We start from the raw sequence: 144,179 nt of genomic DNA, 5'->3' as shown, positions 1-144,179 counted from the left end.
TAAACTGCCTAGCAGCTTGCATTACCGACATATTCCTTTCCTTCCTATCTCTCTTAGCTTGCTTAATTTCTCGCTGTTTGGCTTCCTTACGCCAAAGGCGGAAAGAGTCAAACATCGCCGGCCGGGCTTTCTTCTTAAATAGCACAACTTCTAGGTTATCTAAAACATCTGATTCAAAACTACCATGTTGGGGCCATCGTAAAACATCATCTTTCCTTGTATAACGGACCCATACTTCATTATAGGTAATGGGTCCCACACCATGCTTTGAATAGAGCTCATAGGTTGGAGTTCCAACCGGAGGTATCGGACACGAGTCCTCCAATCGGGAATCCTTATTACAACTACAACAAAACCATTTCCTAATTTTGCCAAAACCAGGCATCTTTAGCTCGCTAGTCTTGCTTCAAACTTTAAGGGGTTACCAAAAATGATACACTCGTAAATATACGAACCCCTCAGCTTCGACTATTGCAACGGCCGAATCAAAACCAAGAAACAAAACAAAGTCGTGGGAGCGACCCACTTATACTTAACCAAAATGTCTGTCACGCCACCAGAAGACCGTCTAACGTCTCGCATTACAAATCATCACAAGAGGGTCCAAGACAGGGCGACAGTCAGGGCAGCAGTCCTTCGCAGCCATCGGAAAGGGGAAGCCTCGCAGAAAAAACCTTCGGTCCACGTCGACGTGCAGGGGTCAATGAAGTGGCGGCCGTCCTCCAGATTTTCCTCACGGAGCTCCTCACAAACTTCGGGCTTGGACCAGTACCGCTGAAGTCGCCCCACGTTGGGCGCCAGTTGAAGAACCGGGGTTTAACCCAGCGGCATCAGGGACACGCCTAAGATCTTCGAGTTCACCTGTTTTGGTATTCAAAGATACGGAATACTTCTGGATGGCGTCAGAGACCAAGTTTATTAGCTGCAGCTAGTAACAATGATCCTAGAAATACATCACGGTGTAAATTCTCAGGAGACTGCTCATTTTACTAAGGCGAGACGTCTCCTTTTATACCCAATATTCACATTATTAATGTACACCCACTGCACAAAATTCTAGCCAATAAGATACATTTTCAAACAAAGTATCACATAGCAAAAACTCAATTTACAGTTTCCCAACCCAAAAGTTAATTATTAGGCATGTCCCAAATTCAATCTCCACAAGCTGGACAAACGATAATTGAAAGCATAACCCATGTAATGAAGAAAAATAAAACATAAACAGTAACAGATGCTGAACAAGATAAAGCATGTGCAAGGAAACTACAAAGTTAACGATGTCCTGAACATTGATTGGCAATCTCAGAAAAAAGATCGATCAGGAAATTGGCTTTGCGGGGTCAGTTTCAGGTGAAGAGGTCAGTTTCTTACAGTTCATTTCAGAGTCAGAAAGAAACCTAGTTAATGTATACATGAACTATGAAGGCCAGGCCACTTCGTTCGCCAGGTTACCTTTACAGGCCTACGTGAGGGCAACACAAAATGGTGGCACAGAACAAAATGGAGTCAGACTCGAGAATTACAGAACCTCAACAGGCAGCGTCCTGTGCACTACAAAAAGTTTTCTTTGACGTTTCCCTACTTCAAAGTCTAAAATGGGTATAAGTTCTGGACGCATGACCGACGCTGCACTGTCTTTGGAAACCACAGCCTCGTACCCGCAACAGATGTATCACTTACTTTGCGCCTCGTATTGTCACCTAGTGCCAATGCCTCAAGGAGTTTGCACCGCCTCCAGGATGCGCAATGCATTGTCCCTCGAGGATCAAGGCATCTAAGGTACTGTAAGCTGGTCTGCATGACTCCTGCATCCTGCCTACACTCCATCACGCTCGGAGTGAACTTTTGGATTTGCCCCGGTCAAGCGTGACCAGATTGCCCCAGTGGGAGCTATAGAATTCTAAGCACCGCATTTTGATTTAAGCTAAAGAAATTCATATTTTGACTTGTGTATGGTGGATTTCTGTTGTTTTGGTCTTGTTTTAGTCAGCATAATATTGGCTATTTTTCAAAACTGGTACGAAGTACTTTTGTGGTGTTTTCACTTTGTTACTGTGTGTGTGTGTGCGCACAAATACTTTACACATTGCTTCTTTAGGCTGACAGCTCTGTGCCTAGCTACCAGAGGGTGAGACCAGGTAAAATTGAGGGGCCGATTACGATGCAGCCCCCGGTTTACTTTCCAACCGCCTAATTATGATCTAGGCAGTCAGAAAGTTAACCAGCTGGTCATTCTGACTGGCTTCCGACAGGCCCTAGAAGCCCGTCGGCCAGTCGGAAGCCAGCCAGTAATCTCAAGTGCAGGCCTTTCCGCCCTTAAGATTACGGTGCACGGTTTTCATGCCGCCTACCCGACATGGAAGCCATGCCGAAAAGTGTGCTTGGGGGCCCACAGCAGGGCCCCCTTTTGCTTTTGGCCTTTGGTTGAGGGCCGAGGGGACACCAATGGTGTCCCCTTGTTTATCCCTGCACCCCTTGACAGGGGTGCAGGGATGAACTGTACCTTCCTTTTCTCAATGGGAGCTTTTGTTATGGCTGGTTCACGGTAGTACCACAAGCTCCCATTGAGAAAAGGGACCATGCGACTGAACAGGGTTCGGTATTATTGTAAGGATCTAGTCAGGAATGCTGACTGGAGGTCGGTCGGTCCCAGGACCGAGACAGTGTCGAGCAGACGACATTGAAATCAGGCCCTTTGTGTGTACTACACTTACCATGACTAGAGTGTAGGTCCCTACTTGGACAGGGTGCATACCTCTGCCAACTAGAGGCTCCATTTCTAACACAGAATAGCCAATTATCCGTTTCATCACTATGGTGGCTTCTGTATTTTTTATGTTTTATAAGTGGGGTCATCTGTCATCAGAAAGATATAGGATGGATGTGAAGTAATGGGCCATGTGTTTGATATGGGGTATTTAATGAACTTGATTAAGTATGTGAAGGATTCAGAGTTTAGAAGAGCACTTTGTATGCGTTTTTCAGGCTTATTTCAATTGCATGGCTCACATGGACAGAGTTCCTAGCTCAGCTTCCGACTCCAAGACTTCTTGAAGAACAGGTGTCTTTTACACAGGGAGGCTATGCAATTTCCATGTTGTACAAAACATTACAATAAGACAAGCCTGAAACCAGATTACTGATACGAGACAGATGGGTTATTGAATTAATGATCTATTTACAGATGAAGAGTGGCATATGATGTGTCAACGTGTTCAAACTGTGCATGGAAATGCCAGATTCTAATTGAAACAGTTTAAGGTCTTATATAGATTATACCTCACACCTGGAGTGTTGCACAACATTTAGCCCTGCTGAGCAGACACATACAACAGGTGCAGGGACAGAACTGTGGCATTTATGGATATAATATTGAATTGTTGGATCATTGCTATATGCTGGAAAATTGTAGTTGAAAATGAACAGTGGGATTAGACCTAATGTAAGGTGTACTGTTAAGCATGGCTTGTTGATCATATATGCAGTACCCTTTTAAGACAAAAACCGCTTGTGTTCGCAGCTCTATGTTTATGATTAGTGAGGGGGGAAATTGATAAACACTGCTGTTTTCAACACGTGACATTTCCTCTGTATTAGGTGAGCTGTTTTGTAGTAAAGATGGGCAATAGCAGATGGCAACTTATTTACCAGTTGTGAATGCTACCTCTTTATGGTACTTGTGTCTAGCATTTAACAAACAATCCCAACTTCTGAATACATGCCTAAAGTCTCATGGGAATACCTTGATGTGTTGGCCTATGAAATATTAGATGTTACTTAGAAATAAGTGCATGCTGGAAATCTTCCCATCCCCATGGAAAGAACTTCAGGGATAAACAAAAATTATTTGAGGGTATATGATTAAGCCAAGTTAATAAGCTCACTCTTTTAACCCCGAAATGGATTTTTTTTAAATCTGTTTTTTCTCTTGTGCCCAGGCCTATTTTTCGTACCAGTCCAACCTTGCCTCAATACCAGAACTACTAGAAACCCTGCATCATGTAAACCATTCCCCATCAATCAGACTCTGCAAAAGTCTACTTACAAAGTCACAGCCCTCCTTTAGGCTTTGAACCATAATTCCTGGCAAAATGCATATTATGCCCTGCTTTCCGTAAATTGGAAAAGAGTAAAGCATTACTTAAAAAACACTCCCTGGGCTGTCCTCTACCACGGATCCTGTTAGGCGCTAGTTCCATATCCTCTTCTTGTGCCTCAACAACACCAACCACCTGCAGGATAATGCTGCATAATGTCAATCTACAGCTTGAACATATCTCTTGGGCCTTACAAACCTAACGCCCCAGCTTCCAACATTAATAGCCTTCTCTAAAACTTTACTACTTCCTGGAAAACTGTGCAGAAATCCATTACCAACGAAAGCACATACGTATATATATATATATATAACTATAGGCACCCTGATACTCCATGTACTTTGACGTTAACAATCTCACCATTTATTTACAAGAAAACCTGGTCCACCATTGAACTCACTCTACCAAAATCCATGCATTTGACATCAATACCATCAAAGAGGCAGCAACCAAAATTAGAATGCTCTGCAAGACAATTAAGCATTGTACCAAACTCTTACCAGACAGATAAATACCGCATTCAGCAGAAAAGTGCAATGCTATCATACTCTTCTTAGCTGAAAAAGATGTAAAGATTTGACAGCATGTGGACTATACTTCAACTTAATGCCTTGGAAAGTCCCCTTTCCCTCTCAACACACAGCAGCCCACCCAACAACCATATAAACAATCTTGGGGTCCTATAGTGCTCTGTTGCCTCTGGCTAGGTTTTTGCTGTGTACATACATGCATACAATTATCAAGGTATTCTATGTCCGGGCTTCACCTCTTCTGCCTTCCTCATTGTGGTGCCGGTAGTGCTGTAACTGTAAGGGTAAATGTAAAATTACAAGTTTCAGAACGTAAAAAAATAAAACAGTAATACAATGCTGAGAACCCATGCCAGCACCGCATAATGAAAAATATTCACAAGCATTGCACCGATAAAATTGACACACATATATGGACTAGTTCATGTTTCAAAAATACCCTTTCACTAATACATGAGTAGAGATAGCATTATTCTAAATGAGATTTGAAATAAAACAGGTTTAATAGGAATGTGAATATAATTTAGTGATGTGAATTTAATTGTATTCTTAAAAGTACCTTAGAGTTGCTAGTCGATTTTCACAATGGATTCCCAAGTCAAAATATCAAGGCTCAAATGCCCGCTTTCAAGGACCTGGGAATTAAAGTGCCCGGGCCTCATTTATGAGGCCGTGCGTGAGTTTTGCGCTTACGATGCGTCACTTTTTGTGACGCATCGGCGGCGTAACACATGCGTCGTGTTGCGCACTATTTACAAAGTGACGCATCTAAGCAGATGCGTCACTTTGTAAACCCCTGCGCTACATTTTACCTGCGTCAGGTATAATGTATGCAAAGGGGGCGTTCACACGCAAAAAGCCTCGTAATAGTGACGCAGTGAAATCTATGAGATTTCACTGCGTCACTTTTAGGACGCTGGTGCATCAAAATCTTGCGCCTGCCTCACAGCAGGCGTAAGACTGACGCAAGCCCTTTCACATGGGGCTTTCCCCACGTGAAAGGACACATTGCTGGAGTTGCGTCACTTTTGTGACACACCCCAGCAATGCGTGACTTTTGCGCTTACAGATACGTCAGAAATACTGATGTATCTGTAACTCCTTGCGACATGATGCGTCATATTATAAATATGAGGCATCAATCATGTCGCAGGGAGAGCGCAGTGAAAAGTGACGCATCGCTGTTTTCACGCAGCGATGCGTCACTTTTCATAAATAAGGCCCCCCGTATTCCTGTTGTCTCTGCTAATCAGAGATCACGCAAGGAATGTATGACCGAGGAAAAGCAGCGCACACTAATTCAATGTACTGTTACTAAAGTTGTTCTTCTTCCTAAGGGCCCCATCCTTTGTGGAAGCCCTCCCCCATATTCAGGCTGATGCAGGGTTGAGAGCTTTTTGTCTTTTGTCTGCTTTTGTTGTCATGACTATGGGGGTGGATCAGGTGTGAATGGGTACTCTCCCAGGTTCAGCATACCAAAGGGCTGAGACTGAGAGCTTGACGCTCTCAGACTCATTCTGACCTGACCAGTTCACACCCTGAACCAATGAGTGCACAGCAGCAATTCATCCAGCGGCAACCCTGCAGCCCAGACTGCAGTTATGTGGGAGGGGATACAATGGGCTAAACATAAAAACGTACACTGAAAAACAAGCATTTCACTGCAGGGGCACAACTAGACCCACAAGTCTGGGGGTGGCTAGTACCTCAAGCCGTAGCTTGAAGTTACCACATCATGCATTGTGGGTAGAAACATTCTTGGAGCCAGTTTAAGAGCACACAATGGGGAAACAGCCGTCACAATGCATGCTGAGCCATGCATGGCATTTCCCCACATGCGTAACAATGCCTGCCTGAACCACGCATTGCCTTAACTAAGCATATGCGTAGTTAAGGCAATTAGCGGTCTAGTGTCCGGATGGGCGGCGAGAGGGAGACGAAGCGTCGGAAAAGAAAGCTCTTGACACAGACAGGTAAGTGGGGCTGGGGCTGGGTTTGGGGGGTAGTTTTAGGGTGGGGGTCGGTTTAGGGGCTCAGGGCAGGGGGTTGGGGTAGTCTTTGGAAGTGGGGTTTAGGGCTCAGGGCTCAGGGCAGGGAAGGATCGGATGATTTTTGGGAGGTTAGTTTTTAGGGGTGGGGTCGGTGTTTAGGGTACAGGGGAGGGGTGTCAGGCAGTCTTTTTAAAAGGGGACAGGCCTTTAGGGCTTATGGCGGGGAAGGGCATTGGGGTACATTTAAGGGATAGGCCTGGGTTTGGGGGAGTATTTAGGGGTGGGGTAAGTTTTAGGGCTCATGGCGGAGGGGTACATTTTAGGGCTCAGGGTAGTGGGCTGGGATCAGGGTAGTTTTTGGTAGGGGACAGGGGTTTAGGCCTCAGGGCTGGGGATGGGTAGTTTTAAGTGCAGTGTGGGGTCGGTTTTCGAGCTCAGGGCGAGGCGGCAGGGTAGGGGAATAAGATTTTAGGGGTTAGGGCAGGGAGGGAGGGGACGGGTAGTGGTAATTTACCACACATATCCCTTTAGCAAACATACCTGCCCTTTACAACGAAATTTGTTGTAATGGCATGTGTGGTAAAGGAATGCGTGGTTAAGATGCATTCGTTCTTGGGACCGCTTTGTAGAGGCATGCATGGTTCAGCCATGTGTGCTTCTGTCATACAACCCACACATTGCAATACGTTTTGGTTTATTATGCTAACGCATGAAAACAGCATTAGTGCATGGCTGTGTGTTAATGCTTCAGAACACGACAGCCAGATCTATTGACTTTGCCAATAATTTCCACTCAGGCACTAAGCACTTCTGAAGCTTCGAGAGTATTCACCATACCGAGGAGCATTGGATGTCTGCAAGACGGCCAAGTCTTGTTCCTGTGTGCATCTGACACACGGAAAATAAAGCACTGAAGCTGTCGTGTTGTAGTATTCTTTGTCAGAATGTCTGTGTGTTCTTAGAATAAGGGTGCATGCGTGGGGTTCCAGGGAGGGACAGTTGATGAGGGAACGGCGATATGTTGTGATCGTCTTTGCGGTGCTTAGCAGAGTTGCCAATAAAGAACTTGTCAATGATCTTAGAGTAAGAGTCATCTCTACAATTTTGGCGACAGAGGATTGGGCAACTCTGCGTGGACCCACGGAGTTTGAAGAGAAAAAGTGAAGTGAAGTGAAAAGAAGATACGAGTTTGAGGAGAAGAAGTGAAATGAAGTGAAAAGAAGATACGAGTTTGAGGAGAAGAAGTGAAATGAAGTGAAAAGAAGAAACTGACGACCATTGAGAAAGGAAAGCGTGATACATGAAGAGATAAACTTTTGAGCGAAAGAAGTTAAGAGGTGAGGAGGACGGGACAATTGAAAAGTAATTTGATACTGATTGAGCGCATGTACATTAAGCTAGCGTACAACGTGATAAAAACGGAATTGAGTGGCAAAGGGAAAAAAGAGAGGAACTGTACCTAAAGGAAACGTGTTGGCGCGTGGAGCGTGATTTAAAAGCAAACTTGAGTGCCATCGGAGCTGTCTCGTGCGCAGTCTGTGACGGAGGGATGCAAGAGCAGTTGTCACGCGCAAGCGCAAGGACAGCATAGAAGACGTCGCGTGGAGAGGAGGACTACGCGAGATGTGCAGCGTATGCCATCATCGCGCTCGGCGGCCATTTTAGGGGTTTGGGAAGTCGCACATTCATTATACTAAAAAGTAAGACTAAGAAAAGCGATTTGACATCGGAAGAAGACTGATTTCAAGGGGAAACACATCAAGAACGGATTGAAGCTTGAATTCATATGTGTTGAAGGAGCAAACAACAGACAATAGAAGGATATATTTGGTAATAAGATAATTTAGAAAGGAAACGAATGTTAAGCAACAGGGAAGCAGTTTAAGAATTGGAAAGTCGTTTAAAACACCGTCAATACCATTAGAGGAAGGAAACTATTGTTAAGCATCAGAAAAGCAGTTTAAGAGTTGAGAAATCGTTTTAAAGAATATAATTGCAACAATTAAGTAAAAAAAAAAAAAAAAGAAGAATAAAAGGAAGGGGAAGGAAGAACAAACTCTAACAAGGAAAGGAAGTTTATTGGAAGTGTAATTTATACTTTCTGAAATGTGTGCAGCACAAACGTTTACATTAACACCACCAATACCATTTTTAACGGAACCTGGTGAACCTAAAATAAGATGGCAAGAATGGAAAGTGTATTTCAATAATTATATGTTCACTATCAAAAATGAGGAAATGACACCGGAAATAAAAAAAGGAATTTTGCTACATTTCTTAGGACCAGAAGGAATCAGGCAATATATGCGGATGCAAAAGAAGGAAAGAGGTGAAGATGAAACGGATGTATATGAGAATGCGTTGGACGGCTTAGAGAGATATTATGCGCCAACGGTATGTGTGGCAATTGACAGATACAAGTTTTTCAGGAGGAAGCAAGAACAGGATGAGAAGATTGATGATTATTTGAGCGTATTGAAAAAAATGGCGGAGAAATGTAGATTTGGACAGATAGAAGAAGAGTTAATAAGAGATCAAATCATTATGCTCACAAACAATAAAAGGGTGCAAGAAAGATTATGGACAATGGGAGATGGAACATTGAATAAAGTGCTAGCAGTAGTAAGAAAGGCTGGAAAGGTGTCTTCTCTTACCAAAAGCAACTCAAGACACATAATTAACAAATACTTCCAAGGAACAAGAAGATGTGCATGGGGCATCTCCCCATAAACACTCGAAAGCACTCCCAAGACATCAAGAAGTAGAATTACATGAACTCTAAGAAAAGAGTGTGACGTGCACTGGGATAAGATAATTCTATGGGACTTCTACGAATTGTCTCAAAATGAGGGAGTTTCACAAACAGCTCAAAAAGAAGCAGGATTCGCAGAGCCGAGTAAGCAGGATGACTTTACAAAGTAAAATCATATATGAGACAGATTTACTAGAAAGTGACTCAGTGCGTTCCGCAAGCCATTTGGCTGCGCCGCAGTGAGTCATTTTCAAAGCCCAGGGATGCAACATATTTACAACAATATGTCGCATCTCTGTGCTTCCCCCTGCACTGGCGCACAAACTGCTGCCATGAGCAAAAATAATCTGGAAAAATGCAGTTTTTCAACTTCTATGTGTGCTGCATTAGCACACATAAAAGTTTAAATTTTTATTGTTTCAATGGTTGTTTACGTGCAGGAAGGGAACCCTTCCTGAACAGAAACAACCATTAGAGGTGATTTCCTCTTTCTATATGTGCTGCACGATGCAGCACGCATAGAAAGAGGAGAAGAAAACGAGGAGGAATGAATACATTTCTCCTCGTTGTGCCTCTCTACGCCTCCCCTGGGGAGGCGTGGAATTCACACGCATTTCCAGATTTACGATTTCTCGTAAATCTGGAAATGTGTCTAGTTCCATGGGTGTTGCGTGGGACACCCCGTTTCATGCAAAGTGCTGCGTGCAAAGGGGCCATATTTACAAGGACAGGAAAAGTCACGCAGGGTGGCTTTTCCTGTCCTTGTAGATATGGAGCAGTTAAATGCGCCATGGTTACGACACAAAAACTGACACACCGGTGGCACAAGGTGCTTGTAAATCTGCCCCTATGTGGTTACATTGTTATAGCACAAACGTAGTTGGGGAACAATGGAGTGTTGGACATAATGGGGCATGATGGAAGCTGCAGCAAGAGTCCATACATCAAGTGTGGGCTTAAATCTTGGAACTGCACACAGTTACACACAATTAAGGCGTCAGATATTAAGTGATTTGCCCAGAACTGTACAATTTTTGGTCAAGTTCCAAGCTGGATTCACAACCAGGCCCCCAGGTTGATTTAGTCACTAAACCACATCTTCTTCCTTAGTTGATATAATAAAACATTCAAGAAAAAGATTAATAGTTGAAAATGCTCCCATGAATGAATGACTGAATAGGTTATTTATAGAGTGCATGATTACTCAAACAAGAGAATCCTGCTGCTAGCTCAAACACCCAATTCCTCTATTAATCAATGAAAAATAATACAAAGACAAGCACTGACAAAGGAAAGCATGAAGAAATAAAAGGAAACAAATGCCCGACTCAGCTATATTAAAGAATGGCACAGAGTATCAGGCGCAAGAAAAGTAGCTTGGTTCTCAATGAACAAAAGTGGACCTGGAGGTTGGTTCTAAGCTTTTGATCCTTAGACCATGGAAGACTTACCACCATGGGATTTGAGCCTAAAAGACAGAGGGGCAGATTTACAATTACTGGCGCATCCCTGCATATCAGCAGGGATGCGCCAGTAATTGTGCGCCGCAGCTCTGCCACCCTGGATGCGCCACATTTACATTGCGGCACACCAAGGGGCAAAAACGGCACAGATGCGTCACGCATCTGTGCCGTAAAAGCGGCGCATTGCTGGAGTTGCGTCGCAGCTCCAGCAAGGCTTGGGGGGCTCTATCTCCACAATGCTGCATCAATCCTTACGCCTGCTTCAAGCAGGCGCAGGGTTTTGATGCAGCATGGGCCCAAAAGTGACTGAATGAAATCTATAAGATTTCTTTGCCACTTTTGGGAGGCGTTCCTGTGCCGGAACGCCCCCCCCCCCTGCGATGGAATGCCTCCTTCTGGCGATGGGCTTTACAACGTGACGCATCTGGGAGATGTGTCACGTTGTAAATACCCCGCACCATGGCGCATCTGCTCCAGAGGTTTTAGCAGTTTGGCATTAGGGTATCTCCCAGAGCTCACCTTCACCAATCCTTGTGATCACTTATATTCTTTTGATATTTTCCCATAGACATTATGCTGTGTTCCCTATGATGTCTAGTGAGTAGACCGAATGCAAAATATTGTGGTATGTAGTTATTATATAGAGGTCACGGCATGATTACGCTGTCTCGTGAAAGTTCGGTTTTGTCCATGTGCATGCACTATGGGTTAAACTAATAATGTGATATATAGCAAATGTTTACGCAGTTCTAAACATTGTAAGGATTTATTAAGAGGGATGCATCTCCATTGTACTCATTAGGGTGGGATAGAGATCATGGTCCAGATGAGGAGTACCTTTTTTACTGGGGTATTTCCTATCATTTAAAATAGCATACAAAGGGTTTATGAATCTTTTTTCAGTCTTTGCCACTACAATTCTTTCTTGAAAAACCTGTGCACACCTGTGACGGGCAAGCACAATATTGCAAATTACAACTACAAAGACAGTTTCTGTTTGAGAGCTGCAAATTAAATATATTTCACAAAAATGCAGGTATATGCCAAGGACAAATTTGCACCCAGTCACATTTTCTTTTTCTCCAGATGAAAGAGGGTTGGCTAGAGATGCCAAAATTTAAATGTGCGAATGCTGCACCAGAAATTCATCCTGGTAAATAATGTTGTCAGACATATTTATGAAGGGGCTGAAGCTGTGTACAAATTGGATTAAATCTTGTTATGGTGAACATCAACAGTACAATACACACTGCTGTCAGATTAGAATAGGAGATATGAGAATAGCAAGGCAGAGACCTGGGCATAGACTCATGTATGCGGGGAGGTGTGAGCATGCTATGAACCTACGGCCCCTCACACTAGAATGCTGTAGCTCCAGCTGGTTGGCACCACCCGCCAGTGAGGAGCTCATGTTACTCCACCTGAACACCGATGATCTCTCGAAGGAAGATGGAAGGAATAGCTAGCAGTCTAGGGGAGTGCTTAGACCTTTTGTCTGCTGAGGGAACCGTGATTGTAGTTTGAGGCTGCTGAAGGAACTCACTCATCTTGTACCCTCAATGTTGTCCTTCTCTCAAAGGATTTATGCTTCCCACCTCCATCCCCTCAATTTGGGGTTTGCCTGCTGCAATCAAGGCCAGAGAGGTGGTCGCGGACTGACAGCTGGATCACCAGTGGATGATAGCATTGTGCATGATGTCCTGAAGAAGCAGGGCCCTGGCATGAGTTGTATCTATTGACAGCAGTACTCAAAGTGAAACTAGCAGGAACTGACAGAAAATAATAGCAGCAGAATTCACTTGCAGTGACAAGGGCACAAGTTGTAGGGCATGGCAAAATTAAGACCTGCAGGCACTGAAGGCAAAACTCAGTAATAGCAGCAAGGCTCAATAATATGACAAACGTAGGAGTTGTGGGAATAACAGGACACAAAGTGACAGATTCAGATGTTTCAGGATAACTAAGAAGCATGCTGCGGCCAGGCTGCTATTCTATCTCCTGAAATTCTGCTGCACCTCCAGTCTTCTCCACAAACTACATTGGCTTCCCGTGGATAAGCGCATCCACTTTAAGACCCTGTGAGTCATTCACAAGATCCTGCACTCCCAGGGGGACCCCATCTTTTCGAACCTTTTATGCCCTTACTGACCGCTCGTCCCTCATGCTCAGCCGAACTCAACTTGGCCATTGTCCATCGTGTTAGGAATGCAAAACAACAGTTGATGGACAGAATGCAGAACAATGTCATACATTCACCCCAGTACAGAGATCTGGGCCTAAATCCATCGTTTTTTTGCACGCCACACCACCCCAGTTCAGACATGGGCATATGCAAATCAGCCTTGACCCTGTGTCTCATGAGAACAGTCGAGCCCGAACTTCCCAGCCATGTCTTTCCTGGACCGGAATCAAGCATCCTAGGACCGGTTTATGGCTATCAGCCGTCTTCAGCCAGGATAGCTTGACTCCAGTGGTGAGGAAAGCATGGGACTCACGTCTGAGCATACCCATCCGACTCGGGGTGACAAATGCAAAACAACAGTTGATGGACAGAATGCAGAACAATGTCATACATTCACCCCAGTACAGAGACCTGGGCCTAAATCCATCGTTTTTTTGCACGGCACACAACCCCAGTTCAGACATGGCCATATGCAAATCAGCCTTGACCCTGTGCCTAATGGGAACAGTCCAGCCCGAACTGCACAGCCATGTCTTTCCTGGACCGGAATCAAGCATCCTAGGACCAGTTTCTGGCTATCAGCCGTCTTCAGCCAGGATAGCTTGATTCCAGTGATGTGGAAAGCATGGGACTCACGTCTGAGCATACCCATCCCACTCGGGGTGACAAATGCAAAACAACAGTTGATGGACAGAATGCAGAACAATGTCATCCATTCACACCAGTACAGAGATATGGGCCTAAATCCATCGTTTTTTTGCCCGCCACACCACCCCAGTTCAGACATAGCCATATCCAAATCAGCCTTGACCCTGTGCCTCATGGGAACAGTCCAGCCCGAACTGCCCAGCCATGTCTTTCCTGGACCGGAATCAAAAATCCTTGGACCGGTTTCTGGCTATCAGCCATCTTCAGCCAGGATAGCTTGACATCAGTGGTGTGGAGAGCATGGGACTCGCGTCTGAGCATACCCATCCCACTCGGGGTGACAAATGCAAAACAACAGTTGATGGACAGAATGCAGAACAATGTCATACATTCACCCCAGTACAGAGATCTGGCCCTAAATCCATCGTTTTTCTGCACGCAACACCACCCCAGTTCAGACATGGCCATATGCAAATCAGCCTTGACCCTGTGCCTCATGGGAACAGTCCAGCCCGAACTGCCCAGTCATGTCTTTCCTGGACCGGAATCAAGCATCCTAGGACCGGTTTCTGGCTATCAGCCGTCTTCAGCCAGGATAGCTTGACTCCAGTGGTGTGGAGAGCATGGGACTCACGTCTGAGCATACCCATCCCACTCGGGGTGACAAATGCAAAACAACAGTTGATGGACAGAATGCAGAACAATGTCATACATTCACCCCAGTACAGAGATCTGGGCCTAAATCCATTGTTTTTGTGCACGCCACACCACCCCAGTTCAGACATGGCCATATGCAAATCAGCCTTGACCCTGTGTCTCATGGGAACAGTCCAGCCCGAACTGCCCAGCCATGTCTTTCCTGGACCGGAATTAATCATCCTAGGACCGGTTTCTGGCTATCAGCCGTCTTCAGCCAGGATTGCTTGATTCCAGTGGTGTGGAGAGCATGGGACCCACGTCTGAGCATACCCATCCCACTCGGGGTGACAAATGCAAAACAACAGTTGATGGACAGAATGCAGAACAAGTCATACATTCACCCCAGTACAGAGATCTGGGCCTAAATCCATCGTTTTTTTGCACGCCACACCACCCCAGTTCAGACATGGCCATATGCAAATCAGCCTTGACCCTGTGCCTCATGGGAACAGTCCAGCCCGAACTGCCCAGCCTTGTCTAGCATCCTAGTTCCCATGAGGCACAGGGTCAGACTGATTTGCATATGGCCATGTCTGAACTGGGGTGGCAGAGTGGGCTAAAGAACGGTGATGGATTAAACCCAGATCTTTTGACTGGGTGTGAGTGTTTGATTGGTTCAGATGCCCCGTCCATCACCACCCCCTTTTGTACCTCTTTGTTCGCCATAAGTTTGGCAGGGTATGCTCAGACGTGAGTCCCTTGCTCACTTTGCCACTGGATTCAAGCAAGCCTGGCTGAATACGGCTGGAATGCCAGAAACCAGTCCTAGGAAGCTTGTTTCCGGACCAGGGAAGGCATGGCTTGGCAGTTCGGGCTGGACTGTTCCCATGAGGCACAGGGTCAGACTGATTCGCATATGGCCATGTCTGAACTGGGGTGGCAGAGTGGGCTAAAAAACGGTGATGGATTAAACCCAGATCTTTTGACTGGGTGTGAGTGTTAGATTGGTTCAGATGCTCCGTCCATCACCACCCCCTTTTGTACCATCGTGTTAGGAAAGCAAGTGAGGAAGGCCATTCTTTTCGTGCCAAGGCCCCAGGTCTCTGGAACTTGCTTCCTCTTTCCATCAGGAACACTAAGAACCACTTGCATTTCAAGAAAACCATGAAGACATTTGTAATAATTAGGCCACATTCATAGGTCTACTAATTTCTTATAAGTGTGCTTGGGTACTGAGCTTGTATGAGTGTGGATTCACTTCAAATGACAGGACAGGCCACGTATGCATTTTACCTCACTGTGATTACGACGCTTCTCGTTTGAACACTCTATTGCCATCACTACTATTCTTTGTTATCTATCCTTGGTTGTCCTAAGAGGAAGTTAATTGATTGCTCTTCCCCTTACAATATGATGTTTGGTCTACATAATGACACAGTATGATTTCTAACGGCCATTTGCTTTTGACCGTTATGAAATGTGGCGTCCATACTACAGGCCACTCATCTATCTACCTTACCCTTCTATGTAATGATCTGGGCAGAGAAGCAACAAAAAAACAAAAGAGAACTAATGTGAACAAAGAGGGCTCCATATTGGAGGCAACAACATTTAGACAGGGGCCAGTGGGAGGAAAGGGGTAGTGCATAATGGCAGTTCTTGCTTTATGTTTGAAAATTCAAACTTTCATTAGGAGCCAGAGAGCGGACAATGAAACCTGTGAAAGCCCAACCCCTATAAGGTCACGTGGATTTCACAATTGGCTATAATAATTGCCCCATGGACAAGTAGTATGGCAGGGGTCTGCAGGCATCTGCATTTTGGGCGCTACAGTAACAATGTTTTAGCTGCCTATGGGTACTTCTTTAACTGTGCCTAGGGGTGATATGGGAGATGGTCTAGCACCAGGGGCCCAAGATATGGCCAGGTTGCACAGGTCAATCTTCCAAAAAGTGCCAGGGGAATCCAATTTTGGGTTGCAATGAAATGGTTTAGGATCTAACCTACCGATTGGCCCAAGGGGGCTCCCCTGGTATGAGGGAGTAGCTGAGTTCACCTTGTCAAGTTCTAAGAAGTGACTCATAGTGGAAATCTGGAGGTAACGAATCACATTTCCTCAGGGATGGTGATTGAAGGGTCAGCCTGGTGGGTAACCATGATTTTGAGAATTCAGAGAACATTTGGGGCCAGTTGTAGCAAAATCAGAAATACCGACTCTTAATTACCGAATTTTACCGATTCGGTAATTAATAGTAGGTATATCTAATGTAGGTACCAATTCGGTAAATTTTACCGAATCGGTAAAAATCGGTATTTACCGATTCGGTAAATACCGAATCGGTATTTGCTATTGAATCCTATGGGCCTTGAAGCCCATAGGATTCAATATCAAATACCGATTCGGTATTTACCGAATCGGTAAATACCGAATTTTGCAAGGGTGCAAGGGGTGTCACTTTGACACCCTCTGGCACCCCTGTTTTAGGCTTGTGTGCCATGTGGCACACATACATGCCCTATGGGCATGTATGTGTGCCACATGGCACAGGTGTACATGCACAGATGTGCATGTACACCTGAATCGGTATTTTACCATGCAATTGTATTGCATGGTAAAATACCGATTTTCAAAGCCCTGTGTCATTGTTAAAATTGGCACCTACATACCAAACATGCATTTTCGGTAATTTTACCGACCGGTATATTTACCGATTCGGTAAAATATACAGAATCAGTAATTTTACCGATTCTGTAATTTTACCGAATCGGTAAAATTACAGATTCGGTAAAATTACCGAAAATGCATGTTTTTTATCCCCCTACATCTCCATGGCCATTTACCGGTCGGTAACGGCCGAATTCGGCCGTTACCGGACGGTAAATGGCCAAAATCTCCCACCTACATCTGGCCCTTGATGTCTAGCCTTGTATTGATGTGAATGTTCAATATAAAAGATATAATTATTTTGAAGTGCGTTAATATCAAGAAATGATATTTATGTGCCTTTAGGAAATTAAATATGCCCTGAGAATGTTTATTGCTCAAAACCTAGTTTGGGGGCCGCAGGCTTCTTTATGGCTTTAATGATGGGGCGCAGAATGGGGCTGGTTTAGTGTATTGGTCCAGATGTCATTCCCACTCAGCCTCAGAGAGTCCCTTTCTTGTGTCAGTGTGAACTCTTGTGTTTTTGTTCCAAGCTTGAACTGTAAAATCCCCTCTTCTGGCAAACATTCAAAAGATGGGATGCATCTGGACTGTGTCTCAGCAGAAGGTGCATGAATGCACAGGACTACAATTGCCAGAGTGAAGTTGGCATAGGGTAAAATAAGGCTGGGGGCAGAAAGCTTTGTTGGGCACAGTGCCAGGTGATATCGAAGCACAGTGCCATGCAGATCCACTTGTTAGTCTTTTACATGTTCTGCTACCAAATAACCAAAGCAAGTGGAACACAGCGTTCTGTGAGATGGACTGTGAGAGGGCAGCACCCAGCAGCGCTTTAATCAATCAATCTGAATTTGTAGAGCGCTGCTTATCACCTGTGAGGGTATCCAGGTGCTAGAGGATTGCTGCTGTTGGGTGTAGCCAGCCGAACAGCCAGGTCTTTATGCCATTTCTGAATTCCTGCCGGGTGGGGGTGGTCCAGAGGAGGGTGGGAGGCCATTCCTGGTTTTGGCGGCCAGGTTGGAGAAGGCGCGCCCCCGCGCCTACTTTGGTGGAAACAGGGAGTGTGGGTGAGGAGAGGGAGGTGGAGTGCAGTTGTCTGAGTGGTTGGTGGAAGTTCATCCTGTGGTTAAGGTGGGCCATTTTGTTTTGTTGTGCAACTGTTTAGCAGCTGTGAGGTGATACCTACGTATAGGGTGTTGCCATGGTCAAGGGAGCCAATGATGAGGGCCTAAGTGACAGTAAGTCTGGTGCTGATGGGGAGCCACTTGAAGATCTTCTGTCACTTGCATAGAGTGAAGTAGCAGGCTGAGGACACTGCTTTTATCTGTTTCTTCGTGGTGAACTTGCTGTCTAGTATGATGCAGAGGTTACTTGCATGCTCTGTGGGTGTGAGTGTGGGTCCCAGTTCTGCTGGCCACCAGGAGACGTCCCAAGGAGATGTGTTGCTGTCAAAGATGAGTACCTCTGTTTTGTCAGTAATACGTTTCAGGCAATTGTTTTGCATCCCACACGGTACGCTGGTCATACACGTGTGGAAGTTGTGCCTATTGCATGCGGTATCTGTGAACAGACGTAACATGACCTGGCTGATATCTTAGAGTCACGGGCGGTCATATGCTGATACCACCTATTATGTAAGAAGGCGCTTTGTAGTGCATGCACAATTCTAGTGTTTGGGGTGGTGTAATAGTAAGTGACATGGGAGAGATCCTGCACCAGTGCTATGATAGTTTCTGAACAGACTCCATTTGGCCAAGGTGGTTATTTAACCGTGAATTGTGGCAACGGCACCCAAAATAGACAGAGGGTATATAGGAGTGCAATAATACATAACTTGTTAATGAACATTGTAGATCTTGGATATAGATCCAGGGGAGGTGTCTGTGGTCCTTTGGTGATTGGATGTTCTCGTTTAATAGTTAAAAAAATTAACCAAAGCATTTCTCCCCTCCACCTTGAGGGCCGTTGACATTGCGAAAACTACTTGGTAGGGTCCCACAAACTTGGCTTATCTCCATTTTCTTATGAAGTTAAGGATGTAGACATCATGTCCATGTTGGGGTGTTTGGTATGGTAGCTTGGTGGTGGTGCTCTTGGTGGTCCAGTACTTGATCTTTTTTTGGATAAGAGCTTGGCAGTTTTGGTTTGTTTTGAGAGATACACATGTAGTTCATCTCCAAGTGCTCAGGAGCTAGTCTCAGAGCTTAATTTGGTCCAAGTTTCTGGGATGGCTTCCCCATCAATCTACCAGTGACAGTCTGGTGTGGTCACTGCTCAGTGTTTCTCAGTTTAAATAAGTTGAGGCGCAGACAGTGGAGCCGCTTTTATTAAGGCTGGTGCAAATTTTACGTATTTTGTTTAACAGGCTGTTAATTCTCTCAATGATGCCATTGCTTTGGGGGTATTTTTTTTAATTGATATTTTTATTGGCATTTCTCAAAAAGACAAAAACAATACACACAGGCATTGGCAGGAATACATGATTTCGACAACGTACGGCCAATAATGTACAGACTTACATAGGCAGCGTTCATTATGAAAGACATGGTTTGGGAATTACACCATCCAGCTGGAGACCGTGTTGGCTTACACTTCGTGCGGCATTGCAGTTATTCGTGGGCATGGAATGTGATTAATCGTGTCACTATCTTAAAACGGAATTGAGTAATTGAACTTGGGAGATCAGGAGAAATAGATTTGACTAAAAGTTGAATACTACATCCAATACGGCATCACTGGACTACGATATTCTTTCAACCCTTTGCATATGACTTGACGCTGATGAAACTCTCTTTATATTGAACCGGGGTATTTGCAGTGTAATCCTTCTTGTACTTACCATTTTCCATGGTTCATACTTGCGACATTGTCCGCCATGGAAGAGAAGGAATAAATGGATTTTAATCGTCCCCTGTACACGTGGGCTTGACTGCCTGGAAGAGGTCCTGAGGAAGGTGGCCTTGTGCCGCAGAAACGCGCGTCGACCAAGTGCGGGGTCTCACACCGAGCTTTGAGACCTACTAGTTGACGGGAGTTTCCTGCCAATTAGAAATCAGTTTCCTTTTTCAGATGCTGTGGGTTTGAATGGAGTGAGGGCATGAATGTGTTAGTATGATGTGATTGATTGTGTGATAACAGGGGTACATACATTTGTATAAATTGTTTTTCTTGTGTATATAGTTATTGTCATCTTATACTTTTTTTCATTGTATGAACCATGATACTATTTATGAAATGGAATATATGTGATAAAATGTCTTTTATGAATTGAAATGCTATGTAAAAAATATAAAAACTTGAAAGCAGTGCTTAATAGAAAATAAAAAGTTGCATATATTTTTTGAAGAAAATAAAAAAGTTTGTTGTGTGTCTGTCACCTAGGTTATATCAAGAGTGGGATGTATACCTATATTGAAAAATTGTGGCCATTGAGGGAACACTTTTCTCATTGTAGTGTCCTAATTCTTCCCCTCTGTTCCCTGGCCTTACTTTAATTCTGAGGGGGTCCCATTATAATTGCTACTTATGAAAGACATGCTACATGTTATCTGAGGCTGCATCTAACTCGGAGATGAATTGAGGTGCTACTTCTTGCCAGAGGAACAATACAGGGTTACTATGTTAGGGGTTTCTGCCATGCATCACTCAATATGTAGTACTGTCCTCAGTCTGGGGAGGGTGGGTGGAGGGGGGAGTCGTGTGCGTCTCTAGACTAGCGTCCGATTCGGCCTCCCCCAAGTCGTCCCGTGTCCGTTGACGTTCGAAGAAGCAAGACCAGAAGTTTTAGGGCGATTGCGGGGGGGGGGGGGGGGTGGGTAACAGGTCACTGTATAGTTCTGTTTGGGTGCAGCAATATGTCATCTCTCTCGCCCACTGTGAAAGGGTGGGGGCCGGGCCCCGCATCCAATGCAGTGCCACACATCTTTTAGCCAGTAAAAATGCCATGTCAATTAGTCCTCTGTGAGCCGGTCGTATGGGTCTGGAGCAACCTAATATTCCCAGCAACGGGTCAGGAGTCAGTGTCAGCTGTGTAGTGTCAATAACCTCCCTGTACACCTCCTGCCAAAATTCCTGTATCGCGGGACAGGACCACGCCACGTGTAGAAAGTCTGTTGTCGCCGTCCCGCATCTCTCACAATGAGCGTTCTCGCGGACTTTGTGTCTGTGTAACCTTTCCGGTGTGTAATAGGACCTGTTCAAATATTTAAAGTTTAGTAACCTATGTATCCCATTAGGAGAAATGCGTTTGGTACTTGAGCAACAATACCGCCAGATATCTTCATTTAGGTCTATTTGAAGGTCCGCCTGCCATGCTAGTCTTGGTTTGGCGTATTCTGCGTTGCTCTCTTCTAGGGCTATGGTATACAGTTCAGCTATTAGCCTTTCAGGGGTCTTAGCAGTAACCACGTAACAGAACGCCGTGACAGTCTGTGGTTCCCCCATCTCCGTACCCAGGAGCTCCCGTAACGCATGTCTCACTCTGTGGTACTGGAAACGTCGCAGCGGGTGATCCTCATTTTCTCCCGCTACTATCTCGTCCCATGTACGCACAGCGCCGTCAACAAACAAATCTCCCATCTTGTGTATATTTAGAGACTTCAATGCTGTTAGCACTGCCCCGTCCAAGCATGGAGTCAGCCATGCGCACCATTCGATCATAGCGGCTGAAGCGTACATCAGACTACACGCCTGTACATCCATCAAGTGGTACAAAGCATGAGTTACTGAATTCAAGGAATCCAATAAGCCCGTTCGTCGATCTCTAGGTTTCGCCAATAGCGCTGGTAAGGGTGTGGGGTCCGCAACAATCGTCTCAATGCGTATATGGGGGATGGTAACTGGACCATGAACCCAATGATATGCAGGTGCAGCTTGTGCTGCCCGATAATATAATTCTGAATCCGGGGCATTCAGTCCCCCTGAGGCGTATGGGCGTGTAAGTACATTCCACGCAACCCTCGGTTGCTTTCCAGCCCATGCTAGGCGGACCATTAGGGTACGTAACTGCTTGAAAAAATCGGTGGATAAAACCATGGGGATGTTGCAGGACAAAAAAAGGAGGCGTGGAAGCACCACCATTTTCATAAGCGCAATTCGCCCCAATAAGGACAATGGCAATGTGATCCATCTGTTGATATCATCCTCTAATCTAGAGATCGAAGTTCCATAGTTTCCACACAGTATCACTTCGGAATCAGTGTGCAGCCGGATCCCCAGGTATATTCCGGTTCGAATTGCCTCGTAGCCGGAGTGAGGGGAAACATGAGCGACTTGCTCCAGTTGACGTGAATGCCCGACAGAGAGCTAAACAGTACAACCTCACGTAACACCGTCGACAGGTGAGTCTCTGGGTTTCTGACGTATAGAAGAGTGTCGTCAGCATAAGTGGAGACTATCAAGTTATAGGTGGGAAACCTTATGCCCCGATGGCTGTGATATTCGCGTAGGGCGCAGGCCAAGGGCTCTGCGACCAGCGCATATAAAAGAGGGGAGAGGGGACATCCTTGCCTCGTGCCTCTTCCGATTTGCAAAGTGTCCGTGACTAGTGTTCCAATACGGACACGACCCGAGGGGGAGGTGTATAGAATAGCCAGGAGTTGCAGGAACAGCTGACCTACTCCCATGCGACCCAACACGTGTCTCAGAAAAGGCCATTCGACAGAGTCGAAGGCCTTCTCCATGTCCAAAAAGAACACGACCGCTGGAACCTCCGGGCGTGTGTGCTGAAAAGCGGCGAAGACTGTTCTGAGATTATAGGAGAGATTTCTCGAAGGGACGAATCCGGCCTGTTCCGGGGCCACTAGTGAGGTGATTATGGGGCTAAGACGATTGGCAAGTAACTCTGCGAAAATCTTCGCATCAACGTTCAACAATGATAATGGTTGGTATGATGCACATTCTCCTGGGTCTTTGCCCGGTTTCAGTATGGCTACTAATATTGACCCTCGCATTGAGGGTGGCATAGTGCCAGAATCAGCCATGTCTTCAAACAGTGCTGTGAAGGCCTTATAAACGGCCACCGTGAGGCCATCACTACCAGGCGCACCTCCAGCTTTCATGGTTGATAGCGCCCATAGTATCTCTTCCCGTTATATCGGGCGAACTAGGAATCCCCGATGGATGTCATATAACCAAGGCAGTTCGATATGCGTAAGGTAATCTAGTATACTCTCGTCAGATGCCGGACCTCGCGAGGCATATAGGGTGGAGTAGTACTCCCTAAAGTGATCCGCTACCTGCATATCCGAAAGCAGTTCCTTTGTCACAGCACATCTCATTTCCGGAACCCCTCCCTCTCTCCTGCCCTGCCATGCCAACCGTGCTAACACTGCACCTGGGCGTTTGCTTTCACCATACAATCTAGCCGAGGTGTACTTCCCCAGGAGTTTGATTTCTGCGTCCGCCTCCTCATTGTTTTCCCGTAACGTTTCAGTTAGTTCTTTTGCCAGGTCGTCATCCGGATTATGTAAATGCTGAGTCTCCAATTCTCCCAGTTTAGACTCTAGAGTCTGCAGCCTGCCTCTGATCGACCTGAGGACCCCCGAGTGTTTGGACATTGTGACCCCTCTAATGTATAGTTTAAATGCTTCCCACACGCTTTGTACCGATTTCACAGATCCCTCATTAGTGTCAAAAAACAACTTGATGGCCGCCGCAAGCTCCTCCTTAAAGGAGGTATCCATCAGCGAGTAGGGGGGGAACCGCCAGGCAAATGGGGGTATCTGCCACGTTGGGGTGGTCATCGATATCAGGACTGGTGAGTGGTCCGAATATGTGCGGGGGAGTATCTCGCATTTATGAATCATAGTGGTTAAATAAGGCGTGGCCAGCCAATAATCAATTCTTGTATGTGTGTTGAATTGTGCTGAGTAATGTGTATAGCCTCCTTACTCGGGGTATCGGTATCTCCAGATATCCATCTGGGACATCTGTGCCTCCAAGACCCTAGCAGCAGCAGAAGGGCGTCGGGTAGGACCGTCTGATCTGTCTATGTGAGGGTGTCTAGTCATATTAAAGTCTCCCCCCCAAAGTATTTCCCCCCCCGAGTATGACGCAATTTTAGCTGTCAGCTCCGAGTAAAAATCCGGGTGGTCGTAATTAGGTCCATACAAATTTAATATGCAGAATTCCAACCCCCTGCATCTCGTGATTATGTATCTACCGTCCATGTCAGTCACCAGCGGCGTCATAGTCAGTCGCGCTTTCAGATTGACCCATATAAGGACCCCCGTGCATGTGTGGTGAATCCTGCGGCGTGTACATTGCCCATTAGACCTCTATATCGGTGTATGTGACAGTCCATGGGGAGGTGCGTCTCCTGCAGTAGAGCTATGTCCACCCCGTATCTGGCAAAGTATTGTAGGACCTTCCGGACCTTCCTGTGGTAGTTGAGACACCGTATGTTCCAAGTCAGCAATGTTAAAGTATCTAGAGTGTTCTCCGTCCGAGTCTGTTCAATAGTCATAGCGTGCTAACATGGTTCGTCAATGAAATCTGCACTAACAGCACGTCGTCGTACCCTGATCCTGCCATGTGTGATCTCTTGTAAACAACAACTTCAAGAAACAAACTTCCTCCCTCCCAACTCCCCCAGGCAGAAGCGCACCAGCCCCCCCTCCACCCGTACCTGCCCACGCCTGCCCATTCCCAACTAGGCCGCGATTCAGTCTCTGACCCCCCCCCCTCCCTTCCTAATCTCCTCCCCAACACAGCAATTCCCCAACACATAGCAAATCAAGTCCCGTAGGACCAAGTGTGTGTCATCCACTCGTGGGCAAAGGTAGCAAGCAGTAGTCAAGTAGTATACAGATCGTATTCTTAATGCTGCCCCTCCCCCCCTCGTCTACATATTAAACTGTTGTGTGTATGATCTTAACCTTACGTCAAGCGATCTCAATGTTCCATAGCTAGTATGGGATCCACAGTTATATAATCATTCTGGACATCTCTAGCAAGAGTGTTTACCCTACGATTGTCAATTCTAACAGTTGGCCAATATAGAATCCCGCCCTCAAGCAGGCCCCCCAGCTTGAGCCGCCGCTCCGAGACTCCACTCAATCCCAACGTACCTTGCGTGGGGCAGCCGCACCAAGAATGGGTAGTGTCTCTCCCAAGGTGTCCACACAAAGTATATCACCCCCCCCTCCAAAGCATCAGCCCCACCCTTCTCCAATGCCCAAGTCCCCATGTTCCAGAGTCTCAGTGTTCCAAACTTATCTGTACAGCAGCGCTTCAATCTTGCTCCTCCAGTGTGCTTCCTGTCTCCTCCAAAGCTTCATTCTGAGAGGATCTGTTCTCCTTACGCCATTCCTTCATCGCCTTTTGCAGATCCTTGGGATCTGTGAAGATGAGGGATTTTCCCTGCCGGTTGATCCTGAGCTTCGCGGGGTATAGCATCGCGTAGTCTGTCCCCATGTCACGCCACTGCCTTTTCATTTGTGCAAATTGCCGACTTGCTTCCTGCACCTTAGCGGTAAAGTCCGGGAACACAGAAAAAGTAGAGCCCTCAAATTGCAACGGCTGTTTGTCGCGGGCCAACCGGAGCACCGTATCACGGCCTCTGTAATTAAGCAATTTGGCTATTATAGGCCTCGGCGGGGCACCTGGTTTGGGTCTGGGGCCCAAAGAGCGGTGAGCTCACTCTACAACAAACATAGTAGAGAAAACAGAGTCTCCAAAAAGAGTCTTAAGGAGTTTTTCCACAAAGACCTCCATATTACCCGTCTGCATGGATTCCGGCAGGCCCGTGATACGTAGATTGCTCCGCCGAGAGCGGGCTTCTAAATCCTCCGTCTTGTCTATGAGGGACTGCATAGTTCTGGATATCTGCTTATTGTCTGAATCCAAGGTGGTTTGCACCTCCTCCACTTCAGTAATGCGTCGCTCCGCCATGTCCATCCTTTCCACCTGTTTATCCAAATGTTCCGCCATGCGGTCCATGCGGTACGATAGAGCGTCCATCTTAGTGCCCAGGGAGGCTATACCTCCCTGCAGACCTTTCTCCATGGCTTGGAGCAATCCGCGAATATCCTGTTGCGAGTTGTTCTCTAGTGGCGCGCGTTCCCCCACGTCTCTCGCCGCTGTGGTGTCGTTGGTTTTGGGGTCCTTCGGGTCAAAGGACAGCTTAGGCTGCGATCTGTCCGAGTGTCCCATAGTTATGTGAGGGTTGAACGTGGCGCTGTAGTCTGTGAGAGACAGGGCAGGCGGCGGTCAGGTGCAACACAAGTCGGTCGGCTATGGACCTAATATCAGAGTCCGCCCAGGTTTCAGAGGGCCACGCAAACAAATCAAATCAGGCTCCACCCCTTCCTGCAGTCTTCCCGTGGGGGTCACGTAGTGTCTGGCACCAGACAAAGTCCAGGCAAAGTTGGCTCAGCACCCCATTGCAGAGCCACACCCCATGGAGTGCCTCATGAATCCGGAGGACAACGCAGCCTCTAGGGCCCCTTCAGCCACGAGGCCTAATCGCAATCACCGATGGATGGGCGGTGAGAAAACCCCCCTTCAGCCCCTCACATCACCCACCAGGGCGGGGAACAATATAGTAAGGCTTCCCTAGGTATTAATCCTGATGGTAACCAGCCGGAATCCGCCAAGGCAGCCGAAGTCCCCCACCGTCAAAATGGCGTCTGTAATCTGTGCCTAGCGACGGCCCAGCACCGTCGCAGTCAATTCAGAAGAGGGCGTCGGGACCTGCCGCTCGCGTGCTGGCAGGATTTTTCACCGTCCGAGGGGCACCCCCATAAACCAGGGAAGGGGGGACCTGACCTCCGCTTCTGATGTACGCCCAATAGTCTTCTCTGCACCTTACGATCAGCAGTCACAGCGTAGCACTCTGTCTCCAGCACCCATCCGCCCAGCTTCCTCGTCACCCTCTGGCCCTCAGGCGTATGACTCACCCTCTCAGAGGTAGGTCTCCACAGCGCAGGCAGTGTGTCGCGGAGGTGAGGGTCCGCAATCACCGGTTCTCGGAATCAACGCTGCGACCGCTAGTGCAGTAGTGTGGCCTCCTTCTGCTACCGGTACCGCACCCTCGACCGCCGACCGCGGGCAGCCGATCTTCTGGAGCCCTTCCGCTGTTAACTCCGTAATGAAGGATGCGGTCCGCCGGGGCGCACACGTCGGAGGCCTCAGCAGCCGTTCAGCACCTTACTTGCAGGCTCGCAGCTCGGAACCGCGCTGGATCGTGCCCTCAGGCTCTCCGCTAGCACAATCCACGATTTGTAGGTGTTGTACAGGAGCTCACAACCAGGATAGCTGAAGGATAATTTTGGAGATGAGGGAGCTCAGCTGTTAAGCAGCCATCTTGGTTGCTGGCTAGCTCCGCCCCCCAAACTGAGGCTAATTTATGTGTTATCCATAACAGGGTGCAGACGTAGTCGAACATGGTGTTGAAAAAATGTTTCCCATTATCTGACTGGATAAAGTCCGGTACCCCCGACTGGGGGTATTACTTCCCTGAACAGGAATGTTGTGTCTACCTCGCCATCACAATGCACGCCTGGGCCGGCTTCGATCCACTCAGAGTATGGGGAGACCACTATGATCTGTAGTTAGCACATCAATCAATTTTGTCGATAAAGTAGATGTGTACCCCGTAGTGGGCATTCTTCCCACAATCGTGTTCAGCGTTTGTGGGCTGTTATTTTTCGTAGTCATTTGAGATTGACCAGCTTGAGTAACCCTTGCAGGTTGAATTGTAAGTGTTCGCGTTCCGAACTGCATAAGGTTTCTGTATAGTTTCACTAAATCTCTGTAAAGTGCACGTAATTCTGCTGCTTGCAATGTATCAATCTCTGGATATGGTGTGTATGCAGCTAGGACCGGCCAAGTCGCTCCTACTCAGCTGAGCAGACCGAGTCTCACATTTTCTGTGGTTTCGGGGAGGGCGCCTTCAAATCAATTAACATGTTCTTGGTACGTTATCGGGGCTTCTACGTCCACGTATGGAAAGTATTCTTCAGGTGTCTCATCTTCCATGTTAGTGTGAAACAAATGTGTGCATGCATCTGCAGGTGGGAATTTGACCTAAGAATAGAATACCTCTGTTCTGAATGCCTCTTGTGCCTCAATCACCAAAGGTAACACTAACATCTATTGCCGGGAGGCCGTATTCCATTACATTTATAGTAACTGCATGTCTGCAGTTTTCTGTAATGTTGAGAGCACCTTCCTGCTCTTCTTCCCCGGCATTTGCGGCACTGTCTCCAGTATTAGACATTTTCGGAGGAAGTGTTAAAGAAAAGGCATAACGTTTTGCACAATGTGGGACATTTTAATCTTTCAAGCTTGTATAACCAACAGCCAATACATAGGGTTTACCTACTCAGATGAGGAAGATTTCCCTTCCCACTCCAGATGTCTCTGGGTAAATGTGAGTAGGGGTCTCTGAGAAAACACAACTGAACTACTCACATTTGACAGATAAATAAGAACCAAACCAACATTGGCAGAGCCATGTCTAGTAGTTCCTAAAAATACATAGGATATGCGCATTTGGACAACATAGACTAAGGAATTGGTGCCTAGACTAATTCAGGACACCCCATTGGATATGGTAACCTTTAGACCAGCTAGCCCACAGTGCCACTATAAGCCCCCTAACCTTACCAAGGAGCGAAAAACTTCTGGCAACCAAAGAACACGATAACCCTTGATCCTTTAGGGATCATGGAAACAGTACAGTACCTTTTGCTCAGTCAATCGTGACGCAAAGTCTGGCCGCCACTGAACTGTCACAGGTAATCGGTACGCCCATTGAGTCATAGATGGTGGTGGTGTCTAGCAGCCACCGTCCACCATATTATGTTGCAGCCCTCGAACCAGCCTTTCCATGACAGCGATTCCGTCATGAAAAGGATGGCAGAGGTTCTGTGTGGGGGTCCATTGTAGACCCCCAGAGTGTTGGGGGACATGTATGTGCACAGGGGTACCCATGGTACCCCTCTACATTTCAGTGCACCAAGTGGCAGGCACCGTGTGGTGCGTGCCATGTAGTGCACTGAAATGCAGAATTTGCATTTTTGACATTGCGGCGGGTGCTACTGTCAGCAGCTCCCGCCGCAATGTTAAAGATGCAGGATGCGACCGCCATGGTGGCAGTCGCATCCTGATTTGTAGTGCGGGACTGCCACATATATGGTGGATGGTTCCGGTTTACACCAGGATGGCGGATGGACTCCAGTCCGTCCGCCATCCTAATATTCCCCTTAGTCTCAGAGAGATACACAGAATAAACTTTGGGGACATTTTCAATAAGCATTTATTGAACCAGCGTCATTCTTGTATAAAACATGTTTGCTGCAGCAATCATTAGACAGAAGTAAATATATAAGATTATAAGCATCAACAGAGTAAATAGGTAGAATTCTACCATGGTGCTAAAACAGTAAATATATGCAGTCACATAAACATGACAATAATCAAGCGTACTCCTACTATGCGGACCCTATCTAAGTGTACCTAGCATGTATGTGGGTGTAAAGCCAAGAATCCCCTAGGAAAGAGCCAACCCCATTACCTGATGGGAGAGAATGAAGGCCCCCGTCTTGGTCACAAGTTGGACGCCCTGCAAAGGATGTCAGACCTCTGCATGTAGAAGCTTCAGCTGGTCGGGACCTCAGTGTCTTTGACAGCATGGAAGCATCTTCTCTGCCTCACTAGTGAAGGTGCAGTCCCTTTATACCAAAAAGGTAGCCGCAGGGGTTCTACTACAATTGAAATGTTTTGAGTACGATTATGTAGATAGCCTAAATCAATAATTGTAATTATGCAAGGCAGCCTGTTTGCCCTAGGATGAAAGATAGCGAATCCTTTTTATACAGAGTATGTTAATTCTGTTATGTACGTCATGCACAGGGCATTTTTTTAAGAATCCTAATACATAATAAATTAAATGGAAACCGAACGACATTTATTCAGCACATAACTGGGTAAAAGGTCAGTGCTAGAACCGTTCTGCAGAGCAAGGTAGGATGAATGTAGGTCTAAGGTCACTTTGCATCTTAGGCCTAGTCTGGGGAAGAAAACAGTATAACCTTTTCACACACTTATAAATGTGTCAATCAGTCCCCATCTAAAAAAGACCTTGTAGGTTCCTGGGTCCACCCTTAATATGGGGTGGACCTGATTGTGATTGCCGGGTGGCCAAATGCCCCGTTTTAACAGGATAGTATATACACCTTTTTGGAATTTGAGTTTACACAGTTCGTTTTGGATGACAGCCCCATCCTGACAATTTGGAGGCCCGTAGATGCATAATGAATGAAAAATGTTGCTTCTTTGAGTTCTCTGTACTGTTTATTTTCATCATGCTCAACATCTTAAGCGAAACTAAGGGGATCTCCTAAATCTATACGTTTATGTCATCGACCATACTTGCCTTGTTCAAGTCGTAGTGTCATTAATAGAAGGTTTTAAAGGCTTCAGTTCTACCCTATGCTCAGACCACATGGCTTTTTAAAACCATATGCGTTGTATATTCTCCTATCTTGTACTGCTTCAATTTGTTCATCAGAATCTTTGCTTGCTTTATCATCATTTTCATAATTTTTCAGACCTGCATACACTAGCCTTCTTTCTCTCCCTTCTAAAGGTAAAAGTTGCCTCTGTGATGTTCTAAGCGGTGCTGTTGCAGCTGCCCTAGTAATACCTGAGTGATAGATTCATACACAAATATCAGATCAAACTGAGCCAAGAGTCTGAGGTTTTAAAGCAGAATGAATATGTACCCCTCCCTTTTGCTATTTCCATCCCCACAAAAAGCTAACTCTGATTATTTTACTGGTGTGACAATAATTTGCTCTTTGTATCGCATGATGGCTGTGTAGATAGAACAGCTGGTTTTGAAGATGGTGTGGATGGGTCAGGGAGCCAGCGAAGCTCCATCGTAGTAGGGGTAATGTGGTCATATTTCTTCAGGCTCTTGGTGAGGGGTGCTGTGACTGTTCACTGCCCCCTCTTAAGACTGCTCTTAAGAGCGGCCGGTGTACAGTCTTTGAGGTCCCAGGTGTGATTATTTTTGTACAGGTTTGCCATGAATCTGAGAAAGAGTCTGGACAAATTCTTTAAAATATCAGGACAAACTGCTCGAGATAATTGTGTTATAACAAGCATATTTGACGTGGCTGAGGAAGCAAGGATGAACCAAGTTAAGGTAGAAATGCCTCTTTTGAGGCTCGGACCTCGTGAGAGAAGTTTACACAATGGCGGAACACTGGCGTCTGTTCAAGATAAATGCATTATTGTGGTTAGAGTAATACCGAACCAAGGGCCAGATGTAGGTAGCCCTTTACCGATCGGAATCGGCCGAAAATACCGATTTTCGGCCGTTTCCGATCGGTAAAGGGCTATGGAGATGTAGGGGCACATTTTCGGTAATTTTACCGATTCGTTATCATTACCGAATCGGTAAATTTACCGAGTCGGTAATATTTACCGATTCGGTAATGATAACGATTCTGTAAAATTACCGAAAATGCTATGTAGGTAGCCTATGTTCCATCAGCACATGGCTTACAGAATCGGTATTTTACCATGGAATACAAATCCATGGTAAAAAACCGATTCCTGTGTACATGCACATCTGTGCATGTACACATGTGCCATGTGACAGACAGACGTGCCCTTAGGGCATGTCTGTGTGCCACATTGCACACATGGCCGTTTTGGGGGTGCTAGAGGGTGTCAAAGTGACACCCCCTGCACCCTTGTGAATTCTATAATTTCCGATTCGGTAAATACCGAATCGGTAATGCCTAATCATTCCTATGGGCTTCAAAGCCCATAAGAAAGAATAGGCATTACCGATTCGGTATTTACCGAATCGGTAATTATAGAATTGTTAAGGATTCGGTAACGAATCCAGATGTTGGGACCTACATCCCATTTACCGATTTTAAAATACCGAATCGTTAAGATTCGGTATTTAAAAATCGGTAAATGGGATTTACCTACATCGGGCCCCAAGAGAGGAAGCCTTCTAATATATCTCCGTTCGGATTGTCAGAATCAAAGTCTCTTGAGCTTTATCAGACTTCAGAATAACTCTTCCATTCACCGTCAGTAGCTTAACTTATAGCGTTATAAAGGATGCCCTCCCTCAGAACTTAGTGCGACGCACTTCGCTTCCTGAAACATATCCTGGAACTAAAGATATATTTAGACCCCCCCACTTGTCTCTTTGGATTTTGTTTGTTTCTTTTCGGCCCTGATAAAGGTGATAACACCATCTTTTCACCGAAACGTACGTAGGCCAGCCATGCACATCTGAAAATTCTAATACAAGGAAACCAGCCAAAGAAAGAAAGTTTTTGGAAACTAACAGGATGGACTGATGCCCCTTATATGAATATTTTTGCAATAGATCAAACTATGATCAGCTCAGACGTGCTTCTCCTATGTTTTTTCTTTCCTCTTTATGAAATTATTTTTTTTTTTGCACGGTATTTTAGTAAGTATGTTTGAGAAGACTGACTGGTGAGAAAGTTGTGTGAGAGCATGGATTTGATTTTACTTGTATTATGATATTCTTTTTGTGTGGGGTTTATTAACTTCTCCTAATTCCTATGGTTAAGGAAATAATAGAATGTGATGTCTCACTTTAATTTTAGAAAATAATGTTCATTGTATGATGATGTCAATAATTGATTGTTCCGTCTTATGTTTGAAAAGAAAAAAACATTTACATATAAAAATAGAACTATAAAAACAAAAAAGAGATAAAAAATGTTTTTGTATAAATGAAATAGAATTCATATGAAAATCACTTCTACCTTTGTCCTCGTATCTGTACTGTACACTTAATGAAGATTAGCAGAGCAGTTGCCTGAATCAAATTAAATAGGTTAGACAAGAGGTTGTTCCTATCTGTTGCCATGAATCTCAGAAAGAGTCTGGACAAATTCTTTAAAATATCAGGACAAACTGCTCGAGATAATTGTGTTATAACAAGCATATTTGACGTGGCTGAGGTAGCAAGGATGAACCAAGCTAAGGTAGAAATGCCTCTTTTGAGGAGGTGGAGTCAAAGAACGATCTCTTTTCTTGGTAATATTAATTCAGCATTATTGATGGAGGAACGGGCCACAGTTATTTTTGATTAATAAATGGACAGTAAGCCCCAAATTCGCAGTTATGGCCACGGTGGAACCTGGTCCAAAAGTGAAGACTATTTTATTTGGTGATAGTTTGGTGAAGACTGTAGCCAAATATATTTCCAACTTGATGGTCCTGGGAAAAGCACAATTTGCTATCTGCAGTGCAGAGTTTCGGGGGCTTGGGTGTTCCAGACAAAGGCAGAAGAAGTGGGTCCTAGTTACATCTCTAGGACCAGAGTATTTGAAAGTTTTCCATGCTGAAAACGTTTCTTATCTCAAAAGGAGAGAGTATCAAGCTCAAGAGCTCGTGGATATAAAGCCCAACTGCCTGCTTTTACAGTGTGATTATGGGGCGCTTGTCATGTTTTTCCCATCTATAGGTGGGAGGTACAACAGCTACTAGATAAAAAAAAATACTAATTTCACTGTACTGTTTTTGACAGTCAAAAGTTTCTGTAGTTCAGATGGGCAAAAAATGTGACCAGTTTGCAAGCTTGCAATTCAGCCTATCTTCAGCACCTTAATTGCTTTATATTTGTGCTCTGCTCAGTGGTGGCTTGCCTTTTGGAAGGAGATGTGTTTGCCTAGATTATATATTCCATATGTCTCAGGAGTTACATATGTGGAAAGAACAATTTACAGAGGTGAAATGGTAACTAGTATCTAGGATGTATCAAGAACTTGGAAATGTTGGTAAACGAGCCTTGAAGGATTAAAGAGTTAAGTTGCTGACCAAGAAAATCAGGATTATCAAGGCAGACATTCAACACGTGCTATCCTTAGGAGTTTTCACTTCATTTGTCCTGATCCATATAATTGGTCTTCTGTCGATTATCAGTCCAGACATTGTTCCCAGGTCATCTGCACTACAAGACTATGCTGCATGGATGGCTTGTGCAAAGGTTTGCTCTTGGTACTGGAAAGGATAACTTTATTTTTTTGTAAACCTTTTTATTAGATTGCATTTATCATACATGGTATGATTGTGATTTTAAGCAAAACGTATATCTAAAGGCACTATACCCCACACAGAGGAACCTCCCAGTGCCTCATTTGCTCTCTAGTCGTTTTCAGTACACAGCATCACAATGGCATGCCACGAATGTACCAATGCAGATTATCTATAAGGATAGAAGTGTATACCAGGTGAGCACAGTATACCAGAATAACATGCACCTACAACTGACCACACTATTGATCGACTCACGCATGTGCCAGATGTCCCGAAAACACTGGTAGAGAGAAAAAGGTGGCACAATATATTCTGTATATAAGATTGCATTTTATGTTACTTGCTTCACCCTTCTTGTTTCCCTACAGGTTTTTTATCCAGGGGGTCCATAAGTACACAGATACCACTGCATGCCCAACACGCCTTAGCGCATGTGTTGAATAAAATATACACGTGGTGTTTTTTTGCCACACCCTCACTTATTTTCACATGGTCCTGAAGAAAGCCCCACAACTTGTAACAAGGCTGAAAATTGTAGACCTCAGTGACAACTAAGATCATTGTATCTTAAACTTGTCCTTCTTTCCATTTTACTTTGTCCTGGGCCGCTGGGAATAAAGTATCATTAAGTAAGGACTCCCAGAGACAATTTTAACTCTGCACCACTTCATTAGCACTTTTTTTACCACACTATCATAAAAAATCCAGCTCCGCCGTTGTCAGGCGTCGTAGCACAACTGGGTGGACCCAGGCTACCCACGCAAGGAGACCCCGATGATGAAGCATGCCACCAATTAGGTTGGTGGGTGAGGGGTCTTTTAACAAAACCTAATGATTTTCTGGCTCTCAAAAAAGTATTAGTGAGTTGTCTATATTGGTGGGTTTGTCCACTGTGTTTCTTGTACTGTACCCTGGGGATAGGGACGTACCCCTTCAGAATCCTAGCTCTCTCCATTGTTTACACATAGTTCTTAGGTGTAACTGTTGTACCCTTTCTGTCCGTATTTGATGTTGGAAAGGAACAATCCGTATGAGCAACTGAACTGGGGAGACATAACTCAGGGAGATGGGGCAAGGTATAAGGGCATTGCTCTTCGCAGGTCTGATATCATCAAGGGGAGATTTCTCATTGGAATGAGTGTAGCGTTCCACTCGTGCCAGCAGGAGAATGACCTTGCTCAGGGGGTTCTTGTTGGGCTTGTGGCGTGCTTGGGTCTGGAGCCTCCTGGGTGGCAAGTGGGGTTTCTGTGGGGGTGTCTTGTGCCTGTGTGAAGCTGTGGAGGAGCATCGACCATTCCATGGAGATGGGATTTCGTCGCGTGCTTCCTCCTGTCTGATGGCATCTTCCTCTGCAGCGCCCCATTTTTTGACAGCTCCCCCCCCCCACTATCGGGGAACCATCCGGTGATCACCAGTGTAGTGTATAGCTTTGCTTTGCTAGGTGTATGGCTAGTATCGCAAATCAGATCGCCACCTTTCTTTGTTTGTGTTGTTTAAATATCCCTAGGGCACTAGCCTCCCATGTGGTAAGTTCTCTCAGGCCGCTGACCGTCTGCAGTGTGGCGTGCACTCTCGTCCAGAGTGCTTGCAGTGTTGGGCAGGTCCATGACATATGGATGAATGTGCCATCAGGCGTGTGGCAACGCGGGCAGTCAAACTGCGTCGCAGGAAAGAAGCGCTTGAGCCGCGTGAGATATGCGCGATGTAGTATGTTAAATTGGATATTTTTGAATCGCTGATTACGTGACACTTTTTTGTGGTGTTCCAGTGCTGTGAGCCATTCTTTAGTATGTAATGCATGGCCGAATTCCTCCTCTCACTGGAGTCGAAGCCGTGTTAGCAGCATGCAAGAGAGTTTCATGATCGACTTGGATATCCACGTGATATTCCCATGTTTAAAATCGTATGTAGAACCGGGTGTGTTTTGGGTTCTACATTTGTGATATCCCATGTCTTCCTACAGTTGGCTATCATTTGCCTGTGTAATAGAAACTGTCTGGCTGGGAGCCCACTCTCTTCCGTCAACTGCACGAACAAAGTCAACTGACCATCAGTGAACAGGGCTTCTATCTCCGTGAGTGCATGTTCCGACCACCCTCACAATTCCCCCGTTATGTAGTGCCCACTTCCCTTGGGGAGACCCGCTAGTGGTAACAATGGGGAGTACATGGGTGGTGCTGTAGAGAGGCGATGGATTCGCAGCATACCGGTTCTGGCCACGCCACCTTCACCAGCAGGGGGTGTGCAGGGTTGGGTTTGGTCCCTGGAAGGAGCATCCAGGTTATCTCCGGAATTGTCAGAGTCCCCACCTATGCCTCCGTTTCCTCCAGGTGCCGTCCAGCGTGAGAGCCATTGCAGCTGGACTGCAAGGAAGTAGGCCTCGAAGGATGGGGCAGGAAAGGATAACTTTAAATTAACAAACTAGAGATGAGTTAGCTTTGCAGCTGAGAACAAAAGGGTCTGAACGGATGGGCAATCTTTTGTTTTTTGCCAGATTATATGACAGAGTCCGATGCGAGTACCCTAGGTGAGGGGGTAACGCCTTGGGAGAAAAGACAATAGGGTCTGAAGAGAGAGGTTCTGCAGAACAGAAAAAGATGTACTGAAGGCCTTTGCACTTTTTGTTTTTTTAAATATATCTTTGTTGGTTTTGTATATATCGGAAGGTTAACAGTACATGTCTGCATATAATTTCTGACGTTGTAAACAGTGTAATAGAAGGCATTTCTATTGTAACATCATTACCACTGTTGCCTTAACACTAGGGTAATTGTAACATCCGAAAATTACAAAGCCATTCTTAATTTACAATTTCAGCATTATCTGTAATTTAACGCAGGAGTAATACCCGTATTCAGGCCTTTATTTACACTTAAGAGTTTCTGGCTGTCACACCAGAAATGTATGGTTGTTTTTGATAAGAAAAAGATGTCTGTGTGTGTCTTATATCAATTGCTTGGGTGGAAGAAGTTCAAGGTAGTTGTCAAAATTGATTTACACATTTTAGTATTAATGCTCAGAATTTCCATCCGACCTATTGGTAAAACTCTGTGCAACCTACACAACTGTGAGCCTTTCCTACCCCTTGAGAGTGTGTTGTACTTCCAAGGCCTATGTTGGCATGGATTGAAGTGGTGTGCGGTATGAATTGTGTTTTAAAGAAGGAAATATGTTTTTTAATATATTTGAATTCATTTTGTCAACTTTCACCATCTCGTTCCCATTTCTTTTAATGCAAGCTGTATAACGATATACAAACAAGGTAATTTCTATACAATTAATCACCATAGCCCTGTCGCAGGGCCCTTTTCTTCACAAATACCATAGATTCAAAATACAATAGATAACAACATTTGTCCGTACTAGAACATTAACTATTAAAAACCCTTATAAGTTTAGTCCACTGCTTCCAAACGTCTAAGATCCATGCATATGGATTGATTTAATGTTACAACCGTCTCAATCATACAAATTAAATGATCATTTTCTTTCAATGCCAGAATGGGGGAGATCCAGTGCTTAATTTGAGCCAGTGGTCTTGGCAGCAGTTCATTGCCAGCACCAGCACTTATGTCAGTGTGCCTTATGTTGGCACTGTCTGCCTAATTTAAGTATGAACACAGCAACAGCTGTTTATTAATACAATTTACATTTACAATGACTAATACCTGCCTCCCAAACCAATTTTAAAGCTCTGGGAATTTGGAATAGTATGAATTGTCACACTTGTAAGAGTGTGAAGGGTAGTTGTTGTTTTGGCACTGTCCTTGGCATGGCTGGCAGATGCAATGGGAGGTGCAGGCTGTAGTGTCCTCCTGACGAGGGCCCTGGCACCAGCTTAATTACACAATAATCACTGGGGAGATCCTCCCCTCCCCCACCATGACTGTTCTGGGTAGGTCTGGTATCCCAGAGGGCTTACCACCAGTGTCAGTAAAGACAGCTACTGAATCCATCCATTGATCTGCCATCGGTTCTCAACTCTACCCGGGTGCTCCTCGCTTCATAAAGCCACTCCCACAGCTGTCACCCACTTCTCTATCTCCTCCTTCCACTAGTGTAAGGAGGTCCCTCTGGGGAGCACCAGTGCATTGCAATAGTTTTCCTGACGAGGGGCAGAATTAGAAACCATTTGGCAAACGTCTTTGCTTAATGGTGTGTATATAGGCCCAGTAAGCATATTTCAACGTTACTGAAGTTACCTGTACTCAATGTTCTTTCCAAATCAGCTGTAACATATGCCCAGAAGTGGGCGGCAACAGGGCGTGTGTATGAAGTCAGCATCAACTTGAGCACACCTGGGGCATCCCTTGTCTTCTGTTCCAGCAATTATGTTCAGTCTGTGTGGTGTGCAGTGTGGTATGCAAGTAGTTAAAATGTGTGTATTGAAACCTGGTATTCCTAGAACCTCTGTACGGGAGTTTTAGTACCTATTCACAGTCCTTATTCCTAAATTGCCTGTCTAAAGAGTGAGAAACGCAGAGAGGGAGAACTCGAGTGATTATTATACACAGCAATGTAGTAGAGGTGGGCAAGTCAACAAATTTTCATGGAAAGTTGACCTAAGGGTTTGTCTTGGCTCTAAGAACCCAGAACATTTGGGATGGAAATTGGGCAACAAATAATATGCAAACATTTGAGAAAGTGTCTTCAAAATTCAAAAACTGTATTTCTTTAACAAGTGTTTCACCTTAGTACATCAATTTGTATCACAGCATTGAGAGGCATTTATTAAATGTTTTTAACCATGAACTTAGAAACATTCATGCTCCATCACCACCCTAGTGATGCCATTAGTGAACTAAGAGGTAAGTAAGTTGTCACGTACCCCATATATATATATATGGGCTATATTCCTCTTTTACACTGAGCAATATTACAGTCCATTAGGTCAAACACACAATATTTTTGTACAGCACACATCCTTGCATATTTCAAGTTTTTCCTCCTATTCAATAATGACAAAATAGGATGCATGACAAAATAAAATATTTTCCTAGGGTCACAGAATGTGGTCAAGTGGCTAATCAGGGCTTGATTTGTAATTCAGCCACTAGATTGGTATCCCTCTCAGTAACTTTATTAGTCTGTAAATTTATATGTAAGTGGCTGTATGGATCACTTACTGGTTGTGTTTGTGAGTATTGGGCTATATAAAAGTGTGTGCTGCTGGCTCTACTACTGCTGCATACATAAGTGCTGTGACAGTGTGTGACTGAATGTGCAAGTGCCTCTGTCACTTGGTCACTGGGTGGGTAACATACTCCGTGGTTTTGTAAATTGATTTGTCAGTTGCTGCAGTGGTAGCTCACTGAATGTGTAATTGTATGTTAGTTAATAAATGCATTCTAATCTATCCATTTCAAACTACATGTTATACATTTTAAGCACATACCTCGTTGCCCTATTGGGTACCAAGAGCTTACATTAGGAGTGATTTATATATGTAATAAAAGCAAACCATTGTTAAATGAACACATATGCTGTGTCCCACAAATAAACTTTACAGTCTCCTAATTCCAAGTGACTGTTTTGGTATCTAACTAGGGGTTAGATGTAGGTAATTCTATTTTACCACTTATTAAATACCGAATTTTACCGATTCGGTATTTAAGAAGTGGTAAAATAGAGGGGGGGAACGTAGGTATTTCAGAATCAGTAAATACCGAATCGTTAAGATTCGGTATTTACCGATTCTGTAAATACCGATTCGGTAATGCCCATTGATTCCTATGGGCAATCGGTATTTGCCGATTCGGTAAATACCGATTCCAGCAAGGGTGCAGGGGGTGTCACTTTGACACCCTCTAGCACCCCAAATACAGGCATGTGCGCCATGTGGCACACAGACATGCCCTAAGGGCATGTCTGTCTGTCACATGGCATAGGTGTGCATGCACAGATGTGCATGCACACCTGAATTCGGTATTTTACCACACAATAGGATTGTGTGGTAAAATACCGAATTCTGAAGGCCTGTAGCACTGTAAACAGTGCTACCTACATCTTGGATTTACCGAATCGGTAAAATTACCGATTCGGTATTTTACAGATTCAGTAAATTTACCGATTCGGTAAATTTACAGAATCTGTAAAATGATGCCCCTACATCCCAATAACCCATTTACTGGTCGGTAATGGCCGAAAATGGCCGTTACCGACCGGTAAATGGCCACCTACATCTGGCCCCTGATTTCTTACTGACTATTTAATTGTCCAAATAGATGTATAACTGACTGTATACAAGCATATAACAGTTACTGTACAAATGGATGAATATTTGGGTCAGTACTTTACCATACATGTAACTGAGTATATCAGTGCCTCCTTGGTTATGTGACTGGATATGTGAGTAACATTCACACTTTCTTTCACTTTACATGCACTCATAACTCAGTAATTATATACCCTTTTTAAAAGTACACCGCTATTGAAATACCTGTGAATGTTCTTTGCTGTTCTTCAATTTTTAAATCAGTATCATGTAAAATCTTTTCTTACACAAAGTGTTACATCTAATGTACTAGAATGGTATACCACTCACAGTACTTAAGAACCAATAAGGGCAATTTACCTTACTCTTTTTTCATTGATACTGATGTTCTTATTAAATCATAATCTTGCCTTTATTTTTGTTTTGATATTCCACTTCTGAGTGTTCAGTTCTTTTTAACCCGTTCTTAGTCTCATGTTGAGTAACCCAATCTAGTTGTGATTGTGGACAGATTCGCAAATGCATTGATGCACTCAGTGCGGCCCGTGTAACTTCACGATGGATATGTGAAACTCAATGGGAGTCCATTACACCTTTTAACATTCTACTACTATAGATATGCATTTGTATTTCACTTTTTCTAGTGGTAGTGATTTAGAAAAGAAGCATTTTATAAATAGCAAACTATCTAAAACATTATTTTTTCAACTTTATAATTACAGTCTCTTTACAACCCTTCCCCCTACTCTGTTTTAGCTCAGTTTCCATAGCAGCCTCCTTTAGAACACTCTCTTGTACCAGTAGGTCAAAAGTTCACAACATTTTTTATAAGCAGCATATAAGCTTCTAGTTCAACTGAAGCAGATATGGTTGACTGCTTGCAAATAAAAGCATATTGAATATAGCAGAACATGTTTCATCTTTCCAGAGACAATCACAAATCTACTTACTTTCACCTGAAAATTACTATCTAATTTTAGCTACCTGTTTATGTACACCACCCAATCAAATATATATGTGTTTGTTAAAACAGGTCCGTACTCCATTTTAACTAACTTTCATTTTGAAAACTGTCCCATTCAGCTCCAGCCTTCTCAAGTGTGCTACTCCTCCTTGCTTTCAAAATGGTTAGAATGTGGACGGTGGGTCATAGCTTTGTGTTCTGGGCCAGAGAGAGTGGCATTGACAGGGACTTGGGTTTGCATAATGTGGACATTATTTGGGTTGGCCAGAGAGGATTAAAGTGACATCAATTGTTGCCTTTTGTTGAAAGCATTTGCGATTGCCAACATGCAGACCTCATGATTGTGCACTGTAGTGTCAATGTCCTAGGCACACTTACTGGGGTAGGACTGGAAATCCTAATGAAGGATACCTTTGGTCAAATAACACCTTCGCCGCGGGGCTAATTCCCCGCGGTGCTGGATGGAGGGGGGTCGCGCGCGGTGCCGTGGTGCTCGTGGCGAGCTGAGCTCGTCACGCTGCAAGGTGGCGCTGTGCTCATGACGAGCTTAGCTGAGCTCGTCATGACCATGCCCGTTTCTTAGAGCGCTCAGCACAGCAGGGGAATTATCCCCACGTTGGAGCGCCGCGGCGGTCATGACGAGCTCAGCTCGTAATGAGCACAGCGCCACCGGGCCACAAGACGAGGTACTTTTCCTTTAAACTAACTTGGTCAAATGAATTATGTACACATATAGACAAAGCCAGGAACATGAGAATAAAACTGTTTTTGCATTCCTCAGAGGCCATAACATGGGCACCATCTATAACAACAATTTACACTTTGACATAAAGGGTATATATAGAAGTAATGGAGTTCACTTCACAGAGAAATGCAAGAGGGTGTTCCTTAGCAACTTGAAAGACTGCTTTACGTTTTATGTGTAAATTCTATATTCTTTATTCTATATTCATGCATTCTAACGGTATGCGACGTTTACGACGCAACCATTACAACGCCGTTCCATTACGACGCGGTCATAACAACGAAATTTGTTACAACGAATTGCGCTGGGGGGCGCTCAAGGATAGTAAATCATTTAATTTACTATCCCAACACCTTCCCTACTATCCACGGGGACTGGTGTTGGAATAGTAAATTAAAAAAATTTAATTTGCTCCCCCCCAACGCAAGTCGTTGTAACGACTTGCGTTGTTACAACCGCGTTGTAATGGAACGCGTTGTAAAAGTGTGCGTCATAATGACGTACATCCATTCTAACACAATAAACGCAAGGGGTCTTTTCAGAATGATGAAGAATGACACCCAGCTGGCTGGGTGTGTGAGGGCCCTTTTTCCAAAAGGAGAAATCCCTCTTTCTTCCCACCATTAAGTGAGGACCTTCCCCCACTTAGCTGACCTTGCCCTCCCTCGCCCTGTTAGGAGCTGCATACCTATTTTGTATGTCTTTTCAGAGCACCCCATTTCCAAAACACTGCTTCATTTGGTTATTACAGTCCTTTCTATATGTATATGAGTGGGTGTGAGAGTGGGTGCATTAGTATCTGAGTAGGTCTATAAGTGGGTGTGTCAGTGTCTGAGTGGGTCTCTCAGTGGGTATGTGAGAGTCTCTGTGGGTCTTTGAGTGGGTGTGTCAGTGTCTGAGTGGGTCTGTGAGTAAGTGTATGAGTGTGTGAGTGAGTCTGTGAGTGGTAGCATGAATGCCTAACTGGATCTGTGACTGAGTACAAGAGTGTTATTTTGGGTCTGAGAGTTGGTGCATCAGTGTCTGGGTGAGTTTGCGAGTGTATGTGTGTGCTTCTGAGTAGCTGTGTGAGTGGGTGCATGAGTATCTGAGTGGTTTTGTCCGCCCCAGTCCAGGGTGTTTAATGGAGGAAGAAACCGAGATTCATGTGGTATTCTTCTGTCCGGCATAGAAGATCCCCAGTAGGTCGCTTTTTTTGGGGAAAATGTTGTAAAGATACGTCAAAGGCACCAAAGTTATGGGCACGTCAGCACCTATTACCCAGTTTCTTTCCTGTATGAAAATCCTGTCTTGGAATATTGCAAGTCTAAGGTCCAAAAAAGATGATGTGCTATGGCCGAGGTCCCTCCTATGTTGCCATTTAATTGCTTTACAGGAAACATGGGATACTACTGAGAGCTTTTTTCTGTATGGCTTCACCTCGTTTTTTAAGTGTGCAACCTGTTCAACAGTGGATAGAGCCAAAGGGGTCTTCTTTTACTGGTCTCACTTGAACTAACATGCAAAACTAGAATGGTAGATTGTCATTCACCCCATCTGTTAGCAGTGGATCTGTTGTTCAAGAATGATCCCGCCCTGCTAGTAGTTTATTTTTATAACTCCTTTACTAGAAGTTTTGAGATTAAACATTTAGCAACCTTAGAGGGGTTTCTCGAACATTAAGGGGAGAGGAAGCACTCTTACTATGAGGTCATAATTTTAGGGGATTTTAATACTCATCAATGTCGCCTTAATTGTACTTCCGTAAAGGGCCCTGTCGATTTCTTACCATTGGCCACACATTTTGAGCACTCAGAATCAGGCACTCACTTAGAAGAGCTACTTTCAGCTAATAACCTGTGCTGCTTAGAGCAAGCGGGAGCAACCGCTTCTGTTCCTACCTATATATGTAGGGGTTGCTCTGGTAGCATTGATTTTATAATGCTCTCTGCACCGTTACTTTCTACAGCCCACAAACTGAGTGTGTCCTGGAGCACCCATAGCGATCACAACCCTCTTATGCTTGAATTGGTTTAGTCCTCCGCTCTACATGGAGGGGAGGACAGTAACATTGCAAAATCTGTCATTAGCACTAAAGACCAAATGTGCAGGATGAAGTGGGAGAAGGTGATACCTGAGACCCTTGACAATTTGTATGTTGAGTGCACAGCAGAGATCGCAATATGTATGGATACTCAAAACAAAGTTGTTTTAGATGCTTTTGACAAGCTAACTAAGCAGATCGCCAATAGTTAATCCATTATGAGCAGGTCTAAAGGTGCCAAGGAAAAGAGGTGGTTTGACAGTAAATGCTCTAAGGCCCATAGAAACTTATTGTTGGCACTAAAACAAGTTCTGATGGATGAGGCTGCGGTCAGGACTTGTAGGAGGGCCTATCAATTTGCAACCCAACAGAGGAAGAAGTCAATTAAGGAGCAGGCTTGGGAGGCTTTTGGGCAGGCAAATGTACTGTCACATAGCACAAAGTTTTGGGCTGTGGTCAACAGTCCCCTTTTTTCTGATACAGCTAGTTCCAGTACAGACTGTACTATAGCCACAGAGCGATGGGTTCAGCACTTCGAATGTCTAGTGGTGACGATTTAGAAGGGCCCAATGTGCAATGGGACCCCAGCTCAGTTAACGCACCGCTGCACTTTAGCACAGATGAGGTACACAAAGCTATCCTGGCCACAGCCGGGGGGATAGCGCTGGGTCCAGATGGGGTTCCCTTGGACCTGTATAAGGCTGACCCTCTGGTCTAGGACAGGATATTGGCACAGGTTTTTAACGCACCCTGCATATGTGGTTCCCCTCCTATTGGGCCAAGGCTATTATTATACCTATTTTTTAAAAGGGATCACGGGATGATGCCGCATGTTACCCACCTATCTTCCTAATAGATTTGGCTGCCAAAATCATGGGGAAAGTGATCTTGGACTGTCTAACCTTGTGGTTAGATAATGTTAATGGTATATCTGACCCACAGAATCGTTTCAAGCAAGGCAAAGGGATGCTTGATCAATGCATCAACCTGCACTTAGTGGTAGGGAAATACACAATAGCAAAGAAGGGTTCCCTGCACAGGGCCTTCATGGACCTGCCCTCAGTGTTCGACCATGTTAACAGATCCAAACTGTGGCTGATTCTTCAGGATCTAGGTCTGGACGCAGACCTGGTGGCCTTTCTACACTCCGCCCATAACAATACTACTGCGGTGATGAGATTCAATGTGGATGATGGTGTGCGGACTCCTGGGAAGTCTGGAGAGGGGTCCGGCAGGGGGTACATTTTGGCTCCCCTGCTGTTTATTCTTTAGGTTAATAAGCTTGGGGACCTTCCCTCATCTAGCAGCTTGTTTGCCAGGACTGCTGTAGGTCTCCAAAAACGTTTAAATGTTTTTATCGATTTTATGGGTTCACTTAATCTTGCCACTAACGTTTGAAAATCCCACACTATGACAATAGGTACTCAGAAGGCTGCTAGGTGCAATTTGTTTTGTAGGGGGGCAGAACTAACAAAAGTGTCAACCTTCCATTACCTGGGGGTGCTATTGGATGACCAAGGGACTAGGGCTGCGCAAAGAACACACAAAAAGAACGTTCTGGCAAGAGCAGTAGGGGCAACCATGGACTTTGCAAAAAGATTGGGGTACCCGCCCTGCTAAAGATGTATAGAGAAAAATGTGTCCCTTTGGCTATGTATGGATGTGATTTATGGGGGCATAAAACGTGAGGGACATCAAGGGGGCAGAAGACAAATGTATGCGTCAGTTTCTTGCTGTCCACCCAGTACTCCAGCTTTTATCCTGCATGAGGAACTTGGCATGGGGTACATCTCTGACCTAATTGTTGTTGCCCCTACTCCGCTGGCTGAACATGTGGTCTAGCCCAGCTACCACTTTAAACCAACTTGTCGTAGCGGACTGCACTGCACTTGAGGGGCCCTACGTATCCCCTGGTTAAAGTATATTATGGAGCAAATGAGGTGGCTAGGTTGCCCTGATCTGTATACCAACCCCAGACCTTTAGGCCCAGCAGCCATTAGGAATATTAGACATCTGTTTTTGGCTAAGCAGATGGGGATAAGTGAGGACAGGGAATTAGTTAAACTCACGGTGAGAAAGTATATCACACTGAGTCTGAGCCCACAGCTGCCGCCTTATTTGTCATTAGTCGCTAACACACGCCATCGCTTCGTGTTAACCAGATTCAGATAAAATCTGGCAGACTGACTATTAGCCTTCCTAAAGGCCACACGAAGCCTGATGCCTTAAAGCCATGTCCTTGTGACAATTTCACTGAACAAGACACTTTACATGTTTCTTTTTTCTGTGAATTTTATGACCCCCCTGCGTAATAAATGTATACTTCCGTTGCTTAGATCCAGCCAATTTGTTCAAGCAAGGCCTACATTATTATACCTACAAATGCTTACCTCCCCATGGTTTGTTTTGGGGTTGCAAGTTTTTTTTCACAGGGGCCTTAAGACTCAGGAAGAGGATGTTTTTGCAGTAGCTAGGTTGTACTCATCTAATGCTTCATGAGAAATATATGTACACACTTTTGTCCTTGACATGATGTGATTATGCAGTCTGTTTACCAAGCTAATGCCTCATTACTGTTGTACTTTATATGTTGTATTTTATCTCAAGAGTGGCCCTCGGTATCTGTTTTTAATGATACGTTTTATCCTTATCTGTTTGTATATAAAGCCCTGCCCTAGTCAAACTCATTCTTAATTATTTTATTTGTTTGCTTGTATGGCTTTTAGTGGCCGAATAAAGTATCTTTGACTTGACTTGCCTTATAGGCATGTCAAAAAAGAATTTCACTATGGAAACTATGTCCTAATATAATTACATATATATCTAAATATATATAACTGAAAAACCAAAGGTAACCAAAGTTATACTTAGGCTAAGATTATACACGCACACAACCATAGAAATTCAGCAGTTATGGTTACCTGAGCTAACTATAACTTACACCCCCTCAATGCACTGCTTAGGATCTCACATATGACATCACTCATGACATGGTAAGGGACATCACTGATGATATCACTAATGACATCATCCAGAGAACCACTCACACATCCACTCACACCCCATGCAGCCTTGCATACAGCCACTCGTGCACACAAGGACTCACATATCCATTCACAGACCCATACAACTACCGACACACCCATTCACTCGTCCATACAGCCATTTATAACATGAAACAATCACATAATGTAGGAGTAGGGAGATTCTAACAAGAGACTTTGAGTTTATAGTGTGCAGTATCCTGTTACACATACAATTGGGTGCATTCCTTGAGGGTAACAGCCTCAACAGCGCAGGCCCAGCCACGCATGCCGTTTCCCCACAAGCCAAACCACGCTTGCCTTCAGCACACATACGCCTTAACAAAGCATATGCCTGGTTAAGGCAATGTTCAGTCTAGTTGCAGAAAGGATAGGTGGGCACAGGAAAACAGGAAGGGGAAGGATCGGGAGAGGACGCAGTGAGGTAAGTGGGGCTGGTGTCAGGTCTTGGGGGTGGAGGGTAGTTTTTTGGGGTGGGGTAGTTTTTTGAGCTCAGGGTTGCGGTTGTATATAGGGCAGCGAGCAATTTTAGGACTCAGGTCGGGGGGCTGGATCGGGGTACTTTACAGGTGAAAGGGACAGTTTTTAAGGCTGAATGCAGAGGGGCTGAGGTTGGGGGAGTTTTTACGGCTTGGGGGCAGTGTTGGCCTCAGGGAAGGGGGATGGGTCAGAGTAGTTTACATGGGTAGGGGTCAGTTGTTAGGGCTCAGAGTGGGGGAGCTGAGGTCAGGGTAGTTTTTTAGGGTGTGGGGACAGCTTTTAGGGCTCTGCATGTGCCAGGGTAAACGGAACAGTTTTAAGGGCTGGAGGCATTTTTAGGCCTCAGGACGCGGGGCTGCTTTGGGGTACTTCACGGATGCATGGGGACTGTTTTTTGGGCTCAGGGTGGGGTCAGGGCAGTTTTCAGGGCGTGGGGTTAATTTTTAGAACTCAGGGCAGGGAAAAGGGACAGATTTCAGGCCTGGTGGTAGGGGTATGATCTTTATCACACATGTCCCTTTAGCAATCATGTCTTTGCTATGAAATTGTGTGGTAAAGGCATGCACGGTAAAGACACAGTTGTGGTTAAGATCGCCTGGTTCAGGCATGCGTTGTTCAGGCATGCATTGTTCCATCATACAACCATTTCTTGATGTTATTAAGGAAGATTCTGTTTCCTTCTACAGTGACAGGCACTCCATCTCGCCTGCAGACACCTGGCATATCAAAGTGGATATTGTTATGACAATAGAGCCCATGCCAGGGTCATGAAGAAATGTAGAAATTGTTTTATTAATTGCTTCAAGTACTTCTCAATCTTAGGACAAAACTCTTTTGACCATTGTCATTTTTGCCTTTGACATATATAAGAATATACAAAGGCTGTAAGAGGAAAGAGAGATATAAATTGTGAAAAGGTGTCCTTCATTTGGATTTCAAGAGCAACCCCCTGTGATTGTGCCTAGGTCACTGCCACTACCGTGCACTATCATGGGATCTGGGTGCTCACAATCCAAAAGTCTCTCAATTATTGGTAATAATTGATGGCACTACATGCCTCTGTGGCCAATCCAAGTAATGACCAAGTTTGTAAATCCAAGACTTTTGTCAATACCACAAGTAATGGCATATTCTCTAGCACGGTGGATGAAGCTGTTTCTCAATATCCAGAGACAAACCATGATGCAGTATGGAGATGTCAGTCACAAGAAGAGTGCTCAGCAGAATGAGTAAGCTTGAAGATGAATATGAAATCACATGGGAAGAGGAAATATGGGATGGAAGCAAAAGTATACATGTAATTGGTAATTTGTTTACATTTAGAAAAGAAGGTTAGGTTGTGAGCAAATGTATGTATGGTGCACAGTTACTGATTAAACAGTATGAGCTTTTCAATTGGGTCATTTTAAAATTCTGCTACAATCCTGTGAGAGTCATTTATAAGCTTCTGCAGGTAAAGCTTGCTGTGGGGTAAAGTACGATCCTGTGAGAGTCGCATGGAAATTTACAGAGTGACCCTGCCATGAGGTCCTTTTACAATCATGTGAGCGTCTTGCAAACTCGAATGTACACAGAGAGAAAAAAGTGTATATTAGCACAGTACAAGTGTCTTTTTCTGGTTAAAACAACCATAAAGTAATACAAATAAAGCACAGATTGTCAATGTTAGTAATTAAGTGAAAATAAAAGCTTACAACGACCATTAAAGGGGAATATGGTACAAGCTGTACATGTACTGTGGAAGAGATGCATTTGTTCTTTGAAGCATGCAAGTGTGTCTGTGCACCACGTTAAAGTGCATAATCTAATAAGAAGATTTTATTTTGTGAAAAGTACAGCTCTCTAGCATTAAAAACTAAATCATATGTTTTTTAAGAGGTAGTCATTCTCAAGTGAGTTCTGTTATAGAAAATATTAACATGACACATTTTGGGCCTGGAAGACCAACTGAAGAAAACAAGATGGTTGTAAAGATCAACAAGGTAATTTCTAATACAAGCACAGTTTTAGAAAATGTTCAAAAGGAAATTGATGCATTTGCAACAACTGCAGAAATTCCTGACAAGGTCTGTGTTTGTTGTAGCCTAACTCACTACAGATCACAAACCAAAGAAATGGATGTTTGTGAAAAAACAGATTAGAGTGATCTGGTACATTGCTTTAATTGATGGCTGAAGATCGTTTTTACTTGTGCATAATGCAGATTGTGTGTAAATGTTGCATTGGCAAACTGGATGATAATAGAATTCCTGCTGGAGGTGTTCATAATAAATTGCAATTTTTCCAATCCCTCCTAAGCTTCAAAACCTGAATGTGTATGAGAGTATTCTCATACAGACAGTGCATCCCTTCCAAGCAATTGTTAGAATGGAAACCAAAAATAGGAAACTACCTTCTTCTGAATTATTAAAAGCTCTAAAAGGTAAACTTGTGCATTTGCCTTTGAAAATGAACGAGAATATTGAAGCAATACGTGTAGATCGAGAAGAAGAAGAACCACTAGTGGTTCCAATAAAGGGAGTGCCTACTAAAGATAAAAAAGATTGTCAGGAACCTGTAAGCATTGATAAGGTTAAGAAAGATTTTCAATATCTTAACTAGAAAATGTGTTTTACAAAGATGTTGGTTTAGAGAGGCATGGTGCCTGTGTCAGAACATAAAGTTTCAACGCAGCTGTTTCTACTCAGTTTGAAAAAGTTGACTTGGGTAAAGCAGAAGAAATATATGAACATTACTGCATTCATCCTCACTTTGCAAGGGTGGGAATCACACTGTTCGAGGAGTTCTTTGGGAGGCGGGAGCAGCTAAAACCTTGGTCCACTTTCTTTTTTACTAAAACAAGACATCGAGAGCCGCCATCTTGGGCAGTGCGTGCCCTAGTATCCCACTCCCAGGGCCTCATTTATGAGGCCGTGCGTCACTTTTACGCCGCCGGTGCGTCACTATTTGTGACGCACCAGCAGCGTAAAAAATGTGCCTTGTTGCACCATATTTACAAAGTGAAGCATCTAGGTAGATGCGTCACTTTGTAAACCCCTGCGCCACATTATACCTGCGCCAGGTATAATGTATGCAGGGGGCGTTCTGACGCAAGAAAAGGTCATAGAAGTGATGCAGTGAAATCTATAAGATTTCACTGCGCCACTTCTAGGATGCAAATGCGCCAATTTCTTACGCCTGCCTCACAGCAGGCATAAGACTGACGCAAACCCTTTCACATGGGGCTTGCCCCATGTGAAAGGACACATTGTTGGAGTTGCGTCACTTTTGTGACACACTCCAGCAATGCGTCACTTTTGAGCCATGCAGATACATCAGAAATACTGACGTATCTGTAACTCCTTGCGCAATGATGCATCATTGGTGTCGCAAGGAGGGCGCAATGAAAAGTGACGCATCGCTGTTTTCACGCAGCGATGCATCACTTTTCATAAATGAGGCCTCCAGTCCGTAATTTAAGCTGCATGCGGCGCAACTGAGGTTGCACTGAAGCAGTCAACAACAGGGAGGGACATAGGGGGGGGACAATGTTTATAGGGGTCCAGTGTGCGTGTCCCATCAATCTATAAAACAAAAAGATGCACACAGTTCCCCTGGGGAAGGGTAATAGCGTAGTACGGTATGCTGTCTTCCTCTCTTCGGAGTGCCCCAAGGCTGCTCCCGTGGGGTCTGCGTAATTTGACAGTTATCTCATAGAAGCGGACGGGTGACCTCTTCACCTAGTCCCACGCTCCAACGCGATGTATCGCGTAGAGCAGCCGAAAAGGGATACCCTTCCCTGTTTCACTTAGGTACATTAACATCTTTGCACCCCATGAAGAGTTGCACTGAAGCACCCACTTAGAGGGCTGTATAGGCGTCAGAATTTTCTCCTGCTTTCTAAAGGCTTTTAGTTGGAGAATGTTTTAATTGTGTATGCAACAGTGATTTTGAAATCGAATGAATCTGATTTTGAACCTATTTTTAAAAAAAATTATTACATTTTTAATTTAACTCACTTGGCACGGGTGGGAATCGCACTGTTCGGAGTTCTTTGGGAGGCGAGAGCAGCTAAAACCTTGGTACTTTCTTTTTTACTAAAACTGGACATCTAGAGCCACCATTTTGGGCATAGTGTGCTCTAGCATCCCGCTCCCTACATGTATTTAAGCTGCATGTGCCCAAGGCAAGCCCATCTGAACCCGTCAGCTTCCTGGTAGTGGCCAGCCATAATGCCCAAGACACCTAAAAGGTAAGACTCAGTTTAGTTATAGTGCTGATCTATTTTGCGCCTACACAGAAATGCACGTTAGACTCTTAATTTCCCATGTTTATGACTGACTTTCCTTGTACGCTGTACACTGACTTTCCTTGTACACAGTGCGGTTTTCAATTTAACCTAACTCAGCACCTCATTTCATCTAATTTGTCTCCCTGTCCTGCGCCTGCTGCTAACTCAGGTTTCTCAGTGGCACTAATTAATGCACGGTGACAGCCCAAATACGCAAATACAATTTTTGATAATTTTGTGTGATGAAAATCCAGTCGTATTGTTTCTGACTGAAATGTGGCTAACTGATTGTTCTAATCCTGCTATCACCTCTTCCATGCCAAAAGGTTATAAAATTTGCAAAAAAAACTACCTAAGTGGTAGAGGGGGTGTTGTAGCTCTGATTTATAGAGAGAATTTTTTCTGTGCATTAATCCCCATAGAGGGCTTAGAAGAAGCGGTGTCATTTGGCTTCTGTCTTTCTTTATCACCTCATCAATCTCTGGCGAGAGCTTTAATTTATTGGCCCCTGGGCCATGCAGGCCATTTTATCAACTCACTATCCAATGCCTTAGCCCATTTGGCCTTGAGATATGCCCACTTTATACCATTAGGAGACTATAACCTCCATATGGAAAAAAAGAGGATAGTGAGGGGGCTTCCTTATATGGTACTATATCCTCCCTGGGACTGTCCCAATTTGTATCTAGTCCTACGTATCAGGCAGGACATGTGTTGGGCTACATATTTTTAAATGAGTTTCTGGAAGTGGACACTCCCAGCCCACAAATCTGGTCTGATCACTTTTTGATCAAAGGGCATGGAAAGCTCATCCGAAGTCAGTGATAGTTTACTGTGTTTCGCTTCCTTTTATAAAATCCAGTCAGAGAATTTTTTTAGAACATTGGAGGCAAGAACCCCATCCTTGTCAGCTGATGTGAATCTGGACACTCGTATCCTAGACAATTGGAGTGTCGAATCATCTAAGGAGCTAGCACACGAAATCAACAAATCCCACGTAGAGTCAAGCGTTCATGTCCTTGGTATACTAACGCACTCAAAGAAGGCAAGAAACAGTACAAGGCTCTAGAAAGACAAACGCTCAGTATAAGGCTGCTTAAAAAAATAATATAGGGAGGTCTGATTAGCAAAGAAAGCCTATCTGGGAGACAGAATTGAACTAGCCGGGAACAAATCACGAGAATTTTTTTAAATTGTGCAAAACCTTATGTCCCCAGGAGCAATTTCCAAATGTCAAGAATCATCAGCTGAATGGTGTGAGCAGCTGGCACAGTTCCTCCATGATAAGATTAAGAACATCCAGGACAGCCTCCTTTTTAGTAGGTTGCCGGAGGGTTTCAGCTTAGACAGTATCTTTGTAAGTTATTTCTTGAATTCGACAGGGTCTCTCTCCAAATTTGATCCTATTTCTCTGGAAGATTGTCTGATAGCTATTCAAAGCCTCAAGGTGGGCTCTCTGGCAGATACTGGACCCCCTAATGTACTGGCACTGGGCGCAAGAGTGTTGAACCCTTTAGCCAATTTACTCTTAAATGAATCGTTGTCATCAGCATTGGTAACCTAGACCAGGAATCAGGCTAAGATACTGACTCAGCTGAAAAAATCTCAAGCAGACTGTGCTGGTTTGTCCGTGTCAACAACCACAACTCCCCTCCTCAGAGACAGCGTACTCTTATGCCTTCTTGGTTCTGGGTATGAGTGTTTATTTACACACCTTCATTTCTATAGGATACCAACAGTCCGCGGGTTATGCCTTAGTAACCCAGGTGTAGCTTCTCAGTCTCTTTGAGGGACTAATAAAGGACACAAAACAGTCTCGACCAAAAGAGGGTGAACTGCAGATGTCTTCACTCTTTGTCTTGTCCCTGGCTTCTCTTCAGCATGGGGTTTCTCCTCAAGAGGGAACAAAAACGTATACAAGGGGTCAGGCTGCTGGCCCAATATCTCGGCATGAAGTAGTGCTCCCTTCACCACACCAGTGCCCTAACTCAGTGAGGTGCCTAAGATCAAGGGGTATCGTGAATCAAGGCGGTGTAGCCCGTAAACGCATAAATGAAAAATCATGCGAATTAGGCACTTGCCTGAACCCACGACCCTCCTAGGCCATGGGGAGGGGAGTCCCAGCGTCCGCTTCCCTTCTTGGAGCACTGGACTCGTTCGCTTTGCTCCCAGAGTGGTCTCTTGGTCCTCTGGTGTCCTCTCTTGATGGTCCCTCAGGTGGTCCCGGCATCTCGGCTTCCTCCTGTAGCATCTCGTCCTTCCTCAGTGCATAGCTCCTCCTTGATTGTCCCTCCGGTGAATGTATGTCGTTCCAGGTTCCGCCTCTGAGATCCCGGGCTGGCGTTTGCAGTTTTTCAGGTTGCACATGTCCAACTAGAGCGGGATGTCCACTTCCTGTTAGGGACATAGCGGCAGCCAAATTAGAATTGTCAGGAACTTCGCTGGGGTTCCCTTCAGATTGGTCACACAGACCCAGCTGAAATATCTGATTACAGACCCATATGCTTGCTCCCAGGTCTGTCAAAATTTTGGGAGAAACATGTCAACTCTCAGCTTTCCCAATGACTGGAAACCAACAGGGCCTCATTTATGAGGCCTTGCGTCAGTTTTGCGCTTCCGATGTGTCACTTTTTGTGACGCATCGGTGGCGTAAAACATGCCTCCTGTTGCACACTATTTACAAAGCGACTCATCTAAGCAGATGCGTCACTTTGTAAACCCCTGCGCTACATTATACCTGCGTCAGGTATAATGTGTGCAGGGGAGGGGGGCATTCCCCCGCAAAAAGCCTCATAGAAGTGACGCAGTGAAATCTATGAGATTTCACTGCGTCACTTCTAGGACGCCGTTGCGTCAAAATCTTGTGCCAGCCTCACAGCAGTCATAAGACGGACGCAGGCCCTTTCACATGGGGCTTGAAGACGCATTGCTGGAGTTGCATCACTTTTGTGACACACTCCAGCAATGCGTCACTTTTGCGCTTACAGATACGTCAGAAATACTGACGTATCTGTAACTCCTTGCGACATGATGCGTCATACATTAAATATGACGCATTAGGTATGTCGCAAGGAGTGCACACTGAGAAGTGACGCATCGCTGCTTTCAAGCAGCAATGCGTAATTTCTCATAAATGAGGCCCCAACAATTTATTGCATTCTCGTCAGTTTGGCTTCTACCCATGTTTCATGACTGAGATGGCACTAGCTGAGGTGGTGGATTACATCAGGAGTATTTTAGACTCTGGAAGGAAGGTATTGCTGAAAATGTTAGATTTTTTCAGCGGCCTTTGATACTGTTCCCCATGCCGCTCTACTGACCCGTCTCAAAGATATTGGAATTGGGGTACAGCCTTAGACTGGCTGTCATTGGTCCCTGAAGGAAGTGAGCAAGAGGTCTGGAAAAGAGCTCAGAAGCACAGTGTTTTCCAATTTTGTTCCCTACAGGAGAAGGTGCTTGTTATGATGTACACAAATACGAGAGCCCAACTCTGCCATGTGGACTGACCTCCCTTTGAGAAAAGCAAATGCTTTTGTTAAAGAGAACCCTCAGCCACCAGGGTTACTCCTTGATGTCATGCTTCATCATGGGGTTCCTTTCCGTTCTGCTGCATATTGGGCATGCTGCTACCTATGAGTTGCATGGAAGCACCTAATTGGAGCATCTATTAGTATCAGACCAATTGTATTAGAAAATAGGTAATGGGGGGGGGGGGTCTTTTTACATTACAAATACCTGTCCTGTGGCAACTATTGCTTTAATGAATCCCATAGTCGGTATGATTAAAATATGGGAAGTTGTGAGGGGTTCTATGGCTCTAACATCCTAATTTTGCCTGGTCTACATGTTTCCGCCACCCTTCCCTGTGGCTTTCATCAGGACTGTAAATCTTACTTCCTGAGACAACTCCTTACATATTATATGCATGCAAAGTACATTCCAATCATGCACTCTGGATGCAAAAAGACATTTTTATACCTACTTGGTGTCTGCTCTGCTATATTTGCAACCAAAAGGGAGAATTAGGAATAGACTACAGAATGGCACATGAACCAAAAAGTCCAAAATTATTGTTTGTATATTAATTTTCTGCTTTTATTGAAATGTTGATGTTTTTTCATGAAATCAGCCAAGGTTACAGCCAACGCATTTCGTTCAGCAAAACTGAACTTCATCAGGGCTTATTTTTACATATATTATGTTATAAATGATTTCATGAGAAGTCCATTTAGAAGCCTGCCATCTCATTATCTTGTGACAAAGTAGTCATCCATTTAGGTACTCCTCACATGCGAGTCGCCATGTTAGGAAGTACTTGATGATGTGGAGATGGAATACGGATTCAGTTGTTGCCGTTGGGGAACATTTTGACCTCAGCCTAAATGGATGACTATTTTGTCATAAGCTAATGAGAGGGCAAGCATCCAAATAGACTTCTTGTGAAACCATTTATAACGGAATATATATAAAAATAAGCCCTGATCAAGTTCAGTTTTGCTGAACGAAACGCTTTGGCTGTAACCGTGTCTGTTTTTATGAAAGCAAATCAAAATTTCAATAAAGAGAAAAATTATAATACAAAGAAGAATTGTGGACTTTTTCGTGAGTACACCAATCTGTGGTCCATTCCCATGTATTTCTGTTCACCAGAGGTGTCAAGCAATGGCTGATACCTAGGATGTAGTGCACCATTCTTTAATTCAAATTAACTGAGTGGAGATGTGGTTCCAGGAGTCCGCTTTTGCAATTGTTGATCATACAACAAGAGAGAATTAGCCTGGATTGTCCATTGGCAGAGGGAAGATTCTTAAATTAAATTTCCATATTCAATGATGTTGAATCTAGCCATTAGCTTTATCACCACGCAGTCTTTCGTTTGCAAAACTGCAGATATTAATAGTAGGATTGTTTGGATGGTGTGAAATCAAATCAATAAATGAACACTTCTTAGTCAGATGCAGGATGTTACCCATGTGATTAGCCACTCACACATACCACACGACATAGATACTGCATAGTACATACATATATAAAAACGAGATAGTGCTTCATAGGTTGTTATGATGAACATCCAGTACAGCTTCCTGCAGAAGAATATAGATCAAGTAGATTACATTCGGAAGATCCCCGGTGTGGGAAACTGGGTCCTAGTTGCAGTACCCCTAACTTTTTGCCTGTTCTTTTATGCAACTTTGACTAATGTGTACCGGGTCCCTGCTAACCAGGTTCATAGTACCAGTGTTCTTTCCCTAAATCTGTACAACAATTGGCACAACTTCAGCAACCCCTACAAGTTGCTAGTAAATGGTACCCTTGGTACCTAGGGCATCGGGACTGAAGAGGGTCTACTAAGGCTGCAGCACAAATTGTGCCACCCTAGGGACCACTCTCCAAGACCATGCAAACTGCCAATGTAGGCTGCTTGTCTTGGTGCAGAGAAAACTGAAGAGGTGACATGGCACACATCCCTGTGTGCTATGCCCCCAGACACTGCATGAGGTATAGGTAAGTCACCCCTACTGCCGGCCTTATTGCCTTAAGGCAGGGTGCACTATACCACATGTGTGGTCATATCTGCCTGAGGGTATAGACTTTTCAAAAGTTTAAAATGAAGTGAATTATCTACAAAGACTTCCAAAAAGGTAAAAATGAATGAAGTCAACAACAATTTCATACAATTCATACAATTCAGGAGTTTCATGTTACTGTAATGCAGTAGTTAATGTTCTATTCCACCTACAGCCGGTGGTTGAAAATATTTAACAAAACAAAGAGAAACCTTAAAGTCAAGCTTTCACAAATCTACTCAGTTTAGTACACATTGAAATACTTGTGTACTTCAACTGCATTTATACGTGATGTTGTTGACCACTGTAATGGTTGTGCACAGTTCAATTTGAATGGGCAACAGGATGCACATGAGTTTTTAATGGAAGTGCTAAATACGTTAGAAAATGAGGGTATTACATTGAATGGCTTCTTTAAAACAAACTATGAAGGGAACTATGAGGAGCATATTCACAAGGATTTAACTGCAAATTATCCCACACTTTAACGCATCAAAAGTGGTGATGGAAATAACACCCCATTCACAAGCTGGTGCAAACTGCAGACAACACCAGTATTCCCGTGATAACTGCCCCCAAATTTATCTCCCCTGTGGACACCACCAAATAACTCGAATGAGATGCAGAGTAGGCATTCCTGTGCAAAAACACACGAAAAAAACACATCTCAACTTTCACAACGAACTGCCAGATCTGTGAAGCGAAACAAAAACAGGTGATAAGCCGCGCTAGCACAAGGGATTTTACACCTGCCTTTTGCTGGTGTTAAGCAGGACGACTACCTGCTGCATGAAAGGGAACACAGCCAAGAGCCACACCGGAAGACCCACAGGTGCCTGATTTGTGCCCCCATTTTTCTCCGGCTGCTGGTGGAAACACAAGACCAATGTCTGGGTGGGGTGCCATGTGCAGTGGGGGTTGATGGCTTGGCTGCAGTAGGTGAGCGGAGTGTGCCCCGCATGGTATGGCGGCCCCTGAAGAGGTCGCCTGAGGCTGGGTCCCAGGGGAGATGTATCCTGGAGTGCTGGCTAACATCGGCTGCAGAGCAGGGCATGTAAACAGGTGCACAGAGACACCTGGAGGCCCGATCCTGGAAGATGCATGAGCTGCAGAATCGGAGTTGTGGTTAACACAGGCAGCCAGGTGGAGGAGGCCTTGCAATAAGCAGCAGATCCCAGGAGTGGAGGTGAGGGGCCTGGCCCTACAGGACACGAGAGCTTGGGACGCTGGTATCACTCCTGGCATTAGAGCAGTGGAGGTATGGGAGCTGTCCCCATTCTACTGCCCAAATAACCCCCCATGACTTGGAGAGTCATGCTGTGTTTGGCCTCAGTGGCCCCCTCCTCTTCCTTCTCAACCCCCCCCCCACCGGTATGAGTATCTGAGCAGGACCCCGGAGGGTGCCTTGCCGGGGGACAGCTGCATGGAGGCGGGGGTTCCAGCCTACTTCACAACCCCACGCGTATGGCTGAAGTGCTCGTCCTGTAGATGAACCTGGGGGTGCAAATGACTGCAGTGCAATCTGATCTCCAAGCCCTACCAGACCTCACGTGGGTGCTGTGTGGATTTCCGGTGGACAAGGGAGGACTGGCCATTATCACTCTGATGTCACACCATACGGAAGGTTTTTATCCTCTACTCACCTTCCCCGCCTTCATTTACCATTGCTGCAACAAATGCTCACCGCAAACACCCCAGCCCCCCCACATCGTGTGTGTCAGCCCGGGCTGAGACAGCTTCCTGGGCACACACACAGCCGCACCCGAGTGCTTCACAGGTCTTCAGAAGACCATTTACTTACGCGAATGAGCTCATCGCACGTTTTTCTGTGTTGTGGTTTGTTTTTTTATCTCCGTCGAGATTGTTGTCTCGCGGAAATTGGCAGCGTTATCAGCGGACTATCGCATGGTACCGCCGTGTGGTGAATTCCACGTTGACACAGTGTGATATGCCCGTGATAGGCCGCGATGTGAAAAGTTGCATTAGCAAACTATAGTGATGTTTAACTCACGTTCTTGTAAATATCACTCTGAGTGTGTTAATTATTCGTATTCAGGCAGAACATACATTCATTCAGAGCGATTTGTGTACCTTACATTACCAAATTGCAAGTCAGTAGCTTTTGAAAATCTTTTCATAAAAGCTGTGCAGAATATTTGCTGTCCAGATTGCACATCAGAAGTACTGTCTACATTAGTTTGAGGCACAGTTCAAAATATATTATTCTCATGCTAGAAAGAACATAGAGCAGATGTCAGTAAAATCAATAATGATATCTCCAAGTTAAAGCTGGTCAGATATCAATTTATAGGAAAACATACACTGTTGTTGCCATAATTATTCATCATGGGCAGTCAATCAAATCTGCTCACTGCACGATCTACCTTAAAAATTCATAGAGCTGGACTGAGTGTCTTACAGTAAAGCAAAGGTAACTCTTTAAACTTCCAAACTCCTATCTCAGATTTCTGGAACCAAAGTCCTAGAGGAAAATAATGTTGACAAAATTCTATGCACATATAAACAGACATAAAGTTAATGTCCATTGTCGTTATGTAGTCTACCTAGGATAACTACTGCATAATGAATGAATTTTTTTTAATAGTAAGAAATGACGTTCTCACAAAATAAATTAATCGCTATCATTGTGTATATTAGAAACATCTTATTTCACTGATGTTCCCATGCAAATTAAAATAGCGAGTTTCAGTTTTCTCTCGCACACATAAGTTAGTACCTGGTGCACACAGACTTCTATGTTATGTAGAAATTGTCATGATGAGACTATTCTGTCTACTAACTCAAGGCTCCTGGCAATACTTTGGGGCATATTTACAATGAATTGACGTAGGGCAGTGCCGCAAGTCACTTTGCTGCACTGCCCTATGCCAATTTGAAAGAGCAAAAATGCCCTATATTTACAAGATACGGTGCATTCCTGTCCTTTTAGCCAGTGCCAGTGCAGAATTAGCAGTAGTGCGCCAACGTAGGCACCCTTGCACCATGGTGTCTGTGTTGTTGGCGTGATTATTTATGTGCAGGAAGAGACAGCTTCCTGCTAAGGGTGGGTGGAGCTGGCACAGTGCATCCACATGGAGCTCCACTCTGCCCCCTCCCAAATTATTTTAAATTTGAAAAAGAAAGCACTTACCAGCGTGGCTGCCGCCTTCCCTGCATGGCCGGTCTCCTTCCTGCTCCTCGTGTCCTTCTTCAATGAAAATACTCTTACGTTGTAAGTCTTGCGGAGTTTTGCCTTCCTCCTCGTTTGCAACAGTGCGTGGAGTACCTGCCCAAGATTACTTCCTGCACAAAAACAATCATTGGAGGTGGTTTCCTCTTTCTATGGAAAGAGAGAAACACTAGGAGAAATAATGTTATTTATCCTTGTTATGCCACCCATGGAGGTGCACATTTTAAACACATTCCCAGATTTATGCCATGTTGTAAATCTGGGAATGTGTCAAAACCTATGGGCCTTGCATGGGAACACCAACTGCAATGCCCATGGCATGCCTCCCTGATGCAGTGTTAGGTAATGCAGCGACTTTCACTGTGTTGCTTCACTCCATGTCTACAAGGCCATGAAAAGCCATGCAGGGTGGCCTTGTATATATGGTTAAGCATTGTGCGCCACCGGATCGTCAACAAAATGATGTTCTGGTGGCACAAGAGGCTTGTAAATAAGCCCTTAGGCATCTACTACGTTGAATCTTTGCCCTGTGGAAACTTTTTCTACAGAACCAAAAAACTTGTGTGGAACATGCTGAACACAAGTCATCAACTGAAACCTTCACACAGAGTTACTCTTCTATACAAAGATTTACAACGTTTTCAATGTGTTTACGCACCTATTACCCATTAAGAGCACATGTATTTTGCTAACAGTTACAATACAATTACACTTATATTGGCTGGACACATGCTTCACAAAATTAGGTAGAAAACTAATATGGTAGTTCCCAGCAACTATTTAAACTCTAAAACAAACTAACACACTGATTGGGAGATGTCAATAGTGATTTTATCAATGATGTCATTTGAGATACCATCAGTGAAGTTATAAATTATGTCACAGAACATGTTATGAGTGATGTAATATGTGAGGTCATAAGTAGTGCATGGAAGGCGCAAGTAATAGATAGCTCTATTGACTATAACTGGTAAATTTCTGTGTTTTTTTGTCCAAAACTTTAATGTTGTCACTGACTTACTCACCTAACTATAATGTTACTTTAAAATTTGGAAGTTTCAGTTAATTTCAAAGTAAAAAAAGAAAGATATTTTTACTATACCTCACTATAACGTTACTTTAATCTTTTTTTTTCAGCGAATATATATATATATATATATATATATATATATATATATATATATATATATATATATATATATATACATATATATCAAGAAAGCATTCCCAGATAAAGTGCTCTACTTGCACCACAAGGACACAGATTCCTGAGGTATGTGCTTTTCAGATGATGTTTATTCTTTTAATATGGAGGTATGACGCGATTCGCCACCACAGGTGGTCTTCCTCACATAACACAACGCCCTGCAGAAACAACAGTTATATTAGACTTCCACGCCATGTGACTGGTCACACTAATAGCCATAGACAAAAGACTATCCTACATGTGAATTAAGGTATAGTAAGGTAAACATTCTCCAAACATTTCCTATTGAGACAGTAAATATAGGCAAGTATTATATTGGAAAAGCCAACAAAACCCACAATTCGCACAGTAATATATAACTATACAATACATATAATATCAGGCTTAAATGCCTTATTGATAGAGCTGAATCTTCACTTGCTTACTAGAATTGATAGTATCTAGTGTCCACCACTGTCTTTAAAATATTATACAAAACCAATAAATGTCCTCATAACATGTTAAAAAGTCAATGGAGCTCAATAAAAGCATAGACCACAGCATAAATGCAGATTGATTGTGTTATAAATTTGATATTTTGACAAAAGCAGGAGCAATACCTTGAACAATTCACATGCAAAAATAGTCTATAGCCATACAATAATGATCAATAAAACAACTAAGTGCAAAGTGCAAATCCTTTAAAGTGCCACAATGTCATAAAGTGCTCTGTGCCAAGTGATGCAAGCCCCTCAAAATCGGCTACCTGCGAAACAGCAGATTAAAATTGACTCATGTCGCCTAGCTCAAAAAAAAGGAAAAAGAATATCTCCTAATACAAACACTGTACATCTATGTAGCTGCCTGGAGCCTAAATATCCCTCTAGTAAATGCATATGGCAGAACAATACAGTAATTTTGGAGTTCCTAGAGAAATTACAATGAAGAACAATAGGCCATTTATTATTAACAATGAACCTTACCTGGCTCTGTTGCTGACTCTAGGTGGTTATAAGGCGTATCTCAGATTTAGCCCCACTTTTGATTTGATCACGAGATGATCATAAGCGGACTCCAGAAGCGTAACTGCCGGCTGTGTTGCCCTACTTTTAAAAGCTTTGCTGCTATTTTATAACTACTTAGTTACTTCGCTGCTAATCCTTGTTTTGAATTTCTGTATTGTACTGTTTGCTGAATCTGAATATGGTTGCTCTCCTGGTGTAATTGACTAATTAGTAAGAGCTGTGCTGTATTGTGAAGGGGAGCCTCTGGGGACCTGGGGTATTTTCACACCACTGCGTGTTGCAGGGTGCAGGCGGGCTGTTTCTCAACCCCACATTTTCTTCCCCTCTCACCTTATTAACGCACTGTAGTTGGCTGCCTCCTCGCCTCCATTTTTCTACAGCCCACATGGAACACCTGTGGGTGCCACCTTGGGTCGGCGGTCTAGTTGTTGACCGGCTGGCCTCATAATCCCCTACTTAATGGGAGCTGCGACGCGGACGTGTGCAGCGGTGCGCTGCTGGCGTGCCAAAGGTGCACCAAAGACATGCCTGTCAGCGCCTGTCCGCTACCGGACCGCGTACAGCGCCATCCATACTGCCCGATTTCTATCTTCAGCTATTTCCTGGTCTAGAGAACAGCTGCTTGGTTTAAATAAAGTAGTCTGTCCGGAGTTAGCCTGTATTGATCTGTCCAGGGCTGGTCACGAGTTGTGTTGCATTTTCTGCTCCTTTTCATTGGAGTGCTTGAAAGGGAGGGCGAAGGTCAGCATAAGTGCTCTAAGGTCCCCAATTTAAACTATAGGGCCACTAGTTCCAACATCAGGGCCTGTTTGATCAATTGCCGTTCTCTCCCCAAACACTCCGATGATATCTGGCTCACGCTGGAGTCTTACTCCTGGGATCTGATGTGTTTAACCAAAACTTTGTGCCTGTTTTTGAGCTTTCCATTACCTTTACGTGATTCACCCCTACGTTACCAGGCCAAATCACCCGTCCAGAGTTCGGCAGCTGGGAGAAACTTTCAAATATAGATAGAAAAATATATATATTACCTACTGGCGGTCGTCAGTAGGTATTCATAGTTAGGACCTAGTCTCCATAGGAAAATCGTTTATTGTTTTCCCAATAACTTTGGCGTCGTTTGATGAATTTTTGCGAAATTTTCAAAATTAGTTGTGCGCTCCAGTCAGTTCCTGTCGAGAAAGTTTTGGGGAGATTCATCAAGTGGGGCAGAGAAAAAAGGGGGTCACAAAACACTTTTCCCCCATGTTATTTTCCATAGGACATTTTAGACAAAGCTACAGCCCGAACCGCTGAACGGAATTACACCAAATTTGGCATAAAGGTAACCCTTGGTTCAGAAAGCAACCTTTTATTAAATGGTGTAAATCCGTTCAATAGTTCCTGAGAATTTAGAAAAAGAAAAAGTTTAGATATCTGTGGCCGAGGAGGGTTCGCGAACCTTCCCTACCACGAGCTTCAGTCTAATTGGCTGCCAACACTCCAAACCAGGAAGTGTTGGCAGCCATCTTGTGACTCGGTAGAAGTCACAAAAAGGATAAAAAACAAGAAAAGGGGGCAGGGTAGAAACACCCTTACCCCCTAGGCCTGCTCAGGGGGTAAAAAAGCATTTTTTTAAAATAATTTTGGCGGAAATCGTGTTGGGGTCGCGAATCCAGCCGAAATTATTTTTAAAAAACATAGTGCCGACTGCTGGACTTCGTTTTGAAAACTCGCCCGGATGGGTCAGGTCCCGGGGCATTCACAAACAGGCGTGGCCCGTGTAGGGCGTTACACCGGGCGGTGACGTCAGGCGGGGGAGGGGCAGGGTGTGGGGTTGTAAAATGCGGGATATGGCCGATTTCAGGTAAGTACCGAAAAAAAAAAAAAAAGAATTTCGTTCCGTGCGCTGCATCGCCAAAAGTGATGCAGCGCGCGCAGCAAAATTCATTTTTTTTTCCGGTACTTACATGAAATTGGCCATATCCTGCATTTTACAACCCTCCACCCTGCCCCTCCCCGCCTGACGTCAGGCGGGGGAGGGGCAGGCATTAGAATGGCTCAAAGAGGAGAAATACTTGTATTTCTTCTAGTTTTTGCGTTTTTTATGTGTGCTGCATTCCGTATATTCTTTTGTTGGCCTTAGGACTCTGAGAACTTTACCACTGCTGACCAGTGGCTGACCAGTGCTAAAGTGCCAGTGCCTCTCCCCTAAACATGGTGACATTGATATATACCTGATTGGCATATTAAGTGTACTTGTCCCTTGTAAAGTGGTATACTATATACCCAGGGCCTGTAATCTAAATGCTAATAGTGGACCTGCAGCACTGATTGAGCCACCCACACAAGTAACATGTCCAACCTGTCTCAGGCCTGGCATTGCATGGCTTGTGTGTGTAGTTTACTTCCACTTTGACCTGCCATTTAAAACCACTTGCTAACCCACCTTTTATTAATCATAAGTCACCTCCACGGTGGGCCACAAGTGAACCTAAGGGTGTAACTAACAGTCAGGACATGTGCTTTTAAGTGTTACCTGTTGTGGTAGTGACAAACAGATTAATTGTATTACACTGCTGTGAGGCCTACTTCTCTCAGAGGCTAGCATTGGGAATTCCTTAAACACTTTGAAGCTGTAATTTGTGATCAGAAAGGAATTACTACACCATGCTCCATATCTTTGAAATGGTGGTGACAAATCCTCTTTAGTGGTAAAGTTGGATTTGACATTACCATTTTGTAAACGCCACTTTTCGAAAGGGACATTTCTCTGCTCTTAACTCTGCTCTGTGTGCCTGCAGCCAGTCTCCAATACACACCTGGGCTGGCTCACAGCTACACTTTCTGCATTCCTTCTAGGCAGCCCCAACCACAGCTGGGTGTGACAGAGGACTTGTCTGCATTCATCTGCATTCTGATAGCCTTCCTGGGCAGGAACGGAGAGAGGGGGAGCTCACACTTATACATACCTGGTATTTGTAAAGCGCAAACGAATAACCCGCAAGGGTCTTAAGGCGCTGGGTTCTATGGGAAGATAAAGGGCCAGATGTAGGAACCCTAATACCGGTCGGTAACGGCCGAAATTTCCGAATTTCGTACGTTACCGACCGTTATTAGGACTTTTGGGATGTAGGTGGCTACATTTCAGATTCTGTGATTTACCGAATCGGTATTTAAGAATTCGGTAAATTACCAAATTCTTAAATACCAATTCGGTAAATTACCGAATCTGAAATGTAGGAAGCACTCAAGTGAGTGCTTTTCACCTGTAAGGATTCGTTATTTACCACCAACTATAAGTTGGTGGTAAATAGCGAATACCTTTGAAAATGCAAATCTGTGCATTTTCAACTGCGCCATGTGGCAGGCATACATGCCCTTAGGGCATGTATGTGTGCCACATCTGCACACTCAGGGGTGCAACGGGGTGTCAAAGTGACACCCTGGCACCCTTGAATGTGTCCCCCATTTTACCGAATCGGTATTTACCGATTCGGGAATTGCCATTCATTCCTATGGGCCTCCAGGCCCATAGGAATGAATGACAATTACCGAATCGGTAAATACCGATTCGGTAAATGCTGAATCTTACAGATTCTGTAATTTTCACCAAAAATGTATCTACATCCCATTTACCTATTCTTAAATACCGAATCGGTAAAATTCGGTATTTAAGAATAGGTAAATTGGGATTACCTACATCTGGCCCTAAGTGAGCTTTGCCCAGAGTCACATGGTGCGGGAGCTGGCAAAATTACTATTCTGCGTTTGCCGGGAGAGAGCTTCCTTTTGAACTGACTCCCACAAGCGGGAGCAAAACACTGAATCAATGCCCACCTTGCTCGTGTTGAGAGTGGAATAAATGCTGTGCAGCCGGTGCAACCTGCCTTGCCCCAGTAATGGGCAGGAAGGAGTGGGGTATGCGCTGCCATGGCAAAATATTGACTCTGTCTCTAGGGATGGGGTCCCCATGACAGTATACCGTAGGTCGCAGGGGGGGGTAAGGTCCCCAGGCAGAAAGGCAGCTGAGGAAGGGAGGCACCACACATGCTACCCCCCATCATTTAGTAAGTACATACATGCGCCAAACTCAAGTCCCTGGCCCACTCAGGGGGGGTTAAAATGTTAGTTTTTATTTTGCTGTTGGTCTAGAGGGACTGCGCAAAAACCTAAGCAAAGAAAGTAATATCTAGAGAGTTGGAGTATCCTTAAACTGCCCCTTTAATTCCTTTTTCAATATTATTTTCAGGACAGGGGACAAAGTCAAGAGTCATGTAAGGCCACTTCAATATTTCTTTCCTTGGTTTTCGACAATCTTTTCATGTGGTGGCCAGCCAATCAGGGCAATAATCCTGAAAAATCCCCCTCAGCCGATCAGAGTTTTTCAATTTCAGTCCAACAGTCCAGATATCTATACATTTTTAACCTTAATTTCTCAATAACTACTGAATGGATTTTCACAAAATCACAACAAGCACACTTTCTGGGAAGAGATTAAGCTATCTGCCAAGTTTGGTCTAATTCTGTTCAGCTGGTTTGGCTGTAGTGCATTCTAAAATTCACAGTGGAAATTACATGAGGAAATTGCGTTGTAGGACCCCCTTTTTCTTGTTCTGCACTTGCCAGATCACCCTGAAACTTTGTATGTGTATATATATATAGTTTTGAGGAACAACCAAACGCGTTTCGTAAACACAGTTTACTTGATCATTGTTACAATGGCAAGTTTGAAACAACCAATTAATTTATTTTCACAATGACATGTGATCTATGACTCATTGTTCTTGACCGGGGGACCCTTGTGATGTATTCTGGGATGCGTGGTTTTAACCAAAAACTAATTGTGAATTTCTTTTTAATATTTATGTGAAACCAACTATGCGTATTGTGTCTCTGCTCACATATGTAGTTAACTAAAAAAATTCTTAATGTGCAACCTATTATTCAACTAATAACTATAGTAATCCCTTATTGCGGTAATTATTTAATCGTTCTTTTTTGCTAAGAGAACGTGCAACACTATTTCCATTATGCTCGTTTCCCTGAGGATGTACATATATCTATTTTGGAAAATCCCAGGTTACCTTATTTTCGGTCATTTTTTACCAGAATTTTTGAGGAGTTTAGTCAACAAAATTGAGCCCTCCAGTGGGCCATCTTATCTTGTCTTCGTATTATTAGATGTTATAATAATATATTAATCCTGCATTTTTCCTCTTAATGTCCTCATTCCTTTCCTGAGATTTCTAACTCTTTCTATGTAAAGCATTGTAAAGTTTAGGAGTTCTGATTGTGTATGGTGCTCTAATGTGCTTATGTGATAACGCGAAATAAAGTTCCACCATTAAAATAGACAGTTAGTCCTTACTACTTAATCTGATGTAGGTTTCACAGATAGACATATAAATCCTCACCTTGGTTTAATCCATACGGCATGAAAGTTCTGAAATTTATTATCTGTCTTGATTCTCTCCGTCGCAGTTTCTTTTCGCGATCCCCGCCTCCTACATTCAGCGGGATCGTGTAAAGGGCATAGAAAGTTAATAATTTCCAATCTCCTTTATGTTCCGCTTCCATGTGTTTTGCAATGGCATTGCTTCGATCTGCATTTACTGTTGCACAAACGTGCTCAAGTATCTGCTTCTTTAGTTCACTTATGGTACTTCCAATGTACATCAAAGGGTACGGACATTCAATAATGTACACAACATACTGACTCTTACATGTTATTAAGTCTCTTATTTGCCACATGGTGTTACCTGGCAATTTTACTTCTGTCTTGTTCTTCGCTATCTGACAGACTTTACAATTGTAACATTTTATGAAGCCTTTTGTTTTTTTAGCCATTGTGTACCTTTTGATTTTACAGTTCCTTGATGATGGCTATGAATAAGCTTGTACTTTAAGTTCCATGCCCGACAAAATGTTATGTTAGGATGAGTGCCCATTATTCTTCCACCGTTGGTTCCAACTGAAGTAATTTCCAATTTTTTCTTGAATTTTGGTGATTTGTTTGGATTCGTTGAAAAAATCTAGAATCAGTCTGACTGGATCTTCCTTTGGTTGTTTGGATGTTAGCTTTTCTCTGGATTTCCTTTTTATTGTATCTGCTCTTGTTCTCTGATCTGCTCTTTTCCAGTTTTTTTCCACAATATGTTTTTTATATCCACGTTGTTTAAATCTCCTAGCTGTGTCCATACTTTGTTTTTCCCATTCTTCCTTTTCTGTGCAGATCTTCCGGATCCTTAAAAACTCCCCATAGGGAATATTGTCAATTATTGCTGCTTTATGGAAGCTGTCTGCATGCAGCGTTGCATTTGTGGATGTGGCCTTTCGATGTAGGGTTGTATGCAGTTTATTTTCACGGAAAAAAGAAGCATGAAACTCTGGGTAGTTCCTAAGAGTTCCCAAGTTTAGGTGCAGGGCAGCTCCTGTATAGAGCACCCTAAAAGGCCAGCCAGACTGTGAATCTGTTCACCTCAAATGTCTGTTTTTCTAGCAAAGTTTTTCTCATTGCTACTGCAAAATCTTTAAGCATAAGATTATCACAGTAAGGAGGATGGCAGGCGTAGCCCACCTGCTCTGCTATTAGTGCATGTGATCTGCTCTGCCTCCCTCCAGCGTTGCTGTTCGCATTTGGACATGACCGCTACAGGAGGCTGCTGTGGTAATCTCTCAGTCAAGACTTCTTCACTTTAGGAAAACACAGAATGCAGCTACATGACGGGGTTAAAATGAAACAGGCATGGGAGTCCAATGAAGTCCGCTCACCAATTTACCCAAGAACGGTAATTGGATTACTGGGAGTGGCACAAGTGGCAAGACGCTGCTGCAGCAGTAAATGCTACTGCTCTGGGAACACCACTGCCACACTGACAGAGGTGAGCACTACCGGCTGCAAGGAGTCGGACGGGTTAGTGCTTAGCCCTGGTCTTGGCCCTGGTTTTGATGATTTTGTGTGTTCAGCAAAAAAAGCAGCTGATGTTATGGTTTTTGTCCAGCTCTGATTTGTTCAACTGTGTACTGGAGCCATTAAATGTATGAGCATAAGTCTCTCTTAACTTCGCTGGGAGCTGAACTAGTTGTTGAGATGGACTTTTGTTATACACTGAGTCTCAAGGAGGGTCCTCGTGTCTCAAGGTAGGTCCTCGGGCCTGAAGCTTCGCCGGATGGCAACAGGAAAGTTTACATTCAAATTATACTATAAAGCTCCTTGAAAACATGCAAAGCAGCTCCTAGATTTAGTAAATTCTTGTGGAAACTTTGATTCATCTATAACTCTGGCTCAGAAAGTGAAAATGCGCCGCGAAACTTGGCCACTGCTCAATCTAATTGGAGTTTCCAGTTAAGAATGGACACAAAGTCGCCAGTGAGTTCAGTGAGTGCTGAGGATAACTTATCCAGTTTACAGAAGGGAACTGTGATAGGGGCTGGCAATATAACACAGGAGCAGGTAGCAGAAAATTCAATGGACCTAATGAATTCTTCTAGAAGGGTGGAATTTAAAGCTAAATAATGGGAATATTGAGACACACCCAAAGACCGATGTTGAGGTGGATTGCAATCAGGCTAAAACAAAAGAATTACATGACAGACTCTGTAAAATTGAAGAAAGCATAGTGCCGCTCCCATAGAGGTTGAAGGAGGCTGAGTCTAGAATTGCTGAACTTGAAGATCAAGTTACTACTATGCAAGAAGACATTAGCCAGTTTCATAAGCATAGTTCTTTTTGGAAAACAAGATTGAGGAGCTCGAAAATCACTCATGACGCTCAAACGTGCATATAGTAGGCTTTCCAGAGAGATTTGAGGATCAGCAGGTTCCCCAATGGGTGGATTCATTTATAAGTACTCATGTGCTGCCTGAATACTCGGGGGGTCTCAACAAAACCCAGGACTACATTGTTGGTAAGTTTCCCTCTATTTGGACATCCGCCTGGTGGCCTGATGTGGGGGCCCTGCTTCAGCCCCTAAGGAAAAGGAAAGAACCTGGGAGTTTGGTTAGACATGAAGCTGTCTCTTGAACATCAGATATCTTGTATTGCAGGGAAGTGTTTTAACATCCTTCAAATAGTAAGAAAAATCATGGACCTCCTCCCTTTAATTGCTAAGAAAACCATTGTGCATTGGTTACTGCGCAATTAAATTATTGCAATGTCCTTTACCTGGGGGCAACTAAAGGGAGACTACAGAACTTGCAGAGGGTGCAAAATGCAGCGGCACGCCTAGTGTTGAATTTACCTACAGGTGCACCCGCAAGTCCAGCCCTTGTCACCCTGCATTGGCTGCCACTCGATGAGCGAATTCTGTTCAAAGCTATAGGCTTCTGCCATAGAATGTTCAATGGCATGGGCCCACAATATTTGACATCATTTGTGAAAGGCCACCATTCAAGCCGCAGTCTCAGGTCTTCGGGTACCAACATGCCGGTGGATCCTCGGGTGAGAAAAGCCAGGATGGGCGGTTGCTCTTTTGGTTGTCTAGCAGCAAAGTTTGGGAATTCTCTGCCTCTTCAGCTGAGGTTGGAACCTTCGTAAACAGTTTTTCGTAAGAGGCTTAAAACTTGGCTATACCAACAGAGTCATATTGGGTAATTATATTGGTGAAAACTTGCTGTCATCGTGTCTGTTAGTAGGTAAGGACTGTTAGGTTGTAGGCTTTTGGGGCTTTCTTCCCCCAGCACAGGGACATGCCTCTGGGCATAACAATGCGCTTTATAAATTACGTTATTATTATTATTACTATTATTAATATTTTTATTAATATAGCAAGGGCTCATCGTGTTCCAGCCTAATGGCGTCCTAGCTCAAAATTTGCACGTACCATCCTGATGAATTTTTAAGATTATCAGAGTTGAAATGGGGGATGATGGTTTTTTGCACCCCCCCCCCCCCCCCCCAATTTCTGTTATTTTCTGCAGCAGGTGGATCTGTATGAAACTAGCCATGCTGAACCTAAACCAGATTTATATTTGTTTCAGAAAGTTTTGTGCAGATTTTTCAAACTTCAGCAGTTAATAGCAATACAAAAGCAGTTTTTCAATGGAAACTCTGACCTAGCCAAAACTACAGTGTTGCTATTGCTGCAGCGGAAGCCCCTTTCGGGGGGTTTTCCAGCACTTAACTGCTGAGCCTGTGAAGTTTCTAAAAGGATTTGCTGAGACAGAAGAATAATGTGACTTTAAAGATCTAGTAAAATACCTTGTACCTGTGTGATAAACAAGTTCTGAATGTCACACATTTGAAGATCTTCAGTACAGTGAGTTCAAGAGATCAGCCTCGCTAAGCAACCTTCCTCAGACATCATATTCTGTGCATGGACACATTAAAAGAGCGATCTTCTTGATCAGAAGATGTGTAAATGTTTTGGATCATGCATATGTAGATAAAGATCTGTGTGAATTTGGTTGGGACGATATTGATGGGGTGGTAAAACCTACAAAAATGTTAAAGTTTCTACCCACGGAACATACACGCACATGTACTTGCAAAATCTGTGGTACAAAAAGATGTCCCTGTAGATATCTTCTTCTCAAATGTTCAACATTCTGCAAATCTACCACGGGCGATTGTTGAAACAAATAAAGTGAACTATGAAAATGTGCCTAAAACATGAATGATAAACATATATTTTTTTCATGTTCAGATAATAAACATCACTTGGGGCCTGATTCTGATGCGGGTTGGAAAGCTTCCCGACTGAATCGGTTTGGAAATGGTTTCCAACCCACTCGGATTGGGAAATTTGACCAACGGAGTACGATGCATCCGGATGGTTCCAGATACGATTTGGTTGGACTCCCATTAACTTCAAGGGGAGCTTATGCTCCTAACCGCATCATATTTGGGCACTGGGTCGGGAAGACACGTCCCTGATCCGATTTGGAAGGAGCAAATGCCATTAGGAGGCCTTCCTGACCGCATCAGAATCAGGCCCTAGGTAGGAATGCTTTCCTAACCGCATCAGAATCAGGCCCTATGTGTACACACAAAAGGATTAAAAACCATTATTATTTATTTCATTTCTATATATGTCTCTTCTTCCTCTATTATAGCCAGGGTTGCTCTGCCGAGTTATTTTCTGTCTCTATAAGACTACTTGACCTCCAAAGCCAATGTTTGATACCAAGATGATTTATATATATATATATATATATATATATATATATATATATATATGACATCAGCTTCTTCTCCCCACGATCTTCGCAGATAAAGACACGGCACAGCAACAGATAGCTTTTTCACTGAGTTTATTTAGACACCATGTGCAAACAAAAGGTGCATCAAAATACGGCTCCAGCTAGTACAGAATGCCTCAGCCAGAATCCTACTGGGTATTCCCAAGTTCACCTCCAGCTCCCCGTATATCCAACAGCTTCACTGGCTCCCCGTTAGGAGCCGTACAAAATTCAAGGCATTGTGTATTGCCTATAAAGCTATCAACAACTTAGGCCCACAGTTTCTCAAGGACGCCCTCTGAAAATCTAAGAACACTTCGTTCCTCCTCAGCTCATCTGCTTAAAGTCCAACGAACTAAAAAGGCCAACTGGGGTGACAGATGCTTCGTGATTTCCACAGCCAGACTTTGGAACGCACTCCCCCTCTCCATTAAAACGGCCCCAACGCTCATTAGCTTCAGAAAGAAATTAAAAACCTGGCTTTTCCCACATTAAACTCTGCCACAGCCATCGTTCTGTTCACTGAGCGCCGAGACACCCCCGGGTAGTTGTGCGCTATAAAAATGCCAAAAACATAAACATAAACATATATATATATATATGTATATAATATCTTGAAACCTAATTACTCGGGAAGCATTTTCTATGCACTTTATTCACCTAGGTCAGGACACATGTCCCTCTCACAATGCTTGCACCTCAGCCACCCTACTACAACAAGAAATAGAGAAGTCGCTTGACAAATGTGCCCCCAAACTAATAAAAAAGCCCATAACAACTCGAGGTCAGAAAAGTGGTACAGCCCTGAACTAAAAATAAACAAACAAACAAAAATGTCGCACTTTGCAGCATAAATGAAGACTATCAAGGGACAATGTAGATAGACAGAACTACCTGAAAACCTACCACCACGCTCTAAAAAATACCAAAACAAAATACTACACAAGAAGGATAGAAGATAACTGCAGCTCGTCCAAGGAACTCTATAAAGTGGTTTGTGAACTATGTAAACCCACCAGCCTATCACAAACCATGGCTCCCACCGTAGAGAATTGCAAATTAATAAATCATTTCTTCATTGAAAAAAGTGACAAAAATGTATGCACCCTTTGATAATCCGCCCAAAGGTGATAATACTGACTGGGAAAACCTGGCTCCTCACCCCTCTGCACAAACTCACCTAGACACTATGACTCCCTTTTCAGAAGAGGAAATTACTAAAGCCATGATTGAGGTCAAGGCGGGGTCCCCACTAGATCCTTGTCCGCATTTTATTTTCTCCAAACTGGCGCCAATCTTATTCCCCCATGTTACTAAAATAATTAACCAATCTCTGGAACAAGCGTATTTCCCGACATTTGGAAGAAAACAGTAGTATTTCCATTCTTTAAAAAAGCAGGACTTGGAATATATGACCAAGCTAACTATTGCCCCATCTCTCAACTAACTTATTTATCCAAAGTCCTGGAGCGCTTAGCTAATAAGCAACTCAACACCTTTCTTGAGTCTAACAACCTATTCGACCCCTCAAGGACGGGTTTTAGACCCAACAATAGCACAGAAGCAACTCTACTAGCTGTGTCCGATAACATCAGAACACTAGTAGATCAGGGCAGAGTCATCACATTGATCTTATTAGATCTCACTGCGGCCTTTGATACTATTTCCCATACTAAATTACTCTAAAATTTGCACAAAAAAGAGATCTGCTCCAAAACCCAAACAACTCAAATGGGATTCTGCACCTCCACTGAAAAGAGCATTAAGTATGGAGTCCCGCAGGATGCTACTTTAATCCCCACTCTTTTTAATGCCTACGTCTCATCTCTGGTGGATATTATTAGGAAATGGGGATTTGATATTTGCTCCTACGCCGATGACACACAATTGGTGATTCCCTTGATAGACAGGCTGTCTAACACTGAAACAAAAAACAATCTAATTAACTGCCTCACTGAATTCATAGGTTGGATGTCCAAGCACAGTCTGAAACTGAACACCGGAGAGTCAGAAATTCTTCTCGTCGGAGATGCCAGGAATATCTGGGACAGTGGCTGGTGGCCCTAGGCTTTGGTAATCTGGGTTGTGGGGAGCACACCGGTATTATCAATTTTCTGTGTTTTTCAAATGGTGCTATGATTAATCAGGGAAGTCACTCCTGGGTGCTGTGATCAATGGTTATGGTGAGTTGTGACTCGCCTAATCATGCACTGTTCACTTAGTGCTCCGCACTTTAAATAATTTCAAATGTTTCACCACTTTACACTTTGTTTACTCATATGTTTTCGCATTTATTAAACATTTTTCAATATTGTTTTTCAACCTTTTTGGTATTTGTTATTAACATTCTTCATAACAATTTCCATATATATACAAATAAATCAATGATACATTGAGATTATACATGTAATATGCTTCTTAACATTTTTCAAACGTTTGACGATTGGCCCAATGCATTTCGGCACGCAAGCGGTGCCTTCATCAGGGGCAATTCTAAAAAAAATGAAAAGAGTACTGTGTATGAGTATCTGATGTTTAGTAGGTCATGGGGGTATTTATATGTAAAATCAATGGCATACCTGAAGTTTACTGTAGTTGTTCTGATGTGAACGATTAGTCAATTCTATAAACAGAGAAATACTTAATTGGTGTCTGTTTGGTTATACACGAATTGTAGATCAAAAACCTAAATTAATTGGGGTACATACCTGCTTGTCGTATTCGTGATAGCTGTAATGACAAGCATATCTCAAGGTCAGATTGCCGGTGTAATACAAAGATTCAAGGTGGCAGTGTACTAAAAATAGACACCCTACCTTATCTTCGTGGTGTTACTTCATCTAAGGGTTTAAAAAACGGAAGCGCTATGTTATTAAACGCATATAAGAATAGTCTTCCCCAGTGTGAGAGAAACCGTCAAAAATGAACTCTACCTCTTATTTTGGAAATTTCAGCCGTCACGAAAAATCACCGCTGCCCTGTCGGAACTCGTTCGAGTGAGCTGCATCGGTAAACTCCATAATATGGTGGCGTTTCCCACGCTGTGGTTTAACGATCGACAGTAAGAACGGACTTCCTGAGTAGAGCGCTCAGGAGGATAGTCACTATAGGCGCCATATTGAAATGAGGGTATTTTCAATGATATTACTCGTGTTAGAACCGTATAGGTGTAACACTTGAAAATAAAATGTGATCATGTGAGAATAGTTGGTAACCTAAGCAAGAGGCGCATAGTCAATGCGGGTAATCATCTATACAGGTTTGTGAATGCCATATATATAAGGTGTTGTGTCAAAAATGGGGCAGTAGCATCTATGTGTTATATATTCACGACTGTGCGATATTTTTGGGGTATATATAACGTGTTCCTAGTTGACATAAAAATAAATATACAACAATCTAAAGGTACCACAGAATATCATACTCTATATACAATAGTAAACATGCATTTATGTGCTCATATTTGTGCACAAAGTTATAATGTTGTAACTCTGGTGACCAATCCATATCGCTATTTATAGTTAAAAAAACATGATAATAAATCATAACGTTGGCATTGTTCAACCTGCAAATACCAAATAATACAAAGCATATGAATGCATGTGTTGTCTGTGATCAATATTCATTACATGATAGTTATTTGATTGTGGTCAGTTGCAATAGATTCCACATTAATTTCACATGCTCGTTTCAAGTTACAGTTAGTGCATGTTGTTCATGTCACATGATATTAGCCTACAGGTAGCATGCTAGATCATATTTATCATTCAGACCCACTGGGACCAAGGTCCCTAAAAACTTAATCCAAAACAGTTCTCTTTGCAATAACCTCTGGTGGTTATCCATGCCTTGTTTGACTTGTACTTGTTCTAGAATAAGGAACCTTAGTTGTGAGATGGTATGTCGTTGTTCCTTCCAGTGTAGTACCAATGGTGAGGTTAGATTCTCGTTGCGAATTCGACTCTTATGTTCCGTTATGCGTACTTTTGCTTTGCGCTCCGTTTTGCCTATGTACATCTTGCCACATGGACATTTTATAGCATACACGACATTGTTTGTGTTGCAGTCGCTTGAATGTTTCAGGTGTACAAGTTTGCCAGTGGTGGGGTGTGTACACGTATTCCCTGTAATCACGTTATTGCAATTTGTACAGTTGAGGCATCTGGTGGTGCCCTTGTAAACAGTTGTTACAGTAAGTTGTTGTTTCCTTTTGAGTCTCTCTCTTAGGTTTGGTCCTCGTGTGTATGCATGTAAAGGAGGCTCCTTGAAGATGCCATGAAAATCTGGTTCTAGAGCTAAGAGTTCCCATCTCTTATTGATAATCTTTTTAATCTTTGTGGAGAGAGTTGTGTATTTTGTCACAAATACCATCCGGTTCTGTGTAGATTTCTTCTTTTGTGTCAATAAGTCCAGTCTTTTAATTTGTTGGACCCTGTTTAGTTGTGCTGTTAATACATCAGGTGGATATCCTCTGGCTTTGTACTTCTGGACTTGATTGTCAAGTGTGGTCTGACATATTTCTTGATTGGAACATATACGTTTAATCCGAATAAACTGGGATACTGGTAGATTCCTAATCAAATTTTTGGGGTGGAAACTGGTGTATTCAAGTGCACTATTCCGGTCTGTTGGTTTAATATATAATGCTGTCTCGAATCCATTAGCTGTTTTGGTGATTCTAACATCTAGGTAATCAATGGTGTTTTTACTGATTTTATGTGTAAATTGAATTCTGGCGTCGATGTGATTCAATCCATTGATCAGTTCTTCCAGAGTTTCCTGAGTGTCATTCCAAATTAAAAAGATGTCGTCGATGTATCGACTATACATCTTCACATGTGTCCAGTCTCTCTGTGACATCAGGTTGTCTGCTTCATACTGAGCCATGAAGGTATTCGCGTACGCAGGAGCCCCTGCAAATCCCATAGCTGTTCCGCTTAGTTGTGCATAAAACTCTTCTTGCCATATAAAATGGCTATTGTGTAAACAAAATTTCAATAACTGTAGTAAGAAAATCTTTTTGGTGGTAGGTAACTCCTCCATTTTTAGTAGTGCCCATTCGATAGCTTCCAATCCTGCTTGGTGAGGTATGGAGGTATAAAGTGCCACCACGTCTATGGTGCACATGATCCAATGTTCTTGGTACCCTTCTTCAATCCACTTCAATTTGTTGAGGAAATCTGTTGTGTCACGTATATATGATCCCCACTGTTGAACAAATTGCTGCAAGTAATGGTCTATGTATTTGCCGAGGGGGTCAAAAATTGACCCACATCCCGATACAATAGGTCTGAACGGTGGGTTAATGGGGTGTTTGTGGATCTTTGGGATCATATATAATGTTGGTTGTCTGGGATTCTTTTGGGTTAGATATGCTGATGTTTGTTCATCTATCCATTCATTCTCTATAGCCGTTCTCAAGATTGTGTTGTTGTAATTTTGTTGTGGGATCCGCTGATAGTTTAAAGTAAATGTTCACATCATTTACATGCTCGTTGACTTTGTATTCGTAAAAAGCTGTGTCCATTAGAACCAGGGCGCCGCCCTTATCTGCCGGTTGGATTGTAATGTTCACATTGTTTGCCAAATTGTTAATGGTATTCAATTCAGATTTAGTCAAGTTGTTGCGATGAGTGCTTTTGTAATTTAATGCTTAATCTCAATGTATCATTGATTTATTTGTATATATATGGAAATTGTTATGAAGAATGTTAATAACAAATACCAAAAAGGTTGAAAAACAATATTGAAAAATGTTTAATAAATGCGAAAACATATGAGTAAACAAAATGTAAAGTGGTGAAACATTTGAAATTATTTAAAGTGCGGAGCACTAAGTGAACAGTGCATGATTAGGCGAGTCACAACTCACCATAACCATTGGCCCTAGGCTTTGGGCACCGCCCCAGAACCTAAACAAATGGCAAAAAATATGGGCATTATCTTCGATGATACCTATGATAGACCAAGTACGCATACTGTGTGGTAAAATCTACGCCATTCTGAAACATTTGAGGCAACACTTTCCCTGGATCCCACAAAAATGCAGACAAACGGTCACCCAGGATCTGCTCATGAGCTGACTTGATTATGGCAAAGCCCTTTATGTAGGCATGGCTGACTAATTCTTCGCCAGACTCCAAGTAGTTCAGAATGCTGCCGATAAACTGATTTGTAATAAAAAAATATGTAGTTCAGCATCCCTTTGCCTGAAGGAACTACACTGGCTTCCAGTTCGCCAGTTAGCCAGTTTCCAGCTCCTCTGCTTTGCACATAAAACCCTGCATAAAAATGGGCCCCAAATCCTGTACGATAAATTACAATTTCACATCCCTTCGCGTAATCTGAGATCACGCCATCTAGCTCTTGCATCTGTCAAAAGCACTTCCAAGGTCAGAATGGGAGACGGGTCCTTTTCAAAATCAGCTGCGGTCCTCTGGAACAACCTACCCCTTGATCTTCGCCTAACAGACAACTATCTACTTTTCAGGAAAACATTGAAAACTCATCTGTTCCCTAGAGACTAACCCCATCAATGACCAATCTCAATACACTCTATTCCGTCCTAGCGCCATGATGTCCCTGGGATGATTGATGCGCTTTACAAATACTGTTAAATTACAAATACTGTTAAATATAGGTCTCATGGTTCCTGAAATATTACATCATCACTGCAACACATCCGTAATTTTAAAAGAATTTCATCCAGAACATTTTTGCCCGGATTAGCAATGTCTATCCAGGCTAAATTGCTTCTATAATGATACAAAAACACAAATCAAAAATGAAAATATGTAGATAACATTTTTTTACAGAGGTATATCAATGAGCCAGGACTAGGAGGCCTCCCTTCTCCTAGGAAAGTCACTTTTTATACTCCAAAACATCCATTTGTGACATCAGTTGTCACCATACGATGGTCTGATCATCATGTGATTATTCTTTCATTCACCAGGTACAAACTGATACTCCAACATACTTTCCCATGCTGGTCATGAGAAACAACTGTGCATTCCGTCCTCGCTGATTAGTTGACAAAGAGTTTATTTACTTTGTTGCTCTTCACGGATATAATCCAAAGGTCGGGTTACAACCAATTCACACACAAATAAATACTGAAAAGTGTCTTGTTGCTCAAAGAATGTTGCATAAACAGAACAGAAAAAGCAACATTTAAAGAAATGTAACAAAAGTCGATTACACCAGGCTATGAAATACTGCAGCCTAAGGGAAAAAGACAGTTCAATGAATTTTTGAAGTTAGCATTTCCTATTTATTAAAATATGCTCCTAATTAAGTTAAAACATAACGAAACAAATCTAACATATCATATATGTGGAAACTTGCAATGTTGTCAGTGAATATTACACAGAAATGTTCAACTCTAATTATGGCCTACTACCAACATTTCAAAAAGTACCTACAAGTTAACTATTTCTAAAAATCATTAAAATAAAATAGTTTCTGTAGATATAAGATCTTTATAAGGATAGGCACTTATAATAAAAGTTTCAGTCATATAGCACATTGCATTCATGAATTGCACCATGTTGTATAATCTTATGGAATCTTACAATGAAGTCAATAGAAATCATTTATTTTAATAACAACTTTGTTAAAATTATAGGATAATTGGTTAACAAGCATGTTAGATTCACTATTTGATTAATCTTACTAGTTCTACCTATCCAAGCACCCTTTTACGGTGCTGGAACTTCAACATGTCTCAATTTTTAGTGTTGTTTTTCTTGAGGTGTGCAAAGTGCACATTTGAGTTTTCATTGTCAAAATTGGTTTATGTGTTGTGTAGAGAATGATAAGCTTTTAGCCTCGTTATTGCCTTGCTGTGCTGCCGTGGGGGGTATACAGCCTTTACAACGAAACTTTTACAACGAACTACCATTACAACGCAACTTTTACAACGCAAACCATTACAACGCATAGCGCTTGGGGACGCTCTAGGATAGGGAATAGGTTTACTGTACTATCCAACACCTTCCCTACTATCCACGGGGACTGGAGTTAGAATAGTAAATTAAACTATTCACTACCCAGCGCCCAAAAGCATTATGCGTTGTAATGGTATGCGTTGTAAAACTTGCGATGTAAAGGTAGGCATTGTAAAAGTATGCGTTGTAATGTCATACATCCGCCGTGGGGAGAGAAACTCCATCCCCCAGCTGGCCCAGCCCTGAGGAGGGCCACAATGCCAGTTGTAGGCGCAGGAGCACCATAAATTCATCCGAGTTGTGTCCAGTAGCGCGGAAGCCTCGTTACTGCCTTTCCGTGCTGCCGTGGGGTGACAAACTACATTGCCCAGCTTCTTTGGGCTGGAAGAAATCTGCAATGCTTGTTGCAGTCACCAGAATGCCATATATTCATCTGAGGCATTCCACAGTGTGGGACATGCGTGGCTCGTGCCCGGTCGTGGCCCTGCAGAAGACCTGGCCAAAAGCAGGCCCGTCTGCGGCCGGACGAGGCTGGGCTGGGCCACCCCGCTTAGCTGTCACCTTGAAAACATCTATGCTATGCAAAGGTGAGTTTATTGATACGTCCTAAGCTTGAGAGGTCCAAGAACCTTTATCAAATGGGAAAACGCAAATGTACTAGTGGAGAACCTGCTGTCCCTGCCACCTGCAAAAGTAACCACAATAGACAAAATGGTCCAAAGGGCCATGGGCGTTATATCCACTGAAATACAACTCACAGAGAGAAGGCTCTCTCTTGGGGTTCATGGAGATTTCCCATTAAGTACAGCAAGTATAATACCTCTTATACCTAATCCCCCAGAGGCCCATACAGAATCTGTAGCTGCTACTCAATATGCGATTCGTAGTAAATCAAGTCACTACACCAACTAGGTCCCTCCTAATTCCTGCTATGAACAGAAGGAAGAAATCTCAGGATACTATCCTTCATGGGACTAAACCCAAACCGGTTGATTCCAACAAGCACCCTTCCACTAGTGTTGATCCAGACCCTATTTTGATTGTCAAATCTAAAGCCAAATCCTGTAGAATCGCTGATCCAAAAGGGGGGGGCCAGACGCAACCAAACCAGACTGGATAGATGATTTTGTTTGTGTTGTGATGGACCAACTTGAGGGGCTGATCAGTTATGAGCTTTCCCCACTCCTTGATAAATTGACTATTCTCGAATCCAGGATAGTCTCTCTGACCAAAGCTAAGAATGCCCACTGCCAGAAGCCTCTTCCTCTCACACAGCTAGAATGCCCACTGCCAGAAGCCTCTTTCTCTCACACAGAATGCCTTCAGGTGTTGATATCCCTGAAACCAGAAAGTCCTTGTCCCTTGGAAGCTATCCAGGCATGTTGTAGGGTTTGGAGAATGCAGGGGCATTGATCTAAAGAGTACACCTTATGCCACTCACTAAGATCTTAGAGGCACTTCGGAAAGTGATAGAATGGCTGATGTACCTTCCCCAGGAACCAAGGACCATGTGACTATTGACCTGCCTCCAGAAGCGTGTCCGTATGTGGTTGTGATGACTGGGGTTCCTGGACTTAGTGAAACCCACATATAATTGAGTAACAAGTGTCTCAATTAGCTGGGGAAATGTAGGAAGTTACCTACCTCAATGACTAATAACATTCTGTTTAGACAGCGTGTGGGTTGGCTTGGGAAGGGGCCGAAGGATCGTCTTGGCAACCATGTGGTTATTAATTTTAGAGCTCCTGCTGTTGTCCAAAATCTGTTATGCAAAGGTGGATCTGAACATACAAGGGTCACTTTTATAAGCCCCTCCCATAGTCCTAACCAAGGTTCCCCCAAGCCGTAAAGAACCTCCCACCTCTGTGCCCTATGTTCCCAAGTGCCAATAAGCCCCAGCTAGGGGTTTTGTTTAACTTTTCAGTGCACAATAGTTATGGCTATTTCGGCCTAGTTGATGGACTCGATGAAGGTGTTAGATAAAGCCATAATTCAAGTGTCAAAGTACTTAGCAAGGCTATACTTGAAAAGAAGACTTATCTTTGTTTTAGTGATTAAAATGGTGTTGGAAATTCAAGGTTGGGGCCTCTAGTGCCCATCCAGTACTGTGAGACCCCAATAGTAAGAGGAGCTACCCAAGAATCGGCCCATGTGGCTGGGGCTTTTCTGACCCTTACCCGGGGGTTAGAACTCAGTCTAACATTTAATTCTGCAGATCTTAACGTGTTAGATTCCCCAATCTTGAATAAGTCACTAGAATTAGCGGGAGGGAATCGTATGGCGTACCTTGAGGGAGCAGAGTTAAGTAGACACTCTCTGGGGAATTATAGGAAATTAAAGATACTTTCTTGGAACATGGCTGTCTTGGGCTTCAAATTGGATGATCCTGACTGGGGCAATTGCAATTATATTAATAACTTTGACATTTGTCTTTTTCAAGAAACATGCAAAGCCAGGAAATTAGTTGTCCCAACTTTGCTATGTACTATGTTAATGCCAGGTCGCTTAGGAAGGGATGGCCCACTGGTGGCCTAATGATATGGATTGGGGTACATGTGGGGTATGAGGTGTTGGGGACAGAAATAGTAGCTGAGGACATTCTTTATGTATCCATTAAACCCCCCAATGGATGTTTAGTTAATATTTAGAATATTTATCTATGATCCTCAGTTAAGCATTAGGAATCCACCATTATAGATGTGCTAATTTCACATATAGCTAGCCTCCACCCTGACATGTCAAAAATACTCTGTGTGATTATAATTGTCAGTTTGAACCCTTGGATTTGGTTAACCATCACTCCCTGCCGGAGGAATATAGAACTTGGTTTATCCCCACACTCACCATACAACCAGTTAAAAAGTGGTGATACAACTAAATGCCCTATCCCTGAATTGCATGATTTAAATGCACAATGGAAGAACGAAATAGGATAGAAAGGGTACCCAGACCTTTAATAGATTAGGCAGCACTAGCCTTATTAATTACATCCTCTTAGATGTTAAACTTTGACCATTTCTAGAGGACATGGTGATGGTGCACAGGCACGATAGTGACCACAATGCGCTTGAGTTGTACAAATCCAGCTCTCGCTCTCTCAACCATTGGACTTGAGGTTGCAAGTTAACTAATAATAAACATAGAGTTCATTGGTCTGTAGTGGCTAGGTCTGTGAGGGCCCTGAGATCAATGGTGATCAGACATAATATTGACTTTTTAATTTCGAACTACTGAAAAATCGAGTTGTAAATATTGAAGGGACAGAATATCGACATCAAGAATATCGGTGACCAGAATATGGACCTGAAGGTAAGAAATATCGTTTTTGGATATTGTTGTTAATAATATCGATGTTTAAATTAGTGTTATGTATTTTAGTATGTATTTTATATGTATGTGTTTTATATTTGTTGCTATGTATTGTATTTTTTTTAAATATATGTATAACATTTTTAGAAGTTAGTAAAAAAAAATTAAGTAGATTTTGCATTTTAGTACCATAGCAGGTTGTGGTTTTACATGGGAATAGGGTGAGAAGTAATTTAATTATGGTAAATTAAATATTAATTTTTAGAAACAAATAATTAATTTGTAATTACATTTTGCATTTTGTTCCATAGCGGGTTGTGGGTTTATAGGGGAATAGGGTGGGAAGTAATTTATTATAATTAAGTAATTATGAATTTTTATTTATTTGTATTGATAATTAATGTATTGTTAATTAATATTTTATTTTTTATGTTTATTTATTTCGATCAAATATATGATCATTTACATCATCAATATCAAAACACATCGTATAGGTAAAACAGTTAAAATTACAGTGCAATACATCATTTTAGAATAAAATTACTTTAAAACATCCCATAGCATAAAAAGCAGCATTATAGGTTGTAAAAACAATCAGTATTTTGTCAAATTAAGAACAATTCATGGCACAGTTCCATTGCATTCGTTTGTTACTCATTGTCATGGGTGGCTCACAGAGGCGCTTTTGGTTATATTTGATCTCTTCCACCAAGCAAACAATAAATATCTTGAAATAGCAAAAACCATCCATCTGGTAGTATCAAACATAAAAATTCTTAATGCATCATTTGGTTATGTGAAGCATAATAAACGACATGCAGGCAAAATCCAATTGTTCCGATTATCAGCATAGGTCGGACCTAAAAAAGAAAATGTGCAATGGTCTCAGGGGAAGCATAACTAGTGGGGCATACTGGCAGTATAGATGCATTTTCCCAGGTACCTCTTCTTGAATTTAGGGGCAAGGATCCATACTTAAATTGGATATATAGGGCTCTTGCCTGGGGTGGTCCAATGGCATCCATAAATGGTTCAAAACCAACCCATCCTTTGGAATCTAGAAAACTGGAGGTTAAAGTACATGCATGTAACTTTCTATACTTTGCCAGTCTGTGAACTTCCAGAACCTTTTTTTGAGTAGGGGAACCATTGATTTCTTTATAGACCCTGGATTCTCCCATTGGTGCCCCAAACCTAGCTCTAAAAACCAATCCTTAATCATATTAAGCCATTTAATGCGACCTGTTTGTCTTTGCAGAACAATTAGATCTTCCAGTGCCTTCCTCAACTTGACCTGAGTGTCACTAGTCCAAATTCTAACCCAGAACATAAGCGCCCTGAGAATAGCAGAGTGGCTGATAGGTCTAAGGCCAAGATCGAGTCTGAATAGCAAGAGGGGAGCATTTACAGGTAGATTCAGGATTGCCCCAATTAATTTGTTTTCGTCAAGGAACAGGTCTTTCAAAATATCCAGCCCCCATAGCTGCACCCCATAGAGGGCTGTACCTAAACCTTTTGCCCTATGAAGTTCTAAAATTGGCGAGAGTGGCCGGAACGGGGTAGCCTTATCCCTCCGAAATATTGCACAATTGGCATGTTGGAGGGTCAAGGTGCTTTTTTCGATTTGTGGTGACCAAGCCAGCTTATCACTCATGCGTACTGCTAGGAATCAAATGCCTTAACCTGCTCCAGGGCTTGACTATGTAGCATTATTTTACCTTTGTGTGATTTATATGGATTAAATGTCATGTATTTGGTCTTTGAGCAATTTATGACTAACCCCCTGTCTTTGCAGGCTTTATCAAATTGATTCAGGAGGTTCTGAATCCCTTTTGGTGACATGAATAAGAGTAAGGTATCATCCACGAAAAGCAGACAGGGCAATACACTGCCTGCTAATTTTGGGGGATCGCCACCACAATTGAAGAGCTCCCCTATTAACCCATTGATGAAAAGGGGGATCAATGTTGGGACCAGAACACAGCCTTGACGTACACCTTTATTTATCCTTATATCCTTGGAGAGACTTCCATCCAGATTCCAACTAACCTTTGCAAAGGTGTTATAATGCAATCAAATTAAAATATTAAGTAAATAAGGTGGGAGACCAATATCTTTCAGGGTAGACCACAGTTGGGTGCGATCGATCGAATCGAAAGCTGTTTTTAAGTCCACAAACACAACGTACAGATGACCTCTGCCTACGGTCACTTCCTTCCATATGAGCATAAGAAATCTGTAGACTTGATCAATTGTGCTGGCGGATGCCCTAAAGCCTGCCTGTAGATCTGACAGAACATTATGGTCCTCAATCCAATTTTGGATCCTATTCAGGACGATTTTGCAAAAAAGAATTTGCGAGACATCTATACGGCTGAATGGCCTATAATTTTTAAGGAGAGCCTTTGTCCCCTTTCTTGCATATGGGGATGATTTTGGCGCCTCTCCTGGATGCTGGTATCTCTCCTCCACTCAAAATGGCATTAAAAACCACTTGTAGTAGGGGTCCCCATATTTCCGGCTCAGCCCCTTACAGGTCTCCCGGAAGCTTGTCCAGTCCCGGGGCTTTCCCTTGCCGTAGTGATTTTATTGCTGTTATCTTTTTCTCTAAAGTAATGACAGTCTCCTCAGTTGATGTCAGGTTTAGAGATCTATTATGTAGACCCAGATCAGAGGCCTCGCCCTGTCCTGCATATATGTACTTGAAATACTCTTCCCACACATGGGCCTGTATGGGGAAATAATTTGCTTCTTTCAGTCTAGGTGACCCTTTTGACAGAAGATGCCAAAAGAATTGGCTATTCTTTTGTCTTGATGCCTCCACAAGCAAGCACCAATTTTGAGATTCCCAGTCTCTTTTGGCCTTATTTTGGGCAGTTTTATATAGCTTCCTAAAAACACTGATATCAGATTGAGGTCTTGACTTCACTGCTGCGAATAGATCATCCCTTGCTGTTTTACAGGCCTCGTTAAACCATAAAGCAGTTCTCCGAGCTGGTTGGGCTTTACTACTCTGTCTATAAAAGAAAGATCTAAGTGTGGCATTTAATTGTAAGAATATGGCCAGAATGTCGTCTTTACTATTGTCAATATTACTCAGGCCAGGAAGGACCTGCTCTACTTCTGAATACATTTTTGGCAGAGCTGTTTGATCAGCTAGTATCATTGGCCATTTGACCCTTTTATCATTGTTACTAGTAATTACTGGGGTGCTGTTGTACTGGGGCTGACCATGTAATATTGATAAACCAGACAGTGTGAGTACCAAAGCGTTATGGTCACTGTCTTCCCGGATTAATACGACTATGTCTTTGACATTAGCCCATAATTCGAGATCAACAAGAATGTAATCAATTCTGCTTTTTCTATCACCCCTCTTAAAGGTATAACATGCTTCTTTATCAGGGCAGGTGCTACCATTGCAGGCTCGTACCCCATAGTCAATAGTAAATGAAAGAATCTGTTGTCCAACCCTGGTACACTTCTTGACCGATGGTATCTGAAACTTTGCGATCCCTCTAGCTTCATCTCCTTCTGCTAGTAACTCCTGTATGTAGTCAACAGGTTCATATGTTATATTAAAATCTCCTGCAACTATCAGTCAATGGTTCCCCTTAAGAGTGTCAAGATAATTGGTGAGTGTTGGTATAGTCCCAGAAGACTTGTGGGCACTACCAAAGTAGTTATAAATATTAAATAACCTAACTTGAGTGCTACCTTTTAACAAGCACAGTTCAAGCCCAAGTATTTCTTCGGAGCCGATGTAACATCTTAATTTTGCATGCCAACGTATTTTTGACCCATATCAAAAGGTCGCCTGCAGGGCGACCAGCTGTTGACTGCTTAGCTTGGATGCTATATGTGGTAAACCCCACCCTGTGCACTTGCCCTACAGCCAAGGTCTCCTGCAGTAGGCATATGTGAAAATCATCTACTAGTTTGCACCAGTCAGGATCAATTAACTTAGATTTTATACCTGCCACATTCCATGATAGGACTTTCATATCTTGGGAATTAAGTGAGGGTGCCTGTACATGACCCCTGTTGTTTATTTCTTCCTTGGATTCAGTTTGTTGTTGATGATGTCTATTCTTTCTTATTGTGTCCCCTTATAAAAACAACATTGTTACTAGGATATTCAGGGATTTCCTCCAACTGCGTAGCATGCGGGTCCTCAAGAATTATTGATGGTGTAATAGATACTATTAGTGGTCAGTGTTGGGAGTCTAAATCAGACAGTACTTGATATCTGTTGCTAAGTTCCAGAAGGGGAGCCTCCCTATGTGTAGTGGTCATCTGTGTGATAGGCCTGTTAACTAGGATACCCACTCCTCTGTAGTCACGATGTCTATAAAATAACCCAAATGGTAGAATTTTGATCCCCGGACCCAGCCTCTGGCTTACTGATTGTGACTCCTTACCAACCAGACATCCTGCCAAAGATGGAGATCTACATTTTATAACAGTACAGTCTCCATCAAGGAACTTTGCCAACGGACCAATCCAGACTACACGCCTTAGGAACAGAATATCACGATAATGAATGTTAGAAAAATTGGTATTCTGTGTTAACCAATAGCATACTTTGTTTTTCAACTCGGTCTGTGATTCCTTTTGACCATCCTCCAGTGGCGGAACACTAGTAAGAATTGCCACATAAGGGCAACACTCCGGTGGAAGGTGCAAGGCCACCCTATCATCTTGGCTGATTAAATTATTTTTAGGCTGCTAAATTGATGGTGTTTTAACGGGCATTGTGATATTGCAATCTACCAAACCCCCCACAGGAGTTGCATGTGGTATTCTTGGCCTTGCGATTCCAGGTGGCAAACTTGGATTCCCTGCATGATTAATATGTGTAGGCCCTACTTGATTTTGTTGTTCTGTTCTAGTGGCCCTAGTAGCACTTCTTCATTGGCCGTTGCTCGCTATGCAGGAAAGTTGATCAGCACCTGGAGCCAAAGTCCCCGTATTCAGGCCCCCCTGGGGGTCAATACCTCCATCTATCCCCTCACCTGTGTCTTCACCACTCTCTTTCCTTTTGACCCCTCCCCCTAATGAGTTATTCAAGACTAGATTATAAAGTAATCCCACAGTGGACTCCAATTTCTCTAGTCTAGTAAGTATGGGGAGAAGGTTTTTGGCTATAATTTCTTCTAAGCAGGCAGTTAATGCCACACCAATATCTGGGGAAAATACATCTGGGTCTTGATTTACAATTATGTTTGGGCCAGTTGGACCTATAGTAGGGGGTTGACTTTCTGGTACAACAACAGTAACTTCTGTAGTTATATCCTGTGCCTTTTTATTGGATCTGGTCCATGCACAGCGTGGTGGGTCTGGGTGTTTAACGTTTATTTTCCTTTTAGCAGCTACTTCGCACACTGAGGGAGCTGGGGGGCGGTAGACAGGGGTTGTGGGTAGTATATACAATGTCTGGAGCTCTTGTCACAGGAGAGTTATTACATTCAATGTCGCTCATTTGAGGAATTCGCGTTTCAGCCGCGGTCATTGGATCAGTAATAATACCAGTCGGTCCACCTCCAACCGACAAGCGTCGCTCCGTAACTGGTATCTCCTTGTCAATAGCTTTGGCTGCCCGAAGAAGAAAACAGTCAATTGTTGAGTTTGCAGAATATTTGTAGTGGCCAACTTCCCATCCCCTGGTTTCACGGTAGCCGCCATCCCCAATGGGTTAGCTTAAGAACAAATATATGCTTACTTGAATGCTGGCACGTCACAGATATTGTTCTTGGTGTCCTGTGTTGTGAAGCCAGAGGACAAGTCAGTATGGGCACCCAAAATCCAGGATCAAAGAGACCTGGCCTTGCCCTGCCTTTGCCTGCCGCTGACGGGCGCAGACGGGACCGCCCTTGGACCGGGCTTCACCCAGGCGCGGTCCAGGCATGCCTGCGCATGTCCCACGCTGTGGGAGCCTGCGCCTAGATTTCAAGCACCTCCAGGTGCTGCGGCGTGACGCGGTGAGTGGCGCCAAAGAGAAGGACAGGCTGGTCGTTGCAGTCCTTCCTGGACTGGGAGATGCGATGATGGACGAAACCCGCGCTGCGGGTTCCCGCGCCTAGATTTCAAGCGCCACCAGGCGCTGCGGCGTGATGCGGTGAGTGGCGCCAAAGAGAAGGGCAGGCTGGTTGTTGCGTTCCTTCCTGGACCGGAAGATGCGATGATGTACGAAACCCCTTGAATCCCAATGACTGGCACTGGTGCATAGTAAGAGGAGACAAACTTCTTCTTTAGTGCAATCTTCTCTCCAACTAGATCCCCAATTTTTGGAATCCAGCCAGAAGGTGCTGGTTGCTTCTTCACTCAATCAGTGACAGGCTTTTCAGAAGGGTCATTAGACCTTTCATTCCGGAAGTCTTGTTATTCCTCTGTGAAATTATGTCCCCGTCTCTGTGAGAGCAGTACTGCTATTGTTAATTAATTATTAGTTGGTCATTCATTTTTATTAATTGCTTAATTGATAATTATATTAATTGTGTTCATTTTTTTGGGAGCTGGTTGTGGGTTTATAGGGGAATAGGGTGGGAAGTAAATAAATTATAATAAAGTAAATATTATTTTTTATTTAATGATATTGATAATTAAGTTATTGTTAATTAATGAATAATAGGTCATTATTTTTTATTAATTGAGTATTGGTTTATTATATTAATTGTGTTAATTTATTTTAGGAGTGGGTTGTGGGTTTATAGCGGAACAGGGTGGAAAGTAATTTATTTTATTAAAGTAAATATTCATTTTAATTTATTGGTATTAATAATTTATTAATTGTTAAATAATTATTAATTGGTTATTTAATTTAAAAAATGATTTCATTGATAAGCATGTTAATTTTAACTCTCTGCTATCCAACACTTTCCCTACAGTTACACTCTCTGGAGTGGGAATAGTAATTTTTACCCCTACACTATCCAACACTTTCCCTACTGTTGCACTCACTGGAGTGGGAATAGTAATTGTAACCCCTATGCTATCTAACATTTTCCCTACTGTAGCACTCACTAGAGTGGGAATAGTAATTTTTACCCCTACGGTATCCAACACTTTATGTACTGTTGCACTCTGTGAAGTGGGAATAGTAATTTTAACCCCTACGCTATCCAACACTTTCCCTACTGTTGCACTCACTGGAGTGGGAATAGTAATTTTTACCCCTTTGCTATCCAACACTTTCCCTACTGTTGGACTCTCTGGAGTTGGAATAGTAATTTTAACCCCTCCGCTATCCAACACTTCCCCTACTGTTGCACTCTCTGGAGTGGGAATAGTAATTTTAACACTTTCGCTATCCATCACTTTCCCTACTGTTGCACTTCCTGGAGTGGGAATAGCAATTTTTACCCCTATGCTATCCAATACTTTCCCTAATGTTTCACTCTCTGGAGTGGGAATAGTAATTTTTACCCCTACGTTCTCCAACACTTTCCCTACTGTTGCACTCAATGGAGTGGGAAAAGTAATTGTTACCCCTTCTCTATCCAACACTTTCCCTACTGTTACACTCTCTGGAGTGGGAATAGTAATTTTTACCCCTACGCTACCAAACATTTTCACTAGTGTTGCACTCACTGGAGTGGGAATAATAATTTTTACCCCTATGCTATCCAACACTTTCCCTACTGTTACACTCTCTGGAGTGGGAATAGTAATTCCCTCCACCATCCAATATTTTTGTACTGTTTTTGTTAATGTAGTGTATAATTTATTTTAAAAAGAGCAAAACTATTGTAATTTTTTAATTTGTTATATATATTTTCTATATTTTTATTTATATTATTTTTGTATGTGTATATGTGTATTTATAATTAATAAAATGTTTTTAACAATTTATAAATTATTAAAAAATATATTTATGAATATCATTAAGTAAGTACATATTATATTTTATACGTATATGTTTATTGTATTATTACATTATGTGTATTAGTTATGATTTTTAAACATGTAAAAATATTTTTAACTATGTTTTTTTCAATGGTATGTATTATTTACTTTCTTTTACATTATTTTTTTAACATTAAAAACCCCGATATTTTTAACAATGATATTTTTGACATCGATCTTTTTTCCCGATATTTTTGTACTTACCATAATGTAGATAGGACTTCGATGTTCTGGACATTGATATTCTGACTGTCGATATTCTGTCAGTGATCCAAGATCAATATATACTAATGTGGGACGAGCCATGGAGACATTTTGCACTCTGAACCCAGGGCCATTTGAGAAAACAGCTGTATCAAAGGTTGAAGACATACATAATTTCCTTTAAATTAGCTTAACTGTAGACTTTTTCAGAGAAGCCAGCGGCCAATGGCCAAGAAGTAGTGTACCATCATGGTTTAACAAAGAATGTAGTATGGCCAAGAGTGCTCTGATTACTGCTATCAAGCTCACTAGGAGGGAAGCCATCCAGGAAACTCGATTTGCATATAAACCTGTTCTTGCAAGGACAAAAAGGGTATGAGATAGTCAAAACTGGGGACTCCTCCTAGCAGCCACAAGTGAAAGCAGCCAAACCCTATTCAGGAATTTAATAGCCACTCAGAATACGGAAGAAAGATCTAAAATTGAGAATAATGTTGCTGTAGAGGCCTGGATAGCCCACTTAACACATTTTTACCAACATAAATTAGATGAGGACCCAGTCACGGAATATCCAGATACCCCCCTGTACTTTGGACCAGAGAGGGCAACAGATGATTTTCCCTTGATAACGTGTATAAAGAGACCATTAGAAAGATAGTGCCACGCAAAGGTCATGGTAAAGATAAGATCCTTGGTGATCTGTTTTTATCTGAAATAGACGTCTAGGCACCCTATCTTACTGTGGTTTTTAATGCTATTTAGAATGAGACAGTATTCCCAAAACGTTGGCTAGGGCTGAGATTTTCCCCATGTACAAGAAGGGCTGCCCCTTGGATCCTGCCCACTATAGGCCAATTAGCCTATTAGATACCACCTAAAAACTTTTAGCAGGGAGATATTAAGTAGGCCTCAGGACTGTCTTGATGAGAGTAACATATTTTGTCCCCTTCATGCAGACTTTCAAGCCAATACGTCCACTGTTGACCAAGTGTTTAGACTTCAGATGATTTACTGGAAGGTCTTTAGTTTTGAGAAGGGTAGGCTCTTTGCAGTTTTTCTTGACCTTAGAGCTGTGTTCAACCTAGAACTCAGTTGTGGAAATGTGTAGCTGAACTGGGCATCCCAGCTTACCTGTGCATTATAATAGCGAGACTGCACCAGAATAACTATGTGCAAATCAAATGTGGTAAGCTTGGTGAAGTCACTGAGCCCATTCCTGTCAGGCGTGTCTTAAGACAGGGTTGTGTTTTGCTTTCCACCCTTTTTACCTTGTTTTTAAATGAGTTAGTGGATTTTTTAAATAGTAGTGATGATGATGCCCCTCATCTAGCAGGTATGAGGTTTCCGGCCCTCATCTTTGCTGAAGATGAACTTCTGCTTTCAAAGTCACCTATGGGGCTTCAGCAACTACTTGATGTTTTTTTGGCAGATTCTGTGGGCTGAGGGGGCTGGAAATTAATATTAGTAAAACTAAATGTGTTGCTTTCAATTCCTGTTCTCATACCAAACACTTACGGGTGCCCTTTATGGAGCAGACATTTGGTGCCACAAAAACCAAAAACCCTTGATATTTGCAGAAAATTGTTTTATAAGGTATCTTTTGTGTTTACTGGTCAGCACTCCTCTACTACAATTGAGGCTTGATTTGGCACTATTAAAACCAAGTGAGTCGGATGTCCCTAACTGGCTTTAATTGACCAGATCCATCCTAAAGTGAGAAAAAACATTTGGTCAAAATGTTTCTGCTTCTAGGCGTATTACATTAAGCATTCATCAGGACCAGCTCGCCACGGCGGTCTATGCATGCTAAGGCGTACCCTAACCTGCGGTGGATTCAACCAAAAAAACTCACGGTTAAACAGCAGCCTTAAAGCATTTCTTAAAAGCCGCGAATATGTCAAAAAATGAGCAACTTTACTCCATGGGTTTTGGTGGGTGGCGGGACTCCTAGTCACAATTTAGCAAGAGTCAACCGCCAGCGTTGCACCTAAACCCTCTGGGCTGGATGGGATCGTTTTAATAGTGCTGAGTTTTCCACCATTAAAAGTCTTTAGGGATAAAACAGCTGCACTTATAAAAATCCCCTTCTTCACATGTTGCACTCACTTATGTCACACAAAAAAACCTGCTCCGCTGTAATCAGGCATCGTAGCACACCAGAGATGCAGACGGCATCTGAGAACCCAATGATGAAGCATGTCATTAACTAGGTTGGTGAGGGCTCTTCTTTTTAACTATAGTGATTCCTTCTGCTATACTTCTGCTATCTCTTCTCTCTTCAGAGTGGATACACTCTTTTGTTTGACGTAGACCGTTCAGGGGGACCAAGGGGCATATTATCAAGGGCATTATCGCCGCTTTAGCTGGACTTTTTCCCGCTCTAGCGGCGATAATTTTATTGCCCTATTAGCAAGCTGTCGCTAACAGCAGTTAGCGACAGCTTTTAGGGGATACCGACCGATTTGGGGCCCACTTTGCATGTTAGCTATATTTATCGCTAATGACACCCAACCTGTTAGCGACCGAAAGCAGTCGCTAACATCGCTATCGCCTATTATCAACGCATGCGAAGCGATAAAAAGAGTTGCGCTAAGCACGAATATCGCCAAAACCTAACGCCTGCTCAGACCACTTCTTAACCTGTATATCCAATGGGAGGTGGATATTCAGGTTAAGACCCTATTGGCGATGATGCATGAATATCGCTGGATTTCCAGCGGTATTCACGCATTGAGCCGCTATCGCCGGATATTTTATCGCATTTGAGATAAACGTTGCTAATGCGCGGCGATAAAAAAATAGCGATAATTATTGCTATTTGTTGCTAATATGCCCCCAAGAGTGGCTCCAATTACTTTGCCCTCTCTCTTTTATTGTTTGATTGTAGCTCTTTTTAGTCCAGCGGTCTTTGCTTTAAGAATGTTTTCCTATATTTTTCTTCACCTTTTTTACTCCTTCTACTCCCTTCTCTTCGCACTCAGGGTCAAATTCTGATTATGAAAAATACGTCCACAAAATGACGGTGCCCACCAACAGCAGCATAAATTAATAACTGCTGGGACTCAGGTCTATGGGGCATATTATCAAGCACGGCGTTAACATTATCGCCGCTTTAGCGGCAGAAAACGGCTGCTAAAGCGGCGATAATGGGTTTGATAATACGCTGTAGAGAATTCCCATAGAAGCCCATGTTCACACCAGGACATGGGCTTCTATGGGAATTCACAAGGGCGTATTATCAAGCCCATTATCGCAGCTTTAGCGGCAGTTTTCTGCCGCTAAAGCAGCGATAATGTTAACGCCGTTTCCTTATAATATGCCCCTATGTGTTTAAAAAAATTCAAAATAAAGCCATATATCGCTAGAAATACAATATATGTATTCAAAAGTGGTAACTGCAAACTGTGCATATTTTATTTCACAACAGGAACAAATATCTTTAGGGTGTTTCTCAAGAAACCATCGCTATAAACACAATGAGCTGCGAAAATAATTCCCTTTTCCAAGACAAACATTTTAAGGTAATGTTTTCAGCCAGGTTGCAGATAATTTTATGATTCCCTGTGCTCGTGTTGCTGTGTGAATGGAAACATTCCTGCAGAAAAATTCACTGAAAGGAAGGAGTGAATTGCTGCAATGTCCCTCCTTTGACAAAACCCTGGAACCGATCACTGTCGTTCATTATCGTGAATTTCTTTTTTTTTTTTTTAATAGCTCTCCCATGTATCTAAGGTCATGGCCATTCAGCCATCAGATTCTTGCTTTCGAAATGTAGCTCACATTTCTCTGTTCTTGCCTTCTCGCATGAGGAGGCGAAGCTCGCATTTCTCTGGGCATTGTTTGCCCTTTTCTAATGCACCTGTCTCTTTCCTGAGGGCACAGGCGGCGCTATTGTCGGATCGGCGAGTTTCACCTCGAATGGAATTTGCCAAAATAGGCGGATTTCTCCCTTGTTTTTATAGGGACGGGAACATGCCCTTCTGTTTCCTTACTAGGACTGCGGTGCATTCGTTTACACTGCATAGGCTGGATGAGACAATGTCGCCCGTATTTTTAGATTTTATGTTGTTACATAGACTGCCCTGCGTCCCTGGTTATTTACAGGACAAAGCACTCTTCATTAACTGAGCTAAACCAAGTATGGAAAGGCCACGTGGTCTCTGAAAGCTCCACGTTGTCCTAGATGTAGTAGACGTGCACTATAATGATGTTTACGACAGAACATAACATATGTTTCAATTGTGTGGTGTCAATTTCAGCAGAACCTTACTGCCTGACTTCCCTTAACCACATCTTCATCGATATTAACGATATTAATCTAAGAAAACAAGAAATGCTTTGATTTCAGGGCCACATTAAAGTAAAAAAAAACGATTACACAAGTCGTCTAAATTAATCTACTTGTTATTGTCAAAAGCTTGAAATGTGTTTCATTATTGCTCAACGATTATGGTAGGATTTTCCACATGTTTTATTTACAATTTGTCCCCATCACAGTTCTTATCAGTGAGCAGGGCTAGTGCTAAATTTAGGCGATGTAGGCAGCTGCTTACTGTGCCACCACAAAAGGCCGCAAGAGGGGGCGAGATTGCAACAAATGGCCAAACGATGGGCTTGCTGCTTGAAGAGGGAAAGTACTCAAACAGCAAAAACTAATTTTGCGTGAGACTGAAAACCCCGACACAGAGCTGCCAATGAGGGCACGTCTCACTCTTAGATAGAAACCATTTGACCTCATACAATTATTTTTTAAACGTCTTTTCATAATCAAGGAGGCTTTGTGTATTCGTCCTTGTTGCAAGTCTGTCCCTACTTACTTTCATGTGGTTTTCATGTATTTATATATCTTTCATGATTCGTTAAAGCACAGGCTCGCCACAGACAGGTCTGTCCTGTCTGCTTGGCAGTGAGGGCTAGAGAAAACATCTGACTGTGGCCTGCCCATGACTTCTCAGTGGCTCTGCGCAAGGCAGAGGGCGGGGGTGAGTGGGTTGGCTAATTTTAGTCGCTTGCTGTATTTTTTGTTGTGTTTTTGCAGTTTTATATATCGTGAACTCGACCCGAAGGTATTGGAGGGCTTTACATCAGCACCAGTTACATAACCTAATGACACATTCATTTTTGGTGAGCACGGGGGGATTAAGTGATATGCCCACAATCACAGCATGCTGAGCAGACACTGAGACTCGAACCTGGTTCCCCAGCTCCCAAGTCAGCAGCTCTGGCCCTTACATTACAAACCCAGAGGTGTTCATGGTATTAGTTCAAAAAGTTCCCACCCACTACATTAATCCTTTGTGTTCTCACCTGAGAGGCACAAGCCATCTTGTGGCGGCTCCTCCGCTAAGGCGGAGCAGTGTTGCCCCACTAAACAAAAGGAAAAATAAAAATTATAATAAGAACTGTTATCATTTTATTTTTCCTATATAATTCAGTGGCTCTCGGATGGGGCGGGCCTGGTGGAGGAGTGAGAGGACTGGTTTTCACTCCTGAAGTGCGCAGGATTGCTTGGTCAGCCCCAAGCAGTCCTGCGCACTTTGCATGTTCCCCACCAGGCTGCTGAGGAACATGCAATTCCTCCCAGTCACCCTCTGAGCACCGATCCACGGCGCTCAGACCAATCACAACAGCTGCATTGTAGCATTGTGATTGGCTATGGGGAGGCTGGGAGTGCGGGTTCTTCCTGCTGCTGACAGGGACTGCTGGAAGGAAGTGGACAGAAAACGGAGGAGACGTGCCGGCCGTTTCATCAGGTAAGTGTGGTTTTTTATGTTTTCTTTTTTTGTCTCGTTCTCTCTCATCTCCCCCCGCCCCATCACCCGGGTCAAGTAGCAGCCTACTCTTTACACAAAATGCTTTTGTGTCAGAGGTCATGCTGTGCAAGAATACGTTGAAATAATGGCTTCCAATTTGCCTGGGGGAGGAATCCTTATCTATATTAAACAAGCATTTACAATGCAATGGTCTCGGCATTATTAAAGGTAGAGCTATTGGCATTGCTCATGACATTTTTTTCATTTTTTTTAAAAAACATAAATAAATGGTATTGTCATTTACAATGGCAATAGGTGAGCATTAGAGAGTAGTAGAGAGTAGTCGCGGACACAGAGCCACACACACACACACAGACAGAGCCGCTCACACACACACAGACAGAGCCGCACACACAGACAGAGCCGTGCACACACACACATACAGAGCCGCACACACACACACAGACAGAGCCACACACACACACACACACAGACAGAGCCACACACACACACAGACAGAGCCACGCACACACACACAGACAGAGTCACGCACACACACAGACAGAGCCACGCACACACACACACACAGACAGAGCCACGCACACACACACACACACAGAGCCACGAACACACACACACACACAGAGCCACGCACACACACAGACAGAGCCACGCAATCAATCAATCAATCAATCAATGACACTTATAGAGCGCGCTACATACCCGTAGGGTCTCAAGGCGCTTGGGGGAGGGGGGGGGGGGGCGCTACTGCTCGAACAGCCAGGTCTTCAGCTTCTTCCTGAAGGAGAGGTGGTCTTGGGTCAGGCGCAGGTCGGTCGCAACAGAACATAACATATCTTTCAATTGTGTGGTGTCAATTTCAGCAGAACCTTACTGCCTGACTTCCCTTAACCACATCTTCATCGATATTAATCTAAGAAAACAAGAAATGCTTTGATTTCAGGGCCACATTAAAGTAAAAAACATTTACACAAGTCGTCTAAATTAATCTACTTGTTATCGTCAAAAGCTTGAAATGTATTTCATTATTGCTCAACGATTATGGTAGGATTTTCCATATGTTTTATTTACAATTTTTCCCCATCACAGTTCTTATCAGTGAGCAGGGCTAGTGCTAAATTTAGGCGATGTAGGCAGCTGCTTACTGTGCCACCACAAAAGGCCGCAAGAGGGTGCGAGATTGCAACAAATGGCCAAACGATGGGCTTGCTGCTTGAAGAGGGAAAGTACTCAAACAGCAAAAACGAATTTTGCGTGAGACTGAAAACCCCGACACAGAGCTGCCAATGAGGGCACGTCTCACTCTTAGATAGAAACCATTTGACCTCATACAATTATTTTTTTAACGTCTTTTCATAATCAAGGAGGCTTTGTGTATTCGTCCTTGTTGCAAGTCTGTCCCTACTTACTTTCATGAGGTTTTCATGTATTTATATATCTTTCATGATTCGTTAAAGCACAGGCTCGCCACAGACAGGTCTGTCCTGTGAGCTTGGCAGTGAGGGCTAGAGAAAACATCTGACTGTGGCCTGCCCATGACTTCTCAGTGGCTCTGCGCAAGGCAGAGGGCGGGGGTGAGTGGGTTGGCTAATTTTAGTCGCTTGCTGTATTTTTTGTTGTGTTTTTGCAGTTTTATATATCGTGAACTCGACCCGAAGGTATTGGAGGGCTTTACATCAGCACCAGTTACATAACCTAATGACACATTCATTTTTGGTGAGCACGGGGGGATTAAGTGATATGCCCACAATCACAGCATGCTGAGCAGACACTGAGACTCGAACCTGGTTCCCCAGCTCCCAAGTCAGCAGCTCTGGCCCTTACATTACAAACCCAGAGGTGTTCATGGTATTAGTTCAAAAAGTTCCCACCCACTACATTAATCCTTTGTGTTCTCACCTGAGAGGCACAAGCCATCTTGTGGCGGCTCCTCCGCTAAGGCGGAGCAGTGTTGCCCCACTAAACAAAAGGAAAAATAAAAATTATAATAAGAACTGTTATCATTTTATTTTTCCTATATAATTCAGTGGCTCTCGGATGGGGCGGGCCTGGTGGAGGAGTGAGAGGACTGGTTTTCACTCCTGAAGTGTGCAGGATTGCTTGGTCAGCCCCAAGCAGTCCTGCGCACTTTGCATGTTCCCCACCAGGCTGCTGAGGAACATGCAATTCCTCCCAGTCACCCTCTGAGCACCGATCCACGGCGCTCAGACCAATCACAACAGCTGCATTGTAGCATTGTGATTGGCTATGGGGAGGCTGGGAGTGCGGGTTCTTCCTGCTGCTGACAGGGACTGCTGGAAGGAAGTGGACAGAAAACGGAGGAGACGTGCCGGCCGTTTCATCAGGTAAGTGTGGTTTTTTATGTTTTCTTTTTTTGTCTCGTTCTCTCTCATCTCCCCCCGCCCCATCACCCGGGTCAAGTAGCAGCCTACTCTTTACACAAAATGCTTCTGTGTCAGAGGTCATGCTGTGCAAGAACAGACAGAGCCACGCACACACACAGACAGAGCCATGCACACACACAGACAGGGCCACGCACACACAGACAGAGCCACGCACACAGAGGCACAGAAAAACCGGGATGACAATTGTGCTTGCCTGGTGGCTGCAGGCTTCTGAGAAGACTTGGGTACCGGCACTCATTCTTTTACAAATCAAGCACTGGTGATCCTGCATGACTTTGAGATCCTTGACCTGTAGGCAGTGCTATAAATGGAATAAAAATAGGTACAGGTACTCACCAAAAGGAGCGGCGGTGTGTGGGGCAGGCATTAGGGCAGGGCAAAGGGCGGGCTAAGTTTTCGACCTTTCCAAGCTTTATAGGCGAGAAATCTGCATGCATCGTAAAAAGAATCTGAAGTATCTGCCCAATAGTTATGACACTAACAACCATTTATACGGCATTTACTAATGGGTATTCATTAATACCCAAAGTAACTCTCTTTTATAGCAACCTTAAAATAATAAAAGATTGAGGAAAAGACATTACGGTTACAAATGTATGTTTTGACTCATGGCCATAGCTCACTAAGCTAGATGACAAGGAATTTAACTTGTGACCTGCAGGATACAAGTATCTCTGCAACAAAAAAAACATAATCAGCTGAGCTATTTATATGAAAACAAATATTTTGCATGCTGTGCTTTTCAACAGCGGTACAAAAGGGGGTGGTGATGGACGGAGCATCTCAACCAATCAAACACTCACACCCAGTCAAAAGATCTGGGTTTAATCCATCACCGTTCTTTAGCCCACTCTGCCACCCCAGTTCAGACATGGCTATATGCAAATCAGTCTGACCCTGTGCCTCATGGGAACAGTCCAGCCCGAACTGCCAAGCCATGCCTTCCCTGGACCGGAAACAAGCTTCCGAACCCGGTTTCTGGCATTACAGCCTTCTTCAGCCCGGCTTGCTTGAATCCAGTGGCAAAGTGAGCAAGGGACTCACGTCTGAGCATACCCTGCCACAATTATGGCGGCCAAAAGCGGTACAAAAGGGGGTGGTGATGGACGGAGCATCTGAACCAATCAAACACTCACACCCAGTCAAAAGATCTGGGTTTAATTCATCACCGTTATTTAGCCCACTCTGTCACCCCAGTTCAGACATGGATATATGCAAATCAGTCTGACCACGTGGGAAAATTAAATAAATAATTCATTTTCCCTCATTATCATCTGTCGAAACACCACAGCTGGCCTCACTGCTCTTACCTGCACGGATACCGGCTGTAAAAATATTTTATTTACATTGCTGATGAGCTAAAATGTTCAGTCATTTAAAACACCAGGCATGCTAAAAAGTTGTACTGCCGTGAAGAATGCACCACACACCCTTGTCCACTAATTTTCTACTTGACTCTCAACTCCTACTGTGCAAGATCAAAGGGGAAACAAACACCCTGCCGCCACACCGCTGCTGGAAGACCTGCACAGTAGCACGACATGCTGTGTTCTGGTGACAAGAGCTGCTGTTCTGGCGCTCTTGTGCGAGCTCAGCCCAGCATTGCCCAATGAATCAGTGCGGGACTTGTGAAAAGTGCTACCAAGCCACAAGTAAATGAGAGGAGTGCCTCCTGTGGCAAGGCAAGACCTCTATTAGTACCGGTACGCTCCTTGTCTGAGAAGTTCAGGTACTCGGGGAGAAAATGAAAAAGTGCCGGTACTCGGTACCGATGAGTACTGGCCCATTTAAAGCACTGCCTGTGGGAAAATGGGTTAAGAATGAGCGTGCTGACACAAGAGATGGAAAGATGGGGTAGAAAGAATGGACTGCGATGAAGGTTATGGCTGTGCGGATATCCTGTCTCCTCTACCCAGGGACAGGATATCCGCACAGAACCACAGAAAAGGGTGTGTACAGCTATGTAAAAGTCACCCCTTCTAAAAATAGTACAGTGTGTGCCTTGGGAGGAGTGTCGGCCCCGGGAGTGTAAATGTGAACCTACACCGGCACCAGGTGTGAAGCGGGATGAAACTCCGCCACGAGCAGTGCTTAATTTGAGCCAGTGGTTTCCGGTGCTCGGCACCAGCACTTAATTGTCAACACCAGCACTTATGACAGTCTGCCACACCGTGGCGCTGTCAGCCGAATTTAGAGATGAGCACAAAAGCTGTTTATTAATTCAATGCACAATAAAAATTACTAATACCTACCACCCAGGCCATTTTTAAATGTTTGGGGGCCTAGAATTGTCACACTTTTAAGAGTGCGATGATTAGTAGTGTGTTGGTGCTGTCATTGGCAGCTATGGCAGGAGCAATAGGTAGTGCAAGCTGCCGTGGCCTTGATCCTGACGAGGCCGATGGCAGTTACGTTTTTTTTACTAATTAAGCACTGGTCATGAGTGGCAGGGGGTTCCTACTGGGCATAGAAAAGGCACCAGTTCTGTGATTGAGGCATGTGGCACAACTGGGTTGAAAGGGCCAAGCACAGTGGGGAGGGTTTAGTGAGGGGTTGGTGACAAGATAAGTGATCCTCGGCTGAAGGGATGCATTTTCATGGAGTGAATACAAGCTCTTTCAATTATCAACTCTTTGAAGTCTGCACAGTGTTTTAAAGGCCTGCCTCACAGCTGTTGCTGGAGTGCTGACACATTGTGAGAGTAAGTCTGGACACAGTGATCACAAGTGACTAATATATGTCGTAATTTATGTATCACATGCTGTCATTTAGATCAGACACATCTCAATTGTTTCCTCTGATGTGGTCTCACTTCATGGCATATGATTTTCTGTGATGTCATTGACAGGCCAGAGATGATGTGATGAGTTTTCCAGTGATGTCATCAATAAGCAGTATAGCATTTTTGAAACCTGATAAATTGTGTAGTAGCCTGCTTTGCTGAAAATTCATTGTCAGATGACTTAGAAAGAAATACAGATCCTGCAGTTTGACTCAATTTAAGGACAAACATTGTTTTAACTGTTATTTATAAGGATAGAACAGAAGCCACCTAAATAGCAACTGCACAAAACACATGTCGCCCATATACATTTATGGAGATCAGCAAATGAAATGAGAATCTGGAATCATGAAATTAAGTTTCACCCCAATATGCTTCAAGTAAAAAAACGGTTAGTTCCTAATATTGCATGTATGAGCGAAGTCAATTGCATGGAAGGCTATGGATCTGATCTGTATAAAATTCTGCTGATGTAGACTGTTAAATATAATCACTTAATTTGAGCAAATTTACCACTACCTTGGACAAACTCCACTCCCTATACAACCGGTTCTTTGCCATTCCCATTACGAATGATTTGCACGTGTGATAGTTTTCCAAAACACATAGGGCCTAATTGCAAGAGTGGTAGTCCTCGGACCAACAGGCTTGTGGTGGTGTGGCTTTGGCGGTCCAGCCACCGCTGCACTGGCCGTCTGACCGCCCTATTATAAGTTGGCCGGTCGGACCATAATTGGACCACTGTCTCCGCCAGGGAACCGCTGTTCTCTTGCGGTGGCGCAGTGGTCAGGGCTATTGTACGCTGCATATTACAAGTTTCAGGACCACCAGCGTTTTCATTGAGGACTTCCTATAGAGCCCCCTGTGCCCCATCAGCCTGGGGATGCATGCAGGGGGGCACAACATGTGCCCCCTTGTGTGCATGCGCCCCAGTTTGTGCATGGCACGGACTTTACAGTCCATGCCGTGCAGGAACCTATGTGCTGTCCCATGTTGGTGCTTTCTTCAAAGGCACTGCAACCTTTAAAAAGAGGCTCTCGGCGGGAACCACCACGCAACCCGCCCGCCAGAACACAAGATTGCTTGTAATCGGGCAGCGGGTGGCAACGACTCTTGGTGGTGCAAAGGTGTGCAGCTGTGGCAGGCCGCCCGCTCGCTGCACCGCTAAAAGTTGTACTTGAGCCCATAAAGTGCTGTTCTATCTATACACATTAGCCCCAAATATTCTAACGTAAAATAAAATATAAGTCTAATTTCAGATCTTAAATAATGTAGACACAGACAATTGAGAATGAAATTGCGAGTTAACTTAATACTGAAGCCATAATATTCACAGGTAAGTATATATGGCTGTACTATACTTAAATCCATTGTATGTACCATTACGATATATATATATTTATTGTCAAGGTATGTAGATGTGGAGATACTAGTGCACTTACTTGCTCAATATTTTGATCCTCGATATGTTGGCTTTAATATTCTGATAACACTAGGTTTCACACTGAATATTCTCGACTACAGCCATCTAAAATATGTGTGGGGATTGTAAGTGATACAAAGATATAAAAGAAACAAAGGGAGTTTATTGTGATTCTCTATTTTGAGAATTGAGCTCCTTTTCAGTTTTTGGATCACGCCGTGATCCACCCTCTACCCTCAAGAAACAATGACAGTTAGTGGGTCCTGACCCATCACAGTCCCCCCTCCACCCCCCCTTGTTCTCTGACTATAAAGACTGCCCCTCCCCTTCACTGTCCTGCTCCTGAATCTCCCCGTCCTTCCCCTTCCATTCATATGTTTACTGTCTGACTTTCATTCCTGTCCGCCCCAGTTCTCAATCCCACTTTTGAATTCTGCACCTCTCCTGTTCATCTTTAACCCAATTACTGCTCTTTCCCTTCCATTGCCTCCTTTTACTGGTGTCCTTCCTCCCCCTCATAGTCCTACCTCAAAGTTCTGCCTCCTTTCTCTTTACTGTTCACAAGCTCCTGCCACTTCCTATTCCATCATACCACTGAGTACCACCCACACCATTCCAATGTTGTATGCACAATACATTTGCTGTTCCTTTAGAGTAACTCCTGCCTTCTATACACAATCCAGAAATAGATCCTTCCTCCTTCATGTTCCCTTCAACTCCCCCCCCCTTGACCCCTTAGCCCCCCTCCTGTTTCATTGACCTGCCCCTGGCTCCTAACACACTAACAGGGTCAAACAATTCTATTTTTGTTTTGGGCTCCTGAATTGTCTCCTGTCTCTAATTCAGGGCTTGGATTTCTTTGGTTCTTTCCTTTTGCTTTATTAGTAATGTTGGACTGGATTTGATAACCTACTGTTATTCTATTTCTCCTTTTGATTTCCTGTCACTTCTTGTTCACTGTCCCCCTAGGAACAGCCCAACCATATTCCATGTACTGACTCCCTGAATCCCATCTACCTCTCACTATATCAACATTATTTGCACCACGGAAGGAAGTGTTGAGCCAATTTTCCAGTAAATTGCATGTCATGAATTTACTTTCATACAGATCTTTTGAAAGTACTATAATGAATGAATGACAGTGGACTAATTAAGTGCAACTGCAACCTCGAGAGCTGTCTTTGTGATGGATGATTGTAGCAGCAGAAAATAGTTAGGTGTTGAAGAAAGTCCTGGTTGATTGAGATAAAGAACCAAGGGCCAGATGTAGGAAGCCTAATACCGGTCGGTAACGGCCAAAATGACCGAATTTCGGCCGTTACCGACCGGTATTAGTCTTTGCAGATGTAGGAGGCCAAATTGAAGAATTCAGTAATTTACCGAATCGGTAATTTAAGGAATCGGTAAATTACCGAACTCTTAAAATACCGATTCGGTAAATTACCGAATCCTTAATGTAGGGAGCACTCAAATGAGTGCTTTTCTCATTTCAGGATTCGTTATTTACCACCAACTACAAGTTGGTGGTAAATATCGAAAACCGTGAAAAAAAGCAATTTTTTGCAATATTTAACAGTGCCATGTGGCAGCCATACATGCCCTTACAGCATGTATGTGTGCCACATGTGCACCCATGCACTATACAGGGGTGCAACAGGGTGTCAATGTGACACCCTGTCACCCTTGTAGGTCTTCTCCCTATTACCGATTCGGTATTTACCAAATCGGTAATTCCCTTTCATTCCTGTGGGCCTCCAGGCCCATAGGAATGAATGGGACTTACCGATTCGGTAAATACCGAATCGATAATTATCGATTCTTAACGATTCGGTAACATTTACCGAATCATTAGCTACATCACATTTACCGATTCCTAAATACCGAATCGGTAAAATTCGGTATTTAGGAATCAGTAATATGTGATTACCTACATCTGGCCCCAAGTTCTTCAGTTGTCCCTTAAAACCTGATGATTACATTGAAGTCAGTAGATGGCTCAGAAGTAGAGGACTCCAAAGTATTGCAGTAAGATGATAGAATGTACAACCACCACATTGACCTGCACAGCTTAAGCTGAGATGCAAAGAATCAAAGAAGTGGCAAAGAATTGAGATGAGGCAGAGATAAATGCCAAGAAAAACATTTGCACAGTGATACATAGTCAAACATTTGAAGGTGTCCCTTTTATAAACAGCTAGGCAGTTCAATTCGGGAAGCTTGTTCAGAGCGAAGAATCATCAACTGAAGCCCAAGGATTGTCTAGATAGAGCCTGCTGGTGGGGAGTTGCACCATTGTGTAACTTGGAAGCCCGTAATAAATGAAACTGCTGTTGTCTAGGCATGAGGAAATAGCAGCTTGTATCACAAATTAAGAAAAACAAATTCTAAGAGTAAGAGGTTGTTTTGTGTGTGTGTGGGGCAGGATAAAAATGCTTAGGGCCTTATTTAGTATTTGATGGGCAGGATACTCTGTCAAAACACAAGTATCTTAGAGTATAATTGACTTGTAATACGGCAAACAGGACGTCTGCCATGTTTGTGACTGAGTATCCCAACTACCAAACTCTAAGACCAATAGAAGCCAGTCATAATATGATGTGCAGCCACCTAACACAGCTCACTGACTCATCCAAAATAATTCAATCTACAGCAGGGAGTGCTGTACCAAAACAGCTGTCAACACCAGATTCTTGTTCAACAAGCTCTTTGCTACCAACAACGAACATTTTTCAACTGTAGCATGTGCCATTCTCCAAAACATCTTCAACACAATAACATGGGTTGACTTGTGTTATTAGCTAAATGAATAAACGGATTAATGTTGGTCCTTGCAAAGCAGCACTAATTTCCTTTTAAAAAAATATTAAAATTTTTCCTCACAAAGAAGGGTAATACCACAAATGCACCACAACTGTGATAAATGGGCCAGCTGCACAATCGCTTTTAGTGGTCGCAAACAGAAAAACGGGCCGTTTGCAACAGCTAAAAATGGTAGTGGCATATACATACCTTATTTTGTGAGACAGCAACCTATTACCGGCTCACAAAATAGGGTTTGCGTGTCACTATTTGGAAGGGGAGTGTCAAGGGCGTCTCTTCCTAATAGCAAGTCGCAGGGGGATGTACGATTGCTTTGCAAATGCGGTCGCAAAACAATTGCAGTTACCAGCAATTTCAAATTGGTGGTAAGGCAGTCGCAAACAGAAAGGGGTCCACAGGAGGTCCCTTCTCCTTTGTATTTGGCAGCGAATTTTTTTTTTAAGAGCAGGCAGTGTTGCCACGGACCACTGCCTGCCCTTAAAAGTTAAAAGAAAACTTTTCATTTTTTTCTTTTAAAAACATCCTGTTTTCCTTAAAGTAAAACGCACTGCATTTGAATTTTTTTTTTTGCTTTAATTAAAAAGCAAACACAGACATGGTGGTCGGCTGTCCCCAGCAGGACACCATCCCTGTGATTGTAGCCTATTCCCAATGGGTAGCAAATTTCAACTGCTTCATGAATTTTAATGAGTCAAGTCATTTGCGACCCCATTGAGATTCGCAAAATGTGTCTGAGACACATTTAGTACATACCTTTTTGCGAGTCATAAAGAATTGCAATTTGCGACCCGCAAAACGGAATGGTTATACATCTGGCCCAATGTCACACAAATCAAAAAGTAACCATCCAAGGCAAACTCCTAAAAGCTCAAGGCGCTTGATCCCACAAGAGCTCAAAGAAGAACAAGCACTGACTGCAGTCAGAAGCAAACCTCAGGCCATGCAGATTCTAATCCATGAATAGATCTGGCGGCTATTAATCCAGTTGATCTCCCCGAGTTCTAATACAGAGCAGTGCCTTCACGTCATCGACACACCTAAGGGTATAATTACTATGAACCTGCAAAAATCGTATATTAATTGTGCACCTACTAATTCATGTTTGGAATGGTTTTGCAAAACAGTGGGTGTGCAAGGTGTGCTCAGTTAAGATTGGGGCATCTTATTTCCCTTCTAAGGTACACAACAGTGCATGTGTCATAATTGCTCACGCAAACCTGCTTCAAATCACTGAAGCAAACACCTGAAATGTACACCCCCATGGTAATCTCATTTTTGGTGTAAACTGTGGTTTACACCAACAATCATGGTTACTGACCTGTTGTGATTGGGACCTCAGTTTATTTCAGAGTTTTGACAATAAAAGTATGTCTTGCTGTTGTTTGCATAGGCTGTTTCAAGTGTTTTAATTCTCCTGTGCTATAAATATTGCATGATGAATTATTTTAAAGTAATTACATGAAATAAGTTTGTCTTTGGCTTGGCATGTGTAGTGAATGCTCGGCCTTCTTGTGTATGACTTACTGGAAGCAGACATTTTATATAAAATTTGTTTTATTTTTACCACTCAAACCTCCTCTAATGGAAACCTCTAAGAAACCACAAGTGCCTCTAACCACTTGTTATTTACACAGCTAAGAGTTGTATGTGTTATGATCACTGCTTTCTTTTATCCACTACTTTTGATTTAAATTGGAAGAGTGTGTTCCTAACGTGGATGTGTCCTAAAATGCTTTTTATTTAATAAAAGTGTAAGTTTACCACCAAAGAAATGTACACTTTAACAACATCAAAATAATCCCCTAACTTACATCATTGGGAATGTTTACCATTACATTATGCAAGACATCAAATTGCAATAAAAAAAGTGAAAGGCTTTCATAGTGTGATATATTTTCTAATAAAAGTCTTTTCGTTGTGTAAGCACTGAATATCCGTTTAAAAGCTACATGTTGCCTGCATCCTGTCATCACCATAACCGAGGGCATAAATCACAAGGCCTTACCGGTATTACGGATAAATATGCAGCATATTCCAAGTCTTCTTCAACCTTTGCAATATTTTTTTATTTTACATTTTAAAGTAAGTTTCTTATTAGTGGAGTAGAGTAGTTTCCTAGTATTTGCTAATCCTTATGACATCTGGTCCCAGATACCTCCTGTTGACCTGTTGCCCAATTTAAAAATAATGAAAGTTTTAAGGTGAAAGTGTGGATATTTACCAGCAGCGGCTCCTCCACTAAGGCGGAGGATTGTGGCCCCACAGCTCACTGAGCAGTTCAAAAGGGAAAAATGCAATGATAATAACGCATTGTTTTTTATATTTTTTTCCCCCCGTCGTGGCCAGCTGGTATGGGGCAGGGCAGGGTTGGAATGTCACAGAGGAGCAGGGGAGGAGTAATGAGGACTCTCTTAAGTGCACATGGTGGTTTGGCTGGCCGTCTTGGGCCGGCTAAACTGTCAGACGCACTTAGCATGTTCTCCACGAGGTTGTACTGCTCAACCAGGGTGGAGACCATGCACAGCCTTCCAGCCCCTGTCTGAGTGCCGAACCACGGCACTCAGACCAATCACAATGCAGCTATCGTGCAGTGTTGTGTTTGGCTAGGGAATTCTGGGAGGCCATGTACTTGAATCAATCAATCAATCAATCAATCAGGGGTTTGTTAAGCACCGTACTCACCCATGAGGGTGTCAAGGCGCTGAGGTGGGGAGGGGGGGGCGCAACTCCGTTAGCCGAAGAGCCAAGTCTTGAGGGCCTTCCTGAAGGTGGTCAGGGAGGGGGCGAGTCTGATGTCTGCCGGGAGCTCGTTCCAGGTTTTGGCCGCAATGCGAGAGAAGAATCTTGCACCTGCTCTGGCTCTGCGGATGCTTGGGGTTTCAGCCAGTGTGAGGTTGGAAGATCGAAGGTTCCTATGGGGACGTGGAAGTTGATTCTGTAGTTGAAGTATTTGGGTCCGGTGTTGTGCAGGCATTTGTAGGAGTGGGTGAGGACTTTGAAGGTGACTCTTTTCTCGATGGGGAGCCAGTGGAGCGTTCGAAGGTGTTGGCTGATGGAGGACGAGTCGGGCGGCGGTATTCTGTATCGTCTGGAGTTTCCAGAGTAGGGACTTGTTCATGCCGGCGTATAGTGCATTTCCTTAGTCCAGTCTGTTGGTGATGAGTGCGTGGGTGACTGTCTTCCTTGACTCCGGGGGGATCCATTTGAAGGTCTTGCGAAGGATGCGGAGGGTGTTAAAGCAGCTGCAGGTGATGGTGTTGCTCTGTCGGTTCATGGTGAGGGATGAGTCGAGTACGGTGCAAGGTTTTTGGCGGCATCGGTGGGCTTCCGAGGGCTGTCGACCACCAGGTGTTGTCCCATGCTGAAGGGGTGGTTCCGAGTACGAGGACTTCTGTATTCTCAGCATTGAGCTTGAGGCAGCTGTTGGTCATCCAGAGGGTGACCTCCTGGCGGGGTCTTTGGTGAGGGAGAGGATGAGCTGGGTGTCGTCAGCGTAGGAGACGATGTTGAGGTGGTGTTGTCGGACGATGGTGGTGAAGGGGGTCATGTAGATGTTTAAGAGGGTCAGGCTCAGCAATGATCCCTGTCCGACTCCGCAGGTGATTTCCGTGGGATCAGAGACGAAGGCCGGCAGTGTAATTCTTTGGCTTCTTCCGGTGAGGAATGATCGGATCCAGTCTAGGGCTGTTCCTTGTATGCCGGCATTGTGTAGTCTGGCAATGAGTGTGCGGTGGGAGACAGTGTTGAAGGCTGCTGATAGGTCAAGTAGAATGAGGGCTGCGGATTGGCCTTGGTCCCGGAGGGTGCGGATGTCATCTGTGGCGGCGAGTAGGGCGGTCTCTGTGCTGTGGTTGCTTCGGAATCCGGATTGTGATGGGTCGAGGATGGCATAGTCTTCGATGAATCGTGTCCGTTCCTTGTTGACTGTTTTCTCTGCAGCTTTCGCCACAAAGGGGAGGAGCGAGATGGGTCGGTAGTTCTTGAGGTCAGTGGGGTCAGCTGTGGGCTTCTTGAGCAAGGTCCTGACTTCTGCGTGTTTCAAGTCATCTGGGAAGGTGCCTGTTTCGAGGGTGGTGTTGATGGTGATTTCTAGTTCGGGTGCAATGGTGACTCTGTGGTAGATGTGTGGGGGCCCCTGAGGGGATGCCTTTCATGGTTGAGGTGGTGTCTTCAACTGTGATCGGTGTCCAGATGGAAATGGTGGGCCGGCCGGTGCGTCTGAGTTGCAGGCCGGCTGTGGTGTCAGGTGGAAGGCTGATGAAGTTGTTGTAGAGGTTTTTGATCTTGAGGTGGAAGTATGTACCAAGCTTGTCGCAGAGGTCTTGGGACGGGGTGATGTCTGTGGCTTCGCTGCGAGGGTTAGTGAACTCCTGGATTACAGTAAAGAGTTCCTTGGAGTTGGCGAGGATTTTGGTGTGGCTGAAGGTCCTCTTGGTGGTTCTAATTTGGTTGTGGAAGTCCGTCATGGCATCCTTGTAGGTGGCGTGGTTTTCGGGTGTTTTGGTGCTTCTCCAGTTCTTCTCCAGGTGTCTGCTGGTGCGCCTGGCTTCTTGGAGGTCGGTGGTGAACTAGGCGGATTAACAGGGGCACTGTTTGTTGGAGAAGAGAAGAGGACAGAGAGAGGCAGCAGCCGGCAGTATTCAGGTAAGTGCTTTTCTTTTTTTGTATTCACCCCTCTGCTACCCCGCCTCTCCACCCTGTTCGATAGCAGCCGCTACTTATATTTACTGTTAATTATAATGTCAAGTTTAGCCATTGAGTGTTATTTTGGATTTTTTTAATCCTTACATAAAAAATATTTAAAGCATGTCACTGCCTTTTTTTAAATTGCTGTGTAGAGGAGATCGTGCTAGAATTGCTGCTGCGTGTGTGCATTTTTTCTGAATACCAGTCAAAATTGACAGCCCAGATATTTATCAGCCCAGGTACATGAATTCTGCATATTTGGAAACAGCTCTAAGAAGGGTGAGTGGTTATTGCAATTATAATTATGAACTAACTATTCATGTCTTCATTTATTGATCCACTCCAATACTGTGTTTTTAATTAATCTATAAAAAGAAGCTTCTGTCTAGTCCCCAAGGAGAAGCATTCTTTTTTACCCTCTGCTCCCATCTACATGGGGAAACCAGTGGTATACAGGTCACAAACCAGAACCACTGGTGCATGGCCCAGATGCCTTTGAATATGGGCACTTTGGGCCTGGTTGTGATGTTGGTGGAACCCTCACTGACAGCCATCGCTGTCAGATCCACTGACATACAGCATAGCGGTCCGACCACCGCATTATGATGTGGTCGGTTAGACTGCAGCAGTCAGAGGGACCAACCAACGCTTCAGACAGGCTCAAGAAGCCCATCGGGGCATCTGTTGGCTCGTAATCTCTACAAGGAAGGTGGTGTCTGTACAGGCACCGCCATAAGGATTACGATGTCCCTTTCTGACAGCCTTTTCATTGCGGTCCTACCGCCATGGAAAGGGTGTTGGAAATGGACTTTGGGGGCCCTTAGCAAGGCCTGGGCCTACACTTTGTGGCCCTGGGAGCACCACCTGTGGTGTGGTGCACCCACAAACTGGCCCATGGTGCATGGATGTTTGAAAAATGCTCTTTACCATTGCGGCTTGTTCAGCGGTCCTTTTCCTGGGTCGCTGCTCAAGCCACAATGGTAAACAGCATTTTACGACTGCCTCTACGGTGGTCGCATCGTAATTGGGCTGTCGGGACCACCGACTCCTTGTCGGACAGTCCAGTGCCTGAAACGATGGCGGTTGGAAGCTCGTCCGATTGCAATCATAATGAGGCTCTTTGTGTTGAACCTCCACAGGAATTCCCAGATTTTCAAGAAGCGATTCAGTTGAAATGCTGTATAGTGTTCTGGATATAGGTAACCGAGAACATGAGGCTCTTGGAGATATGTTTGGCCTTGTTCATTTGCATCTCTGAAGCTATTTTCAGAGCTCACACATTGCCTCCTCAGCTCAGCTTGAGGACAACTGCTGTTTTGTAAAGATGCACATCACCTTAGGGAAATAAGTTAGATTAATGTGATATGCTTTTCACCACTTAGGTCCCAGTGCAGGGGTTCAGTGTATTGACATGTTGACAGTTGCAGGAAGAACTAACTGGAGAACCTCAATTGCATTCATTAGGGGATGGTTCTTTTTGGGCTATATTCTATTTTTATCATTCAGTCTTTTCTTTCACTTTTGCTCCTGATTAAAAGGGCGTGCATGCCAACAATGTCTTGACCAAATGCATTTGTTTGCTGCTGATTTGTTGTGAAGCAGATTGCTGTATAGGAAGAACAAAAAAGCAAATAACATATCTAATAAAATATCCTTCTGTTTCAAATTTTAGCTTTAGTTGCTATAAAGAAGAGGCCTTTAGTGCTGTGAAAAACTTGGTATGAATACCTCTAACTCAGACATACTGGGCTCGGGGATCCCTAAGCCCTGTGATTCAATAGCTGCTGATGAAGTATCTTGTACATTTATTTTTCTCCATTAAAAGACTGCGAAATACTCCACATCACCATCTAAATTACCTCTGGCGCTAACTTTGGAGGATTTACTGGAAGAAATGATCACTTTTAAACATTCATAGTGAATACTAATACCAGTCCATAAACAAAGAACTGAAGAAAATTGTATTTTTTGACATGAAGTCATATTGGTGGAGCAGAGGGTTAGCGAAGCAAAAGATATAATGTAGACAGTAAAGATGCTGAGTAAAGCGACTGAATGCATTAAGCAGCACACAAAGGATTTGCAAAATAGAAGTAAAGGAACAAACCTAGGATTTGATATTTCTAAAATAGTCAACATTTATGAATGTTCAAGCCTTACCCATCATCTGATTAGCCAAAGAAAATGTACATCTAAAATGGGATCTAGGCCTAACAAATCATTATTCTTTTCCTTCAATTTATAAATCTAAAGTCTGTCTTTTCAGCAGCTAAATAAACTGAGCAGAGGTTATGGTCAGTATTAGGCCTGGCATTTTTTGGCATGATCTCCCCTGACTTTACAGCTTCCGAACTCCTGTTTAGACCTTGTTTTGCTAGCTTAGGACTTTGCGTCCTTTGACACTGCCATTAAGTTGAAAAGCAGCGTGCTTGTCATATACATAATGTTGATTGTGTATACATGATTGGCTGATTTGAGTTAGCTGTAAGTCCCTTGTCCAGTGGTCATACCTATACCTATGGCTTGTAACTCAAATGCTACTCCGTGGGCCTGCAGCATTGGCTGTGCCACCGACAGAGGTAGCTCTTCAAATGTACCACAGGTTTTCCATGATGGGGCCTGAGTGTACAGGTTACTGATACTCAACTTGGCATTTAAAAGCTACTCGCCAAAGTTCTGCATGTCTCTTGCTGGGGGCAGGATGCAGTGTAGGGAGGAGGGAAGGCATGTGCATGTGTGTGATAAATGCTCTAGTAGTGAATACCACTGGATTGTGTGTTCAGTACTGGGAGGCCTACTTCTTGCATTGATTAACCTTTGGAATCTATGGAAAGGCTATTGAGCTGTATTTCATACGTGCAGAAAAATAGCAGCATGGTTTTTGGTATTGATAGATTAGTAATCGTAAATCCTCTCTGGCAGTGACTGTGGATTTGACATTACTAATATGGAAATTACATTTTGAGAAAGTGGGCATTTCAATGCTCGTTGCTCTCTGTGTGCCTGTCAGCCTGTCTCCTATCCACATCTGGGTGCTGGGTGGACAGCTACATCTGGCATTCCTGATAGAAGGCCAATAACCAGGGGCACTAAATGGAAACCGCAGGCCTTTGACTATGAGGGGCCCTTCTGGGACAGATAAGAGGGGGTGGAATTGGCACCTGCAGTCCAAAGTGCAGGGCACTGGCCCCACTAAAGATATTGACCAAGCCTCCCAAGGTAGGATGGCAGACAGGAATAAATGTAGAGGGGGCATGCACATTTCAAAGATGGCCCTTTGAACTGATCTCATCTACAAAGGCATTTGTGAGTATAACTATTTGGGCTCCGTCCTCAGGAGTTTAGAGACACTTTAGGAATTGGAACAATACTATGCTGATTCGACTCTAGGACATCGACAAGAGGAAACATCAAGCAGGAGGGACTGTAACTGGATTATCCACAGACTTGCGGAGGCATTGGTTTGTTGGGCTCCAGGAACCGGCCTATCACTTGGTGGATTTTGTCTGGATGTTGCTGGTCTGCAGCTAATTGCCAACTGTCGTGGCTCAAGTCCCAGAGCACTCTCCAAGGGCTGTTTGGTTGGCCTTCAGTCCATGAGATAATAGGGACAAAAAGATTCTTCCCGTTTTCCATGAGATCATAAGGACCATGCAGCAGAAACGGGTAGAAGTTATCGTCCGTTGGGACAAGGATCTTTCTGACATATTCAGTAATCACACTGTGCAGAGGAGTGTGCTTGTAAAGATCGGTGGCCCACATAGGAGTGCTGAGGAAGTTTGCCAAGTAAAAACTGACCTGAGCTAGTTCACACTTCATAGTGTGTGCTGTCCGAGGGGTGTTGAGGGACATCCACAGAACCCGAGCTGGAAGCCTGGACTGTCTCTGACCTCCACATCGGGAGGACGGCTGTCTGACCTCGCAGCCTCAGTCCGAGGTTGCAGACTCTCTCCCCTCAGATGACGCCACAGGATACTCTATTGTTGGTATCATCGTGACTGGACACACAACTGGCTACCTGTAGCAACTGCGGCTCACACACCTGCCTGGGGGGAAACATTTCTCCAAGTTTGAAGCACACCAGCTCTCTGTTTCCCAGTCTTTTGTCTACAGGGGGATAGTGCTCCCACACTTGTGAAAGTGCCGCTGGGTGCCTTGATGGCCTAATCAGGTTGGACAAAACCAAGTAACTGTTGCCTTCTACTTTCGGTGGTCTCAACAATCTAATAAAAATGTTGCCAGAGGGTGCAACATGTAGCGGTGGCTGGTGTAGTTTAAGTGGCTTAGGGGGCTTCATCACGAGGCGTAGTCAAAACCTGTGATTTCTTGACCATTGTAACTGTACGGGGTATGCGATATTTGGAAATGTTGTGGTTTATGCTAATGTGATAGCAGAAAAGTGGAATACATCTGAGCTGCCTGCATGTATGTTCATGTCATTGTTGATGTGGGAGGGATTGTTTGGATACTGAATAGCTCAGGGAAAGAAGGGACATGGGTTCATATCGTTTTAGAGACTGAGGGTACATATATGTTCATGCTGGCAATGGGAGTGTTTGACAATTGCATTTAGCTGCAAAGCATATATCCAATGTGTATGTAGTTCTGATTTCAATGTGTGTGTAATACAAGACCAGTGTTTTATACATAAGGTGTGTAGTCTTTTTGTACTGTTGTTTTCAGTGTGTTGCGAAGGTGGTGCTGTGCCAATACTTTACACTTTGACCCTGAGAATAAGCCTGACTGCTCTGTGCCAACCTACCAGAGGGTGAGCACAGGTTATCTGATGAGTTTTTCATACTCATTCTATCTAGAACTGTGGATTTTGTCTGGTTTCGGTGCATCCCGGCTAGCCAGAAGCTGCTGGGTCTAACAGGTCAAGTAATTAGGTTTGGTTTTCACAAAATGGTTCTGACGTGGTGCGGTCAGAAGAAAGTAATTTTGTAATCTTTGTTCAGCACTGTGATCCATGACTGTTAGATTTGTCTTGATACATCCTTGCTTGTTTAAGGTGACATACAGTGCAAATTATTTATGTTTGAGGATCTTGTTTAGCAGATGGAATTTATTCGTTTACATTAAGAAGAGACAATGGATGTAGGTAGAAGTGATGATTCCTAAGGTTCAAAATGTGGTTATTAGTTTATTCCGTATAATATTGCTACTTCTTACCTGACCATCTTTGTGATGCTTTAAAGTCCACTTAACTTTTGCTTTAAGGGCTTTGTTGATTCATTCTTCATGGTTAAGTATTTTTCAGGTTGTCTGTATGTCTGCCTTTGCCCATGATGTTTTTGAAATGTTGTCAACAATATGTCTGGTTAGGAAGTTGAGGTGATTTGTTTTCTTGCTTCTCTTATTCCTATCTCTGAAATGGTAAGATTTGTTGGACGAAGCTGGCACTCCAAGTGAACACCCTAAGTGCAGAAATCACTCTAAGGGCAGTGAACGGAAGAACCCACTCAGCCATGTTTGGTGCAAACCAGTTCAATAGGATTAGTGGTCCATCCCGCATCGACTACATCCTCCTTGATGTTGGGCTTTGGAGGAATGTGATCAATATGAGTGTGGGTGTTACAACAGATAGTGATCACATTCCACTCTATTTTATTTCAAGCCCCTTTGGGATAATCTCTATGCGAGGCTCCCAACTGAGCAACATCAAGGAGGTCTGCCATTCCAACGATAGGCATACACTGAGATGGTGGAAGATAGTCTTACAGGAAGACAAGATCAGGAACATACATAATGATTTTGAAGTGGGTACTATCGAGCTTCAGTCTTTGGTCACATGCCCGGGTAGAGAGGGTGAGATAGTCACTGCCCATACTCGTATTTTTGATCCAATTAGCTCCTACTTTACTGATCTAAGAACAGACCAAGGCCATGCACTTCACGAGGGGGAACAGTCCCTGGTACCCAAGGGATTGGAAACACGCACACTTAACCCTAGCATCAGCCATCAAAGTAAATGACGGTGCCCTAATTAACGGCTCTAGGAAGAGCCATAAGATAATCTTTCATCAAGCAAGACGGGCGTGGGATGAATCCTGATGGCAGTAATTAGAGTAAGCGTGCACGGAGAAAGATTCTAAATCTTTCTGGTCCCTAGTCGCCTGGGATAATCAAGCAGGGTTCCCAATCGCCACCCAATTGTATTAATGCCCAGGCCTGGTTTGATCATTTTTCAAAGCTTTATTCAGTCTCTGGGGAGATGTCCATTATGGAGGAAGCTGGGTCTTTTGTCCGCCAAGCTCCTCTTGACTCTAAAAATAAAGAGAAAGGCCTACTACCGAAAGATAAGGCGCGCTAAAGCAGACTTCTTCAGTCAACAACTGAACCAAGCAAGAAATCGACCTAAAGAACTCTTCGAACTAATCAAAACCCAATCTAAGGATGGACCTCAACGTCCACAAGTCCTTACTCATCCTCAACCCACATGCGAAGAATTCTCTACCTTTTTCAATCTTAAGACTGAGAACATCAAGAAAGATCTCCTCAATGATTTAATCTCTCACTCCTGTCCTCACTCCAAAACTTCCCCCTACCCTCAAATGCGGCACTACACACACCCTCAAAGTATGTTTTAAAAAACTATGCAGATTGGTCGTCCTTTAACACCTACTCGGAAGATGCCATAGGCAAGTTACTCAATACCTTGAAGCCTGCCAATCACCTCACTGACCCTCTACCAGCAAATGCGGTGAAAGATCTCTCTCCATTGCTGCTCCCCCTCTGGACCAAAATCATCAACAGCTCTCTCTTACAAGGTTGCATCCCTGACTCCCTTAAGGTGGGGCAGGTCTCCCCCATACTTAAGAAACCCACAGCGGACCCTACGGACCTAAACAACTACTGTCCTATCTCCAACATTCCCACGCTGGCCAAACTCCTGGAAAAATGTGTCCAACGCCAACTAGCAAAACATATCGCTCGCTTCAACCTTCTCAACATAAACCAATCCGGGTTCCGAGCAGACCACAGCACGGAATCTGCCATGACACACATCATTGATGATGCCCTTCAAATTCTGGATCAAAACGGCTCATGCCTTCTTATCCTGCTAGACCTCTCTTCAGCCTTCGATACATTTAAACACAAGAACCTAATAGATTTGTTGAACCATAGAATGGGCCTATCTGGATCGGTGCTTAACTGGTTTACCTCCTTTCTGCAAAACCGGACCCAAAAAATTCAAGATCAATAACACCTTCTCTAAACCCGTTCCAGTCACGCTAGGAGTCCCACAAGGTTCCTCGCTATCACCAACACTTTTTAACTTATTCATGGAACCACTCACCGATATGCTGCAAGCGTCCAACATTCAATTCCACATGTACGCTGATGATACCCAACTCTACCTTAAGATCAACACTCTGGAAGACATCAACATGCTTAATACTACCCTTAAGTCCACCCAAAAGTGGCTGGCTGAGAATCACCTCAAATTGAATGCCTCAAAAACCGAATTCTTCCTTATAGCCCCACCTGCCAAAGTCCCCATAATGCAGGATTGGATCAAACACCTTACCGCATTTAACGTCCAACCAACTATTGTAGACTCAGCAAAATCATTGGGTATAACACTTGACTGCAACCTCAATATGCAGAAGCACATTAGTAACGCAACGAAGGGAGCAAATTTTCAGATCAACACACTAAGGAAATTGAAACCCTTCTTACCGGCTAATGACCTCAAGATGGCGGTTCAAGCCCTAGTTCTATCTCGGCTGGACTACGGAAGTGTCTCGCTATGCGGTCTCCCCACAGCTACTACAGCTCCCCTAAGAGCATCTACTAATGCGGCAGCGAGACTCATCACTGGTTCAAAAAGAAGGGCCCACATCTCCCCTGACGTTAAATCTCTAAACTGGCTACCATTTGAAGCCAAAATTCACCTGAAAATAGCATGCATGACTCACAAAGCCATACACTACAAGGCACCCAGCTATCTTGCACAGAAACTTACAATATCCGGCGGGATAAGATCCACAAGAAGTGCGGAAAACCTTTTGTTGAAACCACAACGATTCAACAAGAAAAAAACATACAAACGCTCCTTCTCTGGAATGGCGCCCAGGATTTGGAATGCCCTTCCCCCGGAAACAAGGCTGAACCCCTGCACTGCAGCTTTTAAACGGGAAGTCAAGGGCATTCTTATGGCAAAACTCTTTTAAACACAGACCTTTGATTCTGCAGTTTCGTTACCTTGTTGTTATGTGCCCTCCTAACGGGTACCTTATTGCTCTGCTTTTATCGTTTTCAATGATGTTATTTTTATCTGACCTACTTACCTTCACACATCAGGTCATCTTCTATTGTCTTGTGCTATGTTTTCGCTATGCTCTTATGTACACCTCTCTGACCTTTCCTTGAGGTATGTTACTTTTTATCCCCATGTACTGTAAAGCGCTCTGATACCTGTAAGGGTCTTGTCCGCGCTCTATAAAACTCTAAATAAATAAATAAATAAATAAGCATGTGACAGATGAGTTTTTTACTCTGGGTGAGATCGAGTACTCTTTAAGTTCAATAATCCGGTCTAAAGCGGCAGGGCCTTATGGCATACCGGGAGATTTATTTTTATTGGATATCCCAAGCTGGGCTAATTACATCTTACTTCTGTCCAATGCCTTGGCCAACGGTGCTCCAGGCCCAGGTTCATGGATGGGGCAGAAGTGGTCCCAATTTATAAAAAAGGGGATAGAGGCGAACCCTCTAATTACAGACCTATCAGCTTGCTCAATGCCCCCCAAAAGGTCTTCTGTAGAGCCCTTTTGCATTACAATTCAGGCTTGGGAGGAAGAAAATGCAATTTTATCCCAGTATCAAGCTGGCTTTAGGGAAATGACGGGGACTATTGATCAAGTATTTTGTCTCCTGCTTCTGTATTGGAAATTTGTGGTGATTGGTAGGGGCAGTCTTTAGTTTTTATTGATTTAAAGACTGCCTTTGACTTAGTCCCCAGGGGCAAGCTATGGCTTGTGCTTAATGACATGGGGATTCCTCCACCTATCCTCAGCTTGCTAGTTTATTTGCACGAGGGGAATTATGCACAGATCAGATGGGGGCCGCAGGGTCAACTCACAGAGCGTATCCCAGTTGGTAGGGGAGTGCGCCAAGATTGTGCCTTGGCTCCCACCCTTTTTTCATTATACATGAACAGGGTGGTCAGCTTTCTGCAACAAGAACCTGCAGATGCGGGAGGACCGCATCTCCCTTTACACGGACAACATCTTGCTATATACGCCGAACCCTAGACGGTAGCTCAACTGCTTGCTGGACATCTGTGAGTCCTATGGTAGAGTCTCTGGCTATACCATTAGCTGGGAGAAATCGGTTTTATACATACTTAGGGACCCCCTCCACGCCTGCCCCGGGGTGTCCAGATCCAGATCGCAGAGGATGGATTCAAATACCTGGGTATACATGTCACTCCAAACCCCACACAATTTGTTGAGCGCAATCTATCTCCCCCCCGAAGAGACTCCGTAGTGACGTGAAACATTGGCTCTCCTTGCTGTTGACGACCTTGGGTAGAGCAGCATTAATTAAAATGATGGCCCTCCAAGGTTTCTATACGCTTTGCAAAATACACCTTTCCCAGTCTTTCGCTCCTATTTCAAATCCATTGAGGTGGAGGTTGGCTACCTGTGCATAGCAATGTGTAAGCTAATATAGAGCTGGTATGATGGTGGAATTGCCCTTCCAAATATTGAGCTCTAATATTGGGCCTCCTAACTGATAGTGGTTAACCAATGGCTTCACGCACCACAGGACGAACCAGCATTGCGCATGGACAGGCACACTCTTTGTGCGGACGGAATCCTGGGCGCAATATATGTCAAATACCTGAAACGTGCACTAATTGGTCCAACAGCACACACCGTCCACTTTTGGTACACGACGCTCCACGCACTTGGTTGGGAGGGAGTGATAACGCAACATACACCACTCTGGGACACACCAAGTTTGAGTAAGCTGCGTACTAGTAAGGGTTTCTCCCGCTGGAATCTGATTGGCATATCCAGGGTGGGGGACTTGTGGAAGAAGGGGGAGTGGTCTCTTTCACACATTTGCAAACATTGTATCAGATGGCAGGAACGGAGCAATATCGATATATGCAAATCCGACATGCACTGATGGGGGCCCTATCTCCGGAAACTGATCTCCCCGGGTCCTCGCCGCTTGAGGAACAATTATTGACAGACCATCTAACCAAAAAAGCTATCTCTCTCACATACCGCAAATTGGTCAACCACCAAAAAAAATCCCACACAAACCCTTAGAGAAAAGTGGCAGGCGGAGGTGGGTGAAATGGATGAGCAGGATTGGCAGGAGGTGCTTACATCCCTGCATGAGGTGGGAATACCCTCTAGATTAAAACTGGTGCAACTTAAAATACTGCACAGAACATATTACACCAGAACAACGCTTCACAAAATAGGGAGAGTGGATACGCCACTGTGTCTTTGGGGCTGTGGGCTGGCGGGCTCCTTTTAACATACACTATGGGTCTGTCCCAACATCACAAGATACTGAAAGGCCGTCATGGCGACGATCATCCGGGTGTGTGGCTTTAAGGTCCCCCCTGAGCCACGGAGATGCATTCTTAATATGTGAGAACCAACAGACCTTAATCATGCAGAGCAGGGCTGGACTACACTGGGTATTACACTGGCTAAGTGGAACATCACCCAACACTGGGGAGCGCAGACGGTCCCCTCGCACCAGCAGTGGTGTCGCGACTTGGACTGCGCCATGGTGACGGAAAAGGCAGTATTCATTAATAGAGGGAGTCCTCGAAAGTGGAAACGAGTGTGGGGGAAATGGAACGAATTTCGTGGGAATATATGCACCCCTCCACCTGAAGAATCAGATCAGGAAATGAGTGTCTGAATAACACAGACAATGTCCACCCCTGTTTAATTGTTTAACTTTTTATGCACTGTGAGGGCGGATCTGTTGGGGGCATTAAAGGGATGAAAGTATCTACATTCTGTTCTCCATGTGAAACAACCCTGTACACCATATGCAACGAGAAAGAGATGTGAATGTAATCAGCTTTGTCTGTAGCAACAGTTAATAATTTTTATTTTAAAAGAACCTGCAGACGCACCAAACTTGGGGGGAGACAATGTACCAACTCTATTGTTTGCAGACGATACCTTGCTGGTTCCAAAGACACCGGCGGGACTTCAGCTTCTGCTTATCAGATTCCAGTCGTTCTGTGATACTGGGGGTTTGGTTATTAACACTACCAAAACTAAATGTATGGCCTTTAATACACATAACTACGTAATGAACAGGGGTTCATCCCAAATTACCCTCCCATACCTGGGCAAGGAGCATCACAAGGATGAAAAAGTAGAAGGAAAGATACTGAGGGACAAATAAAGGAAAAGCTACTTCAAAACAGGAGACAATTTATTAACCTGTTTTCTTCAATATTTTTGTCAACAATGAATGATATGATTTTTAAGAAGGACAATATAATGAATCACAGAAAGAGAGGTGACCAGACTATATACAGTAATCAAAACTTGTAATTACAATATATACAAAATATACAACTATGTACCCTAAACAAAAAGAAAAACAGGGGGTAAAGAAAACACAATTAATTATCTGTCGACGCAGTCGTGGTCGCGTTTCCGCCAGTAGTATCTTGTGGCTTCATCAGGACACGGGTACTGGAAAAGTATATACATATAATACAATTTATACAGTTCCTAAAAACAAACTATGCCGCAAGAATAATCTCACCCATTTGTGACGATGCAATGTCCACCGGGATATAAGGAACGTGAAACTAATGAAATCACTCCAAAGCCCAGAAAGTCGTTTTATCACTTATAAAGGAAAAAACAAAAAACGAAAGAACCAAATCTTCCAAGGGGTGATAAAAGAATACACAGAATATAAAGACCCAATCACCAAAAACACATTTTTCTATCCACCATGTGCCTATAGTCAGGTATCTGTGGGCATGCAATCAGAAGTTTATCAACCCAATCCGACTAAGAAAACGCAGCCACCACAAGGTCTAGGTACCTGAGAAAAGAAGTACAAGCGGCCCCCCCCGGAATGAGGGGACACCACCCTGAGGGATACAAACAACCTCCTCCTATGGGCCGACCAGTTAAACTCTCCTAGAAAGTATGTGGAGAGAGAGCCAAATTAAAATCTATCATACATATAAACTACAAAGCTCAGAACGTATGTGTACTGCTCCATTGCCAAAATCTCCTACTTCGACAATAATTCAGCAAGTCACGCCACATGCGGAGGTCTAGCCTACCTTAAAAATGATCAATTCTGGGTGTAAAGAGCAGATTATTACGTAGGTGTATCTTTTAACGAACACCTGGGCTTGTCACACACCCTCAATAAAGTCAACAGGAACTACCTGTAGTCGGGGATAGAAAAAAACAAACAAGAAAAAATCCGCATTACTACCCACGTGTACACACATACACCACTCGGGACTATCAATTAATCCCACACGCGAGGCGACGACCAAATACACATAAATCCTATAAAGGCAGTGTAGTGTTAGTTGGGTCCCTCCCTGGAAAGAGTCGGTACCTTTGACTATCTAGGTGTCTGCCTTTCAGATAAAATGTCTTGGAATCCCCATATAACCAAGATGTTACTGAAGCATAAGTGTGTTTCAGGTGCGCTAGGGAAGGAACATCGCTCATCGCACAGTACACTGGTTGCTGCCGCTTTGCTGTTAGCACAGCACTGTATGGCACAGAGTTATGGGGTTTTGACAAGACATCCAAGCTTAGTACCTCAGAAAACAAATTTCTACTATTAATGCTCGATATGGGCAGACGCTCGATTAGTGACCAAGCAAGGCTTCGGCCGCTGCTTTATTGGGCACGCATTATGAGAACACTGGAGCTATTGAGCTTTGCCGTAGGCCTGGCAGAGGTCATCCGTCTTGACACATGCAACAAGGTAGGGTGGATTAAAAACATCAAAAAATTGTTGTCAGATGTCGGGCTCCAGGGTCTTTGGTATAGGCCAGACATCACAATGCTTTGAAAATGGGTGGAGCATCACAAGTTTATAAAGCCTAATCAGGGGAAACTCACAGAGGAATTCCTGCTCCACAAACAGGTAAGATCTCTGGAACCCTACCTAGACACAATCAAGATTCCCCAGGACAGGATGTTATACATTCAATTCAGGCTTGGTACCCTTCCTGTGAGTGAGGTGACAGCTAAGTGGCACCCTAACTCTCCTAGTCCAAGCATTTGCCCTGGTTGTAATGTAATGCCCCGGTGGAGTCTGTGGCCCATGTGTTGCTTGCATGCCCTGCTTATGTGTGGCCCAGTGATATGTGGCTCAAACCGGTTTGCCGACAATAGGGCACACAAAACCGCTGGGATGCACTTCGCATATTGAAATCGGATACCAGGCCCATCTTTGTTTGTGCTATGGCCTACTTTTAAGCCACAAGTGGGTTATTAGAAGGAAGGCACTTACGAGAGCACCTCAGCAATGGCTGGTTTGACCCCTAGTCTACGTTGCTATTTCGGGTCTTAGTGATTAAACTTAGGCTACCCTCACTTGCACTAGATGTTGCACAAACACTTTATTGTAGATTGATTGCATAACCTGATTGCGCGGGGAGGACCCTAAGGTTAAACCTGTGACATCCTGTTTGATGCTGTAACTATTGTTTTAACTAGTTTTAATTTTTTGTATTAGTTTTTAATACAAAAATACTACTTTTAAATGTATGAAAGATTTTATGATGTATAACTATGAACTTTACATATGTTCTCTGTAACTTTTATGACTTGAATAGTTGAAATAAAGTTTATATGATGATGATTAGTTTTTTTTACAATTGATCTGTGATTTTCTTCTGTTCAAGAAAAGAAAACAAAAGATAAATTGATGTTATAGTTAAATGTCGAAATAAGCAAGAAACTAACAATTAAAAATCAAAACAAAATGGGAATTTACCAGTTATAGTTTACTGAACTTACTATAACTTTCTCCCCTTCATGCACTCCTTATGACCTCACATATTATATCGACTTATGACCTGTTATCAACTTCCCCTTGCCCTCCACAGTCAGCTTGCTGCCCCTGCTGCTCCCGCCTTCATTCCTTGTGCAGCTTTTGATGCTGTCTCTCCTTATTGTACTTTGTTTTCCATGTGCTTCCCATGCCCCACCTACAGGATGTATGTATGCTGCCCCTATCCCCACCTACCCTCCAATGTCCGTGTGCTGTTCCTGCCCTTCCCACCTTCCCTCCGTTATTTGTGTGCTGTGCCAGCCACACCCACCTACCTTTTATTGTCAGCTTGCTGTCCCTGCCCATCATGCTTGCCCTCACTTGTCATCTAGTTGCCTCTGCCCCACACGCTTACCATACTTTGTCTATGAGCTGCCCCTGCCCCTCTCTCCTGACCTCAGCGATCAGCTAGCTGCCTGTGCCTGTTTTGCCTACCTACTGTTGTCCAAGTGCTGCCCCGACGACTTCCTACTGCTAACTGTGTGGTCAGCATGTTGCCCCACCCGTCATTCCTCTGTTGTTCAAGTACTGGCCTTCCACCTGCCCTCCATGGTCAGCTTGTTGCCCCTGTCCTTCCTGCCTGCCCTCCATGACCAATGTGCTGCCCATGCCCTTTCCGCTTGGCTTCTAGGGACAGGTTGCAGTCTGTGCCACGCCCGCCTGTCCCTCAATACCTGTTGTGCTGCCTCTGCCTGTGCCCCACCCACCTGCCCTCCATGATCAGTTTGCTGTCTCTGTCCCTCCTGCTTTCACACCTTTGTCTGTGTGTTGCCCCTGACTGGTATAATTCTAATTTGCCAAGACAACCTACCTGTAAGTCCCTAGTATATAGTAGGGTTTATAGGCTTAGAAACCCGGTGGACTTAATACACTTAAGTGTGCACTGCTGTGGTGTAATTTTAAAGCAAGTCCAAATACTTCCAGAATCCAAAGATACCTTTTTATTACATATAAGTCACCCTTAGGGTCTGCCGTAGGTGCCCAAGGGTTGGATGCCTTGTTATAAAAAGCTGAGACATTATAACATGTGTTTATATACCCTGGTGGGGAAAAACAGCCTGAGTCCTTTTCCCCCATTGTAGTGCTGCTAGCTCTATAGACAAACATGTGAAAGCTATATTAAACTTTAATAAAGTCTAACTTTTGATTGGAGTTAGCTAGCAGCATGATTCAAAGTATCAGAATAATAGTTACTATAAATCTAACAACTTGCCAAGGTCATATTTATTATACCTATTAAAAAGAAAGTCATTTTTAGAACTTAGTATCCTGACTGTTAGATTTGGGGGTCTCTAGTTGGCACAGGTAGGTACTTGTGACAAATAGGGACCCTTGCATCTATTCAGGATAAGGGGATTACACTCCGAAAATACCCCTGCTCACCCCCTTGGTAGCTTGGCAAGAGCAGACAGGCTTTATCTCAGAGGCGTTGTGTGTTAAGCATTTGTGACCACACACAGTAACCCAGTGACAACACTACAAATGGACACCACACAGGTTTTATAACAAATATAAGTATACTTTATATAGAGTTACCACAAGACTATAAACGACAAAAATACACAATACCTGTTACTTTAAGATGGTAGATTAAGCTTAGTTTAGTTCAGTTCTTAAGATGCAACACTTTGCGTCAATGTACCTTAGGTTGCGTTGCGCTTCCACGACAAACAATGTCGCAGCGAGGGATATGAAGCAAAGTTCAGGCGTGAAGATCTTCCAGATGCGGCACGCTTCTCAGGGATGCAAGAAGTTCTCTGTTCGATACTTGGACTGCAGCGGCGACACCCTTGTTCCGCGATGCGACGGCAGCAGATCCACTTGCGAAACTCCTTTCCCATGATGCGTGAAGCTTCCGCACGATGCGACAACTACAGCGGCGACATCCACGATGCGACAGCAGCAGCTCCGACAGCGGTGCGCTTCCCGGGGATGCGATGCATTTTTTTTATGCGGTGCAGTGCGACAGTTCCAGCAGCGACACCCTCCCTTGGAGTTGCGACGGCAGGCACAGCGATGGGGACACGCTCCGACCTCGTTGCGAGACTCTTCTCTCGATGCGGTGCAATGCGACAGCTTCAAGGGCGACACCCTCCTTTGGAGTTGCGACTGCAGCAGCAGTGACGGCGACACGCTTCCTCTTCGTTGCAGCACGCTTCTCTCCGATGCGGTGCAGTGCGACATTTCCAGCGGCGACACCCTCCTTCGGAGTTGCGACAGCAGGCACAGTGACGGCGACACGCTTCTTTTCGTTGAGTCGCGCTTCCAGCTCCTTGCGACACGCAGTTCCTCAGAAGGCCCAAAACAGAAGCAGGCACTTCCAAAAGAACTCTGGGAAGCTGGGGGGTGAAGTCTGTTGTCCCTGAGACTTCAGCAGGAGGCAAGCTCTTTTCCAAGCCCTTGGAGATCCTTCACAAGTTGAAAGCAAAGTACACAAAGTCCCTTTCTCCTTCCTTTGGCAGTAAGGCAACCACTGCAGGCCAATCCCCCAAGCAGCACTTCAGCTTGGGAATAGTCTCTCCTCAGTTTAGTGATCTAATTTCATGGGATCAGGGTCCCAATATTTATACCCCAAAATCCTTTGTTCTCTGAGGGGAGAGGGGCCTTTGCCCAGTCCAAACCAGTTCTAAAGCACTGTGTTTACCAGACTTCTCCTTTCCTTTCACAGTGCAGGGCAGAAACATCAGACGCCCCACAGGAGGTGGAGCCAGCATTGTGGAAGGCAAGTACAGTCCTGAAGCACTTTGTCTACAGGACTCCTTCTCTTCTTTTAGTGTGCAGGGCAGACACATCAGCCGCTCCCCAGGGGGTGGAGCCAGCATTGTGGAAGGCAGGCACAACCCTATTCAAGGTTCAGGTGCAACTCCTCCCTCCCATCTAGATTCAGATCTCTCTATTCACCACTGGGTGACTCAGCCTGTCTCTTGGAATCCCCCAGCCCTGTCACTCACAAAACCAGACAAAGAAATACACAACCTAGCAGAGGCAGGTTTGAAAGGTTAGGTAAGCAAATACCTCCTTTCTAAAAGTGGTATTTGCAAACACAGAATGTTAAAACCAACTTCACTAAAAGATGTATTTCATCATTCTGAGTTCAGGCATACTAAACTCGAATTTCTACCATGTTCTCTGAGTCAGTTAAGATTATAAACATGTAATAATCTAACAGCCCATTCTGGCCTATGGAGAACAGGTAGCCTTGCAATAGTGAAAAACGAAAATGGCTGTAATTCACTATTAGGACATGCCACACACATCAGGGCTTGTCCTACCTTATACTTACAATGCACCCTGCCCTTGGGCCTACCATAGGGGTGACTGATATGAAGAAAAGGGAAGGTGTAGGGACTGGCAAGTGGGTGCACTTGCCCAGTCAGTGTGACAGTACCAGACTGCACACAGGCTCTGCAATGGCAGACCTTAGACACATTTTACAAGGCTGCTTCTGTGGGTGGCACAACCAGTGCTGCAAGCCCACTAGCAGCATTTGGATTACAAGCCCTGGGCACACTCAGTGCACTAGACTAGGGTCTGACAAGTAAACCAAATAGCTAAACATGGAACCACTGATTAATATATCAATTTACAATAGGGAGCACTTGCACTATGGCACTGTATAGCAGTGGCACAGTGCCCAAAGCATATAACACCAGCAAAAATACATGAGGCAAAAGCAAAAAAATGGAAGGGAGACCCACACCAATGATGCCAGGTCTAACACTGACGTTACCTAAAACAGCACTGTCGCAGCCTCATCTGATTTTCCAGCCTTTAACAGTCTGCGCTAAGCTGCTCCATGAGTAGGTGTGAAAGGCCCAGAGCCTACAATACAGTCATTTAGTGGGAGGAGATTTGTTTCCTGGAGAAGCCAGGGAGAGAAAGGGGGCTGGGGATACAAGATGGACTTCAAAGGCAGGAGAACAGATGTCACAGGACCCAGGCTAGCCCCTAGTTCCTTGTTACCTAGCCAGATCCCCCCCCCCAAAATTAGATTAGGAAAGGGCTAGACCAGTGGTTTGGGTCAGCCAGACACCCACTCCAAGGACATCGTTTCTCCATTTAGATTTTTTGAGAACTGTGCAGTCTGGGTCAAAAATATGACACACTTTGCAGGGAGTGGTTATGCAGAGGGGGGCAAATGTATCCCTATTGGTTGGGGTGTCACCCCCTCTTGGCAGCACAGAATGGAGGATAAATATGTCAGAGCTTTATGAGCTCCTCAGAAAACTGCCTGAAACAACAAGTGAGGACTTACCTGATAGAAGGATGGCACTCAGATATTCTTTATTTTATAAATTGGTTTTGGATTTTCATTGTATATCGCCTTTTACTTATTTACTGTTTTGAAGATATGAAATGCTTTACACTCCTGTCTCCTAAATTAAGCCTGACTGTTCATCTGCCAAGCTACCAAGGGTTGAGCTGAGCAAAGATTAATTTATTGAGACTTGACTGGACCGTACTTGTGATTGTGGTATTCCACCTACTAATAACCCCCCTTGATCAGTGTGATGCCTCTGCAGCCTCCAGCTTGCCCCCCCATGGCCAGATTGCTGCCCTTACCCTTCCACCTGCCTCCATGCACATCTTGCTGCCTCGGCCACTTCCAACTGCCTTCTGTGGTCTGTGTGCTGCCCCTCCCATTTGACTTCTGTGGTCAGTTTCCTACTCCTACCCCTCCTGCCTGCCCTCCTCCATCCATGTCAGGCCCTTCCCATCTTGGTTGGTCTCCATGGTCAGTGTGCTGCTACTGCTCTTCCCTCCTGGCCTTTATGGCTACCTTACTTCCCCTCCCACCTAGACTCCATTGTCCGTGTGCTGTCCTCCGTGATCAGCTTGCTTGCACTGTATCTCCCGCATTCCCACCTTTGTCCATGCTCTGCCCCTCCCCCATCCCACCATGGTCGTGTACTGTCTCTGCCGCTCTTGCCTTCCCTTAATGGTCAGCTAGCTGCCCCTGCCCCTACTGTCTGCTCCTCATTATCAGTGAGCTGCCCCTGGCTCCTCTGCCATCCTTGTTCAGTGCGCAGCCCCTGCTCTTTCTATTGCTCTCCATGGCCACCTTGCTACCTTGGCCCCACTCATCTGCCCTCATGGGTTATGTGCTGCCCCTACAGCTCTCACCTGCCATCTTTAGTCCAAGTGCTGCCTCTTTCACTCCCTCCTGATCTCTGGTGTCATTTTCCCATCCCTCCTGTCTGCCCCCTTTGTCCATGTGCAGCCTTACCCTCTCGCTTGATCTTGGTCTCTGTGCTTCTTCTGCCCTTCCTGCCTGGCCTCTGTAACCAGCTTGTTATCCCTCCTGCCTGCATTCCATGGTCCATGTGGAAATTCCCCACATGGCCTAAATGGCCATGGTATATGCACCCTACTCGCTTATGGGCTTTTGAAAAAAAATCTGAACCTGTGGACCAAGTACTCGAGTCCTTTAATGGCAAGCGAACATTGTGTTTCTACTTTCTGCAGCTGATCTGATTTCTGGTTACCATGGGTCCGCCCTGGTCCACAATTTATTTTTTATTACAGTCTTGCTGGACTCCCAAAGGACTAACCGTCCAGATATACATATTTGTTTAACCCATTAAATCTCATCCCAGGCACCTCTTTAAATGCAAGTTTCTCAAAAATGACTCCACGGAGTCATACAAAATCACTGAAATCCTTCCCTTTTATATTGTACCTGCTTGACTGATCATCGCAACACTTTCCAGGAAGGAGATAAGGTGATAAACTTTTTATTGGAATGTTTTGTAAAGAAAAAGTTATTACAGATATATTATGTACTTGCTGTCGCCAGTAGGTAGTTATAGTTAAGTTAAGACCTAGTTTCTATAGGAAGAGCTTTTTTATAGCAAAAACTTTGGCGTTGTTTCATGAATCTTCATGAGATTTTCTAAACTAGTGTGACGCTCACTTCAGCTGCTGTCATAGAAGTTTTGGGGTGATCCGTCAAGCCAGGGCTGAGAAAAAGGGGGGTTCAACATTAGATTTCCCCATGTTAATTCACCTAGGGACTATAGACACAGCTACAGACTGAACCACTGAATGGAATTACGCCCAATTTTGCAGAAAGGCAGCTATTTGTCTAGAGATGTGCCTTTTTCTAATTTGGTGTAAATCTGTTCAGGAGCTGCAGAGTTATTAAAAGAAATTGATATTTGTATATATAGGGATGTGAATTTCTCGAGGATCTGACAGTCCCCCTGCTGAAATCTGATTGGCTCCCAACACTTCAAACAGTAAGTGTTGGCACCCAACTTGGGACTTCGCTTCAGTTGAGACGCACAAACAACATTAAAAAAGAGAAAAGGGCAGGATAGGAATACCCTGAGCCCCCTAGGTCTCTTGGTGGGGGGGGGGACCCCACCAGGGCAAGAAAATGTTTTGGTGTGCCCGAAAAATAAATAAAAAAGAAGTGTGGGCTTCTGTGCTTCCCTATTATTTAGCCCTGGATGGGCCAGGTCCCGGAGACACGTGTGCTTAAATTATATTTAAAGGAGGGGGGTGCATGGGGAACCCTCTTTGAGCCCCAGGGACCACCACCTTCCTGGGGCTTATAATGTGCTGTGGGGTGGCTTTGCAGACCCACAGGCCTTGGTGACCACCACCTGGCGGAGCTAATTGAAAAGAAATGGGGTGGTCTTGCGGAACCCCTGTGCAATGGGGACTGCCACCTCCCCAGGGCTAATTCAAAAGAAATGGGGGAATCTCCTGGATCCCCCATCACTTGCACAAAACCAGTGAAGTTTTGCTGATATAGTTACCCGAGCTAACTATAACTTACACCCCAGCAATGCACTGCTTATGAACTCACATATTACATCACTAATGACATGGTCAGTGACATCACTGATGGCATCTCAAATGGGATAACTGATTACATAATCCATAGAAGCCCTGACACACCCACTTGCACCTCTACACAACCTCTCATACACCCACTCACACACCCACACAACCAGTCATATACCCATCCCAGAGCATACAAGTACTCATACAACCACTCACTCATCCATAGAGCCACTCAGACACCCACTCACTCACTCACTCATATAGACACTCACACAACCACTCACTCACCCATAAAGCTACTCACACAACCAGTCACTTACCCATACAGCCACACTCCCACCCGACAGCTACTCACATACCCACTTATTCACCTATACAGCCACTCACATACCCATGCCCTCACCCATACAGTCTCTCAACACTGTTTCTCGCTCACACATAAAAGCACTCACACACCCACACAACCACTTACATACCCATTCACACATCCACATAAGCAATCACACATCTGCTCGCTCACCCATACATCCATTCACACAGGCACTTATTTTACAATACAGCCACTCACACAGCAGTTCACTTACCAAACACCCACTCGACCATCCACTCACTCAACCATACAGCCATTTGCACACTCAGTCATCACTCATACATCCATTTGGACATCCACTCACTCAGTCATGCAGTCACATACACACTCACTCATCCACTGATACAGCCACTCACACAGCCACTCTCTATTCCACACAGCTAATCACACACCTACTTATGCACTCATGTAGCGACTCACACACCCACTCACACATCCATACAGGCTCTAAGACATCCACTCACACACGGATACACACAGTCACACATTCACTCACATGATATATGTCACAAATAGTATCACTCACTAATAGTACAGAAAGTATACTATTTTAATTTTGTAGGAACTTGGTATATCTAGCCTGCAGTCCAACTACCCTCTGCTGCCTTTCTACCTGCTGACCTTTGTGTGCCTCCTCTGCTCATTTCTTGCTCTGTTTTGTCTTTTGTGCTAGTTTTTCTGCCCTGTTTTGCCTTTTCAGCACATTTTTCAGCCCTCTGTGTTGGCTTTCCTGCACATTTTTCTGACCTCTGTTTTGCCTCTTCTGCTTGTTTTTCTTCCCTCTGTTTTCCCTCTTCTGCGCTCTTTTGCCTTTTTCTGCTCGTTTTACTGCATGCTTACCCCGCCACCCTCGGTGGCCCTCTTTCTTGCTCAAAGTTCATTGCTTGTTTTACCTCTGTTTGCCGCCTTCTGCTATGTTTTGCCTTTTCTGCTAATTTTTCTGCCCTCTGTTTTGCTTTTTCTGCTAGTTTTTCTGCCCTCTGTTTTGCCTTTTCTGCTTGCTTTTCTACCATCCGTTTTGCCTTTTCTGCCCTGTGTTTTGCCCTCCTCTGTTCTGATTTGCCTTTCGGCTTGTTTTTCAGCATGCTTCCCCGCTACCCTCTGTTGCCCTCTTTCTTGCTCCACGTCCATGCAAATACCATATATGGTCATATATGCCCCTTTGCGGAATTTCTGTCCTTCTCCCCTTGTGACACCCGTTTTTTGCCTCCCCGACTCTGACTGCTCCTTGGAGGCTTATCTGACTCACATCCCCTCGATTCCCACTCTCACTGAAAGGCTCTCCATGAATTTGCTGCACTGGTTTTGTGGCTTTACATTCCAGACGATCCACATACCCTGAAATGATTGTTGGGTTTGATCAGGTGAGGTACGCTATTGACAAAAAAGTCACACGCTTGGTGTCCATTTCCTGGGTAGCCTCCACCTCAGAATTTCCCAGTTAAAAGGATAATTCTGTGTATCGCTGCTATTTACCCTTGTTTTGACTTGGAGGGCATTGGGCCAAAATCACTGCTCTTTCCATTTCCCCCACAACTCATTCCCCATAATAGCCCCGAATGACACTCTAAGTGTATCGCATTTCACCCATTTTGTCAAGTAAAGGGACTGATATTTCTGATAGTGTCAGTATAAGTACTATGTACCACATCAATCTAGTTCCACTATATAGCAATGCATAAATGCATACTTCATACGATGTGGCTACATTTTGACCTTTAGCTCTGACGCTTTATTCCAAGTGAAAGCCACATGACTCCACAAGGGGGCAGTTTCTTTAACGCTTTTTTTCAAAGCTCACATCTGAGCAGGCAATACACGGTTGTTGTGGTGAACAATCTTGTCACTGGTTTGATGGTGTTTTATTAATTTCAACTGCTATCTATTTATGCTAACCTTTCTGGGTTGACCTCTCAAGTTCTTTCCTGGTAAAAGACTCAAATATTTAAATTGTCTGTAAATTACAACTGCACTGAGCTCACAACTGCTCTTCTACCACTAAAATGACAGTTACTTACCTACAACTAGAATAACTCTCAGTGCACACTTTTATTTCAATCTAACTCTGTTTTAGACATTGGCACAGCTTGGGGACACTGTGAAAGTTATATCTGGGTTAACCTCATACACTGTTCCCCGATTGCAGGAGCACCTTACAAACCCTTACACTGTTGAAAGTAGTATTTCACTCCATAGCTAGGTGGCCATCATCAAAGAGAAAATTCGACCACATAACACCGATACTAAAGAAACTTCATTGGTTACCATTAGAAGCTAGGTTGAAACTTATAAGTACTCTGCCTGAGCTACAAAGCCATTGGAGTACTATAATTTTGGCTCCATTCTTTTATATTTGGCTAGGCCAAATATATATTTACTTTTGGCCTTATGTACTTGTGTGAAATAATAATACTAATGAGACATAGTCCAATGAAGGTATAGAAATGCATCTATTGCGTGAATTTGATATATATGTTTGTGTGCATACTAAAAAAAAATTCCTTTTCAGAGACATCTGCTTTGCTGATATTAAATCTTCTGTAGGTTTCGATTGTAAGGTGGTGCCCTAAAATGCATGTAATGCAGTGCATGTGCCAGGGATTAGTGAGAATTAATCACATGTGTGTTTAATGCTTTCTTTATAAATTGATACCACTTGACGTTTTTGTTTAAATTTACATATATTGGTTATTGTGCCACAATTAAGAGTACCGCATAATATAGCTTGTTTCATTATTAAAGATTTCATTTATTGGATTACATGAAACTTGTAGAACTAAACTTTTTACAGAGACTTGTTAAGTTAGTGTGATTATGGGTCTTAAGCTTGCATTCAAGACTATTAACCGTAACGTGAAAGTGGTTCTTGTGCTTATTTTTCTCTCCTCTGCAGGTGCAGACCAAAGGAATTGTTAGTTATAGAAAAACACATTGTATTTCAGAGACTGTATTGCAGAGATAGAGAAAGGAAGAGTTGGCAAGGTTAGATGATTTTAATGAAGAACAAATGAAGTGTTAGCAGTTGGTACTATCAGATGAAGGGAGGGTCCAAGGGGGCTTTGTAAATGGAGACTGGAAGATGGGAGTAGTGTTTGAGGCACCATGGGTCGGATTTACAAGCCCCTTGTGACACTTTTGCACTACCGTTACGTCACTTTTGTGATGCCGGGGCGCCATAAACAATGCAGCCAATTTGCAACATGACACATCTAGGGAGATGCAGTACATTTTAAAGTCCTGCGTCACATTATACCTGCGTCAGGTATAATGTATGGAGGGTAGGCATTCCCACGCAGGAATGCCTCATGGAAGTGACGCAGTGAAATCTACAAGATTTCACTGCGCCCCTTCTAGGATGCCACTGCGTCAAAACCTTACGCCTGCTTCAAGCAGGCGTAAGAAGTGATGCAGTACAATGAGTATAGACCTCCCCGTTCATTGCTGAAGTTGCATCATGCTTGCGACACAACTCCAGCAATGCGTGACTTTTGGGCCAACAGATGCGCCGGAATTTCTGGTGCATCTGTCAATCCTTGCGTCATGGTGCGCCATAAGTTGGCAGGGTATGCTCAGACGTGAGTCCCTTGCTCACTTTGCCACTGGATTCAAGCAAGCCGGGCTGAAGACGGCTGAAATGACAGAAACCGGTCCTCGGAAGCTTGTTTCCGGGCCAGGGAAGGCATGGCTTGGCAGTTCGAGCTGGACTGTTCCCACGAGGCACAGGGTCAGACTGATTTGCATATGGCCATGTCTGAACTGGGGTGGCAGAGGGGGCTAAAGAACGGGGATGGATTAAACCCAGATCTGTTGACTGGGTGTGAGTGTTTGATTGGTTCAGATGCTCCGTACATCACCACCCCCTTTTGTACCACTTTGTTCGCCATAAGTAGGCAGGGTATGCTCAGACGTGAGTCCCTTGCTCACTTTGCCACTGGATTCAAGCAAGCCGGGCTGAAGACGGCTGAAATGCCAGAAACCGGTCCTCGGAAGCTTGTTTCCGGTCCAGGGAAGGCATGGCTTGGCAGTTCGGGCTGTACTGTTCCCATGAGGCACAGGGTCAGACTGATTTGCATATGGCCATGTCTGAACTGGGGTGGCAGAGTGGGCTAAAGAACGGTGATGGATCAAACCCAGATCTGTTGACTGGGTGTGAGTGTTTGATTGGTTCAGATGCTCCGTCCATCACCAGCCCCTTTTGTACCACGTATCGTAAATACGGCGCATCCATGGTGGCGCAAGGGTATCTCAGGCTGGCGCAGGTAAACTGATGCATCTCTACAGAAGCATCAGTTTCTTGTAATCTGCCCCCAAATTCTTTTCTGGGAACTAAAAACATATTATGATGTGTATGAGGTCATGTTTTCTCGAATGTTCTTTGTGCATTTAATTATTGAACCCTCATTGGATTTTACTTAGATTCCCTATAGACTTGGAAGGGTACACACCTCTCTTGACATTTTTGATTGTTTGGCTTCATGCTGTACATGGCTCTTTACTTCAGAACTTCTACTGAAGTTCTGATGCTGGCACCTTTCTGGCTACCTTGATTCAATAGGGTTTCTCTTGTCCTTAGGTTAGTGTAGGGTTTACTAGATGCTGGAAATCTTTTCCATGTATAGGGGGAAGGATTGAAATCATTAATCTACCCCTCAAGTTCTTTTTCTTATATTTTGCATTGTTGCAATGCAGATTTTGATATGTTCTTTGTTGTTGAGGGCCAATATTGTAAGACGCTTCAGTCTTCCTATGATCATTTCATACTTTTACAGTATGTTCTGAAAATTGATTTATATTAGTCTGGCTTTAAGTTTGCAATAAACCTTTTAACGTTCAGTTGCTGACTTAGTCTTTCAATGTGTGGTCCCTATTATCACTCTGTATTTTGAGATTTAAATTGATGATAACCCCTCTTCCTCCAGATGAATTGGCCAGAGCATTCTCACCATTCACCAGAAGAATCCTTATACCTATCAAATGTGTTCACTCTCCCCAGAGGATCACTAGGTTCAAGGAGTATGGGATTGATCTTGCATAAGACATCAAAAACAAAAAACAAACGTAGCCATTTGAAGCTCTTTCTCATGCATGGCCCCACATGCTGTGGAATTCACTTTCCAAAAATAAAGGGGCTATGATAGACATTCTCTCTTTTCAGGAATAACCCTAAAACACACACCTATACCTCATGTCAACACCAGAGACTGTTTTATGGGTCAAAACTACTAATGGACTCATCACGATTAGAGAACAACCACTTGAATATTAGTATTTTCCTTTCATCCTCATTTTGCTGTCCTAGTTGAAAGTTGATTTGTTGTTCTATATAATTACATAGTGCTCCAATACTGAAGAAGATCAGTACTATGGTTAGGCGATTTAGTCGATGTCTCTTAAGTAATTTTGCCCGGCGTTAAACGCCTCTAATACCTTATGAAGATTATCAAAATAAAGAGGCAGGCGCTGGAGACAGGAAGACAGGAAACACGTTTTATTCCGACGGAGCAGAACACATCAGATCAGACAACAAGGTATCGTCTCGAGGTGCTCTCTGACAGCCTTTCTGAGGCCTGGCCTTTTATACACTGGTTTATGACATGTGACCACTCTTTATTACAATAAAGACATTGTGAAGTAGTGAAAAATTACATCCTCGGTACCCCCCCCCCCCTGGTTCCGGCTCATTCCAACACGTGGCTACAGTAGAGGTCCTCACCCCCCATACAACAGGAGGGGGCTATCACGCAGCTGAGTGTTTCGCCGATTCCTTTGGAATGTGCGCGCCTGATCGAATCTCAAGGGGTGGGGAGGTCATGATCAATAGTAGCTCCTTTGAAAAGGGTCGAGTGCATACAGTAGTGGGCAATAAACTGTATCCTCAGGCCAAGGGATGACCAGCGGTTCGTACAGACAATCGGGCTCAGAGGAAGGGGTCATCAAAGGAGAGGTATTCATGAAAGAAAGGATCAGTGTGGATAATCGAGCGTAGAGGGAGGGTTTATCGAAAGAGGGGTATTCATGGAAGGAAAGGAGGTGTTGGTCAGGCGCGTGGTGTGATTCCTAGAGACAGAGTCATGTGGAAGAGGAGGGTTCATGACTTGCGCATGTGGGTGCGGGGTCAGTCAGAGTGCATGGGGGAGGCTTGCAGGGTCAGGGAAGTGCGCTGATGATCGATCGGGAACAGGGAGACCATGGTACCTAAAATGGTTATCGTGTATGTTCATACGTGGGTCTGAGGAATGGACAAGATGGCGCAGATGATGTTCAGTTCACAAACTAAAATTCCACAGTCCTCCCTTTTAACATGTCTCGCCAGCTGGTCAATTCGGATCTATCCCCATAAGACCACGTATTTCTATCTCATAGAGGGGACTCATGTGTTCAGTTCTAAAGTCCAAAGTCTTAGGGCACATACAGTTAGAAATGAGTGAACACAAAGGTGGCAGACATTGAATACCTAAGCAGCACCCACACAGTACCACGACTGGTATCAATATAAATGTAAACAACCTCCATCCCCAGTCCTTCAAAGTGTCCCAAAACCAGCCTCCAAGCGACCATCCTTCTTGCTCTTGGTGAACCTCTGAGGATAGTCTGTGGAGGTGTTCAATTGCTTTGTAGACTGAAGGCGAGTTATCTGGCACGTAGGTGCAACAGCTGGAGCCGATGATGCGGCATGCTCCTCCACGGTCGGCCAGCATCACATCTAGAACAAGGCGGTTTTGGAGAGCCACCAGGCGGACTGCCTGAAGCTCAGCCGTGTTGTTAGTGAGGATGCCAGCCGTGATGTTAATGGTTGTTTCTACTGCCTGAGTCAGGTGTCGGATAGCGCGGCTGTTTGCCATTGGTCCCCACAGAGGAACAAGTCCCTTCGCTGCATCCAGGAACTGTGCTCCGGTGGAGTCGGCTTGTCCAACGTCTCCGGCGCGCTTTTGCCGGTGATGGTAGGCTGAGGCCACATACGTGGGAGGAAGAATGAAGGCGATGTAGCACGTACCCCTCCAACCTTTCGGGAGCCAGGTGTAAGCTTTGGTGCCACAAACAAAGTACATATTCGGAGAAGCAACAAAGGAAGGGGGATCAACTGAGACCAATGTTCTGGTGATGCGGCAGGAACTGTGACCCACCAGCTGCGTTCCCTGGCCTTCGAGGCACACGAGTCCTGTGACATTGATGACAGACAGGGCCACGGTCAGGGTGGCAGCCGTTTGCTTCCGCAGGTGGGAGAAGGTGGGTCTGGCTGGATTGTGGAGCACTTGCATTTCGACTCTTTCTTTGGCAGGGATGTTCATAAGGAAGGCGGAACCTGAGGCCACAGGACAAAAGGGGGCAGACGTTCCTCCTGTTTTGTTCAGCCAGAACCCATAGTAGAAGTGTGACACTGTCTGACCAGAAGCGGCGTTGTCCATGTGGCTCTCCTGCAAGAGGATCAACCAGGCGAGGCAGGAGCCGTGAACTGAGAAAGGAGAAGGGATGAAAGGTATGGAGTGTTCAGTGGCATGCGGGAGCAACCCGCAGATCCAACAGTTCGTGGCATTAGTAGCAAGGTTGTGCTGGTGCAACAGTTGCACGAAGGAATTGTTCCAGAACTCCTTACGCCTTTCTCGGAGCTGAGGCGAAAGGGAGATCAGGTGATGCTCTTTCATGGTGGTTGGCTGTGCAGTGGTCAGCAATATCTGATGAGCGGGTGTGCTGTCCTCCAAGATCCAGAAGGAAGTCATGAGGAGGAGGCAAAAGAGGAAGGCAATGAAGAAGGCGATTGTCTTTGATCTGTGCAAATTGTCAGCCTTTGGGTTCCTATAGTGGGTATTTCCGGTTGCGTCCATCATCTTCTTATCTGGCGCTTCCATCATCTTCTTGTCTGGTGCTTCCATCATTTTCAAGGTGCTCGGTAGTGGGCAGAACCACAGACTTTGTTTAGCTTCTCTCCGGGTGACCCTTGGTTGTTTTAGGCCACCGTTCTGAGATTTTAACTTAGTCCGTGGTCTACTTAGCCGAAGCTCCCCCCTTTCGACGCAGGAAATACCCTTCCCGGGATGGCACAGTGGGATCAGAGAATTTTGTAAGTTCAAGTGCCTCGGTATCAGGATAGCAGTTCAGTGATGGCCGGTCTTTGTTCAGGAGCTCTTCTTGGGTGTCGACGTTTTCTGTCGTGGCCAGGGTCGAGGAGACTTTCTTGCAATGGTGGGCGTGCAGCCAGTGCCTTTTTCCCTCCACTCGAAGAGCCGTCCGAGTGGTGATCAGTACTTGCCAGGGGCCCGTCCACCGGGGTTCCAGATTCTTCGCCTGTTGAAAGTTCCGGACTAGAACATAATCTCCCGGTTGGATATCGTGACTGGGGCCCCTGGAAGCATCGGGGATGGCCTGCTGCGCCTGTTGATGAATGACAGACAACGTTTTAGTTAATTTGCACAAATAATCTGACAGCAGGACGTCGGGGACGTCGTGAATGGAGGTTGGTTTGGGGGCAGTCCAGAGGTTCATTGGTCGCCCAAACACCACCTCGTAGGGGGTCAAGTGGTGCTTAGTGGGAGTGGAGCGCATCGATAGCAATGCCAGTGGGAGGGCATCTGGCCACTTGAGTCCTGTGGTGGCCACTATTTTTGACAGTTTCAGTTTCAGTGTAGCATTGTGTCGCTCAACTAGGCCAGCAGATTGGGGATGGAAGACCGCATGGAACCTTTGCTTTACCCCCAGCCCCTTCAAGATTAGTTGGATAACTTCAGCTATGAAGTGGGGGCCATTGTCGCTCCATAAAATTCGACAAAGGCCGTAGCGAGGGAAAAACTCTTTCAGTAGTACTTTGGCAGTAGTCATGGCAGTGTTATCACGGGTTGGATAGGCTTCCACCCATTTGCTGAAGGCGCATACAATGACTAGTACATACTTCAAGCCTTGGCATCTCTCCAGCTGGATGTAATCCATCTGAAGGACTTCAAAGGGGTGGTCGGGGGTCCCAAACCCTCCCCGGGGTACCACAGTTCCTTTCCCGGGGTTGTGTTGTAGGCAGATAAGGCACTGCTGGACCAGGCGTTTGGCTGAGTCGGGGATTTTGTTGTTGTGCCAGACTTTGGAAATGAGTTCACTCATGGGGGCAGAACCTATGTGTGCAGGGGAGTGTGCCATAGTCAGTATGGGGATCAAGTATGAGTCAGGCAGCAACCACTTGTTTGTGTCTTTTGTCCGCCAGCAGCCTTCGTCGTCCTTTAAACCCACCCGTGCCCACTCAGTCAGTTCGTGAGGTGTGCTGGCCGACTGGATGTCCCTAATCGTTTCCCTAGCGTCAGTCCATTTTTCTGCTTGTGACCTGGTCACATACATATGTGTCGTCATCCTATTCTCAGCTGTGGTTCGGGCAGTGATGTCGGCCAGTGCGTTTCCCTGTCCAACTAAGTCCGTCACCTTCTTGTGCGCCTGGCATTTGATCACTGCTAATCGTTCGGGGAGGAGAACTGCTTCAATTAGGGCGGAGACTAGATCTCCGTGGAGAATGGGTGTGCCGTGGGACGTCAGGAATCCCCTTTCCCTCCACAAGAGCCCAAAATGATGAACCACCCCGAAGGCATACTGGCTATCCGTGTAAATGTTCGCTGTGGTTCCTGCTGCTATGATACATGCTCGTGTGAGAGCAATCAGTTCTGCCGCCTGTGCGGATCGTTGCGTGATGCGGGCTGTTTCAACTACTGTTCGGGCTGTCGTTACCGCATAGGCACCTGAGGTGGTGCAGTCTGGGAGTTTGATTCAAGAACCGTCTACCCATAGTTCTCCATCAGGGTCTGTAAAAGCAATGTCTCGGAGGTCAATTCTACTCCTGGTCTGTTCGTCCGTGAGGGTCACACAGTCGTGTATAGGGGGCACATCGGGGTCATTTTCAGGCAAGGGCAACAGTGTAGCAGGATTCAAAGTCGTGCATCTCTTAAGAGTGATATGGGGTGCAAGTAGAGTCAATTCGTATCCCGTCAGTCGTGCACTAGTCAGGTGTTGAGTCTTGGTCTGGTTCAAAAGGGTGTCAACTGCGTGGGGTACTAACACCGTGAGAGAGTTTGAAAGTACAATTCCCTCACTCTGACGGATAGAGACAGCAGCGGCGGCTACTGCTCGAAGGCAGGCAGGTAAAGCTCTGGCGACTGGGTCAAGAGTGGCAGAGAAGTAGGCACAAGGGCGTTGTTTGGAGCCGATGGGCTGAGTTAGAACAGACAATGCGCATCCCTCCCTTTCGTGAGTGAAGAGAGAGAAGGGCTTGGAGTAATCTGGCGTTCCTAGGACGGGTGCCGAGCAAAGGGCGTCTCGCAACTCCTTAAAGGACGCTTGGCATACGGGGGTCCAAGGGAGTGGGAAGGGAACATCTTTGGCCAACAGGGAAAGTAGGGGTTTTATGACGAGACTGAAATTTGGTAACCATTGTCGGCAAAAAGAGGTAAGGCCCACCAATGAACGGACTTGCTTCTGTGTTTTTGGGATGGGGGTGTCTAGGATGGTTTGGATTCGGTCGGGTGTAAGTTTCCTCCCTTCTTTGGACAGGAGATGGCCTAGGTATGTCACTTGAGGTTGACAGAACTGCAGTTTCTTTTTGGAGACTTTGTGGCCATTCTCCGCAAGAAAGTGCAAGAGCTGGATAGTGGCCGTGATTGCAAGTGGAGTGGTGTCGGCCGCCAAAAGGATATCATCGACATATTGGATCAACACCACTCCATCTGGTAGCTGGACGGCGTCCAGCTGTCTTTTGAGGGCCTGGCTGTAGATGCTGGGACTTTCAGTGTAGCCCTGAGGAGCTCTACAAAATCGGTACGAACGGTTTTTTAAGGTGAAGCCGAAGAGATAACGGCTGTCTGGAT

This window comes from Lissotriton helveticus, chromosome 2_1, assembly GCF_964261635.1.
Source record: "Lissotriton helveticus chromosome 2_1, aLisHel1.1, whole genome shotgun sequence".
NCBI lineage: Eukaryota > Metazoa > Chordata > Amphibia > Caudata > Salamandridae > Lissotriton > Lissotriton helveticus.
This window is presented reverse-complemented; position numbering follows the sequence as displayed.